Below are 144,179 nucleotides of genomic sequence, written 5' to 3' on the forward strand. Positions count from 1 at the left end.
CCGTCAGCCAAATCCTCTCCAGCCGTCCCTTTCTAGCTTTTCATCAGCTTTTATATGGGAAACTTACCACCGAAACCTAGCATCTAAGGCACAGAAATACACTCCATTTTTTTGTATTTTTACAACCTTAGATTTTCATGGTTTCTGATAAACCTTGGATCAAGCCAAGTGTTCTCTGTTAAGATCATCAGACGGAGGAGGAAAAACTGAATAAAACAATCGAGCTGGAATTTTTTTCCGTATCTGCGTTTTGTAAATAAAAATGAAGAAGAAGGGTTTGGATCATATGCTTCTCAGGGTCCGTGAGCTTGCCTTTTTTTTCCTTTTTTTTCACTCTTTTTTTGAAAGAATCATTTAATTAATGACAATTTAAGTAAAAATCGGATGCAATGAAACAAAACTAGGAATAAAAGATAAAAATGCTAAGATTTTTAAGATATTTTTTTTTGAGTGATGATTTTCCTTTTTTTCTTCTTTTTTTTTAATTAAATAACAATGAACTTGAATCTAAAATAACTAAAGCATATTTTTGTGAATGATTTTCTTTTTTCTGATAAATTCTAGGCTAAAATGACTTAAAAATCAAAATTAAAGACTAAAAGTAAATAAAAACTAACATAAAAAAATAAAAGTAATAGTAAATAAAACTACACTAAAAATTTGGTGTCTACACAACCCTTAGAGATAACAAAGTTGGCAAAATCATAACATTATATGCAAAAGGATTTATTCAGGCATAATTCAAGTGTTGGGCTTAAATTTCTGGCTAATCTCCACACAATTCTTTATTTCCTCATTCAAGCTCAACATGTAGGTTATAATTATTATGCTATGAGTATTTTGGACCGCAATATAGAATTTACAGCCAAAGTTTGAGGAATATACTCTCTTCTCCTCTCGGCCAAGATAGAGATACTTCAGCAACAAACAGCTTTAAAGACAAGAAATGAAAAGTTCACTAGCTTTAATCTTTAAATTTGGGTTGAAAATAGTTTAACCTTAGCTTAGGCACCTCACAAGACCTTAATTGTGGTGTACGTGTATATTCCCCTTGTTTTGAGTTGATAAACTTGATAAATCTCGAAGAGAAATAGAAGAAAGGATTGCTGGACTTTCACATCTTGATTGATAAGCTAATGAACTTGGTTTCTAGTGATTTAGACCTTAAATTGGTGAGATTTTGATGCTTAAAACTTCTCTCCTTACATTTTAGAACTTATGTTTGGGCTGCACATAAAATTTCTAATCTTAAAAGTATGAATCAAATGGAAGTTTTAAGAGTACTAGACTGTTTGGATTAGTTGGACTATATTTAGAGAATCCGAAAAACTCTAAATAAACTTGTTAGAATTCACATTAAGAATACCTGAATGATTGTGTTGTATTTTACCTCAAGAATTGAGAGTGATTAAGGGTTTAACCCAGAAAGCGAAGCTTAATCGACCTTTAACGGTGAGTGTTTCCACATTTGTGTGTTTAAATTGCCTGTGTTAGTTAAGTGATGTTTATGTGATTATGCTAGTGTTTTTATTGTAAAGTGTTTTCAATTGTCCATCACCTTTCTAAGTCGGGAGTGTACTTTATCGCACTCGACTTAGTTTGAGGTTGAAGGTTGATAATTGACCAAGTGTTATTGTAAGTGTGTATGACTATAAGCTGTGTACGTACTTTATCGTACCGGCTGAACTGGGCCCCAAAGCTCTTTGTTCAACGGACTATTTGAGCCAGCAAAAGGCTTGGTCGGATAGGACAGTAGCTTTGGGTAACTGTATTGGTAGGCTCGAGAATTACCACGAAATAGCAGATTACTGATATGGCCATCTAAGTGAGGGAAGTGTTTACTGTTTTGGAGGTTATAAGGAGGAGTTCAGCGGAGTGCGTAGTGCATTGAAATGGCTCTAATATGAGCATTGTATCCTTTTAACAATGATTACTCAGTGAAGTGTTTCCTTATTTGTTTAATTTTGCTACTTGTTTAAGTGTTTAATTGATTGTTGCTTGTGTGAAACCTCACTGGTTTTCGCTCAACCCATTAGTTTGTTTTCCTTACAGAAGTGAGGACGCGTGTGGAGATTAGCCAAAAATTTAAGCCCGACACTTGAATTGTGCCTGAATAAATCCTTTTGTATATAATGTTATGATTTTGCCAACTTTGTTATCTCTAAGGGTTGTACATATTAAATGTTGTAGGTTAAGACAACTTTTCTTTTGTTTTGGTGTGTATGTAAATATGATGAACTGCTAATGGCTTTAGTTAGTGAAATGTTATCTCTAAAGTTAATGTGATTAAGTGAGTGAGTCCTGGCGAGAGTCAGGTAGGCGGGGTCCACTTAACCCTTTGGTTTGACTTAGGGTGTAGTGGGGTCGTCATAGGTGGTATCAGAGCAATCTCGCGTAGTCTCTACGTGGGGTGAGCTTGGGCCAAGTGGGTTATCGTCTCGATTATATGAATGAGTGTAAGAGACTAAGTGCTCTTATTAAGTATAAGTTAGGACAGGATTGTTAAACCATGAATGTTAGTATATTAAGCGTTAAAAAGTTTATCATGATACTTGGGGAAATTAGAATTGTATGTCGGGTAGGAATTCCAAATGTGGTTGATTTACTCTTGGGACCGGCCGGTTTGAGTTGTGAATTATACTATTTTCGGATTCTTGTACCCAAGTACTAAATATTTTATTCATTGGTGTGTTTGGAAATTGGGAAGGATTTAGTATATTGCATTATGATATGATTAGAAATCATGATTAACTTGGGTAAGTAGAACCGAAGATACCAAGGCTAACTTTTGAGAGCTAAAGGTGAAGAAGCAACAACTGTAGGAAGTAAAAAGGTGCCTCACCCGAGTGCTAAGGTAGATTAGGGATCGAATTGAGGATTTTTTGGCAAGATGCAAGGTGCTAAAGGAGACCGTAGTTGAGGAGACTCTATATGGTGGTGTGCATCTAGATCAGGAGCAATCCACAGGAGAGGTACCCGGAATAAAATGCAGGAAGATCTTGAGGAGGGTCCAAAGGAGAGGGAACCTGGGGAAGCGAACCCAAAGGAGGAGATGGGATCGACTAGGACTGTCTTAAATTAGACTAATGGAGTTATAGGTTGAACTTAAAAATTAAAGGTTGAGCTACCTATGTTTGATTTGCTAAATGCACTATACTGCTGAACTGTTTACTTTTATGTATATTTGAATTACTTATACTATACTTGACTTTAATTATTGTTTTATAATGGTTGGCCTGTAACCTAAGTTTGGATCTATGTGCTGAATGCATTTTGATTTCTAAAACAAAATACTACTAAATATATATGTGTGTATAGGGATATACCCAATTTATTCAAGATTTCTATATATATAGCATATTCAGGCGTAGAATGGACAGCGACGAAGGACGACATAGGCGACTCCGTAGGGTTAGACAACTTGAAAACCCAGATGGGGACTACGAATCTGCAGCAGATCAAAGCCAAGAACAAGAAATCAATAGAGACGATCAAGTGGCTATGGCCCTGAATAGGATGATCGATTTATTAGAATGAGTAGTAAATCAATCCGGTTCCGGAATCGAACCTACACATCAATATAGGGATTCAGAAGTAGGGGAAGATAGGGTTTTAGAAAGGTTCCAGAAGTTTGCCCCACCTAAGTTTACTAGAGGACCAAACCCTAAGATAGCGGAGAATTGGTTAGAAGCTATGGTTAACATCTTTAAGGCATTAAAATACCCCCAGGAGAGACAGGTTACCTTTTTTGTATTCCAATTTGAGGAGGCGGCACGTTCATGGTGGAACATGATTAAAACTAAATGGGAAAGATAGTAAACCCTGTGGACTTGGGCCAACTTTGCCTACGAGTTTAAGGAGAAATATATCCCTCCTTTAGTTCAAGAGAAAAGGGAGGATGAATTCATTAGACTTCAATAGGGGACCTCAGGTGTTGCCGAATACAAAGCCCAGTTCACAAAATTGTCTAAATTCTTCCCGGAATTAGTACCCACCGAACAAAAGAGAGTGAGGCAGTTTGTTCAAGGATTAAATTTGGAGATTTAGGAATCCTTAGCACCAGTCACCCTAGATACCTTCGCTGGGGCTCTTGAGAAAGCCCAGAGAATTAAAAATGCTAAATCCCAACTTAAGGGTTTTCAAACTAAAAAAAGAAATGCCCCTAGCCTTACTCCTAGGCAACCTAGAGGAAATGTCATGCAGCCCAAAGTTGGAAGATTGAGCTGGAAATGTTGAGAGACAGCCGCTGGAATTTTCCAGCTTCAACCTAGAGAAGAAATAAAGAAATTTCCAGGTTTCTTTATGAATTTTGGTTCCAAACTTTTATATTGAGATTCAATACATTACATAATACTTTAGTCTTAACATGCATGTTAGATTTAAGTGTGAAATGAAGAGATTATTGGAGAAATTTCATGCTTTTAAAGATTGATTGCTGCTAAAGCTTTTCCAATGGCCAAGAGAGGAAAAATAGAACTTTAACCGGTTTTCCCCTTCGAATTTTTGGCTGCAAATTTCATAGTGATGCTTAAGATACCCTGTAGCATGATAACTACTCTCTACATGTTGAGTTGGAGTGAAAAAATGAAGAAATTGCGGATAAAGTTTTGTGTTTAAACTACCGAATTGCTGGAAGATTATGTTTAGCTAATGATAGATTTATTGTGGCTTCTTGGTGGAATAACATGCTGGAATTACATGTTATTTGTTTTATTTCATGTTGGATAGAATGTATGTTGTGTGATTGGTTATTTAAGCAAGTAAAAGATGGTAACCTTGTTGAAAATCTTGATGTAATGTTGCTGAAAATTTGTTTTAATAGCCGAGAGAGAGAGGGGCTGAAACTCTCATGTTGTTTTGAAATATTTCATGATAATTGGCTGTAATCTTAAGTAAAACATCTTATAACATCTTGTCCTAGTTTTCATGTACATCTTATTGATTTTAACACTTGAAAAGCTGGTGAATTGGAGCAAATTTAAACAACAAGCAAACTAGAATCTGGTTTAGTTTAAAAGGAAAGAAATGAAAAGGTCACTAGATTTAATCTTTAAATTTGGGTTGAAAATAGTTTAACCTTAGTTTAAACACCTCACAAGACCTTAATTGTGGTGTACGTGTATATTCCCCTTGTTTTGAGTTGATACACTTGATAAATCTCGAAGAGAAATGTAAGAAAGGATTGCTGGAATTTCATATCTTGTTTGATAAGCTAAAGAACTTGGTTTCTAGTGATTTAAACCTTAAATTGGTGAGATTTTGACACTTAAAACTTCTCTCCTTACACTTTAGAGCTTATGTTTAGGGCTGCACATAAAATTCCTAATCATAAAAGTGTGAATCAAATGGAAGTTTTAAGAATGCTAGATTGTTTGGATTAGTTGAACTATGTTTAGAGAATCCTAAAAACTCTAAATAAACTTGTTAGAATTCAAATTAAGAATACCTGAATGATTGTGGTTGTATTTTACCTCAGAAATTGAGAGTGATCAAGGGTTTAACCCAGAAAGTGAAGCTTAATCGACCTTTAATAGTGAGTGTTTCCACATTTGTGTGTTTAAATTGCCTATGTGTTCGTTAAGTGATGTTTATGTGCTTATGCTAGTGTTTTATTGTAAAGTATTTTCAATTGTCCCTCGCTTTCTAAGTCGTGAGTATACTTTATGGCATTCGACTTAGTTTGAGATTGAAGGTTGATAATTGAACAAGTGTTATTGTAAGTGTGTATGACTGTAAGCTGTGTACGCACTTTATCGTACCGGCTGAACTGGCCCCAAAACCCTTTGTTCAACGGACTATTTGAGCCAGCAAAAGGGCTTGGTCGGATAGGATGGTAGCTTTGGGTAAGTGTATTGGTATGCTCGAGTATTACTACGTGTCGCGCCCCACTTTTCGAAATGAATTGTGATGTGTGATGTTTGTGTGGTGTGTGAACGTGTGCAAAAAAAATGGAAAAGTAAAAGGCCATGGGACTTTGGAAAGCGACGATTTGGCCAAATGAAATTTTAAAAAGGGTTTTTTAAATATGAAAACGGAGTCGCCACTTGGTATAGATTTGGGGTGTACCAAGTCACCCAAAAAGTGTTTTTTAAAGACAAAGTAGCAAAACCCTTTTTAAAACGACTCCTAGTCCACGTAAGCCAAAGAAAAAGGTTCGGGGGTCACGTTTGACAAAGGGGAAGGCAAGGATAGAATCCAAGGCACCCCTTTGACCTAGCCAAGGCTAGTTGCGCGACTTAAACCAATTTTCCCTAATTTTTCTACCCATGGTATGTATCGCATATTGGATATGTCTATATGAATGCAAAACCCTAGACCTAGGGGGATTGGGGGAAATTTCTCTTCAAAGGTTGAGTGGTGCCAATCACATTAATTGTGAAGCCCAATAATGATCCTTTTGGAGAGGTCACACCTAAACCTAAATGACGTGAAAAATGAGTGGAATGCATGCCATGTGAAAGTGTGAGTTTGTGTGAATCGAGAAAAATGATAAAAGTAATAAGATAAGAGTGCAAATGTAGATGAAAGTACTCGTGTGCGAGTGAAGATAAAATGCTCGTGTGCAAGTGAAAATAAAAGGGTTCGTGTGCAAGTGGGGACAAAAAAGTGTTCGTGTGCAAGTGAAGGTGATAAAAAGGTGCATGTGTGCAAATGAGACAAAAGTGAAAGTGTAATGATAGAGTGGATTGAGAATGCATGAGCCTAGGGAATTCATGCATATTGGGTACGGGGAGACCTAAATCGTGACTCAATTTGCCCTTTGATAGAGGGAATACAAGCGTGCTAAGGCTTAGAAAAAGCCACACTCGTCTATATCCCATATTTAAGGGGACTCTTCAGGCAAATGTACCCTAACTAGCATGAGATGCAAGACCTAAAGTGAGGGGACAGGGGAATCGAGGAGCATGCCAGATGATAAAAGTAAGGAAAAATGCATGATATTTAGTGAACAGGCGAATAATGCATTAATGAAAAACAAAGGAAAAATCCTATTGGGTCTAGCGTTGGACTAGCCCTTTCTATGAATTCCTAATGAAATAATGAGCCACAACTAGCATTGGACTAGTGTGGTGACGTACATTCATCCATCACATTCATTCATGCTATAGAAAGCGAGTAGACATGCCAAACACTTATAAACACATAGCACATAACAATTAGCATGCTCGACTAGATGCAAGGCCCTAACAAAGCAAATTAACACGTAGTAACAATTAGCATGCAAGACACATAAGACAATTAAAGCCCTAACTATTACATTTGCTAGCTAGGCACATGACTTCGATAGGTCTTCATTGAATGCTCCTCCAAGCCCTATCTATTACATTAGGGAGACCCTACTACAATCTAAAAGGGGGAAGAGGAATAAAATAATTAAATCCCTAACTATTACAAGCCAAGAGGTGTACACATACCCCAAAATGAATAACTTAAATAAAAAGCAAAAGTAAATAAAATAAGTGAAAGAATTAAAGAAAAGCAAAGAAAGCAAAGTAGACATGCATATTCACATAACACGTAGGAGCACGTAAGAAAAATAAACTCAAGAATATAGACGTTACCTCCCTTGCAATGGAAATCGAGTAAATGAGATATTAGCTTCAAAACAATACAAAGGTCAAGGTACCAATTTATTTGGCAAATAATCACAAAGGATAAAAAATAAGCATGAATTTGAATCAATTAAATCATGTCAACAATTCACATTTAAGAAGTCAAGAGAAGAAGGGACTTAATTGCAAAAATGAACAAAGTTTTGGGGTCAAAAATTAAAGAAAAATAAAGCTCAAGGACTTATTTGCAATTAAAGTAAGGACCCAATTGAATGAAATTGAAAGTTTTTGGGGCCATAGTGAAAACACTCGAACGTCAGGGGACTGGAATGAAATTTCGTTATCAGGCTTCTTGGCATAACAGGCCATTGGGCCATTTGTATTTATTTCGTGGGCCAAGGCCTTCCTAGCCCAACCGAAAACCCTAAGAGCACAAGCAGGCCAGCCTATCTTCAAGTCCGAACAAAATTCAACTAAAACAGACGGGCTTCATTTCTCAAGCCCATGTCACAACCCAGAAAAAACAAGTCATCAATCCACTTATCAAACCCAAACAAATTATGATTACCCACAACCCAAATCATAATACCAAACCTAACAAGATTAGCAAATCAACTAAAATTATTAGGCCATAATTATAATCCAAATCTAAGAATTAATCTATCCAACAAATCGCATAAAATATGCAAACAGAGGAATAAGCTTAAAGGGCAAAATTAGGTCGATTTTCCAGATTTTGGGTCATAGTGAAATTAGACAGGAATTGAGGGGCTACACTGAAATTTACAGAGATTCATACTTCATGCTTCGCAGAATCCTTCTTCTGCGATGCAAACTTTCAATGGAAAAGTTTCTGCAACTTCTGATGTTTCAAAACACCCGACAAGTTTACACGGCAACAACATCACATCGTTATGGAATGCAAAAACAGCAAAATTAAACAAAATCAATTTCAAAAGTTCATGGCCTCTCTCCCTGCGCCAACTGATGAAAATGCACAGATTCTGGCCAGTTTCGGACTGGCCAGATTTCATCCTGAACTCATGCAGAAAAAGGAATAAAAATCTTCTCCTTTTTGGTTCAAAATTTTACTCAGTCATTTTATCAAACAACTAACGGTCATTGGAAAGTTCAACAACTCTCTGCCTAATTTACACTACAACCGGCCCCAAAATTTATCAGCAACCAAAACATTCAATCCAATTCACGTATGCAGCATGTGTGTTCAACCAAATGAGGTCAATTAACAGGAAAATTGCACCCAAATGAAACCACAGAAAACCCATGTCAAAAACTAGGCAGGCACTGAAAATTCTTTGGAGAGAAAGAAACTTACAGTGTTCTTGTTTCGGTGAAATTTTCACAGATGGTGATGGTAGATTCGATGAGGTTATGGCAGCTCGGTGAATTGGAAACCTCTGTTGCCGTTGCTGCTCAAATCATCCATGGAAGAGGAGCAGATGGAGAAGCAGTTGACGAGAGGCTCTGGTCGCGGCCTTTCCCTCTTACTTCTGCCCGAAGCTCTTCTGAATGGCCTCGGCTTCTACCTTCACGGCTGCGGTGGTTTCGATGAAGGTTGCGCGCGGTGAGGCAACGGCAGATGGCGTGAGGAAGAGAGGAGATTTGGGGTGGGCGGCAGTGCGCGAAAGAAAAACAAGGGGAGAAAACAGGGGCGGCCTCTGCTTCTCGTTTCTTTTTCCAGAAAATTCTTCCCCTGCCCGAGCTCTTCTTCCACCTTGATCAACCTTTGTCCGCCGCTCTTTCCTTGCTCTTTCCTTTCGTACCTCTTCTCAATTTCCATTTTTCCCTCTGTTTTTCCTCTCAAGGCCGAAGCCCCCTGCTTAGCTCTCCAGATTTTCATCGTCCCCTCCCCTCTGTTTTTCCTCTCAAGCTCTGTTCTTTTTCCTTTTTCTTTTTCTTTTTTTTTTTGCCTGTCCGAAGCCTTTTCTTTTTTTCCTCCTTTGTGTTTCTGCTATTCTTTTTTTCCGTTCCGCCCCGTAGCTTGTTTTTTCTTTGTTTCTTTTTTTCCACAAATTCCCTAAGCCCAACAAGTGTCCTTGACACCTACCTCTCTATACACTTGTCCTACAATTCCTTAGACACTTGTCTAATGATTATTTTGTACACTTGTCCAACATGCACACTTCCACCTATCCACACATTTTTCTTTCTTTTTCATTTTCATTTTTCAAAAATCAATTAAAAATAAATTAACAATTTTCAAACCAAATTTAAGAGAAGTAAAGCCACTTTTGGTGTCTAACCCAATTAATAAATAAATAAAAAAAATGAAATTAAAAATAATAAAAATTTGGTGTCTACAGTTTGCCCCTCTTTGTCTGAGTTTTGAAAAAACTTGAGACAAAGAAGTAGACACCAAATACTTACCTGTGTTATTCGGCTGCGAAATGATTCGAATGAACAGGAATTCTAAAACGAGAACTGACCTCTTTAACAGAAATTTGTTTTTTTTTTTTTTTAAATGAAAACTTTAAAATGGGATTGATCCAGACGGGAAATGTAAAATGGGATAGACCCACGGGATAGACCCAGACAGAAATTTAAATGGGATAGACCCACGGGATAGACCCGGACAGAAATTTAAATGGGATAGACCCAGACAGAAATTTAAATGGGATAGACCCAGACAGAAATTTAAATGGGATAGACCCACGGGATGTTGTGAAGTTGGCGGCACGAAATCCAGGCCCAACGTGATTTTTGGAATGTTGGCGGCACGAAACCCAGGCCCAACTTGATGTTTAGAATGTTGGCGGCACGAAATCCAGGCCCAACTTGATATTTGGAACGTTGGCGGCACGAAATCCAGGCCCAACGGAATTTTAGAATGTTGGCGGCACGAAACTCAGGCCCAACTTGACATTTGAACTGTTGGCGGCACGAAACTCAGGCCCAACGGAATTTTTGGAATGTTGGCGGCACGAAACTCAGGCCCAACGGAATTTTTGGAATGTTGGCGGCACGAAATTCAGGCCCAACTTGACATTTGAAACTGTTGGCGGCACGAAACTCAGGCCCAACTTGACATTTGAACTGTTGGCGGCACGAAACTCAGGCCCAACGTGACATTTGAACTGTTGGCGGCACGAAACTCAGGCCCAACGTGACATTTGAACTGTTGGCGGCACGAAACTCAGGCCCAACTTGACATTTGAACTGTTGGCGGCACGAAACTCAGGCCCAACGTGATTTTTAGAATGGTCAGTGGGATAAGACCCAATCCTGCCATCCAATTGGTGAAGAAATTGAATTTGATTCGTCAAAATACAAAAGATTAAATTTGATTTTCCAAGAAACAAAATTTTGAACTTGATTTTTTGATTTTTGAATTTTTCTGATTTTTCGAGAGAATCTTTTTCACAAATAATTTGCCCCAGTGTAGGGCCCTTCTCCCTTCTTTCTCCTCTTTCTTCGGCATCGGCCTTCCACATCGCCAGATGCTTTTCGTCGACTTCAACTGTGAATACCTGCACAGGGCTTACGTGCACTCAAATGAGCGTGACTGATTTGAAAAAAATGCATTATTTTGATTCTTGGACGAAATCCTCAATTGGACTTACAAAAATATTTGCCCCTGTGTGGGCTTATTTTGCGAAATTTTGCAAATAAAAATTTTGCCCCAGTTTGGGCCCATTTGATTGCAAAAATTGGTTTAGATGATTTCCCATTTACTTGAACAAAGAAAAACCGCACTTTTGCCCATTTAGAAAAGAATGCACATATACAACAATGTGAAGAAACTTTAAGCGTCAAGTTTGAACTCATGCAGAAATTTCATGATGAATTCCTCGAAGTAACACCAAATTCAAGAAGATTTCTTCCTTACTTTTAGCATTGGTGCTTAGGGTAACGGGTCACCACTTCTGGTTGACTCATCTTTTCAGGACCAATCACATGACTTTATTTTTGAAATGGCTAAGGAAATGGGAGATAAGAATTTGTCTCATTTTTGTGCCCCAGTTGTATGTAATCCATTCAATGTCACATCTTAGTGAAAGCAAAGAGTTTGTTACCCTTATTTTCAAGAAAACTTAGTCAACATACAAGCTTTCTAGGCTTGTAACGTATGGACAGAAGTGATAGCTAAAACATGTGGAAACGGGTTATGCCCCTATGATCACAAATGATTGATGGATTTCGTACGAGCATAATCGTCACTTTGAATTGTCATGAAGGAATAAGTCAACGATGGACTTTATTAGCTTGTAATTTGGCTTGAAAACGATAGCTAAAGAAAGAAATAATTTTCAAGGACATTGCACCGAAGATCGCGTTTTTCTCAAAATTACCCTCAATTTGGACTCCAAGATCTTGGACTTTGTTTGACTTTTTGTCATCACTCAACAGGGTCTTTCGGCATCAAATCTTTTTTGCACCTTTCTTTTGCATTCATTTCGCTCATCTTTTTTCTTCTTTTTTCAGAAATACCCTCGCGGGATTTCATATGAAGAGCTGCTTCAACCTCACACCCAATCAATTCAGAAATACAGCTAAAACTTCCGGCATCAAAAATTTGCTTGACAGGGCCATTGCAAAAAACAGAAGTCAGGACTTTCGGCTTTGTAATGGGGTCAGGTGGGGTGCTTAGAAAGGTTAAGGCCTGAAAACGGATTTCAAAGGTGGTTTGAAGAATCTGAGATCGCATTGTTGCGTCAAACCCTATTTTAGGGTAAAATCAGAATTTGCCCCAGTTTTTGCTCAATTGAGGCTTTTTCTCTTTCATTTTCTTTTCCCTTTTGATTTTTCGGCCTTCGGCCATTCTTTTGAACTTTCACAAAATTTGCCCCAGTTTATTTTTGAACTGAGGTTCTCTTTTCTCTTTTGTCTTTGATTTTGTGGCTTTTCACTTTTCCGCTTCTTGAAATTTTCCTTTTTCAAACCAACTTGCCCCAGTGTGGGGTTTGCGATTCTCAGGGGTTGCCAAACGAAATAATTTATTCTGAAGGCTCAAAAGGGATAACTAGGGATAGAATGCTTGATTGGAAAAGAAGAGGGCCTGACTTGTATTCCGTTCCTTACAAAAACCTTGAAAGGAAACTTTCGTTAATGCGAAATTTTTTGCGTGTATCTGAATTAATTGACTGAGGAAGACCCTTGCTCATCCATATTTGTGAAACATAGGCGATTCACATGGACAAAAACCCTTTTTTCCTTTTCCCCAAAAATTGAAACCCAGATAGATTCAAATTTCTCCAATTTGTGATTCCCTCTTTTTTCCCTTTTGGCATTTTTGCTTTTCTCTTTCCTCCCTTTTTCAAAATTTCCCAATCTCCTTCCCCAATGCGGGGTACGACCATGAGTGCATTAGAAAAGAACCACCAATTTTAGCTCAAAATGGGGATGCAAGGGGTGATCAGTGTTTAGGTTGTAGAAACGACGGCCAAAGCATCATTCTTACACCTCATGACAACCAAAGTAACGAAACGGTTATTGAAAATCCATTCCCCTATTTGATATTTGAAAATTTTCCAACATAGGGTAGTGATCATTAGGGCTCTTATTTGAAACGAAATTATTCTTTCATAGGCTCAAATGGGAGAGCAAGTGATAAAAATCTGTATAGGTAGAGAAAAGAATGCTCGAAGTATCACTCCAAATTTTCCAAACGAATAAGGATGATGCACATTTCTGCTTTCACTTAGATGTGATTGAATCGATTAAACACAATGGATATTTTCAAGCAAAGATGGCCCCAATTTGCGATTTATCAATCAATGTGACTGATTTTATTTTGGGGTTCAGTGAAGGAAAAAAGATATCTCATTGGGCCTTCTGAATGACCTCTTTTAATTCTGAACACTCTTATTGTGAATTTTCAGGTCGGAGGTTGAAAAAATCCCAAGTTAGTCTTATTTCTTAAAATTCATCATGAAATCTCCAATGAATAAGAATAAAGAATGAAATGTACATAAATATACACAAAACAATGATTGTCCAAAAATTTTATTGCTGAAAAAGTTTGAAACAAAATTTCTCATTCAATTACGATACAAATGAGAAGAGAGAAAATTGTAAAGAGCTCCACATATACACTTTTTGTCTCCTTTTTCAAATATACAAAATTTTCCTTTGGAAAACAATTACAACATTTCTCAGAGAGTTTTCATCGTAGGACCCGCCCAAGAATCAAATAACACTTGTAATCTTCAAACTTCATTGGATTAAAATTATCATCAGATATAGAAGAATATTTCCGTCTTATTGAAATATTTTTATGAATGCAAGGGAGGGGGAAACAAAAGAAAAATACCCCGAGTTAGTAGACAAAACTGCAAAATCGGTATGCATGTCCTATGGGGGGAACCCTTTTTATGCCAAGGGTAGGCCTAGCATGAAAATGCAATCCTCTAAGGTAGGCACCATACCATACCTGATGGATCTGATCAACTCATTGAGCGAAAAATAATTTTGAAAGAATTTGGTCAATTGGGGTGACGAGAGATTTGTCAAAATGAGGTCAACGTCCGAATAGATTGATCACCTTTGATTTGCAAAAGGCACGGGTTTGACCTTGACGAACCTCCCATCGAAAAGATTGGAATTCGTTTTAACAAATTTTCTCAGTGAATTACGGGTCAAAACCCTAATTGATCAAATGATTGGATGCAATGGACGATTTTTCAAAATTGACTAGATCTCCCAATTTGAAATTTGACAATGAAATCCTAATAGGGCAAATGGGTTGAATGACATTGACAATTTATTTAAAATCGACCGAATTACCCTAAAAGGGAAATAGGTCAAATGAATTGAATGAAATTTATCCGAAATTAATCAGATCACCCTAAAAGGGGCAAATTGATCAAATAGATTGAACGAAACATGATTTATTCAAAATCGGCTCGGCTGCCCTAAAAATGGGTAAATTGGTCAAATGAATGAAATTGAATGAATTGGCAAAATGGATTGGTTGAATTGTCCGGCCATTGGTCATTTCAAAATTATTGAAGTGCATTAGTCTATGACCTTCTAAAAATCAAATTTTGGCCTCAATTTATTTTCGTCTCAATAGGAGGAATCATTTGTGAACTTCTTCAAATTAATGTCCTTCACGCAGGGGATTTTTACCAATTTTGATAAAATGGCCAAAAAGTGATTATTAGATGTTCATATTCCAAAAGATCACTCTATGAAAATAATCGGATCCTACCTTACCTTGTGCACTACCCCTTTGGATGGTACAAAATGTAAACGTGCAAGTCTCACTGGATTAAGTATCCGAGACACAAGGTGGCTTATCCTAAACACGGGATTCCCTATGTGGCATTCCCTTTCTAGGGTTAATGCATGATGCCAGTTTATTAAAGCAATGTAAATATGTGACAAACATGAAATGTGAGCTAAAGGACATAAATAATGCAACGGGGGGAAAAGGTCTAAACATGAAATGTATTTACTGAAAAGTAAGTGCAAAGACTGAAATTTAGACATGTGAGCTAACTAGTGGGTGAGTCACTAAAAGAGTGCCAAAGAGGCCTCTTATTGCTAAGGCACATGAATGCAAGCCAGGAAAACAAAAGAATGGTTAGTGCAATTGATAGTACACATAACACATTGGGAGCAATTAAGAAAAGAAATACAATAAAGCAAGTAAAAGGGGTGGAACCCCTTCCCTCGTGCCTAATGTGCTTAAAATAGGGTAAGGCTGACTCTAGCCTAGGAAAATGCTAATATGGATGCATGAGGTTTGGTTCATTAATGCCTAGACTCGATAAAGCTTCGGCTCCCAAGCCTTCAGACCTAAAGGCGAAGGGTCATCACTCCCAGGGCCTTTGATCGGTGGCTCGAGTGATCCCTTAGGTAGCGCTATGGGCGCAGAGCACACCAGCCGCCTACCCAAGGCAATCGATCCTAATCCTACAAGGCGGTGTGGGATGGCGCCCACGAAAAATAAAATAAAATGGGATAAAAGCAAGTAAACGTGCACGTATGAAGTGTTCCCCTATTTTGAGGGAAGGGTGAGAACCACGCGAGGCTCTAAAGGTGACACACACCCCCCCAAATGCAATGCAAGCGCGAGATAACAAGTAAACATACATCCAATCAACCAATCACACGTACGTGAGTGAGGGAATAGTTGGATACGCGCGCGAGGCAAAAGGCCTAAAAATAAAAAATGCAACCCTAATATCCAAGTGCAATGCATAAAAAGGGTAGAAAAGGAAACGAATGGCTAAGTCAAATGCTTGGACCCACTTAGGAAGTCCCCAGTGGAGTCGCCAACTGTCGCGCCCCACTTTTCGAAATGAATTGTGATGTGTGATGTTTGTGTGGTGTGTGAAGTGTGGTGTGTGAACGTGTGCAAAAAAAATGGAAAAGTAAAAGGCCATGGGACTTTGGAAAGCGACGATTTGGCCAAATGAAATTTTAAAAAGGGTTTTTTAAATATGAAAACGGAGTCGCCACTTGGTATAGATTTGGGGTGTACCAAGTCACCCAAAAAGTGTTTTTTAAAGACAAAGTAGCAAAACCCTTTTTAAAACGACTCCTAGTCCACGTAAGCCAAAGAAAAAGGTTCGGGGGTCACGTTTGACAAAGGGGAAGGCAAGGATAGAATCCAAGGCACCCCTTTGACCTAGCCAAGGCTAGTTGCGCGACTTAAACCAATTTTCCCTAATTTTTCTACCCATGGTATGTATCGCATATTGGATATGTCTATATGAATGCAAAACCCTAGACCTAGGGGGATTGGGGGAAATTTCTCTTCAAAGGTTGAGTGGTGCCAATCACATTAATTGTGAAGCCCAATAATGATCCTTTTGGAGAGGTCACACCTAAACCTAAATGACGTGAAAAATGAGTGGAATGCATGCCATGTGAAAGTGTGAGTTTGTGTGAAGCGAGAAAAATGATAAAAGTAATAAGATAAGAGTGCAAATGTAGATGAAAGTACTCGTGTGCGAGTGAAGATAAAATGCTCGTGTGCAAGTGAAAATAAAAGGGTTCGTGTGCAAGTGGGGACAAAAAAGTGTTCGTGTGCAAGTGAAGGTGATAAAAAGGTGCATGTGTGCAAATGAGACAAAAGTGAAAGTGTAATGATAGAGTGGATTGAGAATGCATGAGCCTAGGGAATTCATGCATATTGGGTACGGGGAGACCTAAATCGTGACTCAATTTGCCCTTTGATAGAGGGAATACAAGCGTGCTAAGGCTTAGAAAAAGCCACACTCGTCTATATCCCATATTTAAGGGGACTCTTCAGGCAAATGTACCCTAACTAGCATGAGATGCAAGACCTAAAGTGAGGGGACAGGGGAATCGAGGAGCATGCCAGATGATAAAAGTAAGGAAAAATGCATGATATGTAGTGAACAGGCGAATAATGCATTAATGAAAAACAAAGGAAAAATCCTATTGGGTCTAGCGTTGGACTAGCCCTTTCTATGAATTCCTAATGAAATAATGAGCCACAACTAGCATTGGACTAGTGTGGTGACGTACATTCATCCATCACATTCATTCATGCTATAGAAAGCGAGTAGACATGCCAAACACTTATAAACACATAGCACATAACAATTAGCATGCTCGACTAGATGCAAGGCCCTAACAAAGCAAATTAACACGTAGTAACAATTAGCATGCAAGACACATAAGACAATTAAAGCCCTAACTATTACATTTGCTAGCTAGGCACATGACTTCGATAGGTCTTCATTGAATGCTCCTCCAAGCCCTATCTATTACATTAGGGAGACCCTACTACAATCTAAAAGGGGGAAGAGGAATAAAATAATTAAATCCCTAACTATTACAAGCCAAGAGGTGTACACATACCCCAAAATGAATAACTTAAATAAAAAGCAAAAGTAAATAAAATAAGTGAAAGAATTAAAGAAAAGCAAAGAAAGCAAAGTAGACATGCATATTCACATAACACGTAGGAGCACGTAAGAAAAATAAACTCAAGAATATAGACGTTACCTCCCTTGCAATGGAAATCGAGTAAATGAGATATTAGCTTCAAAACAATACAAAGGTCAAGGTACCAATTTATTTGGCAAATAATCACAAAGGATAAAAAATAAGCATGAATTTGAATCAATTAAATCATGTCAACAATTCACATTTAAGAAGTCAAGAGAAGAAGGGACTTAATTGCAAAAATGAACAAAGTTTTGGGGTCAAAAATTAAAGAAAAATAAAGCTCAAGGACTTATTTGCAATTAAAGTAAGGACCCAATTGAATGAAATTGAAAGTTTTTGGGGCCATAGTGAAAACACTCGAACGTCAGGGGACTGGAATGAAATTTCGTTATCAGGCTTCTTGGCATAACAGGCCATTGGGCCATTTGTATTTATTTCGTGGGCCAAGGCCTTCCTAGCCCAACCGAAAACCCTAAGAGCACAAGCAGGCCAGCCTATCTTCAAGTCCGAACAAAATTCAACTAAAACAGACGGGCTTCATTTCTCAAGCCCATGTCACAACCCAGAAAAAACAAGTCATCAATCCACTTATCAAACCCAAACAAATTATGATTACCCACAACCCAAATCATAATACCAAACCTAACAAGATTAGCAAATCAACTAAAATTATTAGGCCATAATTATAATCCAAATCTAAGAATTAATCTATCCAACAAATCGCATAAAATATGCAAACAGAGGAATAAGCTTAAAGGGCAAAATTAGGTCGATTTTCCAGATTTTGGGTCATAGTGAAATTAGACAGGAATTGAGGGGCTACACTGAAATTTACAGAGATTCATACTTCATGCTTCGCAGAATCCTTCTTCTGCGATGCAAACTTTCAATGGAAAAGTTTCTGCAACTTCTGATGTTTCAAAACACCCGACAAGTTTACACGGCAACAACATCACATCGTTATGGAATGCAAAAACAGCAAAATTAAACAAAATCAATTTCAAAAGTTCATGGCCTCTCTCCCTGCGCCAACTGATGAAAATGCACAGATTCTGGCCAGTTTCGGACTGGCCAGATTTCATCCTGAACTCATGCAGAAAAAGGAATAAAAATCTTCTCCTTTTTGGTTCAAAATTTTACTCAGTCATTTTATCAAACAACTAACGGTCATTGGAAAGTTCAACAACTCTCTGCCTAATTTACACTACAACCGGCCCCAAAATTTATCAGCAACCAAAACATTCAATCCAATTCACGTATGCAGCATGTGTGTTCAACCAAATGAGGTCAATTAACAGGAAAATTGCACCCAAATGAAACCACAGAAAACCCATGTCAAAAACTAGGCAGGCACTGAAAATTCTTTGGAGAGAAAGAAACTTACAGTGTTCTTGTTTCGGTGAAATTTTCACAGATGGTGATGGTAGATTCGATGAGGTTATGGCAGCTCGGTGAATTGGAAACCTCTGTTGCCGTTGCTGCTCAAATCATCCATGGAAGAGGAGCAGATGGAGAAGCAGTTGACGAGAGGCTCTGGTCGCGGCCTTTCCCTCTTACTTCTGCCCGAAGCTCTTCTGAATGGCCTCGGCTTCTACCTTCACGGCTGCGGTGGTTTCGATGAAGGTTGCGCGCGGTGAGGCAACGGCAGATGGCGTGAGGAAGAGAGGAGATTTGGGGTGGGCGGCAGTGCGCGAAAGAAAAACAAGGGGAGAAAACAGGGGCGGCCTCTGCTTCTCGTTTCTTTTTCCAGAAAATTCTTCCCCTGCCCGAGCTCTTCTTCCACCTTGATCAACCTTTGTCCGCCGCTCTTTCCTTGCTCTTTCCTTTCGTACCTCTTCTCAATTTCCATTTTTCCCTCTGTTTTTCCTCTCAAGGCCGAAGCCCCCTGCTTAGCTCTCCAGATTTTCATCGTCCCCTCCCCTTTGTTTTTCCTCTCAAGCTCTGTTCTTTTTCCTTTTTCTTTTTGTTTTTTTTTTTGCCTGTCCGAAGCCTTTTCTTTTTTTCCTCCTTTGTGTTTCTGCTATTCTTTTTTTCCGTTCCGCCCCGTAGCTTGTTTTTTCTTTTTTTCTTTTTTTCCACAAATTCCCTAAGCCCAACAAGTGTCCTTGACACCTACCTCTCTATACACTTGTCCTACAATTCCTTAGACACTTGTCTAATGATTATTTTGTACACTTGTCCAACATGCACACTTCCACCTATCCACACATTTTTCTTTCTTTTTCATTTTCATTTTTCAAAAATCAATTAAAAATAAATTAACAATTTTCAAACCAAATTTAAGAGAATTAAAGCCACTTTTGGTGTCTAACCCAATTAATAAATAAATAAAAAAAATGAAATTAAAAATAATAAAAATTTGGTGTCTACACTACGGAGTAGCAGATTGCTGATATAGCCATCTAAGTGAGGGAAGTGTTTACTGTTTTGGAGGTTATAAGGACGAGTTCGGCAGAGTGTGTAGTGCATTGAAGTGGCTCTAATATGAGCATTGTATCCTTTTAACAATGATTACTCAGTGAAGTGTTTCCTTATTTGTTTAATTTTGCTGCTTGTTTAAGTGTTTAATTGATTGTTGCTTGTGTGGAACCTCACCGGGTTTCGCTCAACCCATTAGTTTGTTTTCCTTACAGGAGTGAAGGACGGGTGTGGAGATTAGCCAAAAATTTAAGCCCAACACTTGAATTGTGCCTGAAAAAATCCTTTTGTATATAATGTTATGATTTTGCCAACTTTGTTATCTCTAAGGGTTGTACATATTAAATGTTGTAGGTTAAGACAACTTTTCTTTTCTTTTGGTGTGTATGTAAGTATGATGAACTGCTAATGGCTTTAGTTAGTGAAATGTTATCTCTAAAATTAATGTGATTAAGTGAGTGAGTCCTGACGAGAATCAGGCAGGCGGTCCACTTAACCCTTTGGTTTGCCTTAGGGTGTAGTGGGGTCGTCACAGTCCTCGCCGTAGCGGACGAGAGGAGAAACTTGGTTAATGCCAATCGTAGGGCCTAGTCTGAGATCGGGCGCCTGAGGACAATGTTAAGAGAGCAAGGCGCTAGAATTCGTGAGCTTGAAACCACCATCCTCGCGGAACAAGAGAGGACTAATGTCTTTCGAGAACTAGCGCAGGGGGCTAATGACCCTCGTTCGGGTGGTGAGAGACATGAGAGATCGAACCGAGAATATTAGAATTGAGTGTGAATTGCACGTTGACTAGGTAGGAAAAGGGAACGTGGCTGAGAAAGGTCAAGGGAATGCAGTTCCTAACGAGTCTGAGGAGGAACCTGAGGAAGAGCAAGCTACACTTGAGGAAGAAGTAGAATCGGTTGGTTCGGTGATAAAACTAAATTAGAGACCTAGAACCTTGAGGTTATAGGATGGTAAGTAGGGTGATTGAGATCACATGTTGTTTTCTTGTCTTGCCCCTGCATGTACTTTTGTCATTGATATGATAAGGCAGATGTATATAACACTTGCTTTTGCTTTGTGTACTTTGGATTTTGCTAAGTGTACTTGACTTTATTAGGTTGACATGTATAGCATTTTGTAACTTGGTATTTAAATTTGTTGTGATATATTTATAGTGTGTTTCATTCTAAGTGTGTTTCATTATCGTGACTTCATGATGTGGAAATACTTTTACTGAACTCTATAGCCACTTTATTTTTGCTTATGCGTATATAGTCTATTTTCAAAAGGGGTATGGAAGGTAGATGAAATTGAGGACGTGGGGCTAGTCGTGGACATGGAGTTAGACAAGTACAGGAACTAAGGGAAGAAAGAGATGCGGTGGCCGAGCAACAACGTGAACCAAGGGCCGAAGCAGGGGATCAGGTAGCAACAACAATATAACCAATGACTGATATTTTAGCACGGTTGGTAGAGCAGCAAGGTCAAACCCCTATTAACTAGCGTAGGGATCCTGAGATAGGAGAAAATAGGGCCCTAGAGCATTTTCAAAAGTTTTCTCTTCCTAAGTTTTTTGGAGGGCCAGATCTGAAAGTGGTTGAGATTGGTTGGAATAGATGATTAATATTTTTGCAGTTTTGAACTACATGGAGGAAAAGCAAGTGATTTTTGTTGTATTTCAATTTGAAGGACCAGCCTGAACATGGTGGAACGTCATTAGGGCTAAGTGGGAGAGAGAACAGATGGCGTGGACTTGGTTAATCTTTGCATGGGAGTTTAATGAGAAATATCACCCTCTCTTAGTCTAAGAAAAGTGGGAGGATGATTTTATCAGGTTGCGTCAGGGAGCCTTAAGTGTGTCCGAGTATGAAACTGAGTTCACCAAGTTGTCCAAATTTGCTCCTGAGTTGGTAGCTATGGAGCAGAAAAGAGTGAGACGGTTTGTGCAGGGGTTGAATGTGAAAATTCAAGAGGCTTTAGCAGCGGCTCAAATCAATACATTCACAGAAGTTCTTGAGAAGGCCCAGAGAGTTGACAATGCAAGGGTACAAGTGAAGGGTTTTCATGCAAGAAAAATGGGTGTGTCTAGTAGGGGTGGGCACGGGTCGGGTACGCGCCCCTAACATGATTTGGCTGACTCGACCCTAATATATCGGATCAGCCATTTTGCGACCCTAACCAGCTCCTAATGTCTTCGGGTACCCGAAAAAAAAGCGCGGGTTATAGGGTACCCGCCCCTAAAAAAACTATTTTTCAATAAAAAAAATTATTTTCCACTTAATATCAACATGTTTTTCAATTAAAAAAAAACATGTTTTTCCAATTAATATTGGTAGAGATATTGTAATTAAAGTCCATACATCACCATTCTCACACATTTCATCCAACAATCAAATCAATCTCATAAATTTAATGCATATTAGAATTATAATATCTAATGGACAAAACGAAATTTCATAATAATTTTAAGTACATCACTATTCTCACACATTTCATCATTCTACAACATAACAAACACAAGAATAATAAGTATTTGACAACTTCCCCAACTTCCTTAGTGATGTTACGGTACAAGACTGTATCCCAAATAAGTTGATTGGGAAATCATGTTCGGAAAAAAATTAAATAGAACTAATTATTTTTGAAAAAATATGACCAAAATAACCTTAAAAAATCTTCCCCAACTTCTTTACATCTTTGGAATAGACCTTATGGTATTAAATGTGATGAAAAAGAAAAATAAATTTCTTACACTAAATAAAAGAGACAAATTTAAGAGACATAATTGCAATAAAATAAATAAATAAACGAACGATATAAATGTTTTAATTATCTAGCTAACAGAAAATTGAAACTCCAAACACAAATCTTTGATTGAATTGATGTAAAATTTGCAAGAAAGATCGATGGAGGTAGAATAAAAATAAAAATGTTGAAAGGGATGAACAATTTTTATAACAGAATTTCACAAATTTTTTTTCATTTTGTTCATTTGGTTCATGTTTCACCGAGAATATTCGCTTTCTTCAAACAAGATGAGGAGAGGTGGATCATATAGGATTAGAATATGAAGCTATGAGCCACTTCACTTGCACTTAGAATTAAAAATTACAAAGTTATAAAATGATCCCTAAATTTTTAATATTTATAAAATATACCTTGCGGGTTGGGTACCCACGGATTTTTATTTTTCTGATCTGTATCCGTACCCGATTTTTGCGGGTACCCGACCCTTAACTGCCCCGTTAAGAAAAATCGGATCAGATATCCTATTTTTCGGATCGAATTGGATTGGATTCATCGGGTTTTCGGATCGACAGGTTTTTTGGCCCACCCCTAGTGTCTAGTAGTGACTAAGGGCAAGGGCAAGGTGATCACAGTATGCCGCCTCCTAAGGTGAGGTGAGAAGCTGATGGTGTGAGACTTTCAGGGATACCCGAAAAAATTCTTTGAGAGGAGCCCCAAGTGGGAGAGGACGACAAGTAGGCATTTTACAAGGAGGCCAAGCATCGAATTCTCGTATAACCTGTGGATACTGTGGGAAGCCAAATCACTCCGAGAACGAGTGCTAACGAAAGACACAGAAATGCTTGGGTTGCGAGAGTACTGAACATTGAATTGCTAGCTATCCACACCTGGACGGAGGTGATGCTTCGTGGTCACACAGGTCGAACCCTAGGCAGACCAATGTACGAGGGAATAGGTCAAGCGTGCCAACCAGAATATATGCCCTAGACCAACACCAAGTGCCTAACCTATCTGAGGTGGGAGAAGAAACGATCCCTATCTTCCATCGTCTGGCTTAGATTTTAATAAATTCTAGTGCCACTCATTCTTTTGTGAACCCTAATTTTATGTATGCCATTGATGTGAAAGCTGAGAGACTTTCGTATGATTTAGAAGTGAGAACACTTACAGGTGATCAATATTTGCTTGCTAATGAGGTGTATAGAAACTGTGATATTTGGGTTGGTGAGCGAAAATTGGTAGTAGACCTCATAAGCCTAACCATCAAGGAGTACGACGTCATTATAGGAATGGATTGGTTGGCCTGTTATCATGCTCGATTAGATTTCATAACGAAAGTGGTTGAGTTTTGTATACCGAGTGAAGTGATCTTAAAGTTAGATGTGAGGAGTACCTTAGATTCATATGCTCTTATTTCAGAAATTCAGGTTAGGAAATTATTGAGTAATGAGGCACAAAGGTATCTAACCTTTCTAGTCAATACTCCAAGAGATAAGGTTAAATTATAGGATATGCTGGTGATAAATGAGTATTCAGATGTTTTTCCTAATTAATTAGTGTCATTGCCTCTCGAGAGAGAAATAGAATTTACGATTGATCTGGCACCTGCAACCACACCTATCTTGAAAACTCCTTATCGAATGGCACCTGTCGAGTTTAAGGAGTTGAAACTATAATTACAGGATTTGTTAAAGCGAGGATTTATACAGTAAAGTGAATCACCTTGGGGTGCTCCAATGCTCTTTGTTAAGAAGAAGGATGAGGGTTTGCGATTATGCATTGACTATCGGGATTTAAATGCGGTGACCGTTAAGAATAAATATTTTTTGCCCCATATTGACGAATTATTTGACCAATTACAAGGGGTTGTGGTATTCTCTAAGTTAGATCTTAGATAAGGGTATTATCAATTAAAAATTAAGAAGGAGGATGTACCAAAGACCAACTTTAACACTCGATATGGGCATTACGAGTTTGTGGTGATGCCTTTTGAATTAACTAATGCCCTGACAGCATTCATGGATCTGATGCATCGGGTGTTTAAACCATACTTGGATCAATTTGTCGTTGTATTCATTGATAATATCTTAGTTTATTCAAAAACTAAAGAGGAGCATGAGCGACATTTGACAATGGTATTGCAAACCCTAAGAGAGCATCAACTGTTCGCCAAATTTAGCAAGTGCGAGTTTTGATTAGAGAAAGTATCATTTCTAAGCCATATAATCTCATAAGACGGACTCACTGTGGATCCAGCTAAGGTAGAAACTGTTGTCAAGTGGAAACAGTTAGAGAATCCTACTGAGATTCTGTGACACCCCCACCTCTCTCTAGGGCGAACCCTAGGGTATCAGCGAGGTGCCTGCCCAACTCTCGTCAGGACTCACGCACTCATTCAAGCTTGATAAAGAACCAAAAGTCAACCATCAACTTATAATTAAGAAATATTTCAAATATACAAGTCCAAAACTCCCAAGGCTACCATTTACAATTACAGTCCAAAAGTCTCGAATATCATACAAAAGATATACTAGCTTCAACCAAACGCTAGTCTAGAACTTCTCAACTTCCATTTCCAAAACCTGTTAAGGAAAACAAACTTAAATGGATGAGCTAACGCTCAGTGAGGCCAAGAAAATCAAGCAAGCAAGCAAGTAGCACCAATCAATCAAATAGCATACTTGAAAGCAACTTTAACATGAAATTTCATTTAAGTGCACAAGTAGGAAATAAACACACATGGAAGGATACAAGAGCTCTCGGGAGCTAAATCCACACTGCTTCACCGATAATCTTGATCCACAATTTCCAAGTGTTGACACTCCATCAACTGAGCCAGTAACAAGTCCATAGAACTCCATTTTTGTGGCGCCTCCACTTCTCCCAAGGGCGAACCCAAGGGTATCCGCGGAACGCCTGCCCAGCTCTTGTCAGGACTTGAGACAAATCGATTCAAGTTTAACAATATATAACAATTAATACTGGTCTCATAAGGAAAAGTCGCTTCCATAATCGAATATCCAAGTCTTACACCACGAGTTCAAAATACATCAGTTACCCAATTCTTACATCAGGATCCAAAAGATACATCAATTCCCAAAATATACAATAGCCAAAATGTCTAGTCGATTAGATTTGAAACCCTAATACAAAAGTATATCCAAAGGGTTCCACCGAGTTTCACTCCATCCATTCCTGTTAAGAAAAATAAATCTACGAGGTGAGCAATTGCTCGTGAAGCCAAGAAAATACACATGCAAGCACGTTGTCCAAGTAACAATCCCAATATTCAAGTAGAACAATAATATTCAAGTAATTATAATTCGAGCGAGAAAAGTAAACAGAAACAATTCAAGGATATAGGAGCTCTCAGGAGCTATTTTCCACTTGCTTCGCCACGGCTCGATCCGATACCCTCTCGTGATGACACTCCGTCATCCGGGTGGGTATTATATCCGTTGAAACTTCACTGATTACTTCCTCAGGCCAACATTCCACCCTCTCGGATCCGTAACCAAACACGTACGAAAAAGGCGATACTCGTCGAGTATGCCGAACGAGATCTCAAGAGATCAAGTTTTGATTTTTAGAACACGCACGAAAAGGGCGATACTCCACGAGTATGCCGAACATGATCTCAAAAGATCAAGTTGTGTTTTGTTATTCTCTTGGTTTATCAAGTTTCTCGACAAATCCCATGCCGGCTCGATTTGCAAGATTGGCTAAGAGAGTTGTGCGTCCCCATAAGTCGAGCAGATTCACTCCACTCGACAACACAACACGCACGACATGTATGACACGCACGATAACATGCTATGCACACGAAAACGAGTATATTTTAGTCGACGAGATTCACTCAAATCAACTTTGAAAACCAAGTTAATGCAAGTAAAGTTCAAGTAAAGGAGAGCGAGTGCGATAAAGTACACACTCGTCTCATCAAGTGATATTCACGTATATAAGTAGGTAAATCAAGTAAACGCGACAAGTCATGCACTTGACACTCACCAATTCAAAAGTAATTGAGCGAGTAAAGTCTTTAGTTGTCACCTCCGGGATTCTCTTCAAGACTTGCTTGAGTACCTGAAGCAATTAATAAGCATTTTTCACTCATAATCACGCATTAATCAAGAAAGGAGTTACACTCATCTAGACTAGTCAATACCTCAAACCGAGAACCTTGCCACTCAAAATAAAGGTTCAAAAGTGAGGTTTTATTAACACAAGAAAAACTGATTTCCTTCATGAAATCGAGTTTAAAGCGACCAATTACCATCAAGAAAGAATAACAAGTTCTAAAAATTTTATTTTCTTAGAAATCGGCAAATTTCAGCTTTGCGCGTCAAATTTAGAAAAATCAGATCTTGCCCTTAGTAGGTCCAAAATTGGAAAACTTGGTACCGTTGGAAATTAATTCCGAAGTACTAAAAGTTCCTAGAAGACACTTTTCCATGATTCAAATTGGAAGACATTCAAATTTTGGCTTCAAGTTGCTGTTTTGGAATACCAAGACAGATTTGGGTTGATTTTCGGCAAAGTTTGAAAATTCGGCATAATTCACACAATACGTTAGATTTACATTCAAAGTTTACAACACAACAAGCGGAATAAGAATCGGGATTTTGAGCACCAAGATATAGTGGCTCAAAGTTACTGAAATTTCCTCTTCAAACAAGGGTTTTCCAGGTTTAAAGCTTGAGTTTTGGTACTTTAGTTGGGTATCGAAATGGACTCGGAATGGCACCAAATTTGACAGTATTACACTAACATATAAGGGCTATTCTTCTGTAAATTTTCATGTAAAAATTCGCATGGAAAATCAGTTAACCAAATCATTAAAACTCCAAGAATTTCCAAGGCAAAACTGCCTTGTAGTTTCGTTTTCTTTTTTCCAAGATGTTTGGCCAACAAAAACCTCTCAAACATGGTTCATTTGTATAGACATTGTCTAAGAAACATCCAAGATACATTTGGTAGGTGGTTAACACCAAGAATTTCGAAACAACAAGCCCTAATCAAAATTTAGGCATCCAACTAGTCAAAAGAGGGGTTTTCATCACTGAGTCAGTTTCGAATTTCGGCCACAACTCACTCAATTCAATTGGAATTGAATGTAGTTAGTGGCGTTGAAAACTAGATTCATAAATCTACAATTTATTAGAAGAAATCGTTTTCAAAATCTATCCACAGCTAGCTCATATTTGAGCATCAATTCGCTGCTCAAAACAGAGCTCCCAGTGTAGACGTGAAACAGGACAGTCATGTTCAAACGATTGGTATGGGCGACTCAGGTAGAACCAGAATGTACGTTTTATACCGTTAGAAATCTGGGAATGTCTACTTTCTAATGCTATAAATGGCACTCAATTTTGACATCAGAGCAAAAAGTTATAGCCAAAACAAGAACACTGCCAGAGCAGTTACGGGAAAAATTTCCAGTTTTACTGATTTCCGAAAACACAACATTTGGCCAACCAAATCACGTTATTTTTTGATGAAACTTTCTACACAACTCACACAAAATATATACATCTTAAAAAAGTCATTAGAACCACGAAAAATAACCCTATGGGTCACGGACAACACAGGGGCAGAAACGGAAAACTTTCATCCTCACTCCCCTTTGAACTTTTCCTTCAACAATACAACCTATTTCCACTAGATTAAACACTAATCCAACATTAATAACATGAAAACACAAAAAATCAGTCCATCAAGCCATAGTGGGAGTTCATAGAGCCCACACACCAAATTTCTAACAATTTAAAGCTACCCATGAGAATCCAAGAGCTCATGAGTGTAATATAACTTCTACAAACTAAGATTTTTGAGGTTAATCGTTCATTACCTCTTTGGATGAGCAAGACAGAAATTTTCACCCTCTTAAAGCTCAACAAAATCGTAGAAAGTAAGCTCTCTTCCTAGCTAATGTTGTTCACCAAGTGTTTAGCAAGTTGTACGTAAAATTTGAGGTGATTTGAGCAAGAATTGTGAGGTGAAATGAAGAGAATTGTTGGTCTTTCTCTTCCATGGAGTGCACGGCTGCTAAGAGGAAGAAAGGAAGAGTTGCAACGCCACTTGAGGTGATGAAGAGAAGGGTTTTGATCTGGTGTGATGCTTCCATGAGAAGCTTAAGAATGTGTGGCCAAAATTGCTCCAAAAGTCAACTAAGGATAGTGTGCGTATGCGCGCGTTTCGTGCTCGATTCCTCTCGTGTTTGTTTCACTTGTGCACTAAACCTCTAATGCACTTCTATTCATACTATTATTATTCACTCTTAATGGTCTAAAAATAATGGTCTCAAGTCCCTCAACTAATCGCGCGCGTAAAAACGCGTACTTCCGATTCATGCTCGATAGAGTGAAATTTCTAATAAATTCTTATAACGATAGTATAACTAACTAACACTTGAGCACTTAAACATAAAAATACCTATTTCAAGACTAATGTATAAGTCTTCAAATCTCCAAGTCACTGTACTCTCAAATCGAATATTATCTCCAAACGCTTATTCACTAAATCTCACTAAACGAGTTTTCAAAAATTAAATTTATTAATGGGACATTTTAAGAATATATGCAAGTCATAGTTCCATATAAATGGTTCAAAAAGGGTTGAAATAAATTATTCAGAGAAAATGGGTGAATAAATAATTAATTAAGCCATTAAAATGGAATTATAAGTGAGGAAAATTCGGATCCTCACAACTTTTCACCAATTTCCGTCCACCGTTACACCCCCTATCGGGTCTGAACGTCAAAAAAGTTTTGATATTACTCGAGTATATCCAAGCAAGTCAAGTATATGAGCCCAAGATTCACCAAGTTCCTCAACCAAGCCCTTGCTAGCTTGAGTTGAATGGCTAGCCATTGGGTTTTGGGTGTCCCCACAAGTATAAGTGGTCGATGAGACAATGCTCCAATCGACTTAAAATCGATTATAGTACTGAGTCGGTATAAGAGGCACCTCCCACTCGAATCGGGTGTGGTACATGCTGCCGCTCAGTATTCATGATTACAAGCATGTTCAAGTACAAATTCAAGTCACGCAATGTCATATACAAGTAGTGATTATTCGAGAGGGAGAGGACAAGGGAGATAAAGTACACCTTTGCCTCGACAAGTTCATAAATCAAGACAATTTCACATAACACTTGTACACATATCATTTCAATCATAGTACATGAAACATGCAGTTGACACTCATGAAAAGTCAAGAGCATAAATGAGAGCAGAAGCAAGAGGTCAAACAAGCTCCTCGGTGTCCACGTGATCACCTGAGACATGCACAATCACGATTACCTAGGTATTCAACCAAGGCTAATAAGAAAAATATCCTCTTGCTACCCACACTCAAAGCCACAAGTTCAAGTCGAGTTAAAAGAGACTTTTTCGTTTAAGTATTGAAATAACACTCAAGGAGAACTCAAAAGTCGTTTTCGAGTCAAGCCGTGGCAAGAAATCTTGAGTCCAAGAAGAAAGTACCCTACTTAATTTTTGGCATGAAAATTGAGGAAAGGAAAGATGGTTTTCATATCTCAAAACTTCTAATCCTATGCCCAAGTTTTAGAATATAAAGGAGCGTTCATGTTTTCAAATCCTATGGAGTCAAAATCCATCAAAACGCTGCTTATTTTCACAGTAAATATGGAAGTTAAAAGTTCTAAGTTCCAATGTAAGATTAGTGAAGTTCCTTAAGAATTACTCTAGTTAAAACGCTCCATTTATGGTTCATTTTCATGGAAATCGAAGGCGCAATACTAGGAGGTGAAATTCATTTCTCAAGTATGAAATGAGGTGCAAATAATTAAGTAAGCTAGGTTTAATACCTAGGAAATGTTTCCAAACCACTTTGGAGTTTTTGCTTCTATATAAAGAAAATTCAGTTTTGGACAGTATTTTTTGAAAAATCATAACTTGAGTTCCATTATTTCAAAATTTGTAAATCTTATACCATTGGAAAATAGATTCAATGAACTAAAACTCTCTAGAAGACACTTTTTCCATTTTCAAATCAGAAATTGATCAAATCTTAGCTCCAATTCACTACTTCAGTAAAAACAGGGCAAAACAATCTTGCATTTTCAGTGAAATTTGGAAATTTGGCAAAATTTATAGAAATAGAATCAGCCCTTGAAATTTATGACACTGAAAGAACTCCAGGTATAGTTTCAAACTCAACAAGCAGAACTAATTTGGATCTTTCTACACCGAGATACAATAGTTTCATGAAAGCTGATTTTTGAAACCTGGTTCACGAATTTCCAGCTTTGGAACACTTGACACAGTTTGTAAATCAGGTCATAACTAAGGCTACATAAATAAAAAATTAGCATGATTTATGGCGTTAAAAACTAGATTCAAAGTGGTAAAAATCATTAGAAGAAATTGTCTTCAAATTCATGTTACAAGAGGAGTGAAAACGAGCTACAAGCTGCAACTATGCAGGTCTCACGGATAAAACAGTAGGAGAAAATCAGTCAACTTTGCTGGTTCACTACGGCTCATAAAAAATGAATTAGCAGGGGTATTTTATACGATTATAAATCGCTCAGAGTTTAGTATCAAATGCCACAAACGAAACTTGATTTTGACTCCTGCACAAAAAATTATATGCAGTTGAGTGCGCATAAGCAGGCTGCACTGACCAGAAATTTTTCAGGTTTGATTTCTCTCTTTAACCTAGCTTTCACCCACTCAAATGAAATGATTTTTGAGAGATAATTCTCATACACACAATCCAACATATAACAAGAATTTTTGCAGCAATTTTAACAACAAATTTCAAAATTATATCAAGGGAAATAAATTAGCAAAATTCAGACAGTAATTCCTCTCCTTCTCTTCACATTTTTCTCTCCAACTTTCAAGTCCAAAATCAAGCTAGAAATCACAAAAATCACAACCAAACAACAAGGAATCCTCAAGTCCGCTACCTAGTAATCCACCTGATACAACCAGCCAAGAAAACTCATGGCTTTACTCCAATGGCTCCTCTTGTTCGTATCACCACCTCAAGGCCTCTACCTAAGAGTAAATCAAGAAACAAGGATATGCTCAAGTCATCTAGCCTAGCTTTGTTTAGGGTTTCAAATACCCTTTCATAACAACCCAAAACTACTACTAAATCTTGAATGAAACTAAAGATCAAGTGAAGTGAAACTTGTTACCTCTCCAAAGCTTCTTGAACCCTAGGTAAAGTCAAGCTTTACACCACCAATTCACCAAGAAATCACCACAAGACTAGAGCTTTCTTCTAGCTTGATCAACTTCCAAAGGTTTGAAGGTTTTTGGAGAAATTCTTGGAGCAAAATTTGTTTTTTGAAGAAGGAGTTTTCTACCCTTATTTTTGAGCTCCAATGGCCAGCCAAGTGAGAGGAAAAGGAGAAGAGATGGAGCTTTGAATTGTAATGTGAAATTGAAAAGAAAACTTGCTTTTGGTGGCTTAAAAGGTCAACTAGGAATAGTGACCAAATAGTGTCATGCACTACCAGTTTTCTTCTTGTTTCTTTCTCTCAAATACTAATCTTTCAAAATAGTTTCTCTTACACCACTAATACTCATTCTTACTAGTCCGAGGTTAAATCTCCAAATCTCCAATTAGTCGTGCCGGTATTGTGATATACCGAATGTTAGGAGATTGTTTTTAAAGAAGATACTAAAGTTTATTTCTTTGGGTTTGATTTAAAACCTTATTTTGTTTTAAAAGACTAGAAACCCTAAATTCTAATAAAAAACTGTAGTTTACTTGTGACTAACCGGTTTTCTTAAATCTCTCATATTTTAATCGAAACCCTCATTGTAATCAATGGAATTGTAAGATCCCTCACATTTTTCTTAAAATTCCTTTTATTTGGCATTTATTCCTTTCTAATAGCTTTACTACTTATTCACACCCTCAGTAATTGCAATCAACCATAGAATCAAGGGTTTTCCCTTTAGGTTCTTAGTTCGGGTAAAGTAGGGCTTTTTGCGTATTTTGACCGTGTGCTCACTCGATGAGATGTGTGCACTAAATTAAGTGATTAAGGGTGAGTTTAAATGATATTAAGTGTGTCATTAGAAGTAAGAATCAAAAGTTAGTGAATTATAAGTTAAAACCCTAGTATACGCGATTTAAGAAAAAACGGGTTGAACCGACGGGTACTGTTTGTTATCGAGTGAGTGCACCACTTGAACACTACTTTATTATCTTAATCTCCTTGCTATTAATTGATTAAAATCAGCCCCCAAAATATCCTCAAGGCAGCCGAAATATTGGACCAAAAATAAGAGAGAAAAGAACAAAATTTGACTTCCAATCAAAGTGTGACACTTGTCAACTTTGACCCAAATTAATTCCTATCATTTTAACCTTCTTGAAGCTTCATTTGAGCCTTCATTTTCAGCCTTCCAGCCGTGAGTTTGAGAGGAAAAAAGAGAGAGGAAACCATCTCAATCCATCTTGAGCTTAGCTTGTTTGAGTGAGAAATGAAGAAAACTAAACCGATTAACTTCTAATTTGAGAGTTTAGGAAGCTTGGGGAGCTAAATTTTGCAAGGAAAGGTAAAGGATATCTCTTGCAAGCCTTTTATTGAGATATTATGACTGACCATCTTCTTCCTTCCCCTTAGTCTTGTTTAAGTTATGTAGCAACTTGTATTCATGCATTGTGATACCTATTTAAGTGATTTTGATGATTGTGGTGGTGGAATTGTGAGTTAGGGTTTTGAATTGTTCACTTACATTTCTTGTTGTTTAGATGTTATATGGTGTCTATAACCTTGTATAGGAAGTTGAGGTAGTGGTTCAAGCAAGAAATGTGAAGTTTGCACCTTAAATTCATTGAATTCCAGATTTGAAGCTCTTCACTGCCCTGTTCTGACCGGTTCCATTTGGCTATGATGGAGGCCGAATTAGACTTAGCTCCAAACATGAAAGTTGTAGGAAATGATGTTTTATAGCTGCCTAAAAAATTTCAGCTCAATCCTGACACTGTAACTTGTAAAATGACAAAAATACCCTTGACTGCCATAGGTAGAGTTCCGTGGACAGTTTTGACATGCGTTTTTCACCTTGATCCATATTGAATTAGCCTTTGGCCAAAACATAAAAGTTGTAGTGCTATGTTATGGCTTTCCAACGCAGCTAAAGACGTCTCAATTGGACTATTGTAGCTTGAGTTATTGTCAATTGAACACAGTGCGGTTAACTAGCCTGATGGTGGAATTCTAGTTCTGTAATCGATAAATTTGACCTTGGAAATGAAAGAATTTTCCCTTGATGTCTTCATGAGACTTGTAGTTCTCCGTCTTAACTTCAAAACAATATAAGTTGTACCACAATTCGATAAGCGTAGCTTCGAGTGTGACCGATACGCTAAGAGACGTCAAATCTGCCATTTGGCTATTCGTCTTTAAACTTGAATTTTGGTTGCCATGTTAAGACCTGTGTTGTAATTGGATTATTTTGAGCCTAGTTGAAGGGCTATTGTGTTACCATTGCATATGTGTGACTTTGGAACTGATTTGAGGAAAATATTGAAGTTATAAATGGCTGAAAAATAGGTAAACACAAGGGGCATGCCGCTCAAATTTTCACTAGAGGAATAAACTAGCCTTTGGAGTTCTCGTTCTGTATTTTGCAAATTTGACCTAGATCCACTGAAAAATGGGTCGAGTTGTCTTCATGAAAGTTGTAACCTTTTGTCATAGCTTCAAGACGCTACCGAGTACACCTAGATCCGATAACCATAGCTATAGTTATGATCAAAACCGTGTAACCCATTTTCATACCGTTGTCATTTCCGCGCACGCGCGCATGCATTTCCTTGTCCTTTTTGCCGCTTTAATCGTTTTAGTCCTTATTTCCATTTGTGATGGTCGATTCACTGATAGTTGAGTATAATCTTCTGTCACAGGCAGTGATGTACCGAACGGAATCGGTGGACCCGTATAAAATGCCTTGATTTGTGTGCTCACTATTTTGAGTGAGTAATTGGGTTGTTTATTGATGTGGAATTGTCAAAGTGCTTTGTATATGTTAAATGGGTACTTAGGCGAGGGTGTACTTTATCTCACTCGACTTAAGCCCATCCTTTGTTTTGATTTCATATGTAAGAATACATGTCTTATGTTGAGTATCACCATTTTGCTGTGTGCTGATGGGGATGATTACATGACTTGAGTTGAACCCCTTTTGCTGTGTGCTGTTGAGGTAAGTACTTTGTTGTGTACATTGTTGAGAGATATCATCTATTGAGAGATTGGATATCTCAAGGCTTGGTTCCAGCCCGATTCCAAGGGTAGACGAACTATTTGAGCCAGTCGGGGCTTGGTCGAAGTTAGTTCCATGCTAACCTTGGGATTTCATTCTTTGTTAAAGCTTTGATTAAAATTAAGTGATTTTGTTTCGCTCGAGCTACTATGTGTTGTTGACTGGCCAGCGGGGGTTGTTAAGGTGAATTGGGAAAGTAAGTGGAGTCTACGGACCATGAGTACTTTGATTGACGGAGTGTCAACATGCGTTCAAGCTCGGGGAATTGAACTGGCTTTGGAGCCACCCGTATCCTACCATTGTGATGTTACCTTTCTGTTATTAATGTGTCATATCCTGATTTACTTGTTTATTTGGATGTGAGTTTACATTTTTACCCCTGATTATTCACTAAGTATATAGCTTACCCCGTTCCATTTGTGTTCCTTAGCAGCGGCCGACGCAAGGAAAGCTCGGGAAGGTGTATGGACTTTTGGTTTAAAGAATAATTGATTTGCCCTAGTACTTATTATAAGCTGACGAGTAAGATATATTTTTTGGTTGTGGTGGTTATAGTCACCAGCTTTTCTAGAGTTTACTTTCTGGTACTAGTGGTATGTATGGCTTGATGTAATAGTTTACACAACTTTTTAAGATGTAATAGAGTAAATAGAACTTTCTTTTAGCGTGAAATCGATTTTCTCACTTTAAGTATTGAGTCCTGACGTGAGCTAGGCAGGCGATCCGCTAAGCCCTTTGGTGCGCCTCTAGGTACGGTGGGGTCATCACAGGTGGTATCAGAGCGCCTAGGTTAGAGGACTTGGGCAATTGGAAAATGTGTTATAGAGCATATAAGTATTCGATTGTCTTTAAATTGAATCGTATCTATTAAGATGAGATGCCGGAGAACTGATTAGGTGATATTTTGTTGTGTAGGTATGGAGGCTGGTGGACCTAGCAATACCGGTGGACCTAGCGGTGCCGGAGTACGAGCAACGGGTATAGGCGGGTCGGTGAATCGGGTGGTGCGCCAACGAGTCCTCAGATATCATAGGAGGGTCGGGGAACCCTATAGGCTATATTCTCCTGTCGGTCAAATGAATTGATCGTGTGAGTGCCGACATATATATGGATACCCGAATGAGGTTGTTATGGCTATAGATAACGAGTGTCATCGCCTAGGTAGGACGGTTGACACTTTGAGGGCTGTTCCAATCATCCTTATGCCAAAGAAAGACGAGACTTGGAGGATGTGCACAGACTGTCGAGCTATCAATACTATAACGGTAAAGTATCGCCATCCCATCACTCGTCTAGATGACATGTTAGATGAATTACACGGGGCAATTATATTCACAAAAATTGATCTGAAATCTGGATATCATCAAATTAGAATTAAAGAGGGGGACGAATGGAAGACTGCATTTAAGACTAAGTACGGGTTATATCAGTGGTTAGTCATGCCTTTTGGCCTTACTAATGCACCAAGCACCTTTATGCGACTAATGAACCATGTCTTGCGTGAGTATTTAGGCAAATTTGTAGTAGTATATTTTGATGATATTCTCATTTATAGCACAAGTCTAGAGGAACATTTGCAGCATGTTAAACTTGTGTTAGAAGTACTTCGAAAGCAATGCCTATATGCTAATCTAAAGAAATGTACTTTTTGCACTGACCAACTAGCGTTCCTAGGCTATGGTGTGAGTTCACAGGGCATCAAGGTGGATGATAGTAAAATCAAAGCCATCCAAGAATGGCCAAGACTGACCACCATTGGGGAAGTAAGGAGCTTTCATGGACTTGCAAGCTTCTATCGACGCTTTGTGCGTGATTTTAGGTCCATAGCCGCACCATTGACCTCCATTCTTAAAAAAGATGTATCGTTCCACTGGGGTGAAGAACAAGACAAATCCTTTAACTCTCTTAAACACACACTCACACACGCACCCGTATTGTCTCTTCCTGACTTCTCTAAAACTTTTGAAATTGAATGTGATGCATCAGGAATTGGCATAGGAGCAGTGTTGATCCAAGGAGGACGACCAGTTGCTTACTTTAGTGAGAAACTGAGTGGTGCAATGTTGAACTACAGCACCTATGACCAGGAGTTGTTGTGACGCCCCCACTTCTCCCAAGGGCGAACCCAAGGGTATCCGCGGGACGCCTGCCCAGCTCTCGCTAGGACTCGGTACAAATTCAATTCAAACTTAAAAATAACCAATCGATACTAGAAGTCGAAGATATAAAGGAAGGTCAATTCCTTACTAAACGTTCAAGCCTTACATCAAAATCTACCAAAAATACCTTACATTCCCAAAATATACAGATTCCAAAAGTTGTCTAAACAAATACATTCAAAATTCTAATCAAATGAGTCATCAAGTAAGCTTCTCCAAAATTCCTCCCATTTCAACTCCTATTATGGAAAATAAATCTAACGGGGTGAGCGAATACTCGTGAGGCCAAGAAAATCATGCAAGCAGGTAATTCAAGTAGCAATAAAGTTGGTACGAGAGATAAAGCTATAACATTCAAGTAATTCCTGGATATTCACAAAACACATTCAAGAAGGATACGGGAGCTCTTAGGAGCTCATTTCCATTTGCTTTGCCAAAGTTCAATCCAAAAGTCCGTAGAACTTTACTTATTCCATTTATGATTCTGAGTCGAATGAGAGGTACCTCCCACCCGAATCGGTGTGGTACATACTATCGCTCAGTGGTCGATTATACGTTTATGGTTCTGAGTCAAATGAGAGGGACCTCCCACCCGAATCGGTGTGGTACATACTATCGTTCAGTGGTCGATGAGACATCGCTCCAATCGACTTATGCTTTGCTTATAGTTCTGAGTCGAATGAGAGGTACCTCCCACCCAAATCGGTGTGGTACATACTATCGCCCAGTAGTCGATGAGACATCGCTCCAATCGATTTAGAAATGTTTATGGTTCTGAGACGACATGAGAGGTACCTCCCACCCGAATCGGTGTGGTACATGCTATCGCTCAGAGACCCGATTATACGATTATAATTGTAAGGGTTGATGACATTCAGTCCAATCGACAAATACCGTTATAGGCCGATGAGCGCACTCCAATCGGCAGTCATACAGTTCAATTATGAATCGAGGAGATTCACTCCAACGATATATACAGCCATAGCATATAATGCAATTCAATTCAGGCAATTCAATTACAATTCATTTTATTGAGAACGCATTTGATAAGGTACACACTCGACTCAGCAGTTATAACCCATCCATTTCATATTGAGCAATTCACATAATTTCCAAATATTCATGCACTTGACACTCACCAAGTAAACAAAGAAGTAATGCCCTCTTGAGGGTTTAAGCGTCCACCGTAAGATCCTCTTGTGTGCCTGAGCAATTAATAACGAACTACTACTTAGAAACCCCATTTATCGAAGAAGATTGTACTAGAGTACAATCTAAGAAAATTTCACAAATACGAGCCTTAATTACTCATAAATCGAGACTCAAAAGCGGGATTTTAAAAGTACAAGAGAAATCTGATTTGCATTTTTAAAGTCAAGTGCGGAACGGTCGAGTGATATGGAAGGAAAATGGAGAGTTCGAAACCCTCAATTTCCCTTAAGTTCGGAAATTTCAGATTTATCAAGCGGTCTTTGAAAAATTGTATCTCACTCTCGGTAAGTGCAAAATTGGAAATCTTAGTACCGTTGGAAACTACTTCCAAAGTACTAAAAGTTCCTAGAAGACACTTTTCAATGATTCCAAATGGATGACATTCGAAATGTGGCTCAAAGTGGCTGTTTTGGTCCATTAAGACAGTTTTGGGTTGATTTTCGGCAAAGTCTGGAAATTCGGCAAAATTCACACAATTCGAACTAGCCTCTAAAATTTGGAACTCAATTAGAGTTACAATCAAAGTTTAAAACACAATAGGCGGGACAGGAATCAGAGTTTTGAGTATCGAGAGACATCAGTCCAAATTTGGTCACATTTCGCAAACTGTTCAGTCATTTTCCAGATTTAAAGACTATTTTTGAAATATCATTTGGCCATCGATTTGGCATTAGAAATACACCAAAATTGGTACACTAAATCTTCCATGTGTGAACAACATTCCTACCAAGTTTCATGCAAAAATTCCCACGGGAAGGCAATCATTAAAACAACCAAAGTTCAAGAAATATTTCAAGGCTAATCTGCCTTCTCACTTTTCTTTCGCTTGCAAACGTTTTGTGCAAACGTTTTATTTCAACGTTTCAAAACCAAGAGTCCATAAACATCCATTAAGCAATTTAAAGGTAATGGACATCACAATTTTTGAAATATAACTCCCCAAATCAGATTTGACCATTCGGCCAAGAGAAAAGGAAAAGTTTTCCAGATTTGAAAAGCAGACTTTGGGAGATCTGTTGGGCATCGAGAAGGACTTGGAGTGGCACCAAATTTGGCAGTATTACACTACCATATGAGGGATACTCCACTGTAAAATTTCATAGAAAAATACGTACGGGAAGTCAGTTAACAAAATCATTAAAGTCCCACAAGTTTCCAAGGCAAATCTGCATTTTATGTAAATTTCTCTTTTCTAAACGTTTGGCCAAAGAAATCTTCTCAAACATGGTCCATTTGGATAGACAATGCCTAAGAACATCCAAGATACATTTGTTAGGTGATTAACACCAAGGATTTCGAATAACAAGTCCCAAATCAAGATTTGCTATAAATCAGTCCAAAATAAGGGTTTTCTTTCACGGAGACAGTTCTGAAATTCGGCCACATCTCACTCAATTGAGCTCGGAATTGAGCGTGATCTGTGGCGTTGAAAACTACATTCATAAATTTACAATTTCTTAGAAGGAATCATTTTAAAATTCTGTCCACAACTGGCTCATATTTGAGCATCAACTCGCTGCTTAAAATAGAGCTTCCAGTAAAACGAGAAACAGAACAGACAACTTTACAAAGTTAGTATGGATCACTCAAGTGGAATCAGGATGTGCATTTTATATCGTTGGAAAACTGGGAATGTCTAGTTTCCAGTTCCACAAACGGTACTTCATTCCGACATCGGACAAAAAAGTTATGACCGAAAAAAAACACTGCCAGAGTACACTGGACACCCGTTTCCAGTTTTGATGAATTTTCGAAATCACAACATTTGGGCAACCAAATCACGTAATTTTTTGTGGAAACCTTCCACACATCCCACACAACATATATACATCATAAACAAGTCAATTGAACCTCAAAAAAAATGCTCTAAGGGTCACGGCATTGACAGGGGCAGAAACGAAAAAATTCCCCTCTTCACTTCCTTTGAGTTTCCATCCACAATATCACTTATTTCTACTAAATTAAGCACTAATCCAATATTAATAACATCAAAACTCATCAAATCAGTCCATCAAGCCATAGTGGGAGTTCATAGAGCCCACACACCAAATTTTCAGCATAAATAAATCTACCCACATGAATATATGAGCTTATACGTGCAAGATATCTTCTATAAACCAAGAATTGAAAGTTTGATCGTTGATTACCTTTGTTGGTGACTCAAGCAGAAATTTTCGGCCCTTGATAGCTAAAGAAAACCGTGGAAAGCAAGCTCTTTTCCTAGCTGAGGTTGTTCACCAAGTGTTTAGCAAGTTGTACGTAAAATTTGAGGTGATTTGGTGAAGATTTGAAGGTGAAATGAAAAAAAAATGTGGGCTGTTTTTCTTCCTCCTTTGGCCGCTGGAATGAGAGAGAGAAAGGAGAGTGTTTGGGCTGCAATATAGCTTCCTTGAGAAGCTCTAATGTGTGGCTAAAAATTGTGCAAAAGTCAACTCTCTCCCCACGCGCGCACGCGCGTTTTTCGTACTCGATTCTTCTCGAGTTTATTTCACTAGTGCACTAAACCTCTAATGCGCTTTCATTCATACTATTATTATTCACTCTTAAGGGTTTAAAAATAAGGGTCTAAAGTCCCTCAATTAATCGCGCGCGCAAAAATGCGTAGTACCGATTTGTGCGCGATAAAATGGAATCTCCAAGAATTTCTTATAACGATAATATAACTAACTAACACTTGAACACTTAAACATAAAAATACCTATTTTAAGACTAATGTACAAGTCCCCAATTTTCCAAACTTATTGTATCCTCGAATCGATTATTGACTCCAAACGCGTATTCACTATTCTCACTTAACGAGCCTTTCGAAATTAAATTTTGAAACGAGTCATTTTAAAAATATAAGCAAGTCATAGTTCCATGCAATTGGGTCTAAAAAGATTGAAATAAAATATTCGGAGCAAACGGGCAATTAAATATTTAAATAAGCCAGTAATAGGAGTTTAAAATAAGTAAATTTGCGGGTCCTCACATGAGTCTAGTATTACTTCCTCAAATCTCCAATAAATTTGTATCAGCGCGTCTTTCGGAAAACTAACGACGTGCGAGCGGTATGCACTTAATTAGAACTCATTCACCTTTGATTTCTCAATTAACTTTTCTTAATCTACTATTGATCATTCTTAATTTCCCCAAGATAATTACACTATCGAATAGAATATCACCTCGAAACACATGTACTCATTATTTCTCACTTAAACGAACCTCCGAAAATTAAATTTACTAACGGGACGTTTTAAAAACATAAGGAAGACATTGTTCCATATGAATGGACTTAAAATGGTTGAAATAAATTATTTGGAGAAAACGGGTGGATAAATAATTAATTAAGCCATTAAAATAAGATTAAAATAAGTAAAAATTCGGGTCCTCACAGTTGTATGCCTTGATTCGAGCACTACAAGTGTGGCAACACTACCTACAACCTAAGGAGTTTGTCATACACACTGACCACGAATCTATGACGCCTCCACTTCTCCCAAGGGCGAACCCAAGGGTATCGGCGGGACGCCTGCCCAACTCTCGCCAGGACTCGGTACAATCCATAATTCAAAACTAGGAATACTTCAAATAACTTCAATATATATATTTAAAGTACTCCAAAACACTTCATACTTACAATTAGTCAGCTCTCAAGTTTAATACAACCCAAAAGAATATTTATTACAGTCATCTGCTGTAATACAACTTAAAGTTTTCAAAAGAAAACAATCTAGCACTATTCACGAGCACCTTTGGTCTCGAACCCTATTAAGGAAAACAAAAACGTGGAATGAGCTACACAGCCCAGTGAGGTTCCAAGACACTCTAGCAGTTCTAATAAATCAAGTAATTTGAGCATAATACAAGCATGGTTCAAGGTTGCATCTTGGCACATTGGTATGATACAATTATCAGTGTGCAAAAATAAACACACATTGAAGGATACGGTGTTCCAGTGGAACCATTACGGTCAACTTCACCTTATAGCTCCAGTGATCCCCTCGGTTGTCTGGCCATCACCTTATCCCTCCAGTGGTAATACTCGAGTATACCGAAACGGTGTCCCAGGGTTCCAAGCTACCCGACCGAGCCCAGTCCTGGCTTGAGTAGGTTAGTAACCAAGGGCAGGGCCCAGTTCAGCTTAGTGCTTACAACATGCATAAGTAATCAAGTAAATTGGTGTATGGTAAAAATTTATCATTTTAGTAGGCCGAGTGAGATAAAGTACACACTCGCCTTAAAATGGTGGCCGATTTCATATGAGCAATTATGATTAACACTTAACACTTAAACACATAAGTAATATGTGGTAATTTTATATGAACATGTAATTTACGATAATCAAGTAAGCAGGTAATCAAGTAAATCGGTAAACGGTAAACGGTACATCATCTCGGTTAATGGTAAGAATTCATCATTTTCGTAGGTCGCCTATTAGCCGTTCCCTACTTTTACCATTTAAGAGTCGAGGAGATTTACTCCAATCGACTTATGCAGCCATAGCATAATCAATCATTGAAATGCTTCATGTAAATATGCATTTCAAGTATTTCATATCGAGTAGTTCAAGTACATTTTACTTAAGTGAGAACGAGTGCGGTAATACACACACTCGACTCAAAATGATGGAAAAGTCCATAGGAGCAATTATCGATAGTACTTAACAATTAAATACATAATGACCATGGAGTAAACATGTCATAAAACTTTTCAAATCACGTACTCCTATATGGAACACTCACCTATTCAAAACAAATGAGTAAGTGCTCAAACAAGTGTTTAGGTGTCGGCTTCGAGTTCCCCTTGAAAGTCCCCTTGAGCGCCTAAGCAAATAACAATTAACTATTACATACTACCACTTAAAACCCCTATTTATCAAGAAAGATTGCACGCTAGTACAATCTAAGAAAATCTCGCAAGTACGAGCCTTAATTACTCGTAAATCGAGGCTCAAAGGCCGGGTTTTAAAGCACAAGAGAAATCTGGTTTTCATCTCTAAATTCAAATATAAAATGATCATGTGATATCGAAGGGAAAAGGAGAATTCGAAAAACTTCATGTCCTTAAGTTTCGAAAATTTCAGCTTTGATACGAGATCTTTAAAAAATCATATCTCACTCTTTACAAGTCCAAAATTGGAAAGCATGGTACCGTTGGAAACTTCTTCCAAAGTACTAAAAGTTCCTAGAAGAAAGTTTTCCATGATTCCAAATGGAAGACATTCAAAATTTGGCTCAAAGTTACTATTTTAGGCTATCAAGGCAGTTTCGGGGTTGGTTTTTGGCCAACTTTGGAAATTCGGCAAAATTCATAGAATTTGAACTAACCTCTCAAATCTGAAACTCAATTAGAGTTACAATAAAAGTTTAAAACAAAATAAACAGAACAAGAATCGAAGCTTTGAGCGCCAAGATATAGTAGCTCAAATTTGACCAAAAATTCCTCATTGATCAAGAATTTCCAGATTTGAAACATGAACTTTGGGACTTCAGTTGGACATTGAAATAGACTCGGAATGGTACAAAATTTTGTAGTATTACTCTACCATATAAGGGCTATTCCTCTATCAAATTTCATATAAAAATTCGTTCGGGAAGTCAATTAACAAAGCCACTAAATTTCCAAGAATTTCCAAGGCAATTCTGCCTTGTACTTCAATTTTCCTTTTTAAAAGCTTTGTTCCACACAATCAACTTCAATTAATTCAAATATTGAAAGTAATGTTCCATAAACATCCAATAAGTAATTTAGAAGTAATTGACATCAAGGTTTTCGAAATATAACTTCCCAAATCAGATTTGACCATTCGGCCAAGAGAAAAGGAAAATTTTCCAGATTCGAAGAGCAACTTTGGGACATCATTTGTATATCGAAATGGTCTTAGATTGACACCAAGATTGGTACAATTCAACTTCCATATGAGGACTACTCCTCTACCAAATTTTATTTGAAAATTCACACGGAAAGGTAGTGAACTAAACTACCAAAGTTCAAGAAAATCCCAAGACCAATCTGTCATTTGCTTCCTTCTTCCTTTTCAAACATTTGGCCCAATGAAAACGATTCAAATCTGGTCCATTTATGAAACAAAAGTCTGAGAAACATCAAATATACATTTGGTAAATGATTGATACCAAAATTTTCAAAATAACAAGTCCCCAAACAAGATAGGCCATTGATCAGTCCAAAATGAGGGTTTTCAAGCAGTGATGCAGGTCTGTAATTTGGACATTATTTACTCAATTCAACTCGGAATTGAGCATAGTGTGTGGCGTTGAAAACTACATTTATAAGGCTACAATTTCTTAGAAGCAATCATTTTAAAATTCTATCCACAACTAGCTCATATTTGAGCATCAATTCGCTGCTCAAAACAGAGCTCCCAGTGTAGACGCGAAACAGGACAGTCATGTTCAAATGATTAGTATGGACTACTCAGGTGGAATCAAAATGTCCATTTTATACCGTTGGAAATCTGGGAATGTCTAGTTTCCAGTGCCGCAAACGGCACTCAATTTTGACATCGGAGTAAAAAGTTATAGCCGTTTGAAAAACACTGCCAGAGCAGTTTCGGGAAAAATTCCAGTTTTACTAGACTTTCGAAAACTCAACATTTACCCATCCAAATCCTGAAATTTTTTGATGAAACTTTCTACACAACCCACACAATATGTATACATCATAAACAAGTCATTAGAACCACAAAAAAAATTGCTCTAAGGCCACGGCATGTACCGGGGCAGAAATGGAAAAATTCTCCCCTTCACTTCCTTTCAACTTTCATCCACAATACCACTTATTTCTACTAATTTAAGCACTAATCCAACATTATTAACATCAAAACTCACAAAATTAGTCCATCAAGCCAAAGTGGGAGTTCATAGAGCCCACTCACCAAATTTCCAACAATTTAAAGCTACCCATGAGAATCCAAGAGCTCATGAGTGTAATCTAACTTCCATAAATCAAGAATTAAGGGGTTGATCATCACTTACTTTCTGAAATGATCAAGGTAGAAATTTTGGTCCTTTTAGCTCAATAAAAACCATGAGAGCAAGCCCCCTTTTTCCTAGCTGGAGGTGATCTCCAAGTGGTTAGCAAAGTGTAGTGTGAATTTGAGTTGGTTTGAGCAAGAAATGAAGTAGGAATTTGAAGAGCTCTTTGGTTCCTTTCCTTCCTTGATGGCCCGCTGTTTGGAGCAAGAGATAGAGAGGTTTTGGCTGCAAATGAAGCTTCCAAGAGAAGCTAAAATGTGTGGCTCTAAATCGGTTCAAAAGTCAACTCTCTCTCCCGCGCGTACGCGCGCATATCATGCTCGATTCCACTCGAATTTATTTCACTTGTGCACTAAACCTCTAATACACTTTCATTCATATTATTATTATTCATTCTTAATAGTCCCAAAATAAAGGTCTTAAGCCCCTCCATTAATTGCGCGCGTAAAAACACGTACTTCCGATTTTTGCGCGATAAAGCGGAATTTTCAAGAAATTCTTATAACGATAGTATCACTAACTAATAATTGAGCACTTAAACATAAAAATACCTATTTCAAGACTAATGTGCAAGTCTCCAATTTTCTAAGCTTATTGTATCCTCGATTCGATTATTGTCTCCAAACACGCATCCACTATTCTCACTAAACGAGCTTTCAAAATTAAATTTTGTAACAAGTCATTTTAAAAATATAAGTAAGTCATAGTTCCATGTAATTGGTTTAAAAAGGTTGAAATAAAATATTCGGAGTAAATGGCCAATTAAATATTTAAATAAGCTAGTAATAGGAATTTAAAATAAGAAAATTTGCGAGTCCTCACAGAATCACTCAAGTTTCTCAAATCTCAAAACAAGCCGAGTAAGAGACATGTGCGATGGATCTCATTCATAGAGACTTTCCCGTATGTTATAAAATACAAGACTGGTAAGTCTACTATAGTCGCTGATGCACTCTCACAAAGGTACACACTTCTTGCTACTTTAGATGCTAAATTACTTGGTTTTGAGCTTATCAAAGACTTATATACAACTGATGACGATTTTAAGTTAGTGTTTGAAGCATGCAAGCAAAAGGCCCAAGAGAAATTCTTCATAGACAACAGGTTCCTTTACTACTTAGACCGCTTATGCATCCCTAAATGCTCAATTCGTCAATTACTAGTTAAAGAATCCCATAGTGGGGGACTAATGGGACACTTTGGGATAGCTAAAACTCTCTCCATCTTGCAGGAGGACTTATACTGGCCAAACATGCAAAGGGATGTCGAGAGAGGGGTTGCACGATGCATTCAATGTGGGTTTACCTTGGACTTCGCGCCAAGTCCAAGGTAAACCCACATGGTCTCTACATGCCTTTGCCTATACCTAGTGAACCTTGGGTGGATATTTCTATGGACTTTATTCTTGGTTTATCTAGGACAAAAAGAGGACATGACTCCATCTTTGTGGTAGTAGATAGGTTCTCAAAAATGGCACACTTTATTGCATGTCACAAAACTGATAATGCACCATACATTGTTGACCTGTTCTTTAAAGAGGTAGTCCGTTTGCATGGTATTCCCCGCACTATAGTCTCTGATCATGATGTTAAATTTTTGAGCTATTTTTGGAAAACACTTTGGTCTAAATTAGGCACTAAGTTGTTGTTTTCAACACTAGTCACCCTCAAACTGATAGCCAAACCGAGGTAGTTAATAGGACTGTGTGACTGCCCCACCTCTCCTTAGGGTAAACCCTAGGGTATCAGCGGACTGCTTGCCTAGCTCTTGCCGGGGCTCGGTCGATCAAAGAACTAGCAACTCAAAATAACTGGTGAAATAACTTCAAATTGAAGCATACAAACCCTAATGGCATATAAACGTCAAGCCACTTTCCAAACATAGAATGGCAATCTAAAAATCACACTTAGCACTCCACACTACAATTACATAACATAAGTCGAACTTATGAATTCAAGTTTACAAAAGTCAAAAGTAAAGTCATCTTAAACAAAAGGTTACAAGTTCAACCAAAATAAAGCTAAGAAAGCTCTTGACCATTAGTCCGTCCCCGATCTGTTAAGGAAAACAAAGGGAGTGGGGTGAGCTAAAGCCCAGTGAGGTTCCAAGTAAAACAAATAATCACATAGCCAAATAGGGGCACAAAATAATCAAATAAACCATACAATGGAAAGGTAGTTTAAACACAGTTCAATTCAAGGATACGGGTGGCTTTCAAAAGCCAAAATCCCCTTGAGCTTGATCATAAATGTCTCTGTTGACTCTCCGTCAACACTTGTATACACAGAATATCAAGTCCATAGAACACCACTTTCACCGATCTATGTCCACCATTCAACCCCCTACCGAGCCCGCACGCCACAAACAATAGTTTGGTAATACTCGAGTATACCAGGAATCCAAGATTCCAAAGAAACAAGATCAAGTCGAGGATTTTACCACTAGTGGTGTTGGGCAACACAACAAGCAAGCACAACGGCTATACTTCACCAGGGACCTCCAAACATCAGTCCCCAAGGTTTATCGGCCTTCTCGACCAAGCCCTTGCTGGCTCGATACAACCGACTCACCTAAGAGGTTGGGTACCCAAACAGTAGCAGTAATTGACGGGATATCACCCAAACAACTCAAACACAGTCATATCTAGAGAAATCACATCTCATAATAACAGTATACAGAGCCTCATTGGAAAACAAGGGAGGTCGAGTGCGATAAAGTACACGCTCGCCTCCATTTTATCAAAACAGTATTTGGCTCCAACAGTCATAAATCAAGTATTTTAGATATTCAGATATTTCACATAACAGGTAGTAGGTAGTGGAACACTCACCTATCAAGCAATGTAGTAGTCAAACGTCAAGTGTCTCAGTTACGACTACCTTCGTTTCCCAATTCTAGGGCAACGAGTGAAAATCGTTAACAAATTAGGTTCATTTCTCACTCAATCATAGGCTCATTAAGTGACCAAGTGAGTAGTTAAAGCTACTCAATTCATCATGCAAATGAGGTCCAAATTACAGTGAAAGTTCATGAGAAAACAAGTTTGGTAAGTGCATGAAAGTTTGGCAAAAGAAAAGTTTCATTCAAGCTTAAAAGATTCTTCACGGGCAAAACAGTCGTGCCCGCACAGTTTCGGTAAAACTGCTATATCTCACTGTAGGAAGGTCGGAATTAGGTTCCGTTGGTGGCGTTGGAAACTAGACTCGAAGATCTTTCCAAAGGTATCAATTACACACTCTAGTTCATCTCCTAGCAGTACCAGTAGCTCAGACAATTCGGCTGTTTTTCCAACCCTGGATCAGCCCTAACCTCAAGCAAAACTACATTAGTTCTTGGTGCTATCCTCATTTGTTTTGGTTCAAATTCACCCAAATCAGTCCTCAAATGTTCATATATAGGGGGTCACATCACCTAGGACCATTGGATTTCAAAATAAAATACATCAACATGAATAAGAATAACCATAGTAGCCTAGCCATCAAGAAAATCAAACCAGTCCACTATATAGACCAAACCACTACTTTACTTGCTCAAATTTCATTCAACTCACCCATGAGCTTAACCAATGTCTAGCCATGATTATTAGGCTTGAATAGGGTACATTTGAACGACAAAAATCAAGGGGAAACCCCTTCTTCCAATACCGGTCAGCCAAGGCAAGAAAATCAGTCCACAAGTTTACATGTTCATCTAACTTTCATCCTTTCATGATTTTCATTTAAACAACACATCAAGTGGTAGATCTAACTCAAAAGAGGTTTAAAACATGTTAATACCTCATAAACAAACATGAACAAGATCCAAACATTTCATCAAATACTTGGTAGGCATAAAAACTAACTCAACTACTACTTGTTTCATTCAAGAAATTAACCCCAAATCTCAACCAAAACAACTTGTAGTTTGCCATTACAACTTAAAGTAGGTGATATAATATCATAAAACTCTAATTTAAAGGTCATTTACCTCTCTTACAAGTTGCTTAAGTCACCAAACAACCCACCAAAGTGAAAGCTTCAAGCTTGGAACAAACTCTAGGATTGCAAGAAAGTTTCTCAACTAACTCAAGATCTTTCTCTTTTGGTTTTTGCTCTTGATTTACTAGGGTTGGAAAGCAAGGAAAAATGGAGTTTCTCTCTTCCTCTCTAAGCTTCAAGAAATTCGGCCATAAAGGAGAAAAAATGGCTAAGGCTAGTTTAAATTATCTTCTAATCTTTGATCAAACAAAATACTTGGCTAGGGTTTTGCCACATAGCCCATTTCTTGTCCATAACTTCTCTTAATCCTTTGACTAATGATAGTTCAACCCTTCCAAATATACCAATACCTATTTAACATCTCTAATCTCTCATATAAAGTCCCTACCACAAATAATTACCACTTGGCAAAATGTAAGTGGTAGAAAAATGTAACGATCTCAAAAAAATTGTTTTTAATTGAAGTAAAAAGAAATGAAATGTAATACATGGGAAATGTTATGACACATAGGGAATATAATACAAGGGCATATATTAAATGGTCTAGATCTTATAATAAGGCATGTAAATAAGAAAATTGTGTTTTAAAGTGAGGGTCAATACAAGGGATTTGTTGTAACACATGTAAAATACAATGCTATGGCATATAAGAAGTGGTTTAAATCTTAGTGCTAGGCATGTAGTTTAGGGGAATTGTATTTTAAGTCAGGGTTCTCACAGACTGTGTCTACTATGCTACGTGCCTTAATTACACGCAACTTGAGAACATGGGAAGAATGCTTACCTCACATTGAATTTGCTTATAACCGTTCTACCCACTCTACCACTCAATTTTCTCCTTTTGAGGTGGTGTACTGTTTCAACCCATTAACACCACTAGATCTTATGCCCTTACCCTTGAGTGAGCATGCTAGCCTTTATGGTAAGAAAAAGGCCGAAGTGGTGAGACAACTGCATGAGAAGGCACGAGCAAACATTGAGAAACGCACGGAGCAATTTGCCAAACATGCAAACAAGGGACGTAGGCAACTACTGTTCGAACCAGGAGACTGGGTGTGGCTACACATGCGCAAGGAGCGTTTTCCTGAGAAGAGGCTAAGCAAGTTGATGCCCCATGGAGATGGGCCCTTTCAAATCCTTGCCAAAGTCAACGACAACGCCTACCAACTTGACCTTCCAGGTGAGTACGGTGTTAGCTCTACTTTCAATGTTGCTGACTTACTTCCATTTGATGTAGGTGACGACTTCGATTTGAGGACAAATCCTTCTCAAGAGGAGGGGAATGATGAGGAACCACCAAGACCTCAAGTCGTCACTTCACAAGGCTCGAGTACGAATGATCTACATGCACCATCAATAAACCCTAGACCAATGACTCGAGCAAGAGCAAGAAAGATGCGTGAGAACCTCCAAATTGTTCATACACGCATTGGAAGGATTCAAGAGGCTAAACACATGATGGTGAGCCTACTCCAAGTCCATGAAGAAGCCTCAGATTACTAGAGAAAGGATGAACTGCATAATGGACTTCACTATCGAGTTAAGCGACTAATATAGGCTTGAGAATAAAGGTTGGACAGCCCATGTGGGCCCTAGCCGACCATGTGAGGACCCATAATTTTATTATTTTAAAATATTGTTAAATTGGTCATTTTAAAAATATTTCGTACTCGAGTTACCCAAAAAAAAAAATACTAAAGTACATGAATTTCTCGAAAATAAATTTTACCGATTTGTTCTTTACGCGCATATTATTTTAATGCCCAAATTTATTCAAGATGAATTGCTTATCGTGAATTTTTTATTGTTATATATATATACTTGGATTATCATATTTTAGAGTTTTAGAATCGAATAAGTTGAATTTCCAAGTTCAAACGAGAAAACCCTTAAGTTTGACCTTTATACGCGCGCGTGCCGAAAAGGCCCCGACAGGCACGTTAATTTGATTAATTGGAGATTTTAAGAACATGATATTAGACTACTAGTAATGTACTATTAATGTACTAGGGAAATTACCTCAGAGGTTTAGTGCACAAAAGTTGCAAACGAGCGCGAAAATTGGACACGCGAAAATTTGAAAGTTGGCTGTCTGTTTATTACTGTTCATCCGAGACTGTCCAGAAAATCCATTTTGTTGCTTGATTTTGAACCGCTTATGTCTGGATTTTGGAAATGATTTCTTCTACATAAATATATCCTTGTGAACCTAGTTTCTAACACCACCAACCGTTTTCAATATCACTGAGAATCGAGTAAGATACGGCCTAATTAGCGAAGTGCATTAAATCTGGAAAATTTCTGGAAAGGCCAACAGTCCAGGAATTTTAGCGAACTTCAACTGTTTATTTCTTGAGCTAGGAACATCGGAATCGAGTTCCGTTTTTTTCATTTGAAACCTGGATTGGTACATTACATGCATATCAAATTTCAAAGGCTGGATTTGATTCTATGATTTTTAACGAAATTCCAAAATTATTGGAAAAACTTGGACTGTTTTGACCTATCTTCAATGAATAGCAAACTTTCTTGGAGCAATTGACTTGTTTCTGATTTGATTCTTGGAAAGTGACCTTCTACAAAGTTGTTATGCTTCGAATGAAGTTTTTGACGGTGTAAAATTTTCCATTTTTAGACTTTCCGAACTTCCGGACTGATATTTCCAAGAATGACTCGAAAAGTGAAAATTTCCAATTTGGACCTAAATGTTCTTTTAAGGGCCTAGGTTACATTTTTACAACTCTTAGAGCATTTCAAACCTATTTTCATGGTGAACTTGAGTTCACCTATCACTTGAGACCTCATTTGAAAATCAGTTCCTTATGAACTGAAATACTTTGGATACTTGAATTTTGGAGTCAAAATTGACTATTTCTTTTCTTTACACGAATACTGTATGGCCTGGAATTTGAGATACAATGCATTATTGCATACTTTCAGGATCTCAAGAGGACTTCGAGAGAACTCCCGGCGAAGCGTCTTAGAGCTAATTTCTCAAACTTTGACTTTTGATACTTGGTGAGTATCAAGTGCATGTGAAGTGTTGAAATGAAATGATTCTTGTACTTGCTAGTTAATGAGGCTAGGGCGTACTTTATCGCCTTTGTCCTCTCTTTCATGAAATTGCTTGCTTGATAAGTGATACGTGTTACATGTGAAGCAAATGAAAGTGTTTTTGTGAGCATTGAGCGGCAGAATGTATCATGCCCTTTTAGGGTAGGAGGTACCGCTCATCCCGTCTCAATGCTATGACCAAATCTTGTCGATTGGAGCTTCGTCTCATCGACCTGAAAGTGAATGGGGGGGACGCCCCAACCCATTGGCTAGCCTTGTAACTCGAGCCGGCAAGGGCTTGGTCGAGAAACTTGGTGAATCTTGGGAAGTGTTATACTTGTTAAGTGATACCACCTACATGCTTGTTTGGTTACGGATCCAAGAGGGTGTCGTGGTGGCTGGAGGTAGTAAGTGGAGTTCTACATGGATAACTGTGAAAGTTGACGGAGGGTCAACTACCTGAGCTTGGATCGCGCGTGGATTAGCTCCTGAGAGCTCCCGTATCCTTTTATTGTGATTAAATTCCCTACTTGCTTAATGTTTCACAGTTACTTGTTACTCGAGTTATTGCTTTATATTGTGTCTTTACTCGCATGCTTGCATGTTTTTCCCTTGGTCTCACTGAGCGTTAGCTCACCCCAATTTGTTTTCCTTAACAGGTTTTGAAGTGGAAGTTCTGAGGTTTAATTAGTGACCCCCAAAAATAATTTTTTCCCACAGGGCTCGAGGCCAAAGAAAGCGCTTGTATTGAGTTATTAGTGCCTGAAGGGATATCTCATATATAATTTGAATTCGATTCACTTGATAAGTATTTGATGTAATTATTTGAGAACTGAGGACTTTTGTCTTATTCGGGGAATGGTACCCTTACTTGAGATTTGTAATATATCTTATCTCGTTCTAAGTTTGAAAAATGTTATGTCATTATTCTTGAGGTTGTACCCTATGTTATTGGATGTGAGTGATGTATTTTATTTGAGGACTGTAGTGAGTGTGACACCCCAACTTTTAAGATGCTATTGTTTTACGGTTTCTTTAGTTCATTTTATTTTAAAACATTGTTTTGTTTCAAGGAAGATACTAAAGTTATTTCTTTGGGTTTGATTTAAAACCTTATTTTGTTTTAAAAGACTAGAAACCCTAAAATTTTAATCAAAAACCCTAGTTTACTTGTGACTATGTTTAAATCCCTCATATTTGACTCAAAACCCTAATTTTATTCTATGGAATTGTAAAATTCATCACATTTTTCTTAAAATTCCTTTTATTTGGAAATTATTCATTTATTATGGCCCTACTACTCAAGCACCCCACAATAAGTGCAAATGAACCTAGAAAGTAGGGTTTCACTTTTCGTTTTCAAGATTGGAGCAAATTAGGGTTTTTGCGATTTTTCGCCGGATGATTTTTCGGTATGAAGCGAGGATCAAATTTGGTGCTTAAGAGTGATTTTTAAGTGAGAAATAATATGTGATTAGAAGCAATGATATAAAGTTAGTAAATAGGAAGTAAAAACCCTAGTACATGTGATTTAAGAAAAAAACGGTGTGAACCGACGTGTACCGTGCACTACCGATTGAACGCACCACTTGATCACCACTTTCTTACCATACAAGCTTATCACTAATTGAGCAAAATATCTTCCCCCTCATGGCTATCTCTTGACCGAAATTTGTGGCTAAAATGCAAGGAAAGAAAGAGAAAATTTGTGTGGTTGTGGTTGAGCCAAGTGTTGGCCAACATGTGGTCTAAATTAATCCTAATCTTCTTGCTTTCTTATCTTCCAAATCTAGCTCATTCTTCCTCATTTTCTTCTTCTTCTGGCCGAGACAAGAGAGAGAGAAAAGGGAGAGCAAGAAACAACCATTTTCTTCTTGATTTGCACCATCCAAGTGAGAAACTAAAATTCTAAACCGATTAAGTTGTTATCTAGCTCAAGTGCTACCTACCGGTGTAATTTTCTTGAGGAACAAAGACCTTGAACACTTGTTTCTAGTTGCCTTGGAAAGGTATACATGCTAGAACCTTGATTCTCCGATTAAATTCGTGATTTGTTGCTAAATATGTCACATATGGTTGAATTATTGATGTATGTGGTGAAATAGAGGCTTGGATCATGATTTTCCATTTTATTTGAATTTTTACAGCTTTCCTATGATTCTTTTAGTGCTTAAAATTTGGGGCTTTGATGTTTAAAGTTTAATATGGGAAGTTAAGATGGTGAAGCAAGCCAAAAATAAAGAAATTAGCATTTGATTTCAAGAATTTCCAGATTTCAGGAACTTGAAAATTCAGTTCTGCCCGGTTTTAGTACTCATAGTTAGAGACCGAATTAGGCTTGGAATAAAACATAAAAGTGGTATATAATGGTATTTTATAGTTTTCTACAAAATTTCAGCTCAATCAGAGCAACGTAGGACATGAAAAGACCAAAATACCCTCGCTGCTCTAGGTTAAATTCCAGTGTTCCGCGTGGACAGTTCAGACTTTTTGGCTGTGTTTATTCACTATAATACGTTTGGATTTAGCCATTTTCCAAAACATTAAAGTTTTATTACCCTGTCTTAGCTTTTCAACGCCACAAAGAACGCCTTAAACGGACCTTGGTAGACTGAGATATGGCCATTTGAATGCAGTACGCTTGATTAGCCAAATAGTTGGAACCAGGTTATTTGATTTGGAAATTTGATTAGGTTACACTGAAAATTAGCCTTAGTACTCTTCATGAAAATGGTAGCCCTTCGTCTTAGCTTCGAAATGGTATAAGTTTCATTTCAATCCGATAAGCGTAGCCTCGGATGTACCCGTTCCGCAAAAACCTGTCAAAGCTGCTTTTTGTAAACGTTGTTTCCGCACTTGATATTAGCTTAATTGTTGTTCTCGTATTGTTTTGGAGCCTATGGAATGGCTATTGAAATGGAATTGTGTTATGGATAACTTTGGGTTGGATTGAGTAAAATATTGAAGCCATAAATGGCTGGAAAATGGGTAAACACAAGGGGCATGCCGCCAGATTTTCACGAGAAAGATAAACTAGTCTTCGGAGTCCTAGTTTTATATTTTGCAAATTTAACTTGGATACACTGAAAAATGGATTGAATTATCTTCATGGAAGTTGTAACCTTTTGTCTAAGGTTCGAGACACTATCTAGTACATTTTGATCCGATGACCCTAGCTCCCGTTATGGACAAGATCGTGTAACCGTTTTGATTATTTTGACCGTTTTCAACGGTATTTGATCGTTTCAGTTATAAATTGCTGTTGTATGGCCGTTTCACTCATGTGTGTATATAATCTGCCCATACAGATCTTGAGGCTTTTGACAGTGACGGTCAAGCTCCGTGAATTGTATCATTTTTCGTGCCAAGTTGTATTAGGTGAATAATTGGGTGGTTATTGATATGAAATTGTTAAAGTGTTTTGTACATGTTAAATGGGTACATAGGCGAGGGTGTACTTTATCTCACTCGACCTAAGCCCATCCTTTGTTTTGATTTCCTATGTGAGAATTCATGCTTTATGTTGAGTATCACCCTCTTGCTGTGTGCTGAGGAGGGGAATTACATGACTTGAGTATCATCCTTTTGCTGTGTGCTAATAGGGGTGATCTCGTGACTTGAATTAAACCCCATTTGCTGTGTGCTGTTTGGGGTAAGTATCTTGTTGTGCACTTGTTGAGAGATACCATCTATTGAGAGATCGGATATCTCAGGGCTTGGTTCCAGCCCGGTTCCAAGGGTTAGACGAACTATTCGAGCCAGCCGGGGCTGGTCGAAGATAGTTCCATGCTAAACTTGGGATTTAGTTACTTGTTATAGCTTTGACGAAAGCTAAGTTATTTTATTTCGCTCGAGCTGCTGTGTGCTGTTGACTGGCCAGCGGGGGTTGATAAGGTGAACGGGGAACGTTTAAGTGGAGTCTACGGACCATGAGTACTTGGTTGACGGAGTGTCAACAGGCGTTCAAGTTCGGGGAATTGAACTGGCTTTGAAGCCACCCGTATCCTACACTTGTGATGTTACTTTTCTGTCATCGATGTGAAATATCCTGATTTACTTGTTTAATTATGTGAGTTTTATTTTTCCCCCTAATTGCTCACTAAGCATATAGCTTACCCCTTTCTATTTGTTTTCCTTAGCAGGGGGCCGACGCGGGGATTGCTCGGGAAGGTGGTTAGATTTTAAGCTATAGAATGTTTGTATTTGTATTTGTTAAAAGTTGACGAGTAAGATGTACATAGTGGTCGTGGTGGTTGTAGTTATCAGCTCTTCTAGGGTTCACTTTCTGGTACTCGTGGTATGTATGACTTGATGTACTAGTTTATGCAACTTTTGAAGATGTAATTGTGTAAATAGAACTTTCTTTTGGCGTGAATCTATTTTCTAGTTTTTATGATCGACTGAGTCCCGGCGAGAGCTAGGCAGGCGACTCGCCGAACCCTGGGGTACGCCCTAGGGGGAGGTGGGGCCGTCACAGTGAGTCCCGGCGAGAGCTGGGCAGGCGGTTCGCCGAGCCCTTTGGTTCGCCTTAGGGGGAGGTGGGGTTATCACAGTTGGTATCAGAGCTTAGGCTCTAGATCTTTGAGTGTATCCTCGGCTTAAAGTTTAGGATGCCTGACTGTGGGATTAATTTGAATATTATGTGAATGAGGACCTATTGTAGCCTAAGGGTTAAACAAATTGATTATTTGAGAGTTTCTTACTTGGGACTTGTAGAAATGAAATTGAGGAATTAGGTGATGTTATATTGAAGGAAAATATGGGATGAGAGATTAGTAGTGAAAGATTGGACAAATTTGAATTATTATTATACTTGTAAGTGTGGAAAGAATTGAGATAATTATTAGTACTGGCTATGGAGGATAACAGACCGAGATTTGATGGTCAAACTCCATGTATGATGATTTTGAACCAAGATAAAAGAGTATTAAAGGAATAAAATGCATTTTCCCACCCATTTACCTCCTAAAGAATTTCTGCTTTGAAATTCTAAAGAAAAACTAAGATGTACTAGCTTTATTTTCAAACGATGATTGGAAATAATATATATATGCTTTAAGTAAGTATAATTTTCCGATTTTGGTAAATATGTGAATTTTACTTGAATTTCAATCTGAAAATTTGTGAATAACTGATGAGTTTGTTGCATTTTGTATATGATGGGCTGATACAAGGTTAAAATTTTCTAAACTAAGTTTTCCCCCTTGATTGTATACTGGTGTATTCTCACACTTGAATTTGTCTATGCTTTACACAAAAAAAAAAAAAAATCTTGAGTTTTAGGAAGAATGGCGAACTTATGTTTTTATAATGTAAATCTTGAACTTGATAAGATTTTTGGTTACTTTAAAGACTCTTCTTATGTTTTAAAATTCTTGGTTTTCCAGAAGAGTGAGCCTATCTTTAGGTGTACGGGCTGAGGGAACTTTGAGATATAGAGTAACCGCATTCAAGAGCACGAAGTTAGTGTGAATTGACTTGGTTTCCATTTGACACGTAAGTTAGCAAGTTGTACTTATTTCTTGGGTTTGAACTTGGAGCTTGAGGCTTTAACTATAAAACCCTAAGACTGGTTATTCTTGGAGATGATGGTGCTCTAGCTGATGGCTTGCTTATTAAAGATTTTGAATTTCGAATGGATAACCTTTGGTTTCAGCTTGTGTTATGGTTTGATTGGATCTAATTTCGTAAAGGCATGTGATTTGATTGAAATTAGTGATATTTGGACCATTTGGTTTAACTATGGACTTAGGAAGGGTGGTGCACGCCGTGAGACCTTTTGTACCCTGCTTGCATATACTTCTATATTTTGTGGCACTTAATTGCCTATATACAATATTTGACATATTGGGCTTGTTTTGTGACTTCTTAACTCGTACTATAACTTTTGATACATGTAAAGAAGCATGTTTTGATTCTAAATATTTTTGCAACTTGTATATGCATTAAGTTCTTTTATGCTTAATTATTCCTTTTCTTGCGCTTATAGACTTCTATTAAGTATGGCAGCAGGAATGGGAAAAAGGGTCGTGGCCTAGGGCTTAGACAACCCCGTACTCATGAGAAAAATTGATGGATAGTCTTATATAATTTAATGAGACCCTAGTACTGAATATGAATCGAGAATAAACCAGAAGATTAGATGTACCAGTGTATAATGGATTAACCTAGTTGGGAACTTAGTGAGATTTTCCTGTGCGAAATTTTAATAGTTGCTTTATACGTATATTATGAGTGGTCCTATGGCCATATTTCAACTTTTGTGAAAGTTTGAACTCCAAAAGTATTTCGTTGGTTTGGTGAGATGACTTGAACTCATTACCTATTTGTTCTACTTGAACAAAAGCGCTTTCAATTTTACTTGACTATTACTATACCCAGATTCACTTGTTTTACTTTTTCACAAAATTTATATATATATGTATACACATTTTCAACTCGTTTGAGAATCGAAATCAGATAGAGTTCAAGTTCGAATCTTTTCTTAGGAACATGAATGCCTATTTGTTATGAATCAGAGATTAGAAATGATCGGGCTTTGTGTACTAGTAGAGTTAGCTCTTGGTTTGGATATAAAAGGGTGGTAAAGGTGTTGGATCACAGGTTATGCGAATATGAACCTACATGTCTATTTATCTTTCTTAAAGGTATTTTCTAAAATATACGCTTTACCCGAACATAGGTTTAACTTGAAACTTTGAGGAAAAGTGTTGGAACACCCTCCATGTATATGTTATGATTATTATGTATATGTTTTAAAATTCATGCATTAAGTTGCATGATTAATCTTCTTAAATCTATTTGAGAGATTTGAAATATGTATTGATGATTGTGGTTAAACATTATTTGAAATATCTTACTAAGAAAATTTAGTTTTGGATCATGAAGAAAATTTGTATCTTTAACTCTAATTTTGAAAATTTTGAATTGCATTTTGCCACAGATACATTCAAAATACGTCAAAAGTCTCGACTTTATCTTGTAGGTCATGATTGGTTTGATTTAGACAAACTTTTGAGGAAAAGGATTCTGGTCCTACTAGTGAGTAACAGTTTTTAGTCAGGGTTTGGAACTTGTTTCATATGGCGTATAATTTATGGTTTCACTACATACGTGAGTAAGACCTTAGAATGGAAGTACATATCATTATATCAAGGGGTATTATTTTATTCGTGTGTGTGGATTTTCTTACGTATCAAATTCGTGGAGAGGTAAGAGTAAATATACCTGGATGACTTAGATGCGTGAGAATTTATAGGTTGTGGATAGTTAAGTTTTAAATTTTGATTTGCTACTCATTTAGATGCTTTGAGTTGTTGATAGGCTGACAGTCAGGATTAAGCAAATGGATGAAATCTTTTTGTTGCTTTGAACATGGATGACTCAGCATGTTTTGCTACAATCTTGTTTATTCCCTTTTCTTTTGAAATGATTTGATAAACTTATCCTAACTTGATGAAACTATTGTGGTCTTTTATAGCAAATGAAAGTTTACTTTGCATTTAATCAACTTCATGACTTATTCGTGTATCTAAATTTTGTTACGCTTATAGCCTTGTGAGAAGGCCATGTCTATAATATCGAGGCTGGAATCAAGTGGGTATTAGGAATAAATATCTTTTACCTTGCATAAATGAATCATTTGAGTATCTACAAGAGACTGTAGTACTTTCCAAGTTAGATTTAATATAGGACTACAACTAATTGAGGATTCTAGAGGAAGATGTGATTAAGGCTAGTTCATCAGAAAAGTAAGCACTTTGAAATTCAATTATGCCATTGGGAGTAATGAATACACCAGTAGCATTAATGGATTTGGGTCTTTAAGTCGTATTCGGGTAAAAAAAAAAAAATTGGCGGTAATACTCATAAATGACTTGGGACTACAATAAGATATTATTGAATTTAAGGTTTCATTTAGTACCTCGATATCTGCATACATGTATATGGAACCGGATATGATTTTTGAAGTTATGGATTCTTGAGGGCTCTTACTACTTATTTTGAAAGATTATTAGGGTTAAGGTCTAGTAGGACAAAACTTGTGTGCTAATAAGATCTTATCGAATTTGATCTGCGAGATATGTAAAGTGTATTGTGTATACCAATTTAAAAGGGGCTATTACATCATTTGTTCTTGAATTGACAAATTTCTTGAGGCAATTGAATCTGTGAACCGCATGAAAGAATTGTTATCTTGCTCGTGGTGAACAGATGAAGAATACAAGACTTACGTGATATTTAATGTGGAATAAGTTTTACAATTCGTAAGAGTGGGATGCAAAAGTGACATCTGGAGTTTTGAGGTAAGGTATGAATTTCGAGGACGAAATTCTCTTAAGGGGGAGAGGATGTGAGGACCCATAATTTTATTATTTCAAAATATTGTTAAATTGGTCATTTTAAAAATATTTCGTACTCGAGTTACCCAAAAAAAAAAAATAAATACTAAAGTACATGAATTTCTCGAAAATAAATTTTACCGATTGGTTCTTTACGCGCATATTATTTTAATGCCCAAATTTATTCAAGATGAATTGCTTATCGTGATTTTTTTATTGTTATATATATATACTTGGATTATCATATTTTAGAGTTTTAGAATCGAATAAGTTGAATTTCCAAGTTCAAACGAGAAAACCCTTAAGTTTGACCTTTATACGCGCGCGTGCCGAAAAGGCCCCGACAGGCACGTTAATTTGATTAATTGGAGATTTTAAGAACATGATATTAGACTACTAGTAATGTACTATTAATGTACTAGGGAAATTACCTCAGAGGTTTAGTGCACAAAAGTTGCAAACGAGCGCGAAAATTGGACACGCGAAAATTTGAAAGTTGGCTGTCTGTTTATTACTGTTCATCCGAGACTGTCCAGAAAATCCATTTTGTTGCTTGATTTTGAACCGCTTATGTCTGGATTTTGGAAATGATTTCTTCTACATAAATATATCCTTGTGAACCTAGTTTCTAACACCACCAACCGTTTTCAATATCACTTAGAATCGAGTAAGATACGGCCTAATTAGCGAAGTGCATTAAATCTGGAAAATTTCTGGAAAGGCCAACAGTCCAGGAATTTTAGCGAACTTCAACTGTTTATTTCTTGAGCTAGGAACATCGGAATCGAGTTCCGTTTTTTTCATTTGAAACCTGGATTGGTACATTACATGAATATCAAATTTCAAAGGCTGGATTTGATTCTATGATTTTTAGCGAAATTCCAAAATTATTGGAAAAACTTGGACTGTTTTGACCTATCTTCAATGAATAGCAAACTTTCTTGGAGGAATTGACTTGTTTCTGATTTGATTCTTGGAAAGTGACCTTCTACAAAGTTGTTATGCTTCAAATGAAGTTTTTGACGGTGCAAAATTTTCCATTTTTAGACTTTCCGAACTTCCGGACTGATATTTCCAAGAATGACTCGAAAAGTGAAAATTTCCAATTTGGACCTAAATGTTCTTTTAAGGGCCTAGGTTACATTTTTACAACTCTTAGAGCATTTCAAACCCATTTTCATGGTGAACTTGAGTTCACCTATCACTTGAGACCTCATTTGAAAGTCGGTTCCTTATGAACTGAAATACTTTGGATACTTGAATTTTGGAGTCAAAATTGACTATTTCTTTTCTTTACACGAATACTGTATGGCCTGGAATTTGAGATACAATGCATTATTGCATACTTTCAGGATCTCAAGAGGACTTCGAGGGAACTCCCGGCGAAGCGTCTTAGAGCTAATTTCTCAAACTTTGACTTTTGATACTTGGTGAGTATCAAGTGCATGTGAAGTGTTGAAATGAAATGATTCTTTTGCTAGTTAATGAGGCTAGGGCGTACTTTATCGCCCTTGTCCTCTCTTTCATGAAATTGCTTGCTTGATAAGTGATACATGTTACATGTGAAGCAAATGAAAGTGTTTTTGTGAGCATTGAGCGGCAGAATGTATCATGCCCTTTTAGGGTAGGAGGTACCGCTCATCCCGTCTCAATGCTATGACCAAATCTTGTCGATTGGAGCTTCGTCTCATCGACCTGAAAGTGAATGGGGGGGACGCCCCAACCCATTGGCTAGCCTTGTAACTCGAGCCGGCAAGGGCTTGGTCGAGAAACTTGGTGAATCTTGGGAAGTGTTATAGCTTGATCCAAATAAGGGGTCTTGCTAGGTATACTTGTTAAGTGATACCACCTACATGCTTGTTTGGTTACGGATCCAAGAGGGTGTCGTGGTGGCTGGAGGTAGTAAGTGGAGTTCTACATGGATAACTGTGAAAGTTGACGGAGGGTCAACTACCTGAGCTTGGATCGCGTGTGGATTAGCTCCTTAGAGCTCCCGTATCCTTTTATTGTGATTAAATTCCCTACTTGCTTAATGTTTCGCAGTTACTTGTTACTCGAGTTATTGCTTTATATTGTGTCTTTACTCGCATGCTTGCATGTTTTTCCCTTGGTCTCACTGAGCGTTAGCTCACCCCAATTTGTTTTCCTTAATAGGTTTGGATGTGGAAGTTTTGAGGCTTAATTAGTGACCCCCAAAAATAATTTTTCCCCACAAGGCTCGAGGCCAAAGAAAGCGCTTGTATTGAGTTATTAGTGCCTGAAGGGATAACTCATATATAATTTAAATTCGATTCACTTCATAAGTATTTGATGTAATTATTTGAGAACTGAGGACTTTTGTCTTATTCAGGGAATGATACCCTTACTTGAGATTTGTAATATATCTTATCTCGTTCTAAGTTTGAAAAATGTTATGTCGTTATTCTTGAGGTTGTACCCTATGTTATTGGATGTGAGTGATGTATTTTATTTGAGGACTGTAGTGAGTCCCGGCGAGATCTGGGCAGGCGGTCCGCCGAGCCCTTTGGTTCTCCTTAGGGGGAGGTGGGGCTGTCACAGACCAGCCCATGTTGGGCTTCGTTTGTTAGCTTCCTTAGTAAGCTAGGTTTAGGGTTATTTGGAGTTAATATGGTTTTCCATTGCTGGTTAGGATTAGGAGTACCAAAGCCTATAAATACAAGGCTTGGCCAAGCTTGTTATTCATTCAATAAACAATAAACAATTTTCAGTTTAAAGAGTATTCTCTTAGTTTCGATTAACTTTGAATATCTTAGATTTTGTTCTAAGTGTTCTTCTTGGCTTATCAAGCAAGAATCACACTTGCTCGTGGCGCCGTTCTACCAATAGCCGTAAGTTCCTTTAATCTTTTCTTGAGGGTTAAGATTCAATCTTAGTTCTCATCCAAGGGATTTTAAGGGGGTTTAGGGTCCCGCACAATCAAACCTTGGAGTAGCTTGTCTAGGTCATGTTTATTGGTATGCGAGTTCGCCAAGCACGGTTGGGTTCGTATCAGAGGTTCTCGTGCATATGGCTGCAGAGGCGCCACCTAGGGCTGGCGGCGCGGGGCCGATGGATGCAATAGACTCTATGGGCTCTGTAGGGGATTTTCGCTAGGGCCGTTACTCTGACTTGTTATGTTGACTTTTGGAGCTGGTGTGCTCATTAATTAACATGTTTTGTACTAGTTGGATATTAGCTGTTATGTGGACTGATATGTGTATACTTTTGGCGTGAATTGTATTTATATGTATATAGTTTCGTGTATGATATTTTGATATCTTGGCTAATTCGTGCATTTTATAATTTTTCAATGCTTTGAACTCGTACCATATTTTGTCCCAATTATAGAAGTTATAAAACAATCAAATGGAGATTCGTGGTGAGGGTAGAGGATGAGGACGAGGACAAGGAACCGAAGGGGTACCAAATGAAAATGCAAATATACAAGCCGGGACCCAAGTAGCTACAGCCATACAGCGAATGGCTGATTTGTTAGAACGAATGGTCAACCAATAGGGTCAATGCCAGGTACAGCACCCCGAAAATCATGAGGGTGAGGACCGTGCCTTAGAACGGTTCCAGATGTTTACTGCCAAAATTTTTGGGTGGACCTAACCCTGATATAGCGGAGAGTTGGTTGGATCGAATGTTAGATATATTCGCAGCATTAGGATACCCGGAGGAACGGCAGATAGCTTTCGCCATTTTTCAATTTGAGGGAGCGGCTCGTGCCTGGTGGAATGTGATTCGAGCCAAATGGGATAGAGAACACACCCCATGGACATGGGTTAACTTCACTCGTGAGTTTAATGAGAAGTACTTACCGCCACTTGTTCAAGAAAGGCGAGAGGATGAGTTCATACGCCTACGTCAAGGGACTATGAGTGTGGCGGAGTACGAGACGCAATTTACCAAACTCTCTCGTTTTGCTCCAGAGTTAGTGCTGACAGACCGGAAGAGAATTCGTCGGTTTGTCCAGGGTTTAAACGTAGAGATTCAAGAGGCACTGGCAGCTGCTCAATTGGAGACATATAGTCAAGCTATTGAAAAGGCACGAAGAATTGAAAGTACTAAGAGTCAAGTAAAGGCTTTTCATGATAAGAAAAGGAGACAACCGGATCCAAGCAGTTATATAGAGGGACAGAGCTCGAGGAGCGAGCCACTATTTAAGATGGGCCGAGTCCACGATCCACAGGGATCTTAAATCAAGGAAATTTTGAGAAGGGTCAGGCAGGGAGAGAGACCCAAAGGGGTACCTCACGAGGAGGTCCGACATCAGGACCTAGAATAGCATGTGGATTTTGTGGGGCTGCTAACCACATGGAAGATAATTGTTGGAAGAAAGGACAAGTTCGGAAATGCTATCGATGAGGTAGTGCTGAGCACCTGATTGCTCAGTGCCCTCACCTACCAAAAGAAGAAAATTTTCCAAGGGCTGAGGGGAACACTTCTAAACTGACCAATGCAGCGGGTAATCGACCGAAAGTGCCGGCAAGGACCTATGCAATAGGAAATCTAGAGGTGACAGACTCATTGGCAATCATCGAAGGTACCCTCCTATTTTCCATCGTATTGAGGTTTCCTTCTACTCGTTTTACAAGACATTTAAAGACCATTGAGACTTTGAGATAAGGATTACACGGTTGGTTCTTGGATTGAAATACATAGAGGGACAAACTTTTGAGGTAAATTTTATTGGCAATGATGAACTCGTTAATGAGATATTAGAGTGTTCCAACCCTTAGCTCGTGAAAGGATTAAGAAGATTTGACTTAAAGGTTGCAATTTCGAGGACGAAATTCTTTTAAGGAGGGGAGATTGTGATACACCGAATGTTACGAGATTGTTTTTGAAGAAGATACTGAAGTTTATTTCTTTGGGTTTGATTTAAAACCTTATTTTGTTTTAAAAGACTAGAAACCCTAAATTCTAATAAAAAACTCTAGTTTACTTGTGACTAACCGGTTTTCTTAAATCTCTCATATTTTAATCGAAACCCCTAATTGTAATCAATGGAATTGTAAAATTCCTCACATTTTTCTTAAAATTCCTTTTATTTGGCATTTATTCCTTTCTAATAGCTTTACTACTCATTCACACCCTCAGTAATTGCAATCAACCATAGAATCATGGATTTCCCTTTAGGTTCTTAGTTCGGGTAAATTAGGGCTTTTCGCGTATTTTGACCGTGTGCTCACTTGGTGAGATGTGTGCACTAAATTCAGTGATTAAGGGTGAGTTTAGATGATATTAAGTGTGTGATTAGAAGTAAGAATCATAAGTTAGTGAATTATAAGTTAAAACCCTAGTATACGCGATTTAAGAAAAAACGGGCTGAACCGACGAGTACTGTTTGTTACCGAGTGAGTGCACCACTTGAACACTACTTTATTACCTTAATCTCCTTGCTATTAATTGATTAAAATCAGCCCCCAAAATATCCTCAAGGCAGCCAAAATATTGGACCAAAAATAAGAGAGAAAGGAACAAAATTTGACTTCCAATCAAAGTGTGACTCTTGTCAACTTTGACCCAAATTAATTCCTATCATTTTAACCTTCTTGAAGCTTCATTTGAGCCTTCATTTTCAGCCTTCCAGCCATGAGTTTGAGAGGAAAAAAGAGAGAGGAAACCATCTCAATCCATCTTGAGCTTAGCTTGTTTGAGTGAGAAATCAAGAAAACTAAACCGATTAACTTCTAATTTGAGAGTTTCGGGAGCTTGGGGAGCTAAATTTTACAAGGAAAGGTGAAGGATATCTCTTGCAAGCCTTTAATTGAGGTATTATGGCTGACCATCTTCTTCCTTCCCCTTAGTCTTGTTTCAGTTATGTAGCAACTTGTATTCATGCATTGTGATACCTATTTAAGTGATTTTGATGATTGTGGTGGTGGTGGAATTGTGAGTTAGGGTTTTGAATTGTTCACTTATATTTCTTGTTATTTAGATGGTATATGGTGTCTATAACCTTGTATAGGAAGTTGAGGTAGTGGTTCAAGCAAGAAATGTGAAGTTTGCACCTTAAATTCATTGAATTCCAGATTGAAGCTCTTCACTGCCCTGTTTTGACCGGTTCCATTTGGCCATGATGGAGGCCGAATTAGACTTAGCTCCAAACATGAAAGTTGTAGGAAATGATGTTTTATAGCTGCCTAAAAAATTTCAGCTCAATCCTGACACTGTAACTTGTAAAATGACAAAAATACCCTTGACTGCCATAGGTAGAGTTCCGTGGACAGTTTTGACATTTCATCATTCTGGCTGGAGTTTTCACCTTGATCTGTATTGAATTCGCATTTGGCCAAAACATGAAAGTTGTAGTACTATGTTATAGCTTTCCAACACAGCTGAAAACGTCTCAATCGGACCTTTTTAGCCTGAGTTATTGTCAATTGAACACAGTACTGTTAACCAGCCTGATGGTGGAATTTTGGTTCTGTAATCGATAAATGTGACCTTGGAAATGAACGAATTTTCTGTTGATGTCTTCATGAGACATGTAGTTATCCGTCTTAGCTTCGAAACGGTATAAGTTGTACCCAAATCCAATAAGCGTAGCTTCGGGAGTGACCGATATGCTAAGAGACGTCAAATCTGTCATTTGGCTATTCGTCTTTAAACTTGATTTCTGGTTGCCGTGTTAAGACATATGTTGTAATTGGATTATTTTGAGCCTAATTGAAGGGCTATTGTGTTACCATTGCATATGTGTGACTTTGGGACTGATTTGAGGAAAATATTGAAGCTATAAATGGCTGAAAAATATGCCCAAATTTTCACTAGAGGAATAAACTAGCCTTTGGATTTCTAGTTCTGTATTTTACAAATTTGACATAGATCCACTAAAAACTAGGTCAAGTTTTCTTCATAAAAGTTGTAACCTTTTGTCTTAGCTTCGAGACGCTACCTAGTACACCTTGATCCGATAACTACAGCTCTAGTTATGATTAAAACCGTGTAACCCATTTTCATACCGTTGTCATTTCCGCGCACGCGCGCATGCATTTCCTTGTCCTTTTTGCCGCTTTAATCGTTTTAGTCTTTATTACCATTTGTGATGATCGATTCACTGATAGTTGAGTATAATCTTCTATCACAAGCAGTGACGAATCGGACGGAGTCGGTGGACCCATATAAAGTGCCTTGATTTGCGTGCTCACTATTTTGAGTGAGTAATTGGGTTGTTTATTGATGTGGAATTGTCAAAGTGCTTTGTATATGTTAAATGGGCACTTAGGCGAGGGTGTACTTTATCTCACTCGACCTAAGCCCATCCTTTGTTTTGATTTCATATGTAAGAGTACATGTCTTATGTTGAGTATCACCCTTTTGCTGTGTGCTGATGGGGGTGATTACATGACTTGAGTTGAACCCCTTTTTGCTGTGTGCTGTTGGGATAAGTACTTTGTTGAGAGATATCATCTATTAAGAGATTGGATATCTCATGGCTTGGTTCCAATCCGGTTCCAAGGGTAAACGAACTATTCGAGCCAGCCGGGGTTTGGTCAAAGTTAGTTCCATGCTAACCTTGGAATTTCGTTCTTTGTTAAAACTTTGATTAAAGCTAAGTGATTTTGTTTCGCTCGAACTGCTGTGTGCTGTTGACTGGCCAGCGGGGGTTGTTAAGGTGAACGGGGAAAGTAAGTGGAGTCTACGGACCCTGAGTACTTTGGTTGACGGAGTGTCAACATGCGTTCAAGCTCGGGGAATTGAACTGGCTTTGGAGCCACCCGTATCCTACCATTGTGATGTTACCTTTCTGTTATTGATGTGACATATCCTGATTTACTTGTTTATTTGGATGTGAGTTTACATTTTTACCCCTGATTATTCACTAAGCATATAGCTTACCCTGTTCCATTTGTTTTCCTTAGCAGGGGCCGATGCGTTGAAAGCTCGAGAAGGTGTATAGACTTTTGGTTTAAAGAATAATTGATTTGCCCTAGTACTTATTATAAGTTGACGAGTAAGATGTATATTTTGATTGTGGTGGTTATAGTCACCAGCTTTTCTAGGGTTTACTTTCTCGTACTAGTGGTATGTATGGTTTGATGTAATAGTTTGCACAACTTTTAAAGATGTAATAGAGTAAATAGAACTTTCTTTTAGCGTGAAATCGATTTTCTCACTTTAAGTATTGAGTCCTGGCGCGAGCTAGGCAGGCGATCCGCTAAGCCCTTTGGTACGTCTCTGGGTACGGTGGGGTCGTCACAGGTATGACTTCTGAAAAATTTTGACGCGTAAGCGATAAAAATATGATTTGAGTAAAATTCATGCTAAAATAATAAAATTAAATAACACCAATGCAAATAATTTTGAAATAGGTGAAAGTAGGAATAAAAGTACGAGTCCTCACAGATTCATAGTTTTTTGGATCTAATGGGGTATTATCGTCGATTTATAAAAGATTTCTTAATAATTGCAGGGCCTTTAATGGATTTGACAAAGAAGCAGGGCAAATTTATTTGGAACACTAAATGTGAAACCAGTTTTCAAGAGTTTAAAAAGCTATTAACCATGGCACCGGTGTTAACTCTCCCAAATGGAAAGGATAGTTGTACAGTATGTATAGATGCTTCGAGAGAAGGTTTGAGGTATGTTTTAATGCAAAATAAGAACGTAATTGCCTATGCCTCTCGGAATTTGAAACTTCATGAATAAAATTATCCGACCCATGATTTAGAACTCGCAGCCCTTATGTTTACTTTGAAAAAATGGCGGCATTACTTGTATAGGGTGATTTTTGAGGTGTACACGGACCATCAAAGTTTTAAATATTTGTTCTCCTAGAAAGAATTAAACTTGAGGTAGCATCGATGGATGGAGTTTTAGAAGATTATGAATGTACTATTAATTACCATTCTGAAAAGGCCAAACTTAATAACGGACGCCTTAAGTTGAAAGGCTCAACTAGTAGGGTTAATGATAAAAGAATGGAACCTGTTAGAGGATGTTAGTGAATGGAGTCTGCGCCTCGAACGACAAAAAGTTATCTTTGCAAATATTATGATGAAGTCGATATTATTAGACCGTATCAAAGAGGTTCAAAAGAAAAAATCAATAGTTCAAAGGTAGCTAGAGAAGGTATAACAAGGGGAACTACCCGATTTCAATCTACGTACTGATAGAATCTTAAGGTTTTAGAAATGAATTGGGGTGTCAAAGGATGAAGAATTAAAAAGGAAAATCTTAGAGGAGACTCGGCGATCTAGATATACGATGCATCTTGGTAGTGACAAGATGTACCAAGATCTGAAAGGACTATATTGGTAGGATAACATGAAATCAGAGATTGCCTAATTTGTTCAAAAATGTCTTACTTTCCAGCAAGTAAAAGCCGAACATAAAAAATCGTCGGGATTGCTACAACTTCTAGAAATACCTGAGTGGAAATGAAAAAACATTACGATGGATTTTGTGTCAGGTTTTAGGTCATGATGCGGTTCGGGTGATAGTGGACCGATTGACTAAGTCAGCACATTTCTTGCCAGTTAATATGAAGTATTCTTGGGAGAAATTTGCCAAACTCTATGTGGATGAGATTGTGAGATTGTGAGATTGCACGGGGTACCAGTGAGCATAGTGTCCGATAGAGATCCTCGATTTATATCCTAATTCTGGCAAAAGTTACAAGAGATTTTAGGGACTAAACTGAATTTTAATACAGTCTATCATCCTCAAATGATACAGGATTTCGATTACAAAAGAGCTTAACAAAAGAACATTTACACTAGCTCGACCCCTTTCTTCCACAAATCGTGATTTCAAAGTTTGTCCCTTGTAAGGAAAACAAAAGGTAACGGGAAGGGTGAGCTTACACTCAATGAGGTACCAAACGTACAAACAGTAAAGAATCATATAACATCATTTTAATCAGTCAGATATACACACCAAATGTGAAAATAAACAAATATCTCAAATAGAAAGGATACAGATGGCTCTCAGGAGCCAAGTTCCTATTGAAGTACTTGATCCCAAACTCGTTGACCCTCCGTCAACGTGTAATGTAACAAACATGTCCATGGACCCCACTTTTCGCCACATTCCGTCCACCAAACATACCCCTTACCGGGCCTAAACACCTCAATAGAAACAGAAGTGGTAATACTCGAATATACCGGAAATCCAGAGTCTCCAATACCCAAAGATTTCCCAGAAATCATCCCCATGGCTTGTCAACTTTCCTTGACCAAGCCCTTTGCTGGCTTGATTCCATTGACAACCAAGGAGGTTGAGCTCAGATTTAACAGAAAGGTCGTTGGATAAAACGTCCAAATGACATCAGATTAAGCACAGATAATAGATTCAAATTTTCACAGTAAATGGGCATACAAACAAGAGAACGAGTGTGATAAGGTACACTCTCGTCTCATTAAGAATAAACAGAGGGCACAGTTAATCAAGTCACAAACTGCAAGTACAGATGAACCAGTTAAGCCAACAAATTATGGGAGTGGTACACTCACCAGTTCAAACAAACAATTTCAAACGTTTCCTCCCGAAGTACTTCCTGGATCACCGGCACGTCCTAAACCTCCAAGGAAAACAATTGAGACTCGATTTGCGAGTCGTATGTCTATCCACATGAACTACAAATACAAGGATACAGAGGTGTGCTTTCGGGGTGAAAAGGAAACATGAGAACCTAGAACTCGAACAACCCAAAAGCCCTTCCTTTCTACTAAGAGTCAACTCAAACTCAAAAGAATCAAATGCTCTCAAAGATTGGACAGCATTTCCCCTTAATTTCTTCACTTTCCACCCTACAATCAAACACCAAATCTCATCCCCAAAACAACCACATTTACATTTACAAATCATAAGCTATTAACTACACTTAATTAGGCCACACTACCCTTCATGTCAAGCCAATTGGTAGATCCAAAATCCACCACAATTACACCAAAATTGGAAACCCTAAATCTGAAATTTATGCACCCCAAGCTGGAATTTCTTTAGGTAAAGTAAACTAGCCTACTCCACTTCAACATTTCACATAACAAACTATCAAAACCAAGGCCAACCATTAATCATCACATGAGGGTAGGCAAATAACCAATAATTCTGAAATTTACCATAACTCTAGCTCAAACCATGAAATCTTTCACAAAACAACATATTTAACAACCATAATCCACTAATTTGTAATTATTAAGAGAAAAGAGGGATTTCTAGGCAAGATACCTTGGAAACTTAAGAAAAATGGTAGTTTAGTACTTCCTCCTCCAAATTTACTCCACAACCACCTTGGAAACTACCTTGGCTAGCACTTTTATGGAGTGATTTGAAAAAATTATTGTTGAAATTCAAGATTGAAGCAAGAAATTGAAGTGAAGGATGAAGTCTCTCTCTCTTTTCTCTCCCTCAAAGTTTCGGCCACTCTTGAAGAAAAATCAAGATGATTTTGGTCAAAATGTGATATTTAGTATAGGTGAGAAATTGGTCAAAGTCCAACCTCCAATAGTTTCACAACACTTGGCTTTTAGGGTTTTGTTCTCATCTCTTTGTCTACCAATGGTTAATCTATCTAGCTAACCTCTAATTATCTCTTAACACTTTGAAAATAATATCCCTTTATGCAAAACTTCACTTAATCACCAAAATTTTATCGCACATACCGCACTAGCGGGTCCCACGTCCATAACGCACTTCAAACTTAACATATACTAACTTATACCAAGAAAATATTTTAAAAACTATATTCACTTATAAAAATCTCTGGAAAATAAATATAATAAGGTAAATTAAAGAAATTGCATACGAAGATATAAAATAAATATAACTGAGTTTTTCGGGTTCTCACACTTTCTCCCCCTTAAAAGAATTTCGTCCTCGAAATTTTCTTACCACCCGAATCTATCAAACTCTAAGTTAAAGGGTGAAATACGAGGATCATACCTTCTACATTCTCAAATGAGTCAGGGACTTGTGTTGCTCTAAGGAATACACCCGACCCGGTACCTTCGTTCCAGTCCATTCCTCTTTCGACTGTTTAGGGTTGATCTTGGTTGGTTGTTGGTTCCTTTTCCCTTTTCGCAATAGAACTAGGCAGTGAACAATCCGATGATCGACGCACCCACAGCGCAGGCATTTTCCCCTTTTTTTTCCAACAACTCTCCTCAGTATGGTTGATCTTTCCACAATAGCCACAAGATAAGTGAAGGATTCAGGTTTGATTTCCTTGTGAGACAGCTCTCAATTGTCCTCCTCTACCTGGGGCTCCTCGACCCACCTTAGAGAATGGCCTATCTCGATCACCTTGTTCTTGCTTTTGACTTTCACTAGGTGCACCCCTTTTCTTTGCATAAAAGGCCTTCACCTGTGCCCTTGCACTTTCTATCCTTTGGGCTTTCTGCGGAACCTCCATGAAAGTATTAATTTTGCCATTGCTAAAACCTCTTCTGGAATCCCATCGTATTGCCTTTTCAGTTCTACGTTCTCGTGCAATAGCTCAATTTTCTCCGAATATTCATGTTTCCATCGTTCTTCCCGGTACTCAGCTAATCTCTTTTGGACCTCTATTTCATTTCGAAGAATCTCTATTTCCTTATACGTATCAACCAAACGTGCCATCTCACGGATTCGCTGGAACTCAAGTGATAGCCTGCCAAGCAAATCAATGGATCATAATAAATAACAAAGTACAAATGGCAATCTAACCACACAACTGTTAAATTCTTTCGCTCCCAGTCCTACCACGGGAGATCCAACTTAGATATTCTCACATGAAATAGACGGAAAAGTAGAACATAGTTAGGGCTATCTGAAGATACTATGCCACGTATCACTTTTGTGACAGCCCCACTTTCCCCTAAGGCGAACCAAAGGGGTTAGCAGACTGCCTGCCCAGCTCTCGCCAGGACTAACGAGCAGTTACACGGGATCTAAAACGTTCCGGGAAAGTAAAAGCGCGCTCGGACAAGCCAAAATCACAAAATAAAAAAAAATGAAAATCGAAACCGCCATGAATAGTACCAGGAACAGCGGAATCCGGCCGGAATCTGGCCGGATTACCGGCCGAATACTGGCCAGAGAGCAAAAGGCCGGATTCTTTTTTTTCCCAAGGCAATCCGGCGGACAATCCGGCCAGAAACTGGCCGGATTCGACCCAGTCCATTCCCGCCAAAAAATTTTCTTTTGCCATTTAAAAACCGAATCCGTCCAAAATCCAACCAAACACCAATCAAAAATATATACCTTGAAATTAAGCATTTACAAGCCAAAATAGCATACCAAAGTTGCCAAGCTCATTTACACATGTACGGGTTCAATCTTACAATTCAAAAGAGGGAACGGATCAAAATACATCTAGGGTTTCATTCATCGAGGAGCTATTCAAAATGTTTTCACAACTAGCTCAACTCGGCAACCAACTATCAAAGCCATTCCAAAAGTATTCAAATTCCTGTAAGGAAAACAAAAGGAATAGAGTGAGCTTACGCTCAGTGAGATACTATCACTCAAGCAACAAAGTTCATATAAGCATATAGCTTTTCACCCCAATTCGCTCAATAAAGAAGTAAGCCAAGATCACATATTAATAGAACTGGTAAAAGGATACGGACGGCTCTCAAGAGCCCCTTTCCTCGCTTGCATACTTGATCGGACCTCATTGACCCTCCGTCAATGTTTTTAAAGAGTAACCAAACGTAGACTCCACTTTACTTCCATACCTTCCACCCAACATACCCCTACCGGGCCCGAACTCCAAACAGTATCAATTTTCACTATAACAATTTTCGAGAGTCTCATACTACAAGATTCCCTATAACAGTTCCCATGGCTCGTCATTTTTCACGACCAAGCCCTCGCCGGCTCGATTCAATCGACTACCAATGGGGTTGAGTTCAGTAGTAACAATAATGGTCGTTGGATACTCGTCCATACGACACCAAATCCAGTATATTATATACCATTCAAGTAACACAGTAAACAATCATTTTGGACATAAAGGGTGAGAGTGATCCAGTACACCCTCATTTCAATCCATGTCAACGGTGCAATAAACATTCAAAGCATCAATTTCAAGTATATCAAAGCCACATAGTAACAAGCAAGTGAGTAGTACACTCACCAAGCACGTAAATGATATTTCATACACTTCCGCCCAAAGAGCGTCTTGAACCACCGTCACGTCCTAAAACATTCAAATAAGCACAATGAGACTCGAATACGAGTCATAAACCAAATCCACATATCACCAAAAATAAGGCTCCATTAGGACGTATAAGTACCAAAGTAAGCTAGGGAAAGTCCGGAAATGAAAGCAAAGCCCGAAAACCCAAAAACAGTTTTGACGTCATTTAGCGTATTGGACACAACCGGCACTAAGATTACCGGATGGAAGTGAAATATACACCGTTTCGAAGCTAACAGAAAGGGATAAAATGTTGAAGAAGGCCACTCAGTCCAGTTTGTAGTGCAACTAGGTCAAAATTTCAATGTACCAAACCAGAACCGTATAAACAGGTTAGCTAACCGCATTCTGGTTAAATGATCGTAACTCAGGCTGCCGATGTCCAAACATGTTGATTCCAAAGCCATCCGAAAGCTAAGATACCAAGTTATATTTCTTAAGAAGACATTAACAACCAAATCAGTAGTATTCCCGGTCAAACTACAGAAGCGGATTAGCAGTTTCGGACAGAAACAGGGTAGCAGGGGTATTTTGGTCTTTTCATAAGTTACGCTGCTCCGATTGAGTTGAAATTTTGTAGGAAACTACAAAATAGCATTATATATAACTTTCATGTTTTAACCCAAGGCTAATTCGGCCTCTAACTAGGGTAAATAGTACCGGACAGAATGAGGTTAATTTAAACCCTAATTCCGAAATTTCCGTTTAATTTCCTTCCAAAACGTAAATTTTCCGCAAATAGCCACAACTTGCGCATTCTAGCTTCAATCTACATCATTTCCAACCATCATTCATGGACAACCAATATTAAACATATGAAAATAGAAAAATCATGAATAAATAGAAAAATTCATCAATCTCAACCAAAATCATGAAATAACCCACAAAATCACCTCTTAGACTACTACAAGCCACAAATTTAACATTCTTAGGCATAAAAGAGAGGTTCCTTAGCTACTCACCTTGCAACCAATGAAGGGAGACAACTTAGCACCTTAGCCTTCCAAACAACTTCACAAATCACCTCACAATCACTAAGCTAAGGGTTTTTATGGAGGAAAGTCAAGATTAAACGGTTGGTTTGTTGGATTGAGCAAGGTTGGAGCAAGAAAGTTGAGAGAGTTTTTCTTCTTTTCCTCTTGAAGAGAGCCGGCCAAGAAGCTTGAAAATAAAGATGATTTTTGGTCAATTTTTTTTTGATTTAATTGGTAAAGTAAGAAATTGGTCAAAGTCCAAAAGTTAATCACTAAGTGACACTTGTCACTTCCATTAAATGCATGGCTATCCTTTTCCCTCTCACACCAATTCATTAGTATCTTCTAGTTATCTCTTAACACCTACTAAAATAAACCCGGTATCCAGCACTTAACCTAACTGGCCGAATTTTACCGAACTTTCCGCACTAGCAGGTCCCACGTCCGGTATACACTCTTAATTTCTGAAAAACTAACCGATACTAGAAAAATCATCTAAAAACTATATTTACTCATAAAATTTATCTGGAAAATTTTTCTAATTAAGAAAATGCAGAAAAGCATGCAATTAAATAGAATAAATTCTAGAAAATGAGAAAATTTACGGGGTCTCACACCCTCTCCTCCTTAAAAGAATTTCGCCCTCGAAATTTCTCACCTTGACTCACGAAAAGTTCAGGGTATTTCTTTTGCATCTCTTCTTCCACCTCCCAGGTAGCCTCCTCTACCCCATGGTTTCTCCACAGGATCTTAATCAACGGAATCTACTTGTTTCTCAGTTCTTTAACTTTCCGGTCAAGCAATTGTACAGGTTTCTCTTCGTAAGTGAGCGATTCATCTACCTCGATTTCCTCTGGCTGTAAGATATGGGAAGGGTCGGGGTAGTACTTCTTAAGTATCGAGACGTGGAAGACGTCGTGAATTCGGGAGAGACTGCACGGTAGATCCAAGCGATATGCTACCTTACCAACCCTTTGAAGAATCTTGTAAGGTCCAACGAACCTTGGTTGAAGCTTCTTTCCCTTACCTGCTGTGATGCTTCGTAATGGTGTGACTTTGAGGAACACATGGTCCCCAACTTCAAACTCCAAATCTTTCCTTCGATTGTCCGCGTAGCTCTTTTGTCGGCTTTGAGCGGTTTGGAGTCGTTGTTGTATCAATTTGACCTTTTCTCGTGCCTCCTTCATCCATGGAATAGTCGCTGGATCTAACGCCTTCCTCTCGCCAACTTCATCCCAGTAGATTGGTGACCGGCATTTTTGTCCATATAGTGCCTCGTATGGAGCCATTTGAATCGACGAATGGTAGCTGTTATTGTACGCGAACTCTGCTAAGGTCATGTGTTGACCCTAGTTACCTCCAAAATCCAGAATGCAGGTTCGCAACATGTCCTCGAGAGTTTGGATTGTTCGCTCCGATTGTCCATCCGTCTGAGGGTGATAGGTAGTGCTCAAGTTGAGTTTAGTCCCCAGAGTCTCTTGGAACTTCTGCCAGAACCTAGATACGAAACGGGGATCTCTATCGAAGACGATGCTGACAGGAATGCCGTGTAGCCTCACGATCTCGTCCATGTACACCTGAGCCAATTTGTCCAAGGAATACTTCATGTTTACTGGCAGGAAATGAACCGATTTTGTTAATCGATCGACGATCACCCAAACGGCATCGTGTCCTCGTTGCGTTCGCGGTAAACCTGAAACGAAATCCATTGTGATGTTTTCCCATTTTCATTCGGGTATCTCCAGAGGTTGTAGTAAGCCTGATGGTTTTTGATGCTCCGCTTTAACTTGTTGGCAAACGAGACATTTATGCACGTACAGAGCAATTTCCCTCTTCATATTGTCCCACCAATAGGCTCCTTTCAGGTCTTGATACATCTTGCTACTACCCGGATGGATTGTATACTTGGACCGATGGGCTTCCTCTAAGATCTCCGCTTTTAACGCTTCGTCTTTAGGCACTACCACTCGATTCCGGTATTTTAAAATACCTTCAGGACTAAAGTTGAAGTCAGTTGATTCCCCCTTTTCCACCTTCTCTCCCCATTTCCGCACCATTGAATCTTCCTTTTGAGCTCCTTTAATCCGCTCTAAGAGGGTGGAGGTTACCTTAATGTTGCCAAAAATCACCTTATGACTCCCAAGGCAGGGTTTCCACTCGCAAACGGATTCTAACAAATCCCACTCTTTAATCATTAACCCTGCTACCTGAGCCTTGCGACTTAAAGCATCGGCCACTACATTCGCCTTTCCCGGATGGTAATTGATAGTGCAGTCGTAATCCTCCAGAAATTCTATCCACCGTCGCTGCCTCATATTCAATTCCTTTTGAGAGAAAAGATACCTAAGGCTCTTATGATCTGAATACACCTCGAATGTTACCCCATGGAGATAGTGCCTCCATTTCTTCAAAGCAAAAACAACTGCGGCTAACTCCAGATCATGGGTTGGGTAGTTCTGCTCATGGGGTTTTAACTTCCTAGAAGCAAAGGATATCACATTTCGATTCTGCATCAGCACACACCCTAAACCTTCCCGTGATGCGTCGGTATAAACGGCAAACCTGTCAACTCCGTTAGGCAGGACTACAACTGGCGCCATGGTCAACCTTTTCTTTAACTCCTGAAAACTCGCATCGCACTTGGCATCCCACACAAACCGACCATGCTTCTTCGTCAAGTTGGTTAAAGGACCGGCCAATTTGGAAAAGTCCTTGATGAAACGCCGATAATACCCCGCTAAACCTAAGAAACTACGAACCTCGGTAGGGTTTTCTAGTCTCTTCCAATTAGTCACGGCCTCTACTTTCGCCGGGTCAACCGAGATGCCCTCTTGAGAAATTACGTGCCCTAAAAAGAAAATTTTCTCTAGCCAAAATTCACACTTCCTGAACTTGGCATACAGTTGATGGTCCCTTAGGGTTTGTAAAACAACCCTCAGGTGCTGCTCATGCTCATCACGCGTCTTGGAGTAGACCAGAATGTCGTCAATGAATACCACGACAAATCAGTCCAAGTAGGGCTTAAAAACCCTATGCATTAAATCCATGAAGGCGGCAGGGGCATTGGTCAGTCCAAAGGGCATAACTGCGAACTCGTAATGCCCATATCTCGAGTTGATAGTGGTTTTCGAAATATCCTCCTTCCTGATTAATAACTGGTAATACCCTTGGCGGAGATCCAGTTTCGAGAAGACCACCGCTCCCTGCAACTGGTCAAACAACTCATCTATGTGGGGCAGTGGATACTTATTTTTAACCGTGATATTATTCAGGCCCCGATAATCGATACACATCCTCAAACTGCCGTCCTTTTTCTTCACAAACAGTACAGAGGCTCCCCACGGAGACCCACTCTCATGAATCAACCCCCGCTCCAAAAGATCTTGTAATTACAGTTTCAGCTCCTTAAGCTCCGCAGGGGCCATTCGATACGGGGTTTTTGAGATAGGCGAGGTTCCCGGTAGCAAATCGATCTTGAATTCTATCTCTCTCTCTGGAGGCAAGGATACCAACTCATCAGGAAACACGTTCGGATATTCCCTTACTATAGGCACGTCCTCCACCTTTAATTTATCCGTGGGGGTGTTGATTAGAAAGGCTAAGAATCCTTGCTCCCCTCTATTTACCAGTTTTCTAGCCCGAATGCCCGAAACCAGGGCGGACGAGGCTAACCTTCCCCTTATATCTAACCTCAGGGTCGCCTCCCCAGGAATGCGAAACTCTACCACCTTCTTTTTGCAATCTAGTTGGGCATTATACCTAGCTAACCAGTCCATGCCCAGAATCACGTCATACCCTTTGATGGACAGGCTAATCAGATCTCCTATTAATTTTCTCTCTCCTACCCAAACCTCACAATCCCTATAAACCAGACTAGTAATCAAACGATGATTCCCCGTGGGTGTACTAACCTCTAGGTTGTAAGGTAAACTAGCAGGCTTTATATCGATGCCACACATGAAATTAGGGTTAACAAAGGAATGAGTGGCACTGGGATCTACTAAAACTTTTGCAAAGCGGTGGAATACAGGGATCGTACCTTCTACGACCTCAGAAGAATCTGGGACCTGCTGGGGCTCCAACGAGTATACGCGAGCTGCGACCTTAGGTTTCGTCCCATCTCCCTTAGCCGGTCCCGCATTGATCTTTGGCGCTGGTTGAGCTCCCTTTCCGTCTTGCTTTAAGATTGGGCAGGTAGCAAGCTGGTGGTCTGCGCTTCCGTAACGCAGACATTTTCCCTCCTTCTTCCAGCAATTATTTTCGGAGTGATTCGGCTTTCCGCAGTACCCACAAGGCCCACGGGACGCCGAACCTGAACCCCTCTGGAAATTTTCGCCTTGGCCTCTCCTAGCTGAGCCACCCCTGGACTGAGCCCCTCTGCTGAAACCCGACTGTCGTCCACCTCCAGCTCCCCGTCGAAACTTGGAGGGGGTACCTTTATCCCCTTGCCCTGAACTGCTTCCAGGAAAGCCTCGCTTCTTTGCCTGGAAGTTCCGTACTTGCAACCTAGCACTCTCTACCCGTTGGGCCTTCTCCACGGCCTCGCTAAAAGCATTAATTTTGGCTACCGCGAGGTCCTTCTGGATTTCCACGTTCAATCCCTGGATAAAACGCCTGATCCGCCGTTGTTCGGTCATAATCAGCTCAGGGGCAAACTTAGATAGGCGGGTGAACTGGCTTTCGTACTCCGCTACCTACTGGGCCCCTTGACGGAGTCGGATAAACTCATTTTCCTTCCTCTCCTGGACTAGAGGAGGAAAGAATTTAGCGTTGAATTCTCGCATAAAATTCACCCAAGTCCTGGGCGTTTGTTCCCGTTCCCATTTTTGCCGAATAACATTCCACCAGGAACGGGCCCCCCTTCCAGCTGAAAGACGGCAAAGGTTACCTGCCTCTCCTCGGTATAGTGCAAGGCAGCAAAAATATCTACCATTTTCTCGAGCCACCTTTCGGCGATATCCGGGTCGGGCCCTCCAATGAACTTCGGTGGGGCGAACTTCTGGAATCTCTCGAGAGCCCTGTCTTCGCTTTCCACATGGTTGCCAGGGTTCCCAGGGTTAGGGTTAGGATTTTGATCCTGTTGCTGCACCACGTGTGCCAGTAAGTTAGTCATTTGCTGCATGGCAGCAGCTATTTGAACGTTGGGGTCAATCCCAGGTTCAGGGTTAGGTCCTGACGAGGTTTCCCCAGCTCCCCTAACCGACGTGGGTTGCCTACTCCCGCGCCCACGTCCCCGTCCACTACGCGTGCCTTCCATGAAATCTATTCGATCTAAGCAACGTAACTAGAACATTAAAATAACATTACTGGTAAGTAAGAAACCCAAAACTTTTACAATAAAGCATATCTACATACATTCCAAACAAGGCAACCAAAACACATATGAACATCCAGTCAAGTCAAGTACAACAAAACAAAACAGTCCCCAAGGGAACGGCATCGCCCAAAAGTACTATATACAGTGCTAGCCCCAACAAAACGGCTAGCTAAAGTTCTCTCCCAAGTCTACCCTTCCCTATCCTTCCTATATACATTAGTCACAAGCCTTCAAAATACCCCAAAGTGACGGCCTAGTCCGTCGTTGGGCTAGTGGACCCACCCGACGGGGTAGATTCGCCTCTAACCCCGGCCCCAGAAACACGACGCCTCGTCGCTCTCCTCCTCGAGTAAGTCATTGCAAAGGTTCAAGATCGACTCGGCTCGAACCCTCACCTTCCTAGCCCTCTTGGTCATACGCTCATGTGCCTCTCCGAGTTGAGCGCAAAGGTCGTCCACCCTATCCTGACCTTCGGTCACGTCATACTCTAGTTCTTTGATCCGCTCAGCTTGTCTCTCGTTGGCCACTCTCAGTTGATTTACTTCGGCTTTAAGCCTAACGTTCTCCTTTGCCAACTCCTTTCGCTCCTCGACCACGGCCAACACAACGGCATTAGGGTAGGCGTAGGTATGGCGACACTCACACCGTCGGAGGCGGTTAGCCGGGCTCCAACGCACGACGGCCCCTCTCGACCGGATCTGATACTTAATCACTGGAAGCGCTCCATGGGGTCGCTCACCGGCGGGGCTTCCACTCGGTCCACTATGTCCGTCCATCCTACACCAAAAGGGTAAGTAAACGTAAATAACCTTAAGGGACATAATCAAAATAATCCTCAAGTCGAGCATTTCTAATACACCCAGGCCAATTAAAACCTAGGCTCTGATACCACCTGTGACAGCCACACTTTTCCCTAAGGCGAACCAACGGGGTTAGTGGACTGCCTGCCCACCTCTCGCCAGGACTAACGAGCAGTTACACGCGATTTAAAACGTTCCGGGAAAGTAAAAGCGCGCTCGGACAAGCCAAAATCACAAAATAAAAAAAAAAGAAAATCGGAACCGACATGAATAGTACCAGGAACGGCAGAATCCGGCCGGAATCTGGCCGGATTACCGGCCGGATTCCTGACCGGATACTGGCCAGAGAGCAAAAGGCCGGATTCTTTTTTTTCCCAAGGCAATCCGACCAGTTTCTGGCCGGATTTTTTGCCGGATTCGACCCAGTCCATTCTCGCCAAAAAATTTTCTTTTGCCGTTTAAAAATCGAATCCGTCCAAAATCCAACCAAACACCAATCAAACATATATACCTTGAAATTAAGCATTTACAAGCCAAAATAGCATACCAAAGTTGCCAAGCTCATTTACACATGTACGGGTTCAATCTTACAATTCAAAAGTGGGAACGGATCAAAATACATCTAGGGTTTCATTCATCAAGGAGCTATTCAAAATGTTTTCACAACTAGCTCAACTCGGCAACCAACTATCAAAGCCATTCCAAAAGTATTCAAATTGCTATAAAGAAAACAAAAGGAGTAGAGTGAGCTTACGCCCAGTAAGATACTATCACTCAAGCAACAAAGTTCATATAAGCATATAGCTTTTCACCCCAATTCGCTCAATAAAGAAGTAAGCCAAGATCACACATTAATGGAATTGGTAAAAGGATACGGACGGCTCTCAAGAGCCCCTTTCCTCGCTTGCATACTTGATCAGACCTCATTGACCCTCCGTCAATGTTTTTAAAGAGTAACCAAACGTAGACTCCACTTTACTTCCATACCTTCCACCCAACATACCCCTACCGGGCCCGAACTCCAAACAGTATCAATTTTCACTATAACAATTTTCGAGAGTCTCATACTACAAGATTTCCTATAACAGTCCCCATGGCTCGTCAATTTTCACGACCAAGCCCTCGCCGGCTCGATTCAATCGACTACCAATGGGGTTGAGCTCAGTAGTAACAGTAATGGCCGTTGGATACTCGTCCATACGACACCAAATCCAGTATATTATATACCATTCAAGTAACACTGTAAACAGTCATTTTGGACATAAAGGGTGAGAGTGATCAAGTACACCATCACTTCAATCCATGTCAACGGTGCAATAAACATTCAAAGCATCAATTTCAAGTATATCAAAGCCACATAGTAACAAGCAAGTGAGTAGTACACTCACCAAGCACGTAAATGATATTTCATACACTTCCGCCCAAAGAGTGTCTTGAACCACCGTCACACGTCTTAAAATATTCAAATAAGCACAATGAGACTCGAATACGAGTCATAAACCAAATCCACATACCACCAAAAATAAGGCTCCATTAGAACGTATAAGTACCAAAGTAAGCTAGGGAAAGTCCGGAAATAAAAGTTAAGCCCGAAAACCCAAAAACAGTTTTGACGGTGTTTAGCATATTGGACACAACCGGCACTACGATTATCGAATGGAGGTGAAATATACACCGTTTCGAAGCTAACAGAAAGGGATAAAATGTTAAAGAAGGCCTGTAACAGCCCCACCTTCCCCTAAGGCGAACCAAAGGGGTTAGCGGACTGCCTGCCCAGCTCTCGCCAGGACTACGGGCAGTTACACGCGATCTAGAACGTTTCGGGAAAATAAAAGCGCGCTCGAACAAGCCACAAGAACCAAAATAACAAAATCTTAAGAACATGAAAACGATGACTCATGCCTGGAATAGTGGAATCCGAGATCCCACCAAACCTTAATACATAGCCATTCAACATTTACAACCACATCGGCATGTCAAAAACTATTCATCATAGGCATACAAGGTTCGGTTTGCCAATCAAAAGAAAGTGAACCCAATACACATTAGGGTTTCATTCGAAGAGCTATCCAAAAGATGCATTTACATGAGCTCAACTTGACAACCAACAAGAATAACCTTTCCAAAAGTGGTCATTTTTCTGTAAGGAAAACAAATGGAACGGAATGAGCTTAAGCCCAGTGAGTTACTACCACATAAGCACAAGGATCATATAAGCATAATCTTTCATTTCGAGTACACAATTAAGAATTAAAACAAGTCGGTAAAAGGATACGGATGGCTCTCAAGAGCCCATTTCCACGCTTACATTCTTGATCCAATCTCATTGACCCTCCGTCAATGTTTAAGAATACCCGACCGTAGACCTCACTTCACTCCATTCCTTCCACCAAACATACCCCAACCGGGCCCGCACTCCAATCAGTCATTTTGGTAATACTCGAGTATACCGGAACCAAGAGTATCATTACTACAAGATTCCCCAGTACAGTCCCCGTGGCACGTCAATATTCACGACCAAACCCTCGCCGGCTCGATCCAATTGACTGCCTACGGGGTTGAGCTCAGTAATACAGTAAGGCCGTTGGACATTCGTCCAAACGACACCAAATCAGTTTTCCATGAATGGAATTCAATATCTCATATAGCAAGTGCAGTATTTCAGTAAAACGGTAAACAGTCCTGAATGGAATCACAAGGGGGTGAGGGCGGTCAAGTACACCCTCACCTCAATCATTTTCAATAGCCATATTAGCCGTCAAGGCATCAAATTCACATATACCAAAGCCACATTGTAACATTTAAGTGAGTAGTATACTCACCAATCAATTCAGTGCTATATCATGCACTTCCGTCAGGAGAATGTCGTGAACCACCGTCACGCCCTAGAACACGTAAACAAATGCAATGAGACTCGATAACGAGTCACAAAGCCAAGCCCAACACAACCCCAATAGGGTTTCATATGCATATATAAGTATATAAGCAAACCAGTAAATCAAGAAATGGAACTCATTTGTCCCAACAACAAAAACTGGTTTTGGGTTCCAAATGCGGTAATGGCACAAAATGCGATACGCTTATCGGATGAGGGCGTAAGACCCACCATATCGAAGCTAAAAGACAGGGCTACAACAATGTAGAAGGCCACTCAGTCCAAATCCTAGCACAACTAGGTCAAAAATGCAGAAAACCAACCCAGAACCGTAATTGCAGGTTCCCAAATCACACAAAACTGTAATCAGTCCAATTCAGTCTATACAGGTCCAAATGCATTGATTCCAAAGGCATATGAAAGCTAAGACATCAAGCTACATTTAATCAGAAGACACCAACAACAAAATCCAAACCAATTCCAGTCAAAACAGACAATTACTATCGCAGTTCGGACATTCTGTTCACCAAAAACAGCAACAGTAAAAATGGCATAACTCACTCTATACTACTCCAAATGCCCTGAAATTTTTCAGACACTTCATACTCATCAATACCTACAACTTTCATGTTTTGAACAAAGTCCAATTCGGCCTCTATCTATGACCTAAAATTTCGGACAGATTAGGGGTTCATGAACCCTAACTTTTCACATTTCATTCCAAATCCAAAATTGATTGCATTTATCATCAATTCACACCTACTAGAGTCAAAGCCCCTTATTACCAACCATAAAAAACAACCACACCATCAAGAACATATGAAACCAGAAAATTCCTCAAAAAATAAAAAACTCAACCAAATCACTTCAAACCAAGAAATAAATCACATATACCATCACCCAAGCTACTTCTAAGCATAACATAAACATCATTAGGTGTAGTAGGGTGTTCAAGCATCACTTACCAAGAAATTAAGAGAGAGAGAGATGTTGGACACCTTAGCTCTTCAAACAAACTCCACCAAACTACTTACTAGCACTAGAAGAAAGGTTTTTATGGAGTAGAATCTATTCTAGGTGATTAGTTGTGGAAGATTGAGTGAAATGGAAGCTAGAAAGTTGAAGAATTTCCTTCCTTCTTGCAAGAGAGAGAGCCGGCCAACACAAGGTAAGAAAATGGTAATTTTTTGTGAACTTTTGAGATATTTACTTACTTGGGTCAAAAGTCAAAATAGTGAATAGTCTTTCTTAAGTCAAATCCAATAACTATGTGACACTTGTCACTCTCATAAATGCAATCCTATCTTTTCTTTTACCTCTCACACATCAATCATTTCACCCACTCTACGTATCTCTAAACACCCGATAAATTTTTCACAGTATCCGAAACTTAACCGTATTGGCCGAATTTTCCCGAACTTTTCGCACTCGTGGGTCCCACGTCCAATATATATTCTTAATTCTTCAAAAACTACCCAATGCTAGAAAAATCATCTAAAAACTATAATTACTCAATAAAATTCATCAGGAAAATTTCCTAAGCCAGAAAACGCAGAAAACATGCCATTAAAGGAAATAAAACCCTCGGAAAAGATTAGGGTTTTTATGGGTTCTCACACTCTCTCCCCCTTAAAAGAATTTCGTCCTCGAAATTCCTTATCATTGACTACACCGGGATTAAATTGAGCATTATACTTAGCTAACAGATCTGTACCCCTTCACTGGCCAGGTTCAGTAAATTATTACCTTCCACATCCTCTAATGGATCAAAGACTTGACGTTGTTCTAAGGAGTACACCCGAGAGGACACTTTCGATCCATCCTTGTCCCCCTTCGGCTGGGCAGGGTTGGCAGTAGTTGGTGGCAGAGTCCCTTGCCGCTCACGCAGGCGAGCTGGACAGTTAGCAATTTGATGTTCGGCACTCCCACAGAGCAAGCATTTTCCTCCTTTCCTCCAGCAATTGTCCTCCGAGTGGTTTAATTTTCCGCAATACCCGCAGGGTCCGCGTGCTACAGAAACCGAGCCTCCTCTTGACGGGCTCTCTTGTGACACTCCCGGCATCCTTACTCCTCCCGTTCCTCGTCCAAACTTGGGAGGGGTACTTTCATCCTCCTGCCCCGAACTACTTCCAGAAAATCCTCTCTTTTTCGCTTGAAAGGTTTTCACCTGGAGCCTAGCATTCTCTACTCGTTGTGCCTTCTCCACTGCTTCGCTGAAGGCGTTAATTTGGGCTGCCGCGAGGTCCTTCTGGATTTCTACGTTCAGCCCCTGGACAAATCACCGTATTCTTCGTTGCTCGGTCATGATGAGTTCGGGCGCGAATTTGGATAGGCGGGTGAATTGGCTCTCATATTCCGCCACAGTTTGAGCTCCTTGGCGGAGTCGAATGAACTCGTCTTCCTTCCTCTCCTGAACTAGAGGAGGGAAAAACTTCGCATTGAACTCTCTGATGAAGTTCACCCAAGTCCTAGGTGTCTGTTCTCGTTCCCACTTCTGCCGAATTACGTTCCACCAGAAACGGGCTGCCCCCTCAAGCTGGAACACGGCAAAAGTCACCTGCCGTTCGTCAGAGTAGTGTAGGGCTGCAAATATATCCACCATCTTTTCAAGCCATCGTTCGGCAACGTCTGGGTCGGGTCCCCCAACAAACTTTGGCGGAGCGAACTTTTGAAATCGTTCGAGAGCTCTGTCTTCGCTCTCGATATGGTTACCAGGGTTTCCAGGGTTAGGGTTTGGGTTCTGGGCTTGTTGCTGCACTACTTGTGCTAGCAGGTCTGTCATTTGCTGCATAGCAGCAGCTATTTGCACATTAGGGTTTACTTGCGGTTCCAGATTGGGTCCAGTAGAGGTTTCCCCCGTACCCCTAACCGGTGTAGGTTGTCTAGTTCTGCGTCCACGGCCTCGACCACTCCGAGTGCCTTCCATCAATCTAAGTCAATCTAGGTCATCAAATAAATATACTGTTAAAGGGCACCTAACCCTCCTTTCCGTAGCACCAGACAGGAACAATGAAACAAGAATAAGCAACTCAAACATTTACTGCGAAGAGCATTTAAACACATAACACGTATACATAGATCACATAACCAGGTTAAGCAATCATACGGAACAGTCAGTCAAGTACATACGAAGTCATTGCATGAAACAATAGGGTCCTCAAAAAGTACTATGAACAACTAGGTCACAAGTGCAAAAGAACTCACGAAAAGCTTTTCCCCTTCTAGGGCTTCGTCCAAATATTTATATCTTAATCAAGGTCGATCACGCTTAACCACCCGAACAAACCACACGAAATTCCATAGAATCGCCTTTCTAGTTCACCAAATCCTTTCTAACCTAGGCCTTCATATCTTTCGTATCCGGGCGCAAGAATCTCGTCTAAGATAATTCACATCTCGAGCCGGCCGGTCCCAAGAGTAAACCATCCTGATTAAAGATTCCTACCCGACATAAATACCTAGCTTCCTCAAGTCCCATGATAATGATTCGTACACTTATCACATGCCCGGTTCATAACTTATGCTCAAACGAGCACTTAGACATATTCATGAAATTAGGACCACAACACCACTTGGCCCAGTCTCACTCCGCGCAGAGACCACGCGAAGTGGCTCTGACACCACCTGTGACAGTTCTCAGGGTCACATCACGGGGTACCTATCAGCTTGCCACCCGCACGCAGGCATCCCCTACGGAGAGTTTCGCTTCGTGACTCTTCACGAACGAGAGGCTCGGGGCTTTTCCAGACGAAGGACTTAAGGTCCCAACTGTCGGCATATGGCTCTGATACCAACTGTAACAGCCCCACCTTCCCCTAAGGCGAACCAAAGGGGTTAGCGGACTGTCTGCCCAGCTCTCGCCAGGACTACGGGCAGTTACACGCGATCTAGAACGTTTCGGGAAAATAAAAGCGCGCTCGAACAAGCCACAAGAACCAAAATAACAAAATCATAAGAACATGAAAACGATGACTCATGCCTGGAATAGTGGAATCCGAGATCCCACCAAACCTTAATACATAGCCATTCAACATTTACAACCACATCGGCATGTCAAAAACTATTCATCATAGGCATACAAGGTTCGGTTTGCCAATCAAAAGAAAGTGAACCCAATACACATTAGGGTTTCATTCGAAGAGCTATCCAAAAGATGCATTTACATGAGCTCAACTTGACAACCAACAAGAATAACCTTTCCAAAAGTGGTCATTTTCCTGTAAGGAAAACAAATGGAACGGAATGAGCTTAAGCCCAGTGAGTTACTACCACATAAGCACAAGGATCATATAAGCATAATCTTTCATTTCGAGTACACAATTAAGAATTAAAACAAGTCGGTAAAAGGATACGGATGGCTCTCAAGAGCCCATTTCCACGCTTACATTCTTGATCCAATCTCATTGACCCTCCGTCAATGTTTAAGAATACCCGACCGTAGACCTCACTTCACTCCATTCCTTCCACCAAACATACCCCAACCGGGCCCGCACTCCAATCAGTCATTTTGGTAATACTCGAGTATACCGGAACCAAGAGTATCATTACTACAAGATTCCCCAGTACAGTCCCCGTGGCACGTCAATATTCACGACCAAGCTCTCGCCGACTCGATCCAATTGACTACCTACGGGGTTGAGCTCAGTAATACAGTAAGGCCGTTGGACATTCATCCAAACGACACCAAATCAGTTTTCCATGAATGGAATTCAATATCTCATATAGCAAGTGCAGTATTTCAGTAAAACGGTAAACAGTCCTGAATGGAATCACAAGGGGGTGAGGGCGGTCAAGTACACCCTCACCTCAATCATTTTCAATAGCCATATTAGCCGTCAAGGCATCAAATTCACATATACCAAAGCCACATTGTAACATTTAAGTGAGTAGTATACTCACCAATCAATTCAGTGCTATATCATGCACTTCCGTCAGGAGAATGTCGTGAACCACCGTCACGCCCTAGAACACGTAAACAAATGCAATGAGACTCGATAACGAGTCACAAAGCCAAGCCCAACACAACCCCAATAGGGTTTCATATGCATATATAAGTATATAAGCAAACCAGTAAATCAAGAAATGGAACTCATTTGTCCCAACAACAAAAACAGGTTTTGGGTTCCAAATGCGGTAATGGCACAAAATGCGATACGCTTATCGGATGAGGGCGTAAGACCCACCATATCGAAGCTAAAAGACAGGGCTACAACAATGTAGAAGGCCACTCAGTCCAAATCCTAGCACAACTAGGTCAAAAATGCAGAAAACCAACCCAGAACCGTAATTGCAGGTTCCCAAATCACACAAAACTGTAATCAGTCCAATTCAGTCTATACAGGTCCAAATGCATTGATTCCAAAGGCATATGAAAGCTAAGACATCAAGCTACATTTAATCAGAAGACACCAACAACAAAATCCAAACCAATTCCAGTCAAAACAGACAATTACTATCGCAGTTCGGACATTCTGTTCACCAAAAACAGCAACAGTAAAAACGGCATAACTCACTCTATACTACTCCAAATGCCCTGAAATTTTTCAGACACTTCATACTCATCAATACCTACAACTTTCATGTTTTGAACAAAGTCCAATTCGGCCTCTATCTATGACCTAAAATTTCGGACAGATTAGGGGTTCATGAACCCTAACTTTTCACATTTCATTCCAAATCCAAAATTGATTGCATTTATCATCAATTCACACCTACTAGAGTCAAAGCCCCTTATTACCAACCATCAAAAACAACCACACCATCAAGAACATATGAAACCAGAAAATTCCTCAAAAAATAAAAAAGTCAACCAAATCACTTCAAACCAAGAAATAAATCACATATACCATCACCCAAGCTACTTCTAAGCATAACATAAACATCATTAGGTGTAGTAGGGTGTTCAAGCATCACTTACCAAGAAATTAAGAGAGAGAGAGATGTTGGACACCTTAGCTCTTCAAACAAACTCCACCAAACTACTTACTAGCACTAGAAGAAAGGTTTTTATGGAGTAGAATCTATTCTAGGTGATTAGTTGTGGAAGATTGAGTGAAATGGAAGCTAGAAAGTTGAAGAATTTCCTTCCTTCTTGCAAGAGAGAGAGCCGGCCAACACAAGGTAAGAAAATGGTAATTTTTTGTGTACTTTTGAGATATTTACTTCCTTGGGTCAAAAGTCAAAATAGTGAATAGTCTTTCTTAAGTCAAATCCAATAACTATGTGACACTTGTCACTCTCATAAATGCAATCCTATCTTTTCTTTTACCTCTCACACATCAATCATTTCACCCACTCTACGTATCTCTAAACACCCGATAAATTTTTCACAGTATCCGAAACTTAACCGTATTGGCCGAATTTTCCCGAACTTTTCGCACTCATGGGTTCCACGTCCAATATATATTCTTAATTCTTCAAAAACTACCCAATGCTAGAAAAATCATCTAAAAACTATAATTACTCAATAAAATTCATCAGGAAAATTTCCTAAGCCAGAAAACGCAGAAAACATGCCATTAAAGGAAATAAAACCCTCGGAAAAGATTAGGGTTTTTATGGGTTCTCACAAGGCCACTCAGTCCAGTTTGTAGTGCAACTAGGTCAAAATTTCAATGTACCAAACCAGAACTGTATAAACAGGTTAGCTAACTGCATTCTGGTTAAATGATCGTAACTCAGGCTGCCGAAGTCCAAACGAGGTGGTTCCAAAGCCATCCGAAAACTAAGATACCAAGATATATTTCTTAAGAAGATATCGACAACCAAATCAGTAGTATTCCCGGTCAAACTAACCAATTACAGAAGTGGATTAGCAGTTTCGGACAGAAACAGGGAAGCAGGGGTATTTCGGTCTTTTCACCGACTACGCTACTCCGATTGAGCTGAAATTTTGAAGGCAATATAAAATATCATTATCTACAACTTTCATGTTTTAACCCAAGGCTAATTCGGCCTCTAACTAGGGAAAACAGTACCGGGCAGAATGAGGTTAATTTAAACCCTAATTCCGAAATTTCCTTCCAAAACGGAAATTTTCCGCAAATAACCACAACTTACGCATTCTAGCTTCATTCTCGATCATTTCCAACCATCATTCATGGCCAACCAATATTAAACATACGAAAACAGAAAAATCATGAATAAATATAAAAATTCATCAATCTCAACCAAAATCATGAAATAACCCACAAAATCACCTCTTAGACTACTACAAGCCACAAATTTAACATTCTTAGGCATAAAAGAGAGGTTCCTTAGCTACTCACCTTTCAACCAATGAAGGGAGACAACTTAGCACCTTAGCCTTCCAAACAACTTCACAAATCACCTCACAATCACTAAGCTAAGGGTTTTTATGGAGGAAAGTCAAGATTAAACGGTTGGTTCGTTGGATTGAGCAAGGTTGGAGCAAGAAAGTTGAGAGAGTTTTTCTTCTTTTCCTCTTGAAGAGAGCCGGCCAAGAAGCTTGAAAATAAAGATGATTTTTGGTCAATTTTTATTTGATTTAATTGGTAAAGTAAGAAATTTGTCAAAGTCCAAAGGTTAATCACTAAGTGACACTTGTCACTTCCATTAAATGCATGGCTATCCTTTTCCCTCTCACACCAATTCATTAGTATCTTCTAGTTATCTCTTAACACCTGCCAAAATAAACCCAGTATCCAGTACTTAACCTAACTGGCCGAATTTTACCGAACTTTCCGCACTAGCGGGTCCCACGTCCGGTATACACTCTTAATTTCTCAAAAATTAATCGATACTAGAAAAATCATCTAAAAACTATATTTACTCATAAAATTTATCTGGAAAATTTTCCTAATAAAGAAAATGCAGAAAAGCATGCAATTAAATAGAATAAAACCTAGAACATCACAACTTATGCACATAACAAAACCTTAAAGCATACCTCGTACATCAAAAGTTTCAAACCTTATGCCACATCTGTGTCTTCAAAATCTCTCTACCTAATGCAAAAATTCTCAATCTTGGTACGATAATAATCAAGCCAAGTTCAAACGTTGACTTGAGTGGATAGGTATCAAGGAAATATAGGCAAGGGTAGTTCATCGAGAACCAGGCTACAGGTATCAGATATGCAAAGCGAGGTAGAGCTACCTAGATAGTTGTAGTCAGACCGCCTCAAATCAAATAAACACTTATCAAGTCCTCACTTTCATAAGAGAAAGAAAACATGTCTTCTGGGCGAATTTCTCGACGTACTCTACAATCTGGTCACCCTCTATAGAATCCCTAACCAGACTATTACTAGATTCGTCCATGATACACTCTTAGATCCAAGCCCCTCGATCAGTCCAATTACTAGGTCAAATATTGGAATCTTCTACCTTTTGCCATCAAAATTCACCTCAATTGCAATCAAGATACCGACCCTCATTCTAGCGCTCTCCGCTATTTGGTACTCAAGTACAAGAACCCACAATAAGATAATTTACAACTCGAGCCGGCCGATCCCAAGAGTAAATCACCCATATTAGAGATTCCTACCTGACATACCTAACTATTGTCCCCAAAGTACCATGATCAAGGTTTAAAACCTATAACGGTTCATGATTCATACCTTATGCTCGAAAGAACACTTAGTCCCTTACACTCATTCATGAAGTCGGGACCATAACACCACTTGGCCCAGACTCACTCCGCGCAGAGACCACACGAAGCAGCTCTGATACCACCAATTATAGCCTCACCTTCCCCTAAGGCGAACCAAAGGGTTCGACGGACAGCCTGCCCAACTCTCGTCAGGACTACGGAGTCACAACACCCCAACCCTACATAACACGTAATAGAATCTCAGGAAAACAAACAATCGGAGACTACTAAGTTGCAAACATGATTTCTAAACCATACGGTGAAATGACACATCGATTAAACGTTCAACGAAAATGAAAATGAAAACTAGAAAGAAAAGCTGCCACGTCATAATCCGGCCGGATTCGATGAACAGTGCCCCCGCCAAAGTTGTTTTCTTCCTCGTTCAAGTTCCACACTCGCCCGAGCATTCTACAGAATACAAGAAAAGTTCCACAGAGCCATAGAAACATAACAGCCCAAACAAATACACTTAATTTACAGGGTTAAACACTTAGATACATAGATTCAAAACGCTACAAGTCACAATGTGATACTCGATCAAGCTACAACTAAGGTTTTCGATTACAAAAGAGCTTAACAAAAGAACATTTACACTAGCTCGACCCCTTTCTTCCACAAATCATGATTTCAAAGTTTGTCCCCTGTAAGGAAAACAAACGGTAACGGGAAGGGGTGAGCTTACACTCAATGAGGTACCAAACGTACAAACAGTAAAGAATCATATAACTTCATTTTAATCAGTCAGATATACACACCAAATGTGAAAATAAACAAATATCTCAAATAGAAAGGATACAGATGGCTCTCAGGAGCCAAGTTCCTGTTGAAGTACTTGATCCCAAACTCGTTGACCCTCCGTCAACGTGTAATGTAACAAACATGTCCATAGACCCCACTTTTCACCAAATTCCGTCCACCAAACATACCCCTTACCGGGCCTAAACACCTCAACAGAAACAGAAGTGGTAATACTCGAATATACCGAAAATCCAGAGTCTCCAATACCCAAAGATTTCCCAGAAATCATTCCCATGGCTTGTCAACTTTCCTTGACCAAGCCCATTGCTGGCTCGATTCCATTGACTACCAAGGAGGTTGAGCTCAGATTTAACAGAAAGGTCGTTGGATAAAACGTCCAAACAACATCAGATTAAGCACAGATAACATATTCAAATTTTCACAGTAAATTGGCATACAGACAAGAGAATGAGTGTGATAAGGTACACCTCGTCTCATGCAGAATAAACAGAGGGCACGGTTAATCAAGTCACAAACTGCAAGTACAGATGAACCAATTAAGCCAACAAATTATGGGAGTGGTACACTCACCAGTTCAAACAAACAACTTCATACGTTTCCTCCCGAAATACTTCCTGGATCACCAGCACGTCCTAAACCACCAAGGAAAATAATTGGGAATCGATTTGCAAGTCGCATGTCTATCCACATGAACTACAAATACAAGGATACAGAGGTGTGCTTTCGGGGTGAAAAGGAAACATGAGAACCTAGAACTCGAACAACCCAAAAGCCCTTCCTTTCTACTAAGAGTCAACTCAAACTCAAAAGAATCAAATGCTCTCAAAGATTGGACAGCATTTCCCCTTAATTTCTTCACTTTCCACCCTACAATCAAACACCAAATCTCATCCCCAAAACAACCACATTTACACTTACAAATCATAAGCTATTAACTACACTTAATTAGGCCACACTACCCTTCATGTCAAGCCAATTGGTAGCTCCAAAATCCACCACAATTACACCAAAATTGGAAACCCTAAATCTGAAATTTATGCACCCCAAGCTGGAATTTCTTTAGGCAAAGTAAACTAGCCTATACCACTTCAATATTTCACATAACAAACTATCAAAACCATGGCCAACCATTAATCATCACATGAGGGCAGGCAAATAACCAATAATTCTGAAATTTACCATAACTCTAGCTCAAACCATGAAATCTTCCACAAAACAACGTATTTAACAACCATAATCCACTAATTTGTAATTATTAAGAGCAAAGAGGGATTTCTAGGCAAGATACCTTGGAAACTCAAGAAAAATGGTAGCTTAGTACTTCCTCCTCCAAATTTACTCCGCAACCACCTTGGAAACTACCTCGGCTAGCACTTTTATAGAGTGATTTGTAAAAGTTATGGTTGAAATTCAAGATTGAAGCAAGAAATTGAAGTGAAGGATGAAGTCTCTCTCTCTTTTCTCTCCCTCAAAGTTTCGGCCACTCTTGAAGAAAAATCGAGATGATTTTTGTCAAAATGTGATATTTAGTATAGGTGAGAAATTGGTCAAAGTCCAACCTCCAATAGTTTAACAACACTTGGCTTTTAGGGTTTTGTTCTCATCTCTTTGTCTACCAATGGTTAATCTATCTAGCTAACCTCTAATTATCTCTTAACACTTTGAAAATAATATCCCTTTATGCAAAACTTCACTTAATCGCCAAAATTTTATCGCACATACCGCACTAACGGGTCCCACGTCCATAACGCACTTCAAACTTAACATATACTAACTTATACCAAGAAAATGTTTTAAAAACTATATTCACTTATAAAAATCTCTAGAAAATAAATATAATAAGGTAAATTAAAGAAATTGTTGACCTTGGTTGATCAATCCTTGGTTTTGATGATTAACAAACTAAAATGTAGATTTGGGCTAATGTTTTTATGTGAGCAATTTGTTAGAACAGATTCTTGTGGCACAAAAGAAGAAGCAAAAACAGGGCACTCATGTGGGACGTCCGAAAGGAAGCTATCGAACGTCCGAAAGGATGAAGAACATCAAGAAGGAAACTCTGTCGGACGCTCGTGAGGAAGCATCGGACGTCCGGAAGGATCGGACGCACGCATCGGACGCACATCGATCGCATCGGACGTCCGAGAAATTTCACAAAGATTTGATGACTCTCTGACGACGTTCGGACGCAGGGTTCGGACGTCCGACAGGTGGTTTGGACGCAGGGTTCGGACGTCCGACAGGTGGTTCGGACGTCCGACAGGCCAACGGCTAGTTTTGACAGCATTTAATATTTGACCGTTAGAGAGCCTTTTGAAGCCATTTCTCACCTTCTATAAATACCCCAAAGCACAAGAAGACAAGAGACTTTTGCCAACACAAAATACAAGCTTACAAGTGAGATTTTTGAGTAGAAAGATTCTTTGTTGGTTGTATAAGGGGTTGGGGAAGTTGGGTTGTGAGGTTGCTCAAGTGAAGGTTACTCTCTTGGAGTAGTAAAACCTTGGTGAAGGTGAACCAATCACTTGGAGTGGTAAAACCTTGGTGAAGGTTGCCTCATTTGTATAAAATAGTTCTTAATTGGGTGAGTGATCTTTCAAGTGTAGGTTGTTGAGGGTTAACTAGAATAGTTGTAAAACTCCTTGGCTCAACCAAAGAGTATTTGGGGTGAGGAAGGAGTGAGCCTTCACTTGTACATCTTGGTTAGCATCGCCATCAATTGAAGAGGCTATTGGTTTGATATTTGGTTTGCATTTCTTATCTTTTCTCTTTAATTAAGTTTTCTTTATTGTGCTTAAATTTGATATATCTTTGTGCATCATTGTGAATTTGTTTGTACTCATTGGGTTGCACCGGGCTCTTACAGAAATTACATGTGAAGATATAAAATAAATATAACTGAGTTTTCCGGGTTCTCACACTCTCTCCCTTTAAAAGAAGTTCGTTCTCGAAATTTTCTTACCACCCGAATCTATCAAACTCTAAGTTAAAGGGTGAAATACGAGGATCGTACCTTCTACGTCCTCAAATGAGTCAAGGACTTAATGTTGCTCTAAGGAATACACCTGTGCCGGTACCTTCGTTCCAGTCCCTTCCTCTTTCGACTGTCCAGGGTTGATCTTGGTTGGTCGTTGGGTCCTTTTCCTTTCTCGCAATAGAACTGGGCAGTGAGCAATCCGATGATCGGCGCTCCCATAGCGCAGGCATTTTCCCCTTTTTTTCCAACAACTCTCCTCAGTATGCTTGATCTTTCCACAATAGCCACAAGACAAGTGAAGGATTGAGGTTTGATCTCCTTGTTAGACAGCTCTCAATTGTCCTCCTCCACCTGGGGCTCCTCGACCCACCTTAGAGAATGGCCTACCTCGATCATCTTGTTCTTACCTTTGACTTTCACTAGGTGCACCCCTTTTATTTGCATGAAAGGCCTTCACCTGTGCCCTTGCACTTTCTATCCTTTGGGCTTTCTGCGGAACCTCCGTACAAGTATTAATTTGTGCCATTGCTAAACCTCTTCTGGAATCCCTTAGTATTGCCTTTTCAGTTCTATGTTCTCGTGCAATAGCTCAATTTTCTCCGAATATTCATGTTTCCATCGCTTTTCCCAGTACTCAGCTAATCTCTTTTAGACCTCTATTTCGTTTCGAAGAATCTCTATTTCCTTATACGTATCAACCAAACGTGCCATCTCACGGATTCGCTGGAACTCAAGTGATAGCCTGCCAAGCAAATCAATGGATCACAATAAATAACTAAGTACAAGTGGCAATCTAACCACACAACTGTTAAGTTCCTTCGCTCCCAGTCCTACCACGGGAGATCCAACTTAGATATTCTCACATGAAATAGACGGAAAAGTAGAACATAGTTAGGGCTATCTGAATATACTATGCCACGTATCACTTATGTACATAACAAAATCTTAAAACATACCTCGTACATCAAAAGTTTCAAACCTTATGCCACATCCGTGTTTTCAAAATCTCTCTACCTTATTCCAAAATTCTCAATCTTGGTACGATAATAATCAAGCCAAGTTCATACGTTGACATGAGTGGATAGGCATCAAGGAAATATTGGCAAAGGTAGTTCATCGAGAACCAGGCTACAGGTATCAGATATCCAAAGCGAGGTAGAGCTACCTAGATAGTTGTAGTCAGACCGTCTCAAATCAAATAAACACTTATCAAGTCCTCACATTCATAGGAAAAAGAAAACAAGTCTTCAGGGCGAATTTCTCGATGTACTCTACAATCTGGTCACCTTCTATAGAAGCCCCAACCAGACTATTACTAGATTCGTCCATGATACACTCTTAGATCCAAGCCCCTCGATCAGTCCAATTACTAGGTCAAATATTGGAATCTTCCGTGCCTTTTGCCATCAAAATTCACCTCGATTGCAATCAAGATACCGACCCTCATTCTAGCGCTCTCTACTATTTGGTACTCAAGTACAAGAACCCTGTGACAGCCCCACCTCACCCTAAGGCGAACCAAAGGGTTCGGCGGACCGCCTGTCCAGCTCTCGCCAGGACTACGGAGTCGATTCACACAAACCCAACATAGTACGCGCGATATGATCCTAAGATATTTATAATGGAGTCTTGAACAAATTAACATACAGTGCAATCCGAGGTATTCATACTACACAAAATACAATTTGGACTTCGTTTTTAAAAGAGCAAGTACAATTAGGGTTTCCAACCTCTGAAGAGCTATACAAAGTATCTAAACTAGCTCAACTCATGCTACAAAGTCACAGTTCCAAAAGTGGTTCCCTGTAAGGAAAACAAATGTAACAGGAAGGGGTGAGCTTACGCTCAATGAGGTACCAAACATATAGGGGTAAAATCATGGCCTTTCACGTTTAATCAATCAGATACATTTACCAAATATAAAGGAAAGCATTTAAACACCGTGATTCAAAGGGAAAGGATACAAGTGGCTCTCAGGAGCCAGATTTCCATTTGCAGTACTTGATCCGTTGACTCTCCATCAACGTAAATAGAACTAACATATCCGTAGACCTCACTTACACCAATTTCCGTCCACCAAACATACCCCTACAGGGCCCGAACTCCATTCAGGAATAGTAATGGTAATACTCGAGTATACCGGAATCAAGAGTCTTAATACCCAAAGATTCCTAGAACAGACTACTGTGGTTCGTTATCTAATCGACCAGGCCCTTGCCGGCCCGACTTGAGTCACTAGCCACAGGTGTTGAGCTCAGAGGTCACAGAAAGGTCATTGGATACCAGCCTCCAAACGACGTCCGAACAGATTCAGATACAGTTAACAGATTTTACACAGTAAATAGGCATATGGACAGACAAGAGAGCGAGTGTGATAAAGTACACTCTTATCTCAAACAGAATAAACAGATAGTACAGTCATTCAGATCACAGATTGCAAGTGCAGAAATCAAGTTAAGTAACAAATAAGGGGAGTGGTACACTCATCAGTTCAAGTACAGGTACTTCCAAAAATTTCCACCCAAAGTGGCCTAATCACCGTGAAACCCTAAGAATAACAAAGGTAAAATAGTTGACATTTCTTCATCCAAAACCAAGTAAATAGGATGCACAAATGAGGTTCGATTACTAGTCAGGTACCTCTCCAAGTTATATACTAGTACGAAAAATAAAAGATGGCTTAAGAATAAAAGAAAACGGTTGGTCCTAAGGACATACATGACCCCAAAACCCCTCACTCCTCTCAAAATCATACTTACAATGATGTACTAGCCCATATCTCAAGGTGAAATTGAAAGTGAGAATAATTCAAAGAAAACAGTTTTTTTTTCAGTTTTGCACACCCCTGATTGAAAAATCATATCTTAGGATTCTTAAGTCCGAAATTGGTAAAATTTACACCGTTGGAAAATAGACTCAAAGGGGTAAAATTTCTCAGAATACATATTTAGAAGATTCAGATCACAAGCCAATCAAATTCGAGCCTCAAATTGCTGTCTTAACCAGAAAAAGGCAGAGCAGGTATACGATTTCGGTTAACTTTGAAAAATCACCATAAATCCCACAGACCAAACCAGAAACTGAAATTTACACGGTTCATAGCCCTATGAATCTAGTTTAAAACACAACAAACGGAACTCAATTCCAATATTTTGACATCTAGATATTGTAGATTTCCCAGAACTGCTCCGGGGTTCCTGTGAAACTTTTAACAGCATTTCCCCTTGTTTTTCTTACTTTTCACCCTACAATTCAACACTAAATTCAACCCAAATCAACCACAACCTCAAATATAATTCACAAGCTATTAAAAACATCTAATTAGGGTCACAATACCCTTCATATATAGTCAATTACAACACAAGGTTAATAATGCAACCGAAAACCAATTTGAAAGACAATAGGCCTAAAAGCAGGTTTCACGTGTCTCGGTGTTTCGATCGTAACTTAAGTTATGCTTATCGGATTAAGACAAATATTATGGAATTTCGAAGCTGAGACAGGGATCTATAACTTTGATGAAGACTACTTAGTCTAGTTCTCACCCTAACTAGGTCAAATTTACAAAAACAAAAACCCCCAGATTTTCCAGTTCGAAGTTTACTGTGGCAGTCCTGATTCATTCAGTCATATCTCAGCACATACAACTCCAATTCAAGTGATTCCAAAGCCATTTAAAAGCTAAGATACAAGGTTACAATTATTAAGAAGACTTCAACAACCAAATCAGTAGTATTCCCGGTCAAAATAACCAATTACAGAAGCTGATTATCAGTTTCGGATAGAAACAGGGCAGTAGGGGTATTTCGGTCTTTTCACAGGGTACGTTGCTCCGATTGAGCTGAAATTTTGTAGGCAACTCTAAAATATCATTCTATACAACTTTTATGTTTTAATCCAAGGCTAATTTGGCCTCTAACTATGAGGAACTGTACCGGGCAGAATGGTTGAATTGAAACCCTAAATCCGAATTTTTCCGTTCAATGCGGAAATTTTCCGTAAACAACCACAATTTACGCATTCTAGCTTCATTTTAGATCATTTCCAACCATCATACATGGCCACACAATAGTAATCATATGAAAACAGAAAAAATCATGATTAAATAGAAAATGCACCAAATTCTACCAAAAGTCATGAAACAACACCTAAAATCATCACTTCACCTCACACATGTCAATAATTAAGCATTATTGAGTTGCAAGAAAGGTCCCTTAGTTACTCACCTTAACAACCCAAGAACAAGAGCAACTTAGCACCTTAATCCTCCAAACAACTTCACTAATCACCTCACAACCACTCACTTAAGGGTTTTTATGGAGTAAATGCAAGATTAAACGGTTGGTTTGTCGGATTGAGCAAGTTTGGAGCAAGAGATTGGAGAGCTTTTCCTTTCTTTTTTTGGAGCAAGAGGTTCGGCCAAGGAAGCTTTAAAATGAGGATGATTTTTGGAAATTTTTACTTAAATTGGTAAAGCAAGAAAGTTGGTCAAAATTGACTAAGTTAAGAATTAACCTCCAAGTGACACTTGTCACTCCATTTAATACATCTCTATCCTTTTGTCTCTCCAATAATAATCCATCTAGGTAACTTCTAATTATCTCTTAACATCTGATAAATGAAACTCGGTATACACAACTTAACCTAATTGGCCGAATTTTATCAAACTTACCGCACTAGTGGGTCCTACAACCGGTATACGCTCTTAATTTCTCAAAAACTAATTAATACTAGAAAAATAATTTTAGAACTATATTTACTCATAAAAATTATCTAAAAAAAAATTTTTCCTAATAAAGAAACATAGAAAAGGCATGCAATTAAATAAAACAAAGTCTAGAAAATAATAAAATCCACGGGTTCTCACAAATCCACAATAAGATAATTCACAACTCTAGCTGGTCGGTCCCAAGAGTAAATCACCCATATTAGATATTCCTACTTGACATACCTAACTATTGTCCCCAAAGTACCATGATCAAGGTTTAAAACCTATAACGGTTCATGATTCATACCTTATGCTCAAAAGAATACTTAGTCCCTTACACTCATTCACGAAGTCGGGACCAGACCACCACTTGGCCCAGGCACACTCCGCGTAGAGACCACGCGAAGCAGCCTGATACCACATGTGACAGCCCCACCTTCCCCTAAGGTAAACCAAAGGGTTCGACGGACCGCCTGCCCAACTCTCGCCAGGACTACGGAGTCACAACACACCAACCCTACATAACACGTGATAGAATCCCAGGAAAACAAACAATCGGAGACTACTAAGTTGCAAACAAGATTTCTAAACCATAGGGTGAAATGGTACATCTATTAAACGTTCAACGAAAATGAAATGAAAATGAACACTGGAAAGAAAAGCTGCCACGTCACAATCCGGCCGGATTCGACGCCAAAGTTGTTTTCTTCCTCGTTCAAGTTCCACACTCGCCCAAGCATTCTACCGAATACAAGAAAAATTCCACAGAGCCATAGAAACATAATAGCCCAAACAAATACACTTAATTTACAGGGTTAAACACTTAGATACATAGATTGAAAACGCTACAAGTCAAAATGTGATACTCGGTCAAGCTACAACTAAGGTTTTCGATTACAAAAGAGCTTAACAAAAGAACATTTACACTAGCTCGATCCCTTTCTTCCACAAATCATGATTTCAAAAATTGTCCCCTGTAAGGAAAACAAAAGGTAACGGGAAGGGGTGAGCTTACGCTCAATGAGGTACCAAACGTACAAACAGTAAAGAATCATATAACTTCATTTTAATCAGTCAGATATACACACCAAATGTGAAAATAAACAAATATCTCAAATAGAAAGGATACAGATGGCTCTCGGGAGCCAAGTTCCTGTTGAAGTACTTGATCCCAAACTCATTGACCATCCGTCAACGTGTAATGTAACAAACATGTCCAGAGACCCCACTTTTCGCCAAATTCCGTCCACCAAACATACCCCTTACCGGGCCTAAACATCTCTACAGAAACAGAAGTGGTAATACTCGAATATACCGGAAATCTAGAGTCTCCAATACCCAAAGATTTCCCAGAAATCATCCCCATGGCTTGTCAACTTTCCTTGACCAAGCCCTTTGCTGGCTCGATTCCATTGACTACCAAGGAGGTTGAGCTCAGATTTAACAGAAAGGTCGTTGGATAAAACGTCCAAACGACATCAGATTAAGCACAGACAACAGATTCAAATTTTCACAGTAAATGGGCATACAGACAAGAGAATGAGTGTGATAAGATACACCCTCGTCTCATACAGAATAAACAGAGGGCACAGTTAATCAAGTCACAAACTGCAAGTACAGATGAACCAGTTAAGCCAACAAATTATGGGAGTGGTACACTCACCAGTTCAAACAAACAACTTCAAACGTTTCCTCCCGAAATACTTCCTGGATCACCGGCACGTCCTAAACCACCAAGGAAAATAATTGGGACTCGATTTGCAAGTCGTATGTCTATCCACATGAACTACAAATACAAGGATACAGAGGTGTGCTTTCGGGGTGAAAAGGAAACATGAGAACCTAGAACTCGAACTACCCAAAAGCCCTTCCTTTCTACTAGGAATCAACTCAAACTCAAAAGAATCAAATGCTCTCAAAGATTGGACAGCATTGCCCTTTAATTTCTTCACTTTCCACCCTACAATCAAACACCAAATCTCATCCCCAAAACAACCACATTTACACTTACAAATCATAAGCTATTAACTACACTTAATTAGGCCACACTACCCTTCATGTCAAGCCAATTGGTAGCTCCAAAATCCACCACAATTACACCAAAATTGGTAACCCTAAATCTGAAATTTATGCACCCCAAGCTAGAATTTCTTTAGGCAAAGTAAACTAGCCTATACCACTTCAATATTTCACATAACAAACTATCAAAACCATGGCCAACCATTAATCATCACATGAGGGCAGGCAAATAACCAATAATTCTGAAATTTACCATAACTCTAGTTCAAACCATGAAATCTTCCACAAAACAACGTATTTAACAACCATAATCCACTAATTTGTAATTATTAAGAGCAAAGAGGGATTTCTAGGCAAGATACCTTGGAAACTCAAGAAAAATGGTAGCTTAGTACTTCCTCCTCCAAATTTACTCCACAACCACCTTGGAAACTACCTTGGCTAGCACTTTTATGGAGTGATTTGTAAAAGTTATGGTTGAAATTCAAGATTGAAGCAAGAAATTGAAGTGAAGGATGAAGTCTCTCTCTCTTTTCTCTCCCTCAAAGTTTCGGCCACTCTTGAAGAAAAATCAAGATGATTTTGGTCAAAATGTGATATTTAGTATAGGTGAGAAACTGGTCAAAGTCCAACCTCCAATAGTTTCACAACACTTGGCTTTTAGGGTTTTGTTCTCATCTCTTTGTCTACCAATGGTTAATCTATCTAGCTAACCTCTAATTATCTCTTAACACTTTGAAAATAATATCCCTTTGTGCAAAACTTCACTTAATCGCCAAAATTTTATCGCACATACCGCACTAGTGGGTCACACGTCCATAACGCATTTCAAACTTAACATATACTAACTTATACCAAGAAAATGTTTTAAAAACTATATTCACTTATAAAAATCTATAGAAAATAAGTATAATAAGGTAAATTAAAGAAATTGCATGCGAAGATATAAAATAAATATAACTGAGTTTTCCGGGTTCTCACAGAGATAAGATTGAAATTTGGTCACGACACTTGTCATTGATCCAACGCTTCTTAACCAAGCCTTTTCTTAGTAGTTATCTTACGAATTCAATCACTCTTCCTTCCATTTTTCTTCCACCTTGGCCGAACCTCTAGAGAGGAAAAAGAGAGAAGATAACTCCAATTTTTATGTTGATCTTTGCTTGATTTGGAGAGAAAATCAACAAGAACCCCTAATCTAATCTGAAAAAAGGTACAACAAGTGAAGAGGTAGGCTTGTGGTGAAGTGATTTGGGAAAGAAAGCTCTTGTTTTTGCATTTTTCTCTTGGGGTTTGAAGGTATCATGCTAAAAAACTTTCCTTCTCTTTCTTATCTTGTATTTTAATAGATATATGACTTAATTATGGAAGTTTTGTGGAAGATTTCATGGTTTTGTGAAGTTGATTGAATTTATCAGCTTTGATTTGTATATTTCCAACCTTGAGATGAGAATTTTTAGCTTTGATATGAACTTGTGAGCTTTGATATTGTCGTGCACCATTTTTCGCGATGAAAGTATGGTGTTTATAAAAGATGTGATTTATTTAAAATAAGTGAAAAAGGACTTAAAATGGGACTTTTAAAAAAATGAGACAATTAGGGTCCAAATTAGTCAAAAAGGGTTTTTAAGAAAAATAGGAGTCGCCACTTAGTATTGAGTCTGGGTGTATCAAGTCACCTCAAAAAATATTTTTTACAAAAATTTCGACAACTCCAGGTCGTTGAAAAACAAAAGAAAATGGGTTCGGAAATCACGGTTGAAGAAAGGAAAGACAAAGGTTCGATTAACTCAAACCTAAGGCACCCTTTCAACCTAGTCTAAACTAGTTGCGAGGTTTAGTCAAAATTTTCCTAATTTAACCCTTAATTTTATCACGTTTGGATGTTTCCTACATGAATGCAAATCTAAATTTATAAAATATCGAGAGGGACAAAATATCCATTCAAGGGTCTAATTGATACCAATCGCATTAATTGCGAAGGCCAAAATAATTCCTTGAAGGGGTCACGAGTATTCGAATGATGAAATTAAAAAGAAAAAAAAGAAAATTAAATTGTATACATAGATATAAGTGATCAAAAGAAAAGGAATGCAACATAATGGGTACGGGAAGTAAAAACTCGTGACATAATTTTCTTATACAGGGATTAATAGGTATTTAAACTAAAAAGTTATAATCACCCATTTCCATGTTCAAAAATAATTCTCCTAATATGAACAAGCAAATCAACTAACTTATTCTACAATTTATTAAATGAGATGCAATTCTAAATGATATGATTAACACATATAGAGGATAATGGATAATATAATACGGAATATCATGCAAATGAAAAAAGATCCTAAAAATGAAAATATGCATGAAAATGGAATGAATATCACACAAAATGAATCTAACGCATGAACAACCTAAGGGACTAGCATTGGACTAGCCCATTTCTAAAAATCCTTACTAGTATTGGACTAACAAGTAAGCGAAGGGAGAAGCCACAACTAGCGTTGGACTAGTGTGGTGACGTCATGCATTATTAATATATCGTAAGACAGATAGGCATAGATTAAAACAAATAAACATGTAAGAGCACGTAGCACATAACACAAAAACATAATATCTAGATGCAAAACTCCTAAGGAAAGCGGATAAAACACATAACACATAAGCCACATAAACACGTAAAGATCTACCTATTACAGTGGGGAACCTAACTACAATTTAAAATGGGGAAAGTATAATGAAATAGATCCAGTTATCCTATCTATTACATTTTTGAGGCATTTAAATGCCTCTCAAATAAGTATAAAAATTAACTAAAAAAATACAAAAAAATTTGAATGAACATTTAAATCAAATAAATAAAGCATATAAAAATATATAAACACATAAGAGCACGTAATTGACATTGAAATAATAATAGGGGTACCTCTCTTTTGAAGTGGTGACTAAATGGAGTCAAATTGCCCTATATATATTCAAAATGACCAAAAGAATCATGGCACCAATTTAATTGAAAATAATAATAATGATAAAAATACTAAATTCACCTTAACATGTCAACGTAAAGAAATTTAAGAACATCTAAAAATTACAAGTTAAATATATTCAAAAGTAACATAATTAGCTATTAAAGAAAAGAAACAACCATAATAAAAGAGTCAAAATTCACTAGGGACTAAATTGCAAAAATTGAAAAACTTTTAGGGTCAAAAATATAATTTTTCCAAAGTTTAGGGGTCAAACTTAAATAAAAGATAAAGTTTAGGGACCAAAGTGCAATTAATTAAGGACCTAATTGAAAGAAATTTAAAATGTTCTGGGCCACAATAAAACTACTCCAAAGATCAGGAGCTAAAGTGCAAAATCCTGTTTCTGATTTGGGCAAGAAAAAGGCCATCGGGCCATCATTTTATTTATTTGGGCCGAATACTACCTAAACCCAGCCGAAAGTCCAAGACAAAACACACATGCCAGACCGTCTTTTATCACTCAAACCCAACCAAAATAAAGCATGGATCTGACCTTCTAGCCTAATCGAAAATAAGAAACAAGCCCATAAAAAAATAAAAATTAGCCCAAACCCTTTTTCTTTTTTTCTTCTTCCTCCACTTCCCATCCGTTTCTTTTTCTCCTTCTTCGGCCAGCTGAAGAAGCTTCAGCTGGTGGCCATGGCGACTGCGCCACCGGACCGCTGCTGGCGACCTCTCCAGTCACCAAATTTCATCAAAATATACCCCCTCATTTCGATTTTTCGTGTAGATTCCATTTTTGGGCTTAGTTTTTACAAAAAAAGAACCAAAATGTCAAAAAAGTCCAGTTTTTATATTTTTTTTTAACGCTCAAAACTTCACCAAAAATCATAAAAATCATACGACAACACTCCTTATAACTTCTACACTACGACTATGATTTTAATTTGACAAGAAGACAGCATAAAAGTCTAAAGTAAGGCAAAACAGTCCCTAATTTTTAAAAAAATCCATTCCTTGCTTTTGAGGTCAAAAACTTAAATTTTGGACAATCAAACATCTTTTCCAGGCCATGTACTAGCTACGGGTCATCCACTTTAACAAAACTATGCACAAAAATTCACTAATTTGATTCATTTTTCATGTTGGCATTTTATCAAACACGTAGCATGCATATACAAAAATCATCTTTCTTTTCCTCAATCTAATCTTGGACTTGCCCAACAACATCACAACAACAAAACTAGCAAAAGGAAGGGACAAAGTAGCAACTAAACATGCTTTTAATATAACTAAAGAAAAAAGGAAAGAAGAAAAAAAACCAAAAAAAAAAAGAAAAATACCTCAACCAGGATTACCGTCCCTTGGCTAAAGTTTTTGACCAAATTCCCAAGCTCCAATTGTCCAACCGGTTGCTGCCTCCCTTTTTGTGTTTGATTTTGTTGGGAAAATATTGGGAGAGAGGAGGGCCGAGAGCTGGATAGAGGGTGTATTGGTGTGTGTTTGTGTCTTGGGAAGAAAAAGAGAGAACCGAGAGATGTATTTTGAGCCCAAAAAGGTGGAGTCTTGTTCTTTTTTTGGCTTGTCTCCTCTATGTGTGAGAGCCGAGAGAGTCAATATTGGGAGAGAAAAAGCGAAGTTTGTGTATGTCTTTTGTCAAAATGATGATTTTTACCAAATGACAAGAAAAGCGAAGAAAGTTGAGTGTAGGAATGGGTTAAGTGTATTTGGTAGAGAAAATGATGAAAATGTGTAAGTTAGTCATGATTTTTTATTTTCTTCTTTCTTTTTTTTTTTGGTTTGTTTTTATTCCTAAAATAAACCTGTAAAAATGATAAAAATACACATTAAAATGCAAGAAAATAAATAAGTCATTAAATAGAAAAAATCCAAGAAAACATTAAAAATTGACAAAAATTTGGTGTCTACAGCTTGCCCCTCTTTGTCTAGAGTTTCGAAAAAACTCAAGACAAAGACGTAGACACCAAATTATTTACCTATTTCTTCTAACTGCACCTGAGCTAAAATAACAAGCCAACACTTGGTTGAAATTATTGAGCAAAAGATGTAATGAAATTACAAAGCACATGACCGAACTCATGTAGAGTTGCCTACGTATCCCGCCATGGGAATCAGGTCAAACGTAGTTCGAATACCAGTGAACAACAATAAAACAAGTGCATTGACCATCTGTGATCTTTGCAAAGCCGAAGAAGTCTGAGTTCTCAAAACTTCTAAATATGAAACACAAAATGAATGAGAAAGCGCAATCAAAACAGTGAAGAAAAGTAACTTGTCATAACTAGAAAAAAATGCGCGGAGGGACGCGGTTACGTTCCAAGAAAGGGGGTAGAAGGGTGTCCAGTAGACGCTGAGACTTACCAACAGAAAATTAAATTTGATCTATCAAGAAGGGAGGTAGAAGGGTGCGCGGTGAACGCTCAGACTCACCAACGTAAAATTAAATTTGATTTTTTTTATTTGTCAAGAAGGGAGGTAGAAGGGTGCGCGGTGGACTCTGAGACTCACCAACGTAAAATTAAATTTGATTTTTTTTATCTGTCAAGAAAGGGGGTAGAAGGGTGTGCGGTGGACGCTGAAACTCACCAACAGAATATTAAATTTGATTGTCAAGAATGGGGGGTAGAAGGGCGCGTGGTGGACGCTAAGCCTCACCAACAGGAAATTAAATTTGTCAAGAAGGGAGATAGAAGGGTGCGCGGCGGACGCTGAGACTCACCAACAGAAAATTAAATTTGATCTTTTTTATCTGTCAAGAAGGGAGTAGAAGGGTGCACGGTGGACGCTAAGATCACTAACAGGAAATTAAATTTGTCAAGAAGGGAGATAGAAGGATGCGCGGCAGACGTTGGTACTCACCAACAGAAAATTAAATTTGATCTTTTTTATCTGTCGAGAAAGGGGTAGAAGGGTGCGCGGTGGACGCAGAGATTCACCAACAAAAAATTAAATTTGTCAAGAAGGAAGATAGAAGGGTGCATGGTGGACACTAAGACTCATCAACAAGAAATTAAATTGTCAAGAAGGGAGACAGAAGGGTGCGCGGCGGGCGCTGAGACTCACCAACAGGAAATTAAATTGTCAAGAAGGGAGATAGAAGGGTGCACGAAATTAAATTTGATCTTTTGATCTGTCAAGAAGGGAGGCAGAAGGGTGCACGGCGGACGTTGAGACTCACCAACAGAAAATTAAATTTGATCTTTTGATCTGTCAAGAAGGGAGGTAGAAGGGTGCGTGGTGGACGCTGAGACTTACCAACAGAAAATTAAATTTGTCAAGAAGGGAGATAGAAGGGTGCGCAGTGGACGCCCAACAGAAAATTAAATTTGATCTTTTGATCTGTCAAGAAGGGGGTAGAAGGGCGCGCGGTGGACACTGAGACTCACCAACAGAAAATTAAATTTGATTTTTTTTAAATAACAGATTAGTGCGATAGACCCGAGCCGAATTAAATACTGAAAGAAATGAAAACGCAAGTCCAATACTATCAAACTGAAAGATTAAAATGCATGTTGCTCAAGTTGGTAGACTTGTAATCTTTTTTTTTTTTCAAACTTTAGAAGAAATGAAAGAAACATACTTTTTTGTTTTTGAAAAAGTCAAAAGTGATGAATTTTAAAACTTGAAAAATACCAATGACAACTCTTCCTTCAAGAGATTTGAGAGGTACATACATATGTCACTATCCTCTCGATTTTAAAAGACTCTTTTTTGTTCACAAAGCCGATTTAGAATGCATTACCAAAATTGGAGCTCACTCCTTTTGATATTTGCCCCAGTGTAAATCATGTTTAACAAAGGCCACATTTTTCATGCTTTCGAGAAGGCAGATAGAGTGATCACATAATACCACCACCCATATGATCCCTTGTGATCCCTTTGGCTTTGAGAATCATGCAAGCATAATGTTTCGATGTCAAAACTGCTCCCCAAGAGTTGTGCTGCAACTTGTCTTGAATCTTCTAAATTTTCTAGTATCAGTCAGCCATACTTTACTTTGTATTACAAATCAACTTTTTCTGATGACCAGATTTTAATGAATGACATTTCAAGTATCGAAATCCTGTTTTTCGTTCATAATTCTCTTGTGCTCCAAAATCTCATCTTGATGACCTTAACTTTTCGGATTTTCACTAAGGTCATCCCCCCTTTTTCTTTTTCTTTTCCATGTTTTTTTTGTTTTTGTTTTTTGTTTTTTTTTATTTTTTGATTTTTCTCCTTTTTTTCTCTTTTTTTTGTTTTCTTCTTGTTTTTTTCTTTCTCTCTCTCTCTCTCTCTTTTTTGTCTTTTTTTGTTTTCTTCTTTTTTTTCTTTTTCTCTCTCTCCTTTTTTTTTTGTCTTTTTTTGTTTTCTTCTTGTTTTTTTCTTTTTCTCTCTCTCCTTTCTTTTTTCTCTTTTTTTTTCAAGTTGGCTGTTGAAGTATGTACTCCTTTTGAATAAGTAGCCAATTTTCCACTTTGCAATGTAGCATTATTGCCCCCTTTTTTATTCGCGATTGACCTCTAAATTTGCACGATTCTGACGTGCGTCTTTTCCTTGATTTTAACCATAAACACCTGCACAAGGGGGATTTTTCAAATCACTTGAATTTTTCAAAATTCTTCTTTTTTTTTTCCTTCCTTTTTTTAGAACAAAGATATAACAATTAAGGTTCAAAATTTGAAAAATATATACTTGATCAATTTTGCCTCAATTTGAACTTATTTGGTGAAATCTCACAAATATGTTACAAAAAATTGCCTCAATTTGGACCTATTATAAAATTTTATTCGAGTGATTCTCCATTTATTTGGATAAAATGAGAAAATTGTGTTTTCCCAAATTTAAATGTCATGTAGAAGACTCCATGACAAATCTCTCAAAATAAGACCAAATTTGCAAAAGATCTCTTCCTCATTTTGGGATCGGTGTTTCGAAAAAGTGGTCACTTTTCTTATTAGCTTATCCTTTAGGATCGAACAAACGGGCATTATTCCTAATTTTGAGGTGGTTCAGGGAGAAATGATAGGTCAGGATCTGTCTTGTTTTTGTGCCCAAATTGTGTCTAACCCATTCAATATCATATCTTGGTAAAAACAAATAGTTTATCACTCTTATTTCTTAAGAAAACTTAGTCAACATACAAGCTCTATAGGCTTGTAATGTATGAGTAGAAATGATAGCTAAACATATGGAAACAAGTTATTGCCTTATGATCACGAGTGGTTGGTAGGTTCCTTAGAGACAAGATTTTCACTTCAAATTGTCATGAACGATAAGTCAGCAATGGACTTTATGAGCTTGTAATGTGGCTTGACAACGATAGCTAAAAGAAATAAAATTTTCAAGGATAGTGCACTTAAGATCACATTTCTTCCCCAAAATTGCCCCAATTTTGGACTTAAAATCCGCGACCCGATTTTGACTCCTTTTTTTTTCAATCACTAGAGGGAATTCAGCATTGGATGTCTTTGCATTTTTCTTTTTATTTCATCATTTTATTTCACATTTTTCTTTGTTTCTCCTTGTTTTTTTTTACCAATACTGAGATCCCAAATGCCAATGATAGAATTCAAAACTCCCTAATTTTTGGAGTATAGATGGCCCCTCTTTCTTTTCGATATTGAAGACCAAATATCAATGGTAGAGTCAAATTCCCCCAACTTATAGTTTTTCTCTCTTCTTTTTTTTTTTCAAATCTCCTTCCCCAGTATGGGGGTTCGATCATAAGTGCTTTTGAAACAAACCACCAATTTAGGCTCAAATAAGGATGCAAATGATAAAAAGTGTTTAGATAGTAGAAACGATGGCCAAAGGATCATTCTTATTTCTCATGACAACCAAAGTAAAGAATAGCCCATTGGAAAAATTCATTTCCTTTTGACATTTGAAAATTTTTCCATATAGGGTCATGATCATTGCGGCTTCTATTTGAAACGAAATTCTATTTTTTAAAGTCTCAAATGGGAAAACAAATGATAAAATTTGTATAGATAGAGAAATGAAAGCCTAAAGTATCATTCCAAATTTTCAAAACAAATAAGAAGTAATGTACATTTTTGCTTTCACTCAGATGTGGATTGAATTTAGTTAGACACACTGGACATTTTCACGGTAAAAATTGTCTCACTTTGAAGCTAGTCAACCAATGCGACTAACTTTGGAGGTTCAATAGAAGTGGACAAAAAATGAAAAAGAAAAGTGTTGGGGTTGATATTTTATGACAAACTATCAAATTTGAGTGTCTTGGGAAGAAAAAGAGAGAACCGAGAGATGTATTTTGAGCCCAAAAAGGTGGAGTCTTGTTCTTTTTTTGGCTTGTCTCCTCTATGTGTGAGAGCCGAGAGAGTCAATATTGGGAGAGAAAAAGCGAAGTTTGTGTATGTCTTTTGTCAAAATGATGATTTTTACCAAATGACAAGAAAAGCGAAGAAAGTTGAGTGTAGGAATGGGTTAAGTGTATTTGGTAGAGAAAATGATGAAAATGTGTAAGTTAGTCATGATTTTTTATTTTCTTCTTTCTTTTTTTTTTTGGTTTGTTTTTATTCCTAAAATAAACCTGTAAAAATGATAAAAATACACATTAAAATGCAAGAAAATAAATAAGTCATTAAATAGAAAAAATCCAAGAAAACATTAAAAATTGACAAAAATTTGGTGTCTACAGCTTGCCCCTCTTTGTCTAGAGTTTCGAAAAAACTCAAGACAAAGACGTAGACACCAAATTATTTACCTATTTCTTCTAACTGCACCTGAGCTAAAATAACAAGCCAACACTTGGTTGAAATTATTGAGCAAAAGATGTAATGAAATTACAAAGCACATGACCGAACTCATGTAGAGTTGCCTACGTATCCCGCCATGGGAATCAGGTCAAACGTAGTTCGAATACCAGTGAACAACAATAAAACAAGTGCATTGACCATCTGTGATCTTTGCAAAGCCGAAGAAGTCTGAGTTCTCAAAACTTCTAAATATGAAACACAAAATGAATGAGAAAGCGCAATCAAAACAGTGAAGAAAAGTAACTTGTCATAACTAGAAAAAAATGCGCGGAGGGACGCGGTTACGTTCCAAGAAAGGGGGTAGAAGGGTGTCCAGTAGACGCTGAGACTTACCAACAGAAAATTAAATTTGATCTATCAAGAAGGGAGGTAGAAGGGTGCGCGGTGAACGCTCAGACTCACCAACGTAAAATTAAATTTGATTTTTTTTATTTGTCAAGAAGGGAGGTAGAAGGGTGCGCGGTGGACTCTGAGACTCACCAACGTAAAATTAAATTTGATTTTTTTTATCTGTCAAGAAAGGGGGTAGAAGGGTGTGCGGTGGACGCTGAAACTCACCAACAGAATATTAAATTTGATTGTCAAGAATGGGGGGTAGAAGGGCGCGTGGTGGACGCTAAGCCTCACCAACAGGAAATTAAATTTGTCAAGAAGGGAGATAGAAGGGTGCGCGGCGGACGCTGAGACTCACCAACAGAAAATTAAATTTGATCTTTTTTATCTGTCAAGAAGGGAGTAGAAGGGTGCACGGTGGACGCTAAGATCACTAACAGGAAATTAAATTTGTCAAGAAGGGAGATAGAAGGATGCGCGGCAGACGTTGGTACTCACCAACAGAAAATTAAATTTGATCTTTTTTATCTGTCGAGAAAGGGGTAGAAGGGTGCGCGGTGGACGCAGAGATTCACCAACAAAAAATTAAATTTGTCAAGAAGGAAGATAGAAGGGTGCATGGTGGACACTAAGACTCATCAACAAGAAATTAAATTGTCAAGAAGGGAGACAGAAGGGTGCGCGGCGGGCGCTGAGACTCACCAACAGGAAATTAAATTGTCAAGAAGGGAGATAGAAGGGTGCACGAAATTAAATTTGATCTTTTGATCTGTCAAGAAGGGAGGCAGAAGGGTGCACGGCGGACGTTGAGACTCACCAACAGAAAATTAAATTTGATCTTTTGATCTGTCAAGAAGGGAGGTAGAAGGGTGCGTGGTGGACGCTGAGACTTACCAACAGAAAATTAAATTTGTCAAGAAGGGAGATAGAAGGGTGCGCAGTGGACGCCCAACAGAAAATTAAATTTGATCTTTTGATCTGTCAAGAAGGGGGTAGAAGGGCGCGCGGTGGACACTGAGACTCACCAACAGAAAATTAAATTTGATTTTTTTTAAATAACAGATTAGTGCGATAGACCCGAGCCGAATTAAATACTGAAAGAAATGAAAACGCAAGTCCAATACTATCAAACTGAAAGATTAAAATGCATGTTGCTCAAGTTGGTAGACTTGTAATCTTTTTTTTTTTTCAAACTTTAGAAGAAATGAAAGAAACATACTTTTTTGTTTTTGAAAAAGTCAAAAGTGATGAATTTTAAAACTTGAAAAATACCAATGACAACTCTTCCTTCAAGAGATTTGAGAGGTACATACATATGTCACTATCCTCTCGATTTTAAAAGACTCTTTTTTGTTCACAAAGCCGATTTAGAATGCATTACCAAAATTGGAGCTCACTCCTTTTGATATTTGCCCCAGTGTAAATCATGTTTAACAAAGGCCACATTTTTCATGCTTTCGAGAAGGCAGATAGAGTGATCACATAATACCACCACCCATATGATCCCTTGTGATCCCTTTGGCTTTGAGAATCATGCAAGCATAATGTTTCGATGTCAAAACTGCTCCCCAAGAGTTGTGCTGCAACTTGTCTTGAATCTTCTAAATTTTCTAGTATCAGTCAGCCATACTTTACTTTGTATTACAAATCAACTTTTTCTGATGACCAGATTTTAATGAATGACATTTCAAGTATCGAAATCCTGTTTTTCGTTCATAATTCTCTTGTGCTCCAAAATCTCATCTTGATGACCTTAACTTTTCGGATTTTCACTAAGGTCATCCCCCCTTTTTCTTTTTCTTTTCCATGTTTTTTTTGTTTTTGTTTTTTGTTTTTTTTTATTTTTTGATTTTTCTCCTTTTTTTCTCTTTTTTTTGTTTTCTTCTTGTTTTTTTCTTTCTCTCTCTCTCTCTCTCTTTTTTGTCTTTTTTTGTTTTCTTCTTTTTTTTCTTTTTCTCTCTCTCCTTTTTTTTTTGTCTTTTTTTGTTTTCTTCTTGTTTTTTTCTTTTTCTCTCTCTCCTTTCTTTTTTCTCTTTTTTTTTCAAGTTGGCTGTTGAAGTATGTACTCCTTTTGAATAAGTAGCCAATTTTCCACTTTGCAATGTAGCATTATTGCCCCCTTTTTTATTCGCGATTGACCTCTAAATTTGCACGATTCTGACGTGCGTCTTTTCCTTGATTTTAACCATAAACACCTGCACAAGGGGGATTTTTCAAATCACTTGAATTTTTCAAAATTCTTCTTTTTTTTTTCCTTCCTTTTTTTAGAACAAAGATATAACAATTAAGGTTCAAAATTTGAAAAATATATACTTGATCAATTTTGCCTCAATTTGAACTTATTTGGTGAAATCTCACAAATATGTTACAAAAAATTGCCTCAATTTGGACCTATTATAAAATTTTATTCGAGTGATTCTCCATTTATTTGGATAAAATGAGAAAATTGTGTTTTCCCAAATTTAAATGTCATGTAGAAGACTCCATGACAAATCTCTCAAAATAAGACCAAATTTGCAAAAGATCTCTTCCTCATTTTGGGATCGGTGTTTCGAAAAAGTGGTCACTTTTCTTATTAGCTTATCCTTTAGGATCGAACAAACGGGCATTATTCCTAATTTTGAGGTGGTTCAGGGAGAAATGATAGGTCAGGATCTGTCTTGTTTTTGTGCCCAAATTGTGTCTAACCCATTCAATATCATATCTTGGTAAAAACAAATAGTTTATCACTCTTATTTCTTAAGAAAACTTAGTCAACATACAAGCTCTATAGGCTTGTAATGTATGAGTAGAAATGATAGCTAAACATATGGAAACAAGTTATTGCCTTATGATCACGAGTGGTTGGTAGGTTCCTTAGAGACAAGATTTTCACTTCAAATTGTCATGAACGATAAGTCAGCAATGGACTTTATGAGCTTGTAATGTGGCTTGACAACGATAGCTAAAAGAAATAAAATTTTCAAGGATAGTGCACTTAAGATCACATTTCTTCCCCAAAATTGCCCCAATTTTGGACTTAAAATCCGCGACCCGATTTTGACTCCTTTTTTTTTCAATCACTAGAGGGAATTCAGCATTGGATGTCTTTGCATTTTTCTTTTTATTTCATCATTTTATTTCACATTTTTCTTTGTTTCTCCTTGTTTTTTTTTACCAATACTGAGATCCCAAATGCCAATGATAGAATTCAAAACTCCCTAATTTTTGGAGTATAGATGGCCCCTCTTTCTTTTCGATATTGAAGACCAAATATCAATGGTAGAGTCAAATTCCCCCAACTTATAGTTTTTCTCTCTTCTTTTTTTTTTTCAAATCTCCTTCCCCAGTATGGGGGTTCGATCATAAGTGCTTTTGAAACAAACCACCAATTTAGGCTCAAATAAGGATGCAAATGATAAAAAGTGTTTAGATAGTAGAAACGATGGCCAAAGGATCATTCTTATTTCTCATGACAACCAAAGTAAAGAATAGCCCATTGGAAAAATTCATTTCCTTTTGACATTTGAAAATTTTTCCATATAGGGTCATGATCATTGCGGCTTCTATTTGAAACGAAATTCTATTTTTTAAAGTCTCAAATGGGAAAACAAATGATAAAATTTGTATAGATAGAGAAATGAAAGCCTAAAGTATCATTCCAAATTTTCAAAACAAATAAGAAGTAATGTACATTTTTGCTTTCACTCAGATGTGGATTGAATTTAGTTAGACACACTGGACATTTTCACGGTAAAAATTGTCTCACTTTGAAGCTAGTCAACCAATGCGACTAACTTTGGAGGTTCAATAGAAGTGGACAAAAAATGAAAAAGAAAAGTGTTGGGGTTGATATTTTATGACAAACTATCAAATTTGAGTGACGCCCTTTGGTTTTTGACTACTCTTATTGAATAGTTTAGACCACAAATTTAGTGCATACAAAGATATTTGGGAATTGGACATACACTCATGAATTTTTAAACAAGAGGTCGAAAAATCTCAATTTAGTCTTATTTCTTAGAATCCATCATGAAATCTCCCAATGAGCAAATAAAGAATGAATATATACAAAACAATAATTGTCTAAATAAAAACTTTATTATTCAAATGTTTGAATTTTTTTTACTCAAATGTAATACATATGAGAAAATAAAAATCTCTAAAGAATATATTTTCAAATATATACACACTTTCTCTTTCTATCTTTTGAGACAAAATATATTAGAAACAATGAATCAAGAGATTTTGAGATGCTTTAGACTGGCATTTTCAGATGGATTTTTCATTTCATTTTTCATTCTTTTTTTTTTCATTGTAGGATCTGTCCAAAAATCAAGTAACATTTGTAATTTTCAAAATTTATCAGATATAGGAAAAATATTTTTTACTCCATTGAAACACCTTTTATAAATATGAAGGAGGGGGAAAAATAAAAGAAAAATACCCAGAGTTAGTAAGTAAAACTATAAAATCGGTATGCATGTCCTATGGGGGAGTCCTTTTATGCCAAGGGTTGGCCTAGCATGAAAAATGCAATCCTCTGGGGTAGGCACCATACAATACCTGATGGATCCGATCAACTTATTGAGATTCAAATAAAAGACAATTTTGAAAAATTTGGCTAATTGGAGTGACAAGAGACAATTTGCCCTAACAAATGAGGACAAAGTCCGAATGGATTGATTGCTTTGATTGACACATAAAGTGATATTAAAAATCAATTTAGTGTGAAAAACTTATTTTTGAAAGGATTGAAATGTCTCGACTAGTTTTTTTGGTGAATCATAGATCGAAACTTTAAAAGAGAATAAACGAGTTAAATGGATCCAAACGAATTGTGCTTGTACCCCTAACTCCTAGCCAAGTCTGTGAGGATCAAAAGAGCTTGATAGAAGAAAGTGAGCTAGCGAGTGAGAAGAAAAATAGAAAAAACTAAGAGCTCAAAAGAAAATGATAAGGCCGAGAAAATTGAGAGGAAAAAGGCATATGGTGAGCCGGCCAAAGAGGAAAGAAAAGAGAGAAAGCAAAATCTACTAATAAAAGCCAATGTAGTGAGAAAAGCTTTAAGTATTAATACACCCGTCTTTGTACTTTTGTGCAAAGAGGTGTTGGTTATTACAAGTGATCTTACTAACACTTTACCATCAAGTATTGTCTCTCTCTTGCAGGAATATGATGATGTTTTCCCCGATGAGATTCCAAATAGACTACCACCAATTAGGGGAATTGAACATCAAATCGACTTGGTTCCAGGCGCTTCACTTCCTAACAAACCAGCCTACAAAATGGGACCAGATGAAACCAAGGAGCTACAACGCCAAATCGATGAACTTTTAACAAAAGGATGGGCGTGTGAAAGCTTGAGTCGGTGCGCGGTTCCCGTCATCTTGATGCCTAAAAAGGATGAAAGTTGGCGAATGTGCACTAACTGTAGGACCGTCAATGCAATAACGGTAAAATATCATCCCGCTATTCCTAGACTCGATGATATGTTAGATGAGCTATATGGTGCTATGATTTTTACAAAAATTGATTTAAAGAGTGGTTATCATCAAATTAGGATAAAAGAGGGAGGTGAATGGAAAACGGCCTTTAAAACCAAACATGGCTTGTATGAGTGATTAGTTATGCCATTTGGCCTAACTAATGCACCTAATACATTCATGAGATTGATGAACCATGTACTTCGTCCATTCCTAGAGAAATTTTGTGACAACCCCACCTTCCCCTAAGGCGTACCAAAGAGGTTAGCGTACTGCTTGCCCAGCTCTCGCCAGGACTACTAAAACGGTTATACACAACTCAAAACGTGCCGGAATACAGTAGCACGCGTAAACAAAGCAAAATCACGAAACAGAAAATGAAAATTGAAACGGAAAGTGAATAGTGCCTGCCACGTCATAATCCGTCCGGGACCCAATCGAATACAAGTAACTTAATATAATCCTTGAAATGGACATATACAAACCAAATATAACACATGAACATGAGTACACGCTTTTATAAACCACATTCGTATTTTTTCAAATCAAAAGGGACACATTTGAATCCAAGTACAGTTAGGGTTTCCAACCATTGAGGAGCTATACAAAATATCTAAACTAGCTCAACTCATGCTTCAAAATCACAGTTCCAAAAAGTGGTTCCCTGTAAGGAAAACAAGGATAACGGAACGGGGTGAGCTAGAAGTTCAATGAGGTACCAAAAGTATAACAGTGGAAATCATGAGAAAACACTTTTAGGACACATATATATACATCAAGTAAGAGAATTAAACGAACACCACAATTTAAAGGATACAGGTGGCCCTGAGGAGCCAAATCCCCGTTGCAATACTTGATCCAGCCTCGTTGACTCTCTGTCAACGTTTAATAACACACTCATGTCCGCAGACCCCTCTTACGCCAAAATCCCGTTCACCAAACATAACCCTTACCGGGTCCGAACGCCGAACAGGAATAGTAATGGTAATACTCGAGTATACCGGAATCAAGAGTCTCAATACCCAAAGATTCCCCAGGAATAGGCACCCATGGATTGTCAATTACCTCGACCAAACCCTTGCTGGCTCGATTTAATTAACTCCCCATGAGGTTGAGCTCAAGTTTATCAGGAAGATTGTTGGACACACTTCCAAACGATCTCATAACAAGCGCAAGTAACAAGTTCAAGTACATAACAAGTACAAGTAATAGATTCCAGTTCATTCAGTACAGGCAAGAGAATGAGTGTGATAAAGTACACCCTCGTCTCATTCATAATAACAGAGTTCATAGTTATCCATGTCACATTTCAAGTATAGATGAACCAATTAAACAACATTTCAGGGGAGTGGTACACTCACCAGTTAAAGCAGAGTTTCAACCAAGGTAGGGCTCTATTCACCAAGAAACCCTAGAATAGCCAAGGTAAACAATTATGGTTCCCATAGCCACAATTCCAGTAAATAAAATGCACAATCAGGCTCGACTACAAGTCATAGGCCTCGCCAACTAATTACTCATGCAAGTGTGCAAAACATGATTTCGGGAACAAAAAGGTAATATGAAAACTTAGGGCTCGAACAACCCCAAAAGCCTATCTTATATATATCCCAAATCAAATCAAACTCAAAGGAATCCAACAATCCAAAATTTGGACAGCATATCCCCTACATTTCCTTACTTTTCCATCCTGCAAGCAACACCAATTCATCTCAAATCAACCATATACACATTATAGTCTATAGAATACACCTTTCGGCACAATAAGCACAACTGAAGCTACACTTATCGGATTGAAATGAATCTTATGGCGTTTCAAAGACAAAACATAAACCTACATTTCTTATGAAGACCTCCAAAGCCAAATCATGCATTTTCATGGTCAAAAATGGAAATCTCCATGAAAATAGAAATCAGTCCGCGAAACAGGGTTCATGGGCAGTCAAGGGTATTTCAGTCATTTCATAGGCTACAGTGTTCTGATTGAGGTGAAATTTTTGTAGGCAGCTATTTAACATCATTTTCTACAACGTTCATGTTTTAACCTAAGCCTGATTCGGCCTCTAACATGCTCAAATAAAACCGGACAGAACAGGGAAAATTGAAACCCTAAAGCTGAAATTTCCGCACAAAACTGAAATTTTCCGCAAACAATCGCAATTAACGCACAAGAGATCCATTTAACACCATTTGAGCCATCAATTCAAGCCCAACCATATCCATCATAGGAAAACAGAAAAATTCTCACAAAAATCAGAAATTTAGCTAACTTCACTCTAATCCATAAAATCTTCCATAAAATCAACTAGTTAGCTACCATAAGTCACCAATTGACCATTATTAGGAACAAAGAGTAAGTTCCAAGAAAAATACCTTAATTCTTCAAGAAAGGTAGTAGCTTAGGGGTTTTTCTTCCAAAACAACTCCACCAAGTCCTTCAAGCTACCTTAGCAAGTCGATTTTGTGGACTAATTCAAAAGTTAATCGGTTGGTTTTCAAGATTCAAGCAAGAATGGAAGATGAAAGGTTGAAGCTTTCTTTTCTTTCTCTCAAGATGAAGCTCGGCCAAGGAGGTGAAGTGAAGATGATTTGGGTCAAAATTGAAGTTTTAGTAAAGTTAAAGAAAAGTTAGGCAAGTCAACTTTGACTAGGTTGTGACACTTGGTACTTTGTTGTTGCTTGAAGTCATTTTCTTGTCTCCCCATGGTTAATCCATCTTTGTAACCTCTAATTATCTCCTAACACCTAAGAATTAAACCCCTTTATGCAAAATTTAACCTAATTGGCCGAATTTCTCTCACTTAATGCACTAGCGGATCCCACGTCCAATATACACTTCAAATATCTCATGAACTAACTTATACTAGAAAATAATTTAAAACTGTATTTACTTATAAAAATATCTCTAAAGTTAACATAATAACAAAAATGTAGAAAACGGGTACAAAGAGAGAAAATAAGGCCTAGAAATTCAGAAAATTTTCGGGTTCTCACAAATTTGTAGTTGTGTATTTTGATGACATATTGATTTATAGTAGGAGCCTAGATGAGCATGTTGAGCATGTAAACCTTGTTCTTGATGTATTTCGAAGGGAAAAGCTCTACGCTAACCTTAAGAAGTGCTCCTTTTGTACAGATCATCTTGTCTTCCTAGGCTTTGTTGTGAGTAAACAGGGAATCAAGGTGGACGAGGAGAAAGTCAAAGCCATTCAAGAATGGCCGACTCCAAGCACGGTGGGTGAGGTACGCAGCTTTCATGGTCTCGCCAGCTTTTATAGACGGTTTGTCAAAGATTTTAGTACCATTGCTTGCTGTGATTAAGAAAAATGGGAAATTTGTGTGCGGTGATGCTCAAGAACATGCATTTCAAATGCTTAAACACCAACTCACACACGCACCACTACTTACATTACCATGTTTTGATAAGATGTTTGAAATAGAGTGTGATGCATCTGGGGTGGGTATTGGAGTTGTCTTAATGCAAGAGGGCAAACCAATTGAATACTTTAGTGATAAACTTAATAGGGCAGCCTTGAATTACTCTACTTATGATAAAGAGTTGTGCTCTTTAATTCGTGCCTTAGAGACTTGGCAACATTATTTGAGACCAAGAAAATTTGTTATACACACTGACCATGAATCGTTTAAGCACATTAAGTCACAACACAAGTTAAATAAGCATCATGTTAGGTGGATTGCATTTATTGAAACATTCCCTTATGTGATTAAATACAAAGTTGGGAAAACTAATGTTGTTGCTGATGCATTGCCGCGCCGTCACTCTTTGCTCACTCAACTTGATGCAAAGTTATTAGGGTTTGAATTAGTTAAAGAGTTATACTCCAATGACCCGGATTTCTCAGGTATTTATGATTCTTGTGGTTCAGCAATTCAAGGTAAATTCTACATCCTTGATGGATTTCTCTTCTATCTCAATCGACTATGTATACCTAACTGCTCTATTCGTTCTTTACTTGTTAGGGAGGCACACGGAGGTGGCTTGATGGGACATTTTGGCGTGGCTAAAACCTTAGCTATCCTTCAAGAACATTTCCATTGGCCAAGGATGAAGCGAGATGTGGAACGAATGGTGGCTAAGTGCATCACTTGCTACAAAGCTAAGTCTAAACTTTAACCCTACAAGGCTAATGGCACATTTTTTACCATGTCACAAAACAGATGATGCATCTTACATTGCTGACTTGTTTTTCAAAGAAATCATTAGATTGCATGGCATGCCTAGAACAATTGTCTCTGATAGAGATGTCAAATTTTTGAGTTACTTTTGGAAAACCTTATGGGGGAAATTGGGTACTAAATTGCTCTTTTCTACTACTAGTCACCCACAAATTGATGGCCAAACTGATGTTGTCAATCGCACCATATCTATACTCTCATGTGCCATCATTAAGAAAAATATTCGCACTTGGGAAGAGTGCTTACCCCATGTTGAATTTGCATATAACCGCACTATGCATAGTTCTACTCGTTTTTCACCATTTGAGATAGTCTATGATTTTAACCCTTTAACACCACTAGACTTATCACCTTTACCTTCATCTGAGCGAGTTAACTTAGATGGTGCTAAACGAGCAGATTTTGTAAAGAAATTACATGGGCAGGCCCGCTTAAACATTGAGCGGATGATGGATCAAGTTGCTCAACGGGTTAACAAGGGATGCCAACGAGTGGTCTTTGAACCTGGTGATTGGGTGTGGTTGTATCTGCGCAAGGAGAGGTTCCCTGTCCAAAGGTGCAATAAACTACTCCTACGAAGAGATGGGCCATTTCAAGTCATCAAGCGCATCAATAACAATGCTTACAAGCTGGACCTTCCCGGTGAGTACAATGTGAGCGTAACAATATCTTTGATCTCTCTCCTTTTCTTGCAGACGACGAAGCTAATTTGAGGACAAATCCTTTTCAAGAGGAGGGGGATGATACGAACCAAGAGACACCATTGAGTAAAGTTCGAGTTTCTCTAGGACCCGTGACACGAGCTCGAGCTAAGAAGATGCGAGAGGAACTTCAAGGGCTTGTTCGTTAGGTGCAAAGCCAAGAAATTGTCCCCAAGGTCATTGAGGGACTTGAGCATGAAGGATTGAAGGTCGTCCATGTTGTTCAAGTCAAGGAGGACCACGATTGACCTCTTCCTAGTTCGAGTGTTTGTTTAGCCGTTTATTTAGTTAATTTGGAGTCTTGTTTAGTCATTTCACTTCAAGGAATAATTCGGCCAGCTTGCAAGCTAGAAGAGCCGATTCTAGATTCCTAAAATGTAGGAACCTTGTCATGTTTAGCCTTTTCCGTTTCACTTTAGGTCTACCCTTTTCCAGTTCACTTTAGGTCTTCTACTTGTATGGCTATAAATAGCCTACGTAGGGTTATGTTTTAGGCATTCAATAATACAATCAATTTGAGAGTTTTCTTGGTTTTCTCCAAGGCTTCTTGAACAACTTAGAGTTTTCTTTGAGTGTTCGTGACTTATCAATCTAGAATAGAACTAGGTTGTGGCGTCTACTACCGCTATACCAAAGTTCGTTAACCGTATGATTAACGGGTTGAGGTCTTCCGCTCCAAGTTTGGTATCCTCTAGTCGATCCTGAGTCTAATCTCTTACGAGTTTCGTCACAAGGTTGGCGACGTTTGTATCACGAGGTGATCAACGAACCATGGGTCTTGTATCTTGTCAATGACTCTTGAATACTCAAGTATTATTGTGAGGACTCATGTTTTTATTTTTAAAATAGTCATTTTTATAATTATTTACCCTAGAGTTAGTTAATTATATTATCATTGCATGAATTGCTTTTAAATTTCGCTCTATCGCGCGCGAGTCGAAAGTTCCCGTATTTCGCGTCAGAACGACAAAGTGGAGATTTGAGAAATTTATATTAGGCTCGTAAGAGTGAGTAATTACAGTGTTAAAGGAATTACATTGGAAGATTAGTGCAGAAGTGAAACAAATAAGAGAGAAAAGTGGTAGTGCACCTCACTATTTGAACATTATTCAAAGTTGACTTTGGCTTGCTTTTTGTTCCTTTATCCCTCCAATCTTCCAAGGTAAACTTCACACAAACAAACACACTCCCTCTCTCCTCTTTGGTCGGCCGAAACAAGGAAGAAAAGAAGGGAAGAAAGCTCTCTTCATCTTGCTCCAATTTTGCCTCCTCTTTGGGGAGGGACGCCACCCCCTTGTATTATTATGAAAAACCACAAAACCCCAGTACAATCCCAATCATATGCGCACCACCCTCACACGTATTACAGGAGTCCCTGCCCTATCTAAAGCCATTGCCCCCTTAGCGGGCCGAGGTAACTCCGCCTGTGAATAATATAGGGCACACGATGACCTCTGTGCCCCCACCTTGGATAGCACATCCACCACTTGATTCGCTTCACGATAACAATGACTCACTATCCACTCCAACCCAAAGAATGACCGAATTACCTCTATGTCCGCGCGAATCCGCCATGGGCATCTCGACTTGCCCTGAAGGACTTGTACCAACACCTTAGAATCCACATCCACCTGCACCCTGGAGAAACCCCGTAACAGGCACTGCTGCATCCCATAAAGCAACAACTTGGTTTCAGCTTGTAGACTGGTCAACTCTCCGAGTGGAATGGAAAAACCAAATAGCAAATCCGCCGATGAGTCCCGGAGGACACTACCTCCTCCGCTAGCCCCCGGATTTCCTAAGGAACAACCATCCGTATTTTATTTGCAACTTCCCTGAGACGACCGCTCCTAATAGATCACCGTATGAGAATATCGAGGCCTCCAACCACAGATAGTAGAATACAAGGCATGCCAGGATACGAACCTATCCTAAGCTCCTGGAACCCTCCCAGGCACTATCCCGAATACATCCGCCAGGATATGATCACAAATAGTCTGCTTCCGTAGGAAGCGACCTTCAAAGAGAGCTAGATTCCGCGCCAACCAAATATGCCAACAGATTATGCTGGGCAACACCGTATGGAGGAATTCTACCTCAAGTGACGAGATGGCAGAAACCACCAACCAGCCAACCGCGCCCGCACACCTGCCCCTCTGTAAGTTACACCCACCGCATCACCAAAGAATGCCCAGAGGAACCGACCTAGATCACCTTCAGAGAAAATATGCTCCTGCGATTCTACCTGGGAATCTCTACAACAAAAGCACTTGAATGGGCCATGCACGTTTAGCTTCCCTAACGATGTCACAAGAGGTAACCGATTTCGCAAGACACGCACCATAAAAAAGGAAACTTTGAGAGGCATCAGAGGATGCCATACCTGATCGAACATGAACGATGCCGGCCGCTACCCACTGGATATGCTGTATGCTGATGCTATCGAAAAATCCCCAGACTCCGTCAAACACCAAATCGCACTATCCTGCCCCTCCCCCACTGGGACTGCCTTTTGTACAATTTCTGTCACAATACCCTCCGGGACCTAGTGGCGCAACAAATCATGATTCCACCATCCATCTAATACGAAGTGCATTACTGAATGGTCCGAAACACTCTCCAGTCTTTAACACAAAGGGCCAGATCCCAACCAATTATCAAACCCAAAATTGCACTACCCTGACCGAACCAGCCTCAACAAGTGCTGTTCCGAGACCTCACGAACGAGGACCATGCGCCGCCACACATATGAACTACCCTTTGGTATCCCCGCCATGCATGGTTGGCTCTGGCGACAATACTTTGCACTCATAAACGTGGACCATAAGCAATCACCCGTATGGAATCTTTACCATAATTTATGAGAAAAAGCTGTGTACACATCCAGTAATGAGCGAACCCCTATTCCCTCATGCGACTTGTGGGAACATAAATCTCGCCACTTGATCCAATGGTAGCGGAAACCACTCTCCATTTCCTCCTATAGGAAATTTGCCATAGCGCGTTCCGCCAAGGCCAGGACTCCTTTCGGAGGACTCGATGCCGTCAAAAGGTGAACCGGCAAAGCTGACAGGACGTGCTTAATCAGGACGATCCAACCTCCAACGGAAAGATATCGAGACCGCCAGGTGGACAGCTTACTAATGACTGAATGCACCAACTCCATGAAATACCCACTCTTTCTTTGCCCAACAAATAACGGGTATCCTAGATAACGTATCGAAAATGCCTTAGCGACAAATCCCGTAGCTCGTCGCACCCTAGCCACACATTGAGCAGGCAATTTGTCATGCACCAAAAAATCACTCTTTTGAACATTAATCTGCTGGCCCGACACTTCCTCATAGCCGCCGATCGTCTGCATGACACACCGTAGCAATGTAGGACAAGCACTGGAGAAGATAATGACATCATCAGTATAACTGAGGTGAGTAATCCTGGGACCACTCGGTACCAAGAAACACTTGAAGTTTCGATCTTCCAACAACTTGTTCAAAGACCGAGACAACACCTCTGCACCCAAAATAAATAACCCTGGGGACAACGGATCTCCTTGATGGATGCCCCGCGTAGATTTAAAGAAGCCTACACTAGCCGCATTTACTAAGACAGAAAACCAGACATTCGAGACCAATCTCCAAATCATATCGATCCAACGTTCACCAAATCCAAACCTGCGTAACACCTGAGTCAGAAACATCCAGGAAACCCGATCATACGCCTTTGACATATCCAGTTTGAGAGCCACATCAGCCCTCCTTGATGGCTTGCCCATGCCTGATAGGAGCTCTTGAGCAAGCAAAAAATTATCCGATATAAGACGCCCTCGCACAAACCCACTCTGTTGTGGAGAAATAAGTCTAGGAAGCACAGTAGCCAATCAAACAGCCAAAATTTTTGAAATGACTTTATTTACAAAGTTGCATAAACTGCAAAAAATCCTGAGGATGACACACTTTTGGTATGAGGACAATGGAAGTCACCGTGAGTGCTCTTGGCAATTCAACTCCACAAAAGAAACTGCAAATCGCCCTTCCCACATCATCCCCTATAATGTCCCAAGCCATCGTAAAAAACCTCCCCGTTTAGCCATCAGGACCCGCCGGACTATCCCCATCCATCTCAAACACAACCTGCCGAATCTCCTCCGAAGAAGGGACTTGTTCTAACGCCTCATTATCCCCGGTTGTCAAGAGCTGTGGGAGATGTTGAAGCAAGTCCAACGACGATATCAATGGCTGAGACGTAAACAGCTGCTCGAAGAACCGGATCGCCTCTTCACCTATTGCCTCCTCCGACTCCACCCAGACCCCTCACTCATTCTTAATCTTATGAATAATGGACTGGACTCGTCTTTGCCTCACAGTGGAATGAAAAAACTTAGTATTCCGATCTCTCTCTTGCAGCCACTTAACCCGAGCCTTCTGTTTTCAGAAGAGCTCCTCTACATGCAAGGTAGCCTGTAACTGGGGTTGTGCACGATGTAGGTTCTCCCGAGCTCCCTCTGACTTTTCAGTCTCCCTCTGACCCTCCGTAAGCCGCACCTCCTCTTCCCTAAGTTTAATTGCCTGAAAGATATCCCCAAATGCTTCCTTATTCCAACCCTGAATAGCCCTCTTTAGCCGTTTCAACTTTTGACAAAGAATTTGCATGGGGGATGTGACGCCCCGAGGCAGAAGAAAAGGGAAAAATTTCTGGTGAATAGTGTTTTGTGGAGAATCCGGCCAGAAGCCGTGCAAATTCCTTATATTTTTCTTAAAAATTTCCTTTTCTTTACCAAATACCACTTTATAATGGCCCTACTACTCAATCGCTCCACAATAAGTGCCAATGAACCTAGAAAGTAGGGTTTCACTTTTGGTTTCAAGACTAGAGCAAAATTGGGGTTTTCGCGATTTTTCGCCGGATGAATTTTCGGTACAGAGTAAGGATTAAATTTGGAGATTAAAAGTGGCTTTTAAGTGAGAAATAATATGTGATTAGTAGCAATGATATAAGGGTAGTGAATGGGAAGTAAAAACCCTAGTACGTGAGTTTTTAAGAAAAACGGCGCGAACCGGCGGGTCCCGCGCACTACCGTTTGAACGCACCACTTGACCACCACTTTCTTATCACATGAGCATTAATACTTGAGCAAAATATTTTCCCCTCATTGCCAGCTAGCTTGACCGAAAATGTGGACTAAAAATAGCAAGGAAAAGAAAGAGGAAAATGAAAGGTGGTGGTGGCGACACTTGTCGCCACCCTAGAGTTTCTTGGCCAAGTGATCAACTAGCCTTCTTAAACCAATTTTCTGCACTTTCCTCTTCATTTTCCAGCAGCTGGTCGACCAAGAGAGAGAGAGAAAGTGGGAGCAAGAAACAATTCCTTCTTCTTGATTCTAACCAACCAAGTGACAAATTAAATTTCCAAACCGATTAAAGTGCTAAGTGTGAGTTGGGAAGCTTGAGGAACCAAGAAATTTCAAAGGGAGTGAACTATCACTCATCCAAGCCTTGCTTTTGAGGTATAAACATCTGATCATGATCCTTGTTGCTTTAAATCTTGCTTTAAGATGTTTTTTTTTAGCTTAAGTTTTGGCTTGATTTCATGATTATGCAAGTGGTTGTGATGAATTTGGGATGAATAAGCAAGTTAGGGTTTCATAGTTTTCTGCCTAAACTTCCTCTATGGTTGTACATGTTGTAAATAAGGTTATAAAAGGGGCTTTGGTAGTGATTAGAACAAGAAAATTGAGAAAGTTCCATTAAATACCAAAAATTCCAGAATCTGGAAAATTTTCCCCATCTTTCTGTCCGGTTTTGTAGCCCTATGTTAGAGGACGAATTGGCCTTAGGTCAAAACATGAAAGTTGTAGAGAATGGTATTTTATAGGTGTTTACAAAATTTCAACTCAATCGGAGTAACGTAGGTCGTGAAAAGTCCAAAATACCCTTACTATTTTAAGTTTTTCCCCAGCAGTCCGTTTGGTCAGTTTGTCCAGTTTATCACGTTTTTCCACTAGGATCCGTACTGATTTAGTTTTTTTCCAAAACATGAAAGTTTTATTATTCTGACTTAGATTTCAAATGCCTCTAAGAACACCTTAATCAGACTTTTGTAACCTGAGATATGACCATTACAGTGCAATGTGGTTAAATAGCCGATGAATTGGATTTTGGTTCTGTAATTTGAGGATTTGACTAAGTGACATTAGGAACTGGACTAAGTGACCTTCATGAACATTGTAACCCTGTGTCCTAGCTTCGAAACGGCATAGGTTACGCCTTAATCCGATAAGCGTAGCCTCGGATATATTATTTCCGCATCCACACGTCAAATCTGTCTTGTGCTAGATTGTATTTCTGCACTTGTTATTATTGTGATTCTTATTCTTATGATATTATGAGCCTATGGAACGGCTTTTGACTTGAATTATGATATGTGTGACTTTGGGTTGTAACTGAGGAAAAATAATAAAGCCTAAATGGCTGGAAAAATAGGTAAACACAAAGGGCATGCTGCCCGAATTTATACTCGAGGACTAGGAAACTATACTTGCAACTTGAGTAAAGGTTAAGTGATTATCACTTGAACTAGCAAGAACCGTTACTGCTTTGTTATCGAGGGTTATACGTTAGGACTCGGCCGAACTTGTACCCTTGGGAAAAAAAAAAGAAACATAATGACCAATGTAAACTCGTTTTCCTTGTACTATCGATTCAAATGATATGTCCAGGTAGTGTCCAAGAGCTTAAGAAGCAATTGACTATGGCTCCAGTTATGGTCAAAAATCGTGTAACCCAAGTTGTACCATTTGCATTTCCGCGTACACGCACGTACATTTCTCAACCGTTTTAGCCATTTTGGACCGTTTAGGATTATTTTTGTTATTTTGTTACCATTCCAGCCGTTTCATCCGATTTCGACTGTATTCGATCGTTTAAGTTATAAATTGCTACTGTATAGCTGTTTCACTTATGTGTGCATATAATCTGTCCTATTTTTGCACCGTATGTTTGACCTTGAAAGAGACTGAATCGGCCCTTGCTCAAAACATGGAACTTGTAGATACATGAGTTAGTTGGTTACCTGCAAAATTTTCAGATTTACCGAGATACCCTTGACTGGCCTTAAGCCTGTTTCACAGACAGTTTCTACTTTCCTCTAAGAATTCGGGTTTTGACCCTGAAAATGTATGATTTGGCTTTGGAGGTCTGCATAGGAAATGTTGGGATATGTCTTAGCTTTGTAACGCCATAAGGTTCGTTTCAAGTGGATAAGTGTAACTTTACTCATGATTAAAATGCTAAAAAGGTGATAGGAACTTGCTGGTTTTAGATTTTCTTTTGCTTGACATGGTCATTGTACTTTAGGGCTTGGACTTGAGTATGGCAATGAGATATGATGGATAGTTCCTGCGCTGTAGTTGGTGAGTGATCCCTCCACTACTTCTCAAAGGTTACTTTTGAAATGATTCTTGCATTGATTGCACAATTGCATATCATTGTGTTTGTGTGCGTGCCATGACATAATTTGGCTCCAATGAGTTCCTGGAAAGTCTTGTACTTAGAACCAATGTCTCCACTACTGTTTACACATTCTTGGGAGCACGATGGCTCCTTACTTCTGTTTCACGGTTACCTAATCTAAACGAGCGTTGGATATTTAAGTACAAGAGCTTCACTGGCTCACATGAGCAATAAATGAACATTTGATTACTGCATCATGACATCATATCAATGCTTTATTGTGAAATATACTTGGCTGTTGATTTTACTGGTCATTCGCTGAGCTTCTAGCTCACCCCCTATTATCTTCTTCTCCCCACAGGAATCGCAGTAAAGGAAGAACTTGTATTTGGAAGTCTGTGTGGCTAGATGGCGTATATCTTGTATAGTTTAGATTTGGTTTTGGTTTATGTACTTTTGGGCCTGTATAAATATTTGGAATTGAATCGGATGTATATCTACATTCTATGCTTAGAACTAGTTTCCGCTTCGCTTATGATATGTAATTTTGGAGAATTGGATGTACTATTCGAGTTGTACCTTGTAATTTACTTGAGAAATGTAGTAAGTAAGTGAGTCCCGACGAGAGCTGGGCAGGCGGTCCGCTAATCCCTTTGGTTCGCCTTAGGGGGAGGTGGGGTCGTTACAGGGGACCCAGAACAAAGTTGCCCCAAGACTCGCGAACAACATTCAGGAAATCCTCACGCTCCGCGCATACATTAAGAAACCTAAACGGCCGAGGCTTATTATCCAACCTAATCGATACCGAAATGAGGAAAGGAGCATGGTCCAACGGATCCCAAGCTAAATGGGAAACCGACAAGGAAATCCCCGCGTCATAACACCCCTCATTCACCAGGACCCGATCAAGGCGTTTCCAAATCCTAGCTCTGCCATGTCTATTGTTACACCTGTAAGGTCCAAAGACAACCTAAGAGGGGGGGTGAATTAGGTTGATTAAAATCTTAATCAAATTTATGCACTTTTTCTTTAATAAAAATTTACCTTCTTTTCTAGTAATGATCAACCAAGTAGATTGGAAGAAGAGAGCAATGTTGATTAGAAAAACAAGTATAGATAAGCAATGAAAATTTTATTAAACAAAAAGAATAAGAAAGAATATCAAACAGATTGTCTACCAAGCTTTCCTCAAACTTGAAGACCAATCACTAGGTTGAGCAACTTCTCTTTGATGAAAGATGATCAACTAGATGTACAATGGAGGGAGCACTTCCTCCTTGCCCTAAGCCTCACTTAGTCAAGCTAAGAAGTTTTACAATCACTCAGATAACCCTCAACAAAGCTACACTAATGAAACTTTCAACCACAAAAGAAATGCTCACAAGAAATTCACACCACTTGGAGAACAAATCTAGCTTTGGAGACTATTTTCTAGCTAAAATATCTCTTGAGATCTTGTAAACAAAGTGTGCAAAAGTCCTCTGATGATTCAGAATCGTTTGTATTTAAAGGGAACAAAAAATAGGCTTCATTAATACTTCCAACGGATAGAAGGCAGATGAAGAGTCAGCTAGCCGTTGGGGCTGTTGGACGTCCGACAGCTTATTCATCGTCCGATCCCATCGTCCGAAAATCAGTCAAGTTGTTTTTCGGACGTCCGATGGGATTTTATCGTCCGAGCTTCTGTGTCCGAACGTCGTCCAGAGAGTTATCAAAGCTTCGTGGAATTTTTAGGACGTCCAATGAGATTGATGTGCGTCCGAAGCATGCGTCCGATCCTTCAGGACGTCCGATGCTTCCTTACGAGCGTCCGACAAAGTTTCCTTCTTAATGTTCTTCATTCTTTCGAACGTCCGACAGATTCTTTTCGGACGTCCGACATGAGTGTCCTGTTTTTGCTTCTTCTTTTGGTTGATTTTCATTTCATGACATATTCGTACCTGATTCTTTGATAGGCAAAAACACTTATATTTGAAGAAAGTTAGATAAACATTTCAAAGTACTTTGTGATCATCAAAACCAAGAATAACATTCTCCCCCTTTTTGATGATGACAAAACAAAAGTTTGAAATGAGATTTGATGATTGCAATATAAGCTCCCCCTTACTCAATGGATGATAGAGCAAAAATTTTGAAAAACTCCCCCTCACTTGGCTACCCAACCGAATTAATCAATTATCCAAACACATAACAATTAAGCAGCCAATATCCAACATTTTACCAATTCAATCCACCAGTCAATCCAATTTCAATTAAATCATCAATCAATCCAATCCAGTCCTCCCCCCCTTTTTGTCATCACAAAAGGGTAATCAATCACATCCATCACATCCACAAAAACATAAAAAAAATACTTAAACATATTCATCATTCAAAATACTTAAACATCCATCCACATATTCATAACCATTACAGCCATAATCTTCCAAAAAAAAAAATACTAAGAGAACACAACATAAACATGAGCATAACATCTTCATATCCATTGTTGAACACCACAAACACTAGAAAACATGAAATAGACAAACAAAATGCACATGTCCTAAATGATGAACTATGTGGATCCAGGTGTTCTTCGAGAGAGCTGATATTGGGAGATGTCCTCCTCTTCAGTTTCTGCATCATCTTCAGCAGCTTCTTCAATTGGTGCCTTGCCTTTATCTGATGTGGAAGGGCCATGAGGAGTCACAGGAGTTGATGAGTTCGGGTCTGGAATTGATGAACTTGGATCAGTGGGGCATGGCTCTTTGCCATGTGAAACTTCCTCAACACAGGTGGGGGAAAAAAGAAGGTTCTTTTGTCTAGGTAGGCTGTTTGGTGTTCAGAGGACATGGTGAGCATTAGACCATGTTCTAGAAGAAGAACATGCTGTTTGAGTTCACGAAGGAGCTCAATCACTTCATCATTGGAGGAGGAAGATGCCTTAGTGGCAGACTTCCTGGGATGAATGGGAGTGAGTGCAATAGATGAAGGATTGTGTAGTGGATCATGTGTAGCCTTAGACCTAGGTTCACTGGATGATGCCCCCTTATAAGCCCATAGATTATCCTTAAAGACAAGATTTTTCCTTTCAAAATATCCTTTGGTAAAGGCATAAGAAGATGCTTCTTTAGGACAAACACCAAGAATTGGTACTTTGTAAAACTCAAAAATCTTTTGAAGAAATTTTTCATAAGATAATTTTCTGCGAGAATCAGTGGCATAGCGAAGTAAAAACTTGCACATGACAAAACCAAAATCAATACGAATCTTTTCTCGAAAACAGTAAAAGAGATACAACTCCATTTTGTTTGCATCTGTTCTATGGCCATCAGTAGGCACAAGCAGGTTTGAAATGATTGAAAAGGCAATTAGATTCACAGGGGCAAGATCATTCAGTTTAGCATCAGCAGGGGAAGAAAAACTTCTTTTGAAATAAGTCAACATCTTAGCCCCATCAAAATGATTATCAGCAGTAGGGTGCTCTTCATAGGAAAAGAAATTTACAATTTTACTCTTGCATCCACGTTCAATAGTAGTATTTAAGATGGCATTCACAGTTTCAGAATCAAAGACTAAGCTACCCCATTAACCCTGGACATAATCTCAGTTTGGTCAGTGCCTTTCCTAAGATTAGCAAAGAATTGATACAGCATTTCAGGGTAATAAACATTGGGCATAGAAATGAGATGTGACCATTTCTGGAAAGCAAACAGACTCAGAATGGATTCTAAACCTATTTGGCGAAATTCAGAAGAATTTATAGTGCGTTGAGGAATGACACCTTTCTGGGATATCCAGGAGTGTTTGTCTTTTGCAGCATCATCAAAGAATGTAGGGAGTGTGGTTCATCTTGGAGGCGGTTGAGATGAGGTTCCCTGTCCAGATTCAGGCTGAGGGGAGGGTTGTGGTGTAGGCTGTGACATTCGACCCTTTACAGCTCCTCTCTTGAAGCGTTTGGATGATCGTTTGACCGTATGAAGATTATCATCCTCATCCCTGAGTGAGTGTTTGCGTCCGGCAGTGACCTTCCCTCCTCTTAGATTCACCATTGTACGAAATGTGTGGAATGAAGGATGCAAATGATGCACACAGTAGTATGGAAGTGAATCACACAGAATTTTTGGGACAAAAAGGCCTTGAACAAGATTTGACATAGCGGTTATGAGAAAGTAGGGTTTTGAGGGAAATTTGGGAATTTGCGAAATATTATGCGATTCGGTGAAATGATCAGGAGAAATGAATCCCAATCAATCAGGAAAAGTTTTGTTTGAGTCAATTTGGGAATGAGAGCTTCAGAATGGTATGAATTTGAGGGTGAGAGATGAGAGGGTTTTCGTCCGAGAGGAAATAGAAGAAGAAGAGTTTGAAGTAATTGACGAAGAAAGTTACTTTTAAAAAAATGAGCCGTTGTACTGTCGGACGGCCGAACGAAGTCGTGCGTCCGACAGTTTCGTCCGAACAGGTGCATTCTGGGAAAATAGCTGAAGAACATCATCGGACGTCCATTCATCCGCTTTCGGACGTCCGAAGGCTATGAAAAATTTAAGATGATTTTTCGATTAACCCTAATTTTGATCTTAGATGAATAAATTGATCTAATGGCAAAGCTTTGGTAAAAATATCAGCAAATTGATCTTTAGAACAAACATAATTTACACAAATTTCACATTTTTGAACAAGATCACGAATAAAGTGGTGCTTTATATCTATATGCTTTGTCCTAAAATGTTGAATTGGATTTTTGGTCAAATTAATAGCACTATTATTATCACAGAATATAGGCATGCAGTCATATAACAATCCAAAATCATTCAAGGTATGCTTCATCCATAAAAGTTGAGCACAACATGCACTAGCGGCAATATATTCCGCTTCGGTTGTAGACAGAGATATTGCATTTTGCTTTTTACTAAACCAAGAAACTAAGCAATTACCAAGAAAGTGACAAGTTCCACTAGTACTTTTTCTGTCCACACGACAACCACCAAAATCCGCATCCGAATATCCATATAAAGCAAATTCACAAGATCTAGCATACCAAAGACCATAGTCTAATGTACCTTTCAAATACCTAAAAATTCTTTTAACAGCATTTAAATGTGATTCTTTTGGACAAGATTGAAATCTAGCACACAAGCAAACAGCAAACATAATATCAGGTCTACTTGCGGTTAAATAGAGTAAGCTTCCGATCATACCTCTATAGTGCTTTTCATCCACATGATTACCTTCTTCATCTTTGTCAAGTTTTGTAGAAGTGCACATTGGAGTTCCAACTTGCTTTGAGTCTTCCATGCCAAACTTTTTCAGCAATTCCTTGGTATATTTTGCTTGATTTATAAAAATTCCCTCAAGGGCTTGATGTATTTGAAGTCCAAGGAAGAAATTTAATTCTCCCATCATACTCATTTCAAATTCACTTTGCATAGTGGTGGAAAAATCCTTGCATAGATACTCATTAGTAGCACCAAAAATAATATCATCAACATATATTTACACAATAAGAAGGTCATTTAACACTTGCTTAGTAAAAAGTGTGGTGTCCACAATACCTCTTTTGAAACCATTTTCAATCAAGAAACCACTTAATCTTTCATACCAAGCTCTTGGAGCCTGTTTTAAACCATATAATGCTTTAGATAGTTTAAACACATGACTTGGAAATTTTGTATTTTCAAAACCGGGGGGTTGATCCACATATACTTCTTGATCAATAAAACCATTTAAAAAGGCACTTTTAACATCCATTTGAAACAATTTGAAACCTTTGAAACAAGCAAAAGCAAGAAGCATTCTAATAGATTCTAATCTCGCTACGGGAGCAAATGTTTCATCAAAATCAATTCCTTCTTCTTGTGCATATCCTTTAGCAACTAATCTGGCTTTATTTCTTACAACAACACCTTTATCATCCAATTTATTTCTAAATATCCACTTTGTGCCAATGATAGGTTGATTTTGAGGTCTATCAACAAGTGTCCAAACCTTATTTCTCTCAAATTGATTAAGTTCCTCTTGCATAGCCAAAATCCAATTTTCATCCTTTAAAGCATCATTGATATTTTTGGGTTCAAAAAGAAAAACTAAAGCAAAATTGTCTATCAATTTTCTAGATGAAGAACGAGTCTTTACCTTTTCGGATGGATCGCCAATTATAAGCTCTCTTGGATGATTTTGGCTAAATTTCCAAGCATTGGGAAGGTCTTTGACTGAATCATCATTCTCATCTTCATCACCCTTTTCTTGATCATTATGAGCTTCATCCATCATTTCCATTGCTGCTGGTTTAGAAATTCCTTCATCACCAATTTTCAGCTTTTCCATTCCTTCACGAACACCTACATCATCATCCTCACACGACCTTTTGGAATTATCATCATTAGTTTCATCAAATGTTATGTGAATGGCTTCTTCTATCACAAGAGTCCTTCTATTAAAGACTCTATATCCTCTTTTGTTCTCACAATAACCCAAAAAATATTCCTTCATCAGATTTTTTCTCAAACTTACCAAGATGTTCCTTTAGATTTAAGATAAAACATTTACAACCAAAGACTTTGAAATATCCAACCGTAGGTTTCTTATCAAAAATCAGTTCATAAGATGTTTTATTCAAAATGGGTCTCAAAAGGATTCTATTCATCACATAACATGCAGTGTTTACAGTTTCAGCCCAAAGGTATTTTGGCAAACTACATTCACTTAACATAGTTCTAGCAGCCTCTTGTAGTGTCTTTTTCCTTTCTACAACACCATTTTGTTATGGAGTTCTTGCAATAGAAAACTCATGGGTTATGCCATTATGATCACAAAATTCTGGAAAACCACAATACTTGAATTCCGTTCCATTATCACTTCTAATCCTAACAATTTTAAAGCCAAGCAGATTTTGCACTTTAGCAAACAATGAAGTGAAATTCTTGAAGGCATCATCCTTATGAGCAAGAAATATCACCCAAGTATATCTAGAATAATCATCCACAATCACAAAGCAGTATTTCTTACCCCCAAGCTAGTGATTTAAGTAGGACCAAATAAGTCAAGATGCAAGAGTTCTAAAGGTTTAGAAGTTGATACACACTTCTTTGGTTTAAAAGAAACTTTTGTTTGCTTTCCAAATTGACATGCATCACAAATTTTATCCTTTTCAAAACTAATTTTTGGCAAGCCTCTAACCAGCTCCTTTTTCGAAATTTCCTTTAGTAAATCCATGTTAAAATGACAAAGTCTCCTATGCCACAACCAAGGATCATCATTTGAAGCTTTAAGACATTTGAAGCTAGATGAATCAATTTTATCAAGAACCACAATATATATGTCGTTAAACCTCTTACCTTTGAACACAACATTATATTTGGAATCAAGCACAATGCATTCATGCTTTTTAAACAACACATTCAAGTCTTTATCACACAATTGACTAACACTAAGCAAGTTATAACCTAAGTTATCAACTAAGAGCACATTATGAACAAAAGTTTCACCATCCTTACCAACATCACCTATTCCAATTGTCTTAGCTTTGACATCATCACCGAATGTCACCTTTCCACTTGATTTTGATTTTAGCTTTATGAACAAAGAGGGATCACCTGTCATATGCCTTGAGCAGCCGCTATCAATAAACCATTTGGACTTGTTTGAGCCTTTTTCCTCATTATCTCCAATAGCCATGAAGGCCATTTGAGCTGATTCTTCCTCTTCTTCAACTTCCCCTTCGGAGTTGCATTCATTCTAAGTAATCTGGAAGTTGTTGAATCTTGGCTTTCGATCAGCTTTCCCATCTTTCATTTTCTTCACGGGGAATTCGTTTGCATAGTGTCCAGGCTGTCCACATTCATAGCATTTGTCCACTAGCTTCTTGTTGAATTCTTGTTTTCCTTTGTTCCTTGCATTTGATGAATAATTTTGAAATTGATTGCTAGGTCCTCCCTTTCTAAACTTCATTTTATTCAAGATTCTCTTGAAGCCTCTTGTGATGAGAGCAAGATCATTATCATCACCATCCGAGTCTTCATCATCCAAGTGAGCTGGATCATCTTCACCTTGAGTAGTCTTTAGAGCAATATTTCTCTTTGCTCTAGCATCCTCTTCCTCCTGCACTTTAGATTTCAGTTTCAACTCATAAGAGGTTAGTGAGTTAATGAGAGATTCAATAGGCACATAATTTAAATTCTTAGCCTCCTCTATTGCAGTCACTTTATTTTCCCATTCTTTGGCCAATGCATTGAGAATTTTCCTGTTCTTCTCTCCCAAGGTGTACTCTTTGCCCAACACCTCGAGATCTTTGATCAAGTCATTGAACCTGCAATACATTTTATCAATATCCTCAAGAGGTTCAATTTTAAATGATTCATATTTTGTGACCAAGATAGCCTTTTTCTGTTCTCTCACGTTGTCACCACTCTCATGGATTTCTCTTAGCTTATCCCACATTTCTTTGGCTGATTTACAGCCTTTTACTCTAATTGATTCATTTGAATCTAAGGCACTATAAAGAACATTCATGGCCTTGGCATTCAATGTGAGGTTAGTCCTATCTTGAGCATTCATTTCAGCTCTCGTTTTTGGCCGAAGCAAACCTGTATATGCATCAAGAAAGTTAGCTTCATGCGGTCCTTCACTCACAATAAACCATAGCTCAATATCAATAGATTACAAAAAGATAATCATCCTTTCTTTCCAGCTAACATAATTGGAGCCACTGAACATGGGAGGCCTAGTAACAGATTGCCCCTCAACAAACATAGCATCACTGGTTGTCATCTTTACTCCAAGCCGTTTGAGCTTAATCTCTAGGAGACCAAGCTCTGATACCAATTGTAAGGTCCAAAGACAACCTAAGAGAGGGGGTGAATTAGGTTGATTAAAATCTTAATCAAATTTATGCACTTTTTCTTTAATAAAAATTTACCTTCTTTTCTAGTAATGATCAACCAAGTAGATTAGAAGAAGAGAGCAATGTTGATTAGAAAAACAAGTATAGATAAGCAATGAAAATTTTATTAAACAAAAAGAATAAGAAAGAATATCAAACCGATTGTCTACCAAGCTTTCCTCAAACTTGAAGACCAATCACTAGGTTGAGCAACTTCTCTTTGATGAAAGACGATCAACTAGATGTACAATGGAGGGAGCACTTCCTCCTTGCCCTAAGCCTCACTTAGTCAAGCTAAGAAGTTTTACAATCACTCAGATAACCCTCAACAAAGCTACACTAATGAAACTTTCAACCACAAAAGAAATGCTAACAAGAAATTCACACCACTTGGAGAACAAATCTAGCTTTGGAGACTATTTTCTAGCTAAAATATCTCTTGAGATCTTGTAAACAAAGTGTGCAAAAGTCCTCTGATGATTCAGAATCGTTTGTATTTAAAGGGAACAAAAAATGGGCTTCATTAATACTTCCAACGGATAGAAGGCAGATGAAGAGTCAGCTAGCCGTTGGGGCTGTCGGACGTCCGACAGCTTATTCATCGTCCGATCCCATCGTCCGAAAATCAGTCAAGTTGTTTTTCGGACGTCCGATGGGATTTTATCGTCCGAGCTTCTGTGTCCGAACGTCGTCCAGAGAGTTATCAAAGCTTCGTGGAATTTTTAGGACGTCCGATGAGATTGATGTGCGTCCGAAGCATGCGTCCGATCCTTCAGGACGTCCGATGCTTCCTTACGAGCGTCCGACAAAGTTTCCTTCTTGATGTTCTTCATTCTTTCGGACGTCCGACAGATTCCTTTCGGACGTCCGACATGAGTGTCCTGTTTTTGCTTCTTCTTTTGGTTGATTTTCATTTCATGACATATTCGTACCTGATTTTTTGATCGGCAAAAACACTTATATTTGAAGAAAGTTAGATAAACATTTCAAAGTACTTTGTGATCATCAAAACCAAGAATAACAACACCATGTAAAACGACCCCCAGAAAAATCATTGTCAAGCAAGTTTGCATCGTTCATAAATTGCCTGAAGTCCATCGCCTCAGTAGGATGAAAAGTGTGACGCCCCCACTTCTCCCAAGGGCGAACCCGAGGGTGTCAGCAGGACGCCTGCCTAACTCGCGCCAGTACTCAAAACACAAAGCTAATAAAAGTATATAAACCAAAAGAGTACTATTCATAATATATTCAATCCCAAAAGAGTATTTACATCCTCAAAAGGAGTTATCTAAATTACTACATCACCTTATGATAATAACCAAAATCAGAAAATAGATCGGAAGAAGGGTCCTTACACAGATCACTAAAATAAGGATAACCATCTTAACTATCCAACTATTACAAGCAAACCTAACTATACCAGTGAATGTGCCAAGGAGTTCCCCGCGTCGGCCCCTGCTAAGGAAAACAAAGGGAAAGGGGTAAATTATATGCTTAGTAAGTAAACAGGGGTAAAACGTAAATTTGACATTTAAAATGAACAAGTACGTCACAAAGATGTCAAATCACAAGTATAAAAGTAACAACACAGTGGAGGATACAGGTTGGCTCCAAAGCCAAGTCGTTTGCCATGTGTGACCTCCTGCTGACACTCCGTCGACTACATATAAGGGTCCGTAGAACTCCACTTGTACTTTTACCGTACACCTTATCACCCTCACTGGCCAGTCACCTCACAAACTTGCTCGAGCGAACGAAACGAAATTGAACTTGCCTCGCAAGCTCGGTTCACAGACTTGGTTCACAGAACCACAAACTTGGTGATCTTAAAACTAGGTTGGATTGGCTTCGACCAAGCCCTGGCCTGTTCGAATAGTCCGTCTAGGTCTTTAGATCGGGCCCACAACTTCTTCATATTTTACAAATTTCCCAAAAGTCACCCCGAGCTACAAGCTCAAAGGGAATCAAAATGATTCATATATATGCATCTCATAGATAAACACAGGTACAAATCAGGGTTTAGGTCGAGTGTGATAAAGTACACCCTCGCCTAAGTACCCTAACATTCATATCAAAATACATAAGCAACTTATACAAACAAACGGCCTGAGTACTTACACAAAGATCAAGTATAGCAAAAATGGGAAGGTCAAGTCGCGTATCCCAGCTAGTAGGCCCCACTGGCACCGTCTAGCTCACCACCATCTGAAATAAAAGATTGCATCACATTATATCACAAACGGCTACTAACACGCCTAAAACAAGCAAAACGGCAAAATTGGCACATGCATGTGCGGAATCGGCAAACGGAAATGGAAACGGCCGGCAAACGGAAATGGGCATAGTTACTGTCCCAAACTGTTTTGACCATAAGTTGGGCTAGGAATGTCAGATTAAAGTGTATGAGACACTGTTACGAAGCTAAGAAGAAGGGAAACAAATTTCATGAAGACACCTCAAGCCAAATCTCAGTGAGGCTAAGACAAAAATGTACAAAACAGTTCCAGCCATTTCATTTCGGGTTACCAAATAGGCCCTGTTTGAAAGACCATAACTCATGACTCAGAGATCAGAATCAAGAAATTCCAGAGGCGTTGGAAAGCTCATTTATAAGGATATAACTTTTGTGTTTTGACCAAAAGCTGAATCAAGAGAGAGAATAGGGAAAAATGGGTCCAAAGTTCCTGTCAGAACTGTCCAAATTCGAAGGTAGTTCTGACAACCGTTCTTGTTTTGGTCATAACTGAAGTTATGGAACTCAGATTTGGATGAACGTTATGCCGTTTCGAAGCTAAGACCAAGATCTACATTTCTTATGAAGGGATAAACACCCAGTTCGTACGTTATCAGGGCGAACCGAGCATGGTCAGAAGCCAAATTTGAAAACGTAACACAATCCAGTGTTTCAAACAGGAGAGATTGTTTTAGTCATAACTCAGGATACACTGAACCGTTTGACCTGAAATTTTTCAGGCACATTAAGGACTTAATAAGCTACAACTTTCATGTTTTGAGAAACTTCTGAATCAGCACGTAGCATAAAGAAAAACAGAACTCAAGTTCGGATTTGTGGACTGCCCTGTTTCCAGTTTTGCCGGTTTCGTACGCCGCAACCGTACAGTCCGTTTCTATGGTTCTCATACAAACTTTCTAGCCAAACTCATACCAAATAAACACACATAAACCCCCTCCTATTTGCCCTACAAGAAAACCGAAATTCCTTTCCCTATTTAATCCCAAACTTAACAAACACTAACCTTAGTCTAGGCACTAATCTTGCTAACTCCAACTAACTTCAACATCTTAACCAACTAAACCCTAGTCATCCAAACCCTAACTCAACCAAAATACCTTTCTATTAAACTAGGGTTTCTTGGTCAAATCTGATTTTTGCTAAAATCTAACCATACAAGAACAATTAATACATCACAAAGTCCATTTACAAGCCAACAACCAACCAAATCAACTTAATGAACCAAGGAGCAAAAACCCTAACCTTTCATAGCCTTAACCGAAATTTGGCAGCAAGAAACCACTACAATAAACCATTAAACTACACAATAATCACCACATAAACCATACAAATTCATAATTACAACAAAACCATCACTTCACATGGTTTCAAGACTTAATCACAAGAGTTAACTTTCAAATCAAATGATTTACCTT

Source organism: Coffea arabica, chromosome 2e, assembly GCF_036785885.1.
Source record: "Coffea arabica cultivar ET-39 chromosome 2e, Coffea Arabica ET-39 HiFi, whole genome shotgun sequence".
NCBI classification, from domain to species: domain Eukaryota; kingdom Viridiplantae; phylum Streptophyta; class Magnoliopsida; order Gentianales; family Rubiaceae; genus Coffea; species Coffea arabica.